At 37.1% G+C, this 144,179-nt stretch overlaps 1 protein-coding gene across 1 annotated transcript; it reads left to right on the top strand.

Annotated features, from left to right (window-relative positions):
• The first annotated feature begins 28,011 nt into the window (after nt 1-28,011).
• FAT1 (FAT atypical cadherin 1) lies at nt 28,012-131,696 on the top strand. The gene is made up of 29 exons (XM_066548364.1): nt 28,012-28,452; nt 36,314-39,602; nt 65,462-65,776; nt 80,739-80,800; nt 83,539-83,868; nt 84,376-84,586; nt 88,793-88,932; nt 96,598-96,873; nt 97,095-97,305; nt 99,925-103,992; nt 104,853-105,049; nt 106,392-106,545; nt 107,932-108,165; nt 109,409-109,798; nt 111,074-111,288; nt 111,693-111,830; nt 112,114-112,257; nt 114,630-114,827; nt 118,870-119,671; nt 120,642-120,773; nt 120,880-121,043; nt 121,599-122,061; nt 122,579-122,732; nt 122,964-123,074; nt 123,289-123,920; nt 124,167-124,304; nt 126,354-126,413; nt 129,052-129,087; nt 129,983-131,696. Exons 2-29 carry the CDS (start codon nt 36,335-36,337, stop codon nt 130,603-130,605), a joined length of 13,866 nt encoding a protein of 4,621 aa, XP_066404461.1. The 5' UTR covers nt 28,012-28,452; nt 36,314-36,334; the 3' UTR covers nt 130,606-131,696.
• The last annotated feature ends 12,483 nt before the right edge of the window (nt 131,697-144,179 follow it).

Genomic DNA, 144,179 nt, shown 5'->3' with positions numbered 1-144,179 from the left:
AACTTTGGTTTGCTTAATTAATTTTCTTTAAATTTTCAAAACTTTTTCAAGAGATGGCCATTTTAGCAGCACTAAAGAAACCAATGTCCTTAGTTGTTTTATGGGTTTACCTGTAACACACGTGCCTTTTTTTTTTATAGCAATGTAAGTCAAAACAAGTTACCAATTTGCCAGGATTCTTGGGTTAATGGAGGAAATAATGAAAACCTGCTGTTTCTACCTTTACACTAGATTTCAGACTGTGACTCCCTTCCAACCTGTCTATTACTGAAGTTTTTATGTTTTAATTAATAAATTTTTTCTCACAGTTAATAGCATTAATAGTAGACATCAAGATCTAGTTATCGCCCTCTTTTTAAAAAGATTAAGTCGCCACAATATTAAATGTCAAAGTCTTTTCTTAGAATGAGCTTGAAAGCTTGGTCTTCAACTATACAAAATCAGAATAGGATCCTTATGATTTGCTTGTATTCTCATTAAACTGATAGATAATATTGAGATGGGAGCAGAGCCAGAGCATGAGGCATCTTTCTCTCTGCTTGGGAAATCATCTTCTGCACATTTGCACTGCTGATATCGTCAAAAGGATGCCTTGTAACCCAGCATGCAAAGGTGCAATCATTTCAGCAAAATTACAGTCAAGGAGGTTCATGTGTACTATTCATCAAGGGCAAATACTGAAAATACTTACCCTGGAGGTAACAGAAAGTTAGTGTGTATCTTAAAGAACTCAAGAAGTGAGCAATAATGCCTAATAACGTTTGTATTCTGTACCTGATCTCTTCAGAATAATTAGTTAGAAATTTTTCTCTGTCTTGAACAGTACCGGTGCTGGGCCCTGCAGTCTCTAAATGAACCTGTGGTAAAATAATTCCTACCTTCTTCCTCATTAGTGAGAACACACAAATATTAAACCTGAATGTTTCACCTGAGTGATTTTGTTCAGTTCTGCTACACTAAAAATAAATGGATTACTTACCTATGCAGTCAATCTAAAACTTGACTATCTCCAGCTGACAATCAGTTTTTAAAGGTGGAAGAGCAGCTCATTATACAAATACAGTTGAACCTTTTAGGATCACACACCAATGGGTATCATGGGTTCTTACCCAAGAGCTTTATGCATGTAGGTTTGAAATCATTCCAATTTTTTTTTTTTTTTGACAAGTGAAATGTGCATGCACAAAGAGGATTCACAGAATAAACAAAATCCCAAAAACCAACCAAACAAAAAACAACAAAAAAAAGTGCATGTAAATGAACCCAGTGAGGGTGACATTCCCCAGAATAATACATGTTATTCTGTCAGGGACTCCTTGTAAAATGGCTGCTCCAGGCATAAACCTGATGCAAAATAGATTCTATAATCCAGCCTCCATTAGTTAGATCATTAGCAGATTTTGTAAACACTAGCTGTAAGCATATTTATGAGTTCTTTATTCCCTTCTATTACTTAAAGAAAAAAAAAAGAAAAAATATTAATGTATTCCACCAATAAACATCTTTTTAAATCTATGAAACTTCTGTTCTAAAGAAAATGCAAGTATTGCAAAAGCTTTTGTTAAGTTAGGCAATAATGCCCTATTTACACAGCTTCTTTTACTTAAAGCCAGGACCAAAATACTTGTGGTCTATACAAATGTTTTCAACATTTCACACTTACCAAAATGGGGTGAGAATGTAAACAAGCATATATAAATTAGTATTATGAACTCACTAGTTTGTATATTTTGCAAGTTTGTTTGAATTTGTTGCTTTGAACTAGAATGGCATGATTTATATTGAAGACCCCTCTCAGAAATATTCTTTGTGAAGTGCTTCCAGTTTAGAAAAAAAGTACTCCCCTCCCTCTCACCCTTGTCTTAGGTACATTACAATATTCTGTACCTTCTCCTCTTTATCCAGCTGATCTATTATCTTGAGGGATTTTGTATTTCTGAAAAGCTAAAAGAAACATTCATCCATCAGCCATAGATCACAAAGTTCACATTGAATGTACATGAAATGTTTAATTTTGTGCTCTACAAAATATCACAGCTTCCTTATCACCCTGTTCCACCCTTTCCATCCCTCTTTCTTTTCTCACTGAGGTATCTTCACAAGGTTAAAAAGACAAGGTCAAAAAGAACTAAACAGTAGACAATCCTCTACCAAACACTTAGAAAACAATCAGTCTTATCCCCAGTTAATTCTGAAATCTGGGCAGGTGGTTAGTCCTGTAAGGGGGCTGATCTGCAGAGAGTGGAAATCAGTGTCACTCCACTGGAATACAATTAGACCAACTTCACACCATCTAAGAATATGCTTTGGGATTTAGTTTAGCTAATGCCAGAGCTAAGAAAAAGCAATCCTTGATTCTTAAAACCAAGGTCAACTTAGGCAAGCAGTAAGTTATTCCTTGCTTTCTTTGTTTATCATTCACAGTGTTGTTATTTTATCTTTTATTAAGAAAGGAAAGATAAGTGCTTGAAGGTGTATCTTTCAATGTTTTAAGCATTTTATAGGTCTGTGTAGACAACTGATACTATCGTAAAAGTCAATAATAAAGAAATGTACTCTGTAGATTGTATTTTATTCTCACAGTTTAAGGATTTTAGGGTTTTTTTAATAGCTGCAGGGATTCATAATGCAGGTATATGAAAATTAGAATTTCTTCTTATTTTGCAAACCCTTTATTATGCATGCTATAGGCAAGCTAGAAAAGATAGGTACAGCAGTGATTAGGAAGGGATATATTATTGCCACATTATAACACACAAACAAGTTTTATGTTTTTCTGCATTGTACTAGAAGCTCAAATTTATTGAGTCATCTATATGAGAATCTTATCATCACTCAGCTTTTAAATTAAGGCAGCATTCATTGATTTATGCCAGACATAAAGAAGTTCTCTTCTCACAATTCCTTCTGATACATGGGGCATAATTCTGATAAGGTATAAGAGTATGTAATAGGGCCATTAAGAATTATTTGCATGTATGTAAAAAAATATGTTAATTTTTACTGCTGGCCTCTTCAAAGTGACCGCTTCTTATTATCTTCTATTGCATATTAAAAAATATTCAACAAATATGATTAAACAATTTTTAACTTTATAGGGTTTACAGATAAAATATAAATGCAATATATCTAAAAGTTAGAAATACATCTATGATAAAGGGATGCAATCATATCTTCTCTTTTTAAATATGACAGGGTAAAGAAGATCATGACAGAGAGTACTTTGATAGCTAAAAGTTCACTTCACTTGTCTGACTAGCATCTTAACCTATTTTCTAAAAGTCATGAACAGATGCCAAGGGAGTAAGTTAAAAAATAAGTTAAAGCGTGTGGTTAAATAATTTTCACTTTTTTTGAAGCTGCAGGTTGCACATATGGGCATTCTTGGGAGATCTATTTGTCCCCAGGAAGAAAGCTTGCATATCATGGTTACTGTGCATATGCATACATTCTTGATTATAGTTTGTATTTACTGGGATCCTCATATTCACAAAGAATAGTGAACATTTTCAGAGGTTCTGTAGTAAATAGCACCTGTAGAAAAAGTGCCATTTTTTGGTCCTATACTTTTAATCCTCCTTCAACACCACCTCCCCCAACCCAAACTAACAACCAAAGCCAATCATTCATTTGAAACTGTTCAGAATGCTGGAAAAAACCTCCAAGGTCATCAGGTCCAAGCTTTGACCAAAGCCCGCCATGCCAACTACACCATTTTAGGAAGTGGCACTTGTCTTCTGAGCACTTCCAGGGATGGTGACTTCACTTCATTAACACTGCTTAACCACTCTTTCCGTGACGAGATTTTTCCTAACATCCAACCTGAACCACACCTTGGCTCAACTTGAGGCTGTTTCCCCTTGCCCTATGGCTACTTGTCTGGGGGAAGAGGCTAATCTCCACCTCCAGCCTTGCCACAACCGCCTTTCTGTGATTCTACATTTTTTAAAACATTTTAACCAAGATTCCCAAAAGAGAAATTAATCCCATATTTATTCCAGAACTTTATTAAACTAAATGTTTACTTCTGCAAACTTCTGTTGATTGGGAAGTTGAAATTAAAAACAATTTTTTCCTGTTTTTTGAGAAGATTATGGAGAAAGTACAGATCAGAATGATCGGAATTCAGAAAGTGACAATATTGGAAATATTCTCTACTAAGGTATTGTACCCAGGCAGTCAATTTTAAAAATCACAGCCCACCAATGTTAAGATATTTCCTCATAAGAAATAAAAGCCTCCTACAAAACAGAGTGCTCATTAATGCATACATTCTAGTTTTTGAATAAAAAACCCAGAGCAATATAGTATATGATTTTGATATTGCCTTTGTAAACTTCTGATATGAAGCTTACTGCTATTGTTTCAAATAACCCAGGTACCATATATGTAAATGTCATATAAAATGGACTCCAGCTAATTTCCAAGAGGGGCTAAAATACTCTCTCTGATTGAAGAAAAGTGCATGTGAAAAGAAACGTACAAATTGGGGAGGTTTTTTTCCCTAGTAATTTGATTTGACATTGTGCTGGGTGCTTGCTATTATTTCTTATTTCACTTGTCCCCAGTTTTCAGGAAGGAATTATCATCTCTGTCATTTAATGCATTGCAATTCCATAAATATGAATGGGGATAATTCAATGGATATTCTGATGCTAGGTGGATCTTAGTGGTGAAACTGAACTGACCAGAATAGGAATTAGATCAATAGACTTGCAAACATTAAAAAGAGGGAAATTGCTTGACAGTTACAGTACTAAGCTCTTCTAAGTTATATTTTGGTCTTGTAAAACACTCTTCGTGCTATTTTAGTTAATAAAACTGTTATCTACAATAACATTAAATAAATCCATGTGTCTATTATGCAGCTTGAAAAATGGTGGAAATCTCTGAAATAATGGAACAACTTGATTAGAATAAGAAAAAAAACCAGAAATGCTCAATCTGTAATTGCTCTTCACTTTCTTTTCGAGTCAATTTAGTTAGTTTATCCTGCATGGGAAAGAGTATTTAAATTAACTTTGCTGTCTTTGCATGAAAGATGATGTGAGATGATTATGTGAGCTCTCCAGCTTTCCAGCAGACTGGCAATAACAGCAGACTGGCAATAACAGTCACCTCATCTATATCTTAATAATGACATATCTATTTCTGTAATCAATAATTGTGCATTACTTCCTTTCAAAAGAGCCCTCTTTCTTAGGATTGCTTAGAGATGTGTGGTGAAGGAGTTGGAGAGGTGCTATATTATACCAAAGGAGAGAGAGAGCTACACTATATTATACCTCAGATTCAGCTAAAATTGTCTTTTATGCTTTTTGGTGGAAGTTAAATTGCCATGTTGTATAGTCTTGAACTATAAATAAGTATATGGGTAGTCTTTTATAGAAGATCTTTCTAACATTAAGACACTTGCATGTCACCTGGGGTCAAGCTGAATTTTGCTGGTTTTCCTCCAATAATCTGGATAAAATTCAAAGACCCTCACGATAAATTACAAAACTCCAAGGCTGAGTCTAAAGCAGAATTACTGGCAAATGGCATGGTGATTTACCTGACATTAAGATGAACATATGCAAAAAGATTATGAAAATAAAAACTTTTTTCATCACAAGGCTAACTCCTCCCTTTGCTAACAGTCCTGGAATTTGACTGCCTTAGCTAATATACAGAATCTGTATACCTTATTATCTAGGGTATAGAATTTTTCTATTGGACCTCATTTGAATTTTACTCTACCACATTCATTTGGAGACACTACTGGAAACCACACCCTTGACTTTATAGATGCTTTCCAATGCTTCTTAATAATGGTGTTTATTATTTTCAAATAAACCACTGCTGATCAAATTAGAAACAGATCTAATTTTACTTAAGAAATTTTTAACATTAAGAGAAAAATTATAGCATAAATATTAAAATATATGATTTAAAGCAAGAACTTTATCCCATTGCTCTGTGCACCTATTTATATACATTATACTCATACTATATACTCATATTATACTCATATATATTATACTCATATATTTTCCAAGTTTTTATTGGAATTTCTTTCAAACCAGATTTAACTCTGAATTTGTGTCTTTACCTAGAGGACCTCAAAATGACAAAAAAACCCAAAATGCACAAAATTCATAAGCACTTTAAATTCTGATACAGTTCAAATACAGCAATACCTGTATTTCCTGTCTCAAAATGTTTTTACTCACACTGAACCTTTTACTTGCAATTTTAAAGCTAGGATGTAGAGAATTAAGTAAAGTATATGCCTTAAAGCCCAATTCAATTTCCTAAGCTTCACAGAATACTACTCTACTTTTCAATGACACATCATATTGTTTGTCACAGGGAGCAGAATGATAGGAGAAATATTTTGTTTCATTTTCAGCACAGATCATACAAACCTAATCAGAATAAATATTCTTCTTAAATTCATAACAATTTTTGTCACAGGCAGTTAAGAAAATTTGTAGACAGTACGTCTCACAGAAAACATTGCTGAAACTATTATAGATTTTATTTATTTTTGCATAATTTACATATCATTTAGTCTATGTTATGTTTGTATACAGTAACAGGAATCCAAGCTTTATTAGGGTTTACTCATCTAGTCATTTGTAGTTACTCTTCACATGGTGTATTCATCTGTTCATGTGAATTGTTCACTCAAGATTTATATCTGATAAAATATAGATTGGTAATTGACAACCAGGACATGTCTTTCACATAAATATGGTGACTCACCCATGGTAACAGTTTAAAGATAGCTAAAATGGATAACACTCTGAACAACTTCCAGAGTTTGTGGTTTGCACAAGAAATGCAAGTGAATATAACAGTTTGTAAACTTGAATTATTTTTACAACTTTTGGTGAATCACTGTATCACTGTAGGTGATTTAGTACACTTACTATAGGAATCAATAAATAATTTTAGCTATTTTCAGTATGGCAAAAAATAATTTTAAGAGGAAACTTGTGTCAATGATAATAAAAGATTTTGTATTTAAGATATCTCCTGATGACAGAATTATGTGTTCCCCATATTTTGAAATATGGGAAACATATTTCATAAATCCAAACAATTGAAAAAAACCTCCAAACCCTAACCCACTTTTTCTTTTATTTTAATGACTGCCTGGCAGGTTAGGAGATAAAAAGCAGGCATGATTTTTATTTCTCCTTGCTAGATACAATTGCAGATTTAGAGAACTGCATGCTTTCCATTTGGAGACAACATTTTAACTCTGTCAACACCAGAATGCTGAAAGTATTGAAAGAACTAAGAAAAAAAAAAGAGAGAGAAAGGAAGCTGGACAGCTGTTATTTTTGGTTAAGGATATTATAGTTTATAAAGAAAGCTCCCAGAGAAGAATGTAATGTTTATGTGCACATTCCTTACAGATGATAGTCATTAAAGAGAGGCTTTGTGGTTAACCCCTGTCAATGGGAATGTATGGAATATGGTAGGAAAAAAAAATTATATGCTACTACAATTTGTAGGAAAGTTTTATTTTTAAGTATTGACTACACGGTTATGAAAAAAGATGTTTGAGGAGAGCAGTAGGGAAATGAAGATTTGCTCTTGCTCCTCCTTAAATCAGTAGCTGAAATAAGCCCCTCTGATTGAATATAGGAAAATTCAGTTTAGGAAATTCTATGCTAAAAGTAGACAGCCTTTTCTAATTTTATATTCAATTTAGAGACAGTTCTACAGATTGAATTTAGGATACCTTTTAAAAAATTAAAGTCAATTAATTTTAAATATTTTACAGCACCTTCTCTAGGTCAGAAAGATATTTTTGTAAATAGCTGATGTTTGACTGACTCAGCTAGGGTTTATTTTGTATCAACAGCTTAATAAATTATTCAGTAAAAGAAGCTAAATAGTCACATACAGTTATTTAAACTTCTGGAATAATAATCACTACTGTCTCAAATAAGTCAATTTTACAGAGTAAAATTTGATGGATTGACTTTCTGAAGAAAAAATAAAATAAAATCAGAATCACTGAATGAACTGACAGAATCATGAAAAGAAGTCCCTTTAGAGTTTTCATAAAAAATTTTACTTTCTAGCAGTCATATAGCCCTTCTGTCACTTCAGTTAGTATGAATCAATATAAAATAATTTGCACTGTATTCCACATGTTATTGCATGTTGATACATCTCCTCCAGAAGTCTGAACACATACCTAATCTTAATCAGATTGTAATAAGCTTTAAAGAGAAAGAAGCTGATATGTGAAGTTTAATCTCTTCTTATGTATTAAGAAGGACAATCAGGGCTAAGTTTCCAAAAGACATTTTAAAAAGCCATGCATTAAACTGTAATGTGGCAGAAACAGTCATTTTTGCAGACAAAAGGAACATATGAATGTAAAAATCCAATTATTTGTAGGAACAAATAACTTGTCTGGTTTTACCTGCATTTTATATTGCTTACAGCAAAAATCATGAAGATCATGGAAAGATCATGCTACAGCAGAAAGCATGCATGAGCAGAATTTTGAAAAAGCACATTCCAAAAGAAAAGCTGAGATTCTGCTTTTAAAAATTGTTAGAATATCTCTGAAGAATCATCTAATCCTCTAGGATTCTCATAAATTGGGTTACATTCTGAATTGTTCCTGAGGTAATTGTCCCATTCTCATTTAAATCAAAGCCAACTCAACCAGAATAGAAAAGACTCAACTAGATTTAGGCAATTTTTTGGTTTTTCATTTTAGGTGCTTTCTTCACTAAAAGGATAGTTAAGCATTGGAATGGGCTGTCCAGGGAAGAGGTAGAGTCACCATCCCTGGAATTCAAGAAATGACCGGATGTGGCACTTGGTGCCGTGGCCTTGTTGACAAAGTGGTGATTGGTCTAAGATTGGACTCGACTCGGAGATCTGGAAGGTCTTTCCAACCTCAATGACTCTATGATTCTATTCTATGGTCTCCAATCTCCTAGTGCAGCATCTTAACCTGGCTATGGGAGGCACTGCTTTTCTTGTGTGAAGTTAACAGGGATACCTTCAATACCACATGGCACAGTGTGGTGTAGAAACATCCTGCTGAAAACCGGCAGAGGGGGAAGTGACCAGCTGCTGGGGCTGTCACTTGCTAGTGTTCTGGAGCATGTTGTACAATAGATCTTTTCATTTTTGAAGATCACAGTAAGTTAAACAAACTAAAAACACAGTGGGTTTCAATCCAGTTACACCTTTGCACATAGGGTTGACACAGGCCCAGATTCTCAGCTGTTACCAGTGGCTGTCAGTAGAGAAACATGAATTTGGAGCTGCTTTGATTTGCATTTGAAGTATGTTTGGATTTGGGTTGATTGCTTAGGGGTTTTTGTTTGGTTTTGGGGGTTTTTCTGTGTTGTTTTTTTGGGATTCTTTCTTTGTTTTTCTTCTTGTTTTGTTTTGGGGTTTCTGGGGGTTGGTTTTTTTTGGGGGGGTGGGGGAGTTGTCTTTCCGATTTCTTTTCCCATAATCTGTGTTTTTTATATCTTTGGTCTGCCTATCTGCCCAGCCTTCTCTTTACCCATTCACCTATGTTTGGGCACTACAAGTTGTTGCAGGATGTGAATGAACTAAATATTTAAACCTCAAAAGGTAATGGTCCCATTTTGCAAGACTTTGTTTACACCTCATCTAAAATCAGCAAGAACAGGATATGTTAGACTGGAAAAAAAGATTTAATGAGAATAGACTTAATAATATACAGCTACATGAAGGATTAGTGGGGGAAGTGAAGGTATGAACCAAGAATGAACTTGCTTTCATTGCTGTATTCAAATATAAATTGTTTGCATAAGCTAAAATGATGAACACAGACACGAAAGGGGAAGAAGAAGGGGAGTGATTAAAGTTTGTTGAGACAGAAAGAGATGTCTGAAAATTTTGCATACAACACTTATTACTCTTATTCTAAACATAAAATAACTGTATTATATCAGTTCATTCTTACATGAAATAGGAAAATACTGAGAGATGGGAAGGCAAAGCCTGGTAAAACATTCTTCAGTTACAAATGTAGCACTGTGTTACATGGTATTGCTGCTTAAGACAAAAGAATTATTTCAAACCCTTTCTGCAGTTTCTAAAAGGCCCTTCTTTAACTGCATTATCGCCATCAGACAAATCACATCTCCTTCTTACTAACTAGAAGATGCAACTTTATAACTGAATTAAAAAGCTACTGTGAAACAATGATGCAGGGCACTGTCTAAGAGCATTTGTTAGGCCAGTTTTTCATTCTGTGGTTGTACATGCTCAGGGCATAGTTTTTGACAGGGACTATTGGAAGATTGAATTTTGATGGCTAAAGATAGTTACAAAAACAGGAGAGAAAAAATTGAAATGTCTTTTTTTTTTAGTATATCACAGTGCTTTGTAGTGGGGAAAGAGCAGCTTTTAAAATAGATGCAGCTGAGGGTGTGAACTCTTACAACCTACTCGTTTAGAAGGCGGAGCAGAATGATAGCAGGGAATTACAAAACTTAAAAATCAGAGATTTTTCATCCTTTTAAGAAAGGATGAAGAAATGTTCTTCCCCAGAGAAAGCAGTCAGTGAAAAAGAAGATATCTGTCATTTTACAGCTGAGTAGTAATTAACCAGATCTTAGTCCTTACAGCCATACTTACAGGTTAATCAAACTTTCAAGTCCTGGATTTTGCTTACTTCTTCTATAAGAAATGTTGCTACTAAGCAGAGATTCAAACTCTTGGATTTGTTTTCTTGTTTAACTAACCTTTTATTTAATTTTTCACAAGGTCTCTGGAAATATAAAGAACATGCCTTATATCTTTCCATCAAGATGAACTTTTTTTACTGTATGGAATTTCACTAGTGTTCACTTTCTGAACAAAAAGAAATATACAAATATTTATATATCTATGTAACTCTTTAGCTAAATATACACATATATGAAGATATATTTATACAGTAAAAGATATGCATAAAGCATTTCTGGTAATTGAATATCAACTAGAAGAGGGGGAGATACAACTAAAAGTGACAAAGCAGATCACTCACTTCACTTCTTATGCTGAGGAATAGCATGGTTTGATAACAATAGACAAATGGTGGAACTATAGCCAAAAACAAAGACTATAAATTAAACTGGGGGTTTCAAAGGAAGGCAAGGGACTGGGCAGTAATCCAAATTTTGGAGTATCTGACCCATGCAGCCTCTCACAGGTCTCAGCAGTGGAAAATGTTCCCATTTGGGGTCTCAGTGGCTTTTCATGCAGCTCAGATGCTGAAGAATATGAAATAGGACTAAGATGTGCTTCTCCAGTTTTCTAATAGTTCTATGTTTATTTTTTTTTTCTCTTCTGATGTCCCCAGAGAATTCAGGACATAAAGAAGAAGTTTCCGACTCAGACCCATTGTAGAGAGACGATGTCTCAGAAGTTCACCTACCACAAATTGATCCTTTCTTTACTTATTGCAGTTTGAGATCACCATGGCAAATGTGGGAGATGTTGAGCACTGGAAAGAGTGCAGATAAAAAGAATGGAAGACCCAGAAGACACACATTAAATGAAAACTTTAATCTAAAAATCTGTAATGTAAAACTACATTATGCCACAGAGTTTAGACATTTGAACATAAAGTAGAGAAAGGTCATCTAGAATCAGATGAAAATGGGAAACAAAACAAAACAAAATAAATAAGCAAACAAAAAAATCCCTTATTAAGCCTTTTGTATACAAGGTGAGTCTAAAGACAGTAAACTCTTGATTTTATAAACCTGAGCTACAAAATGGGGGCCAAGTTACTGCTATGTCGCTTCTCTTTGAAATTAATTTTATTCTGAAGTTCAGCACAATTAAATCTTTGCCCTTAAGACATCAGTGGAAAGGAATGGGAGTTATTTGCTTTTTTTTCCTCCCCCCTCAATGACATCTCTTCAGTAGCAGACAGGAATTTGCCCTCTGTTTTCAGTTTGTATAACATCACACTGTGCTTAAATAACCTACAGGGTGAAATTCAACCTGATGTAGCTTCAGTTCCTTCAGGAAAATACAGCTATATTTTCCTTAGCAAGTTACTCTTCTGAGATTTGGTATAACATCTGAAATATTGCATTTTAAGGATCAAAGGAAATGTCACCCGTGGGGTACAGTGATGCTGAAAAATACAGAAACCACAGCTCCTCACAGAGGAACAAAGTTTAAATAAAGATACAACAAACCCAACAATGATGGGTCACAGTACACTGAGAAAAGTCAAGCAAATACAAATGGGTCATGCTCCACTTACAGTCCCACAAACTACACCCAGTAAACATCTTTTGAACAACAATAACTTTAGTCTACTTTTCTAAATGTTCAATGCATGTATTTTCTTTAGACAGAAACATATAAACAAGGCTTTTTTTTTTTCTTTTGAGAGTTGCTCTTTTCTGTCTATCTCTATCATTTCTATGCACTATGGAAACTCTGTTTCAGAATTAAATTCAAGTAATAAGGACTAATTAGTCAAATTTCTAAAAGGGTTAAGCCAATCCACATAAGTCTCAAGTACAGGCAGATAGGGCAGTCCTAGAATGTAGAGATGGAAGTCAAATTTTAAAAAAATTACAGAAGATAACTTTGGAGACTTCTTATCTTAAAGTAACTGTACAAGCAGTACATAATTGCTACAAAAGTTTCTTTTTTTTCACAGCAAAGGATGTATCCAATGAATGCATCCTTGCTTTGCTTTTTGTTATCCAATATCAAACATAACTTCTGCAACTGTATCCCTTATTTAGAGGAACAGTATGTGGATCTGTAGCCTGAAAACAGTTGACCTAAGCAGAATGCTGTTTACAAGTCTGCTTGGTCAGTCCTCTCAATTATTCACAACAGGTGCTTAGGTCATATTGTGCTTTTTTGCATCTCGCTGGATGATTTGAATTTATTTTAAACAGGAGGATAATAATAAACATCAGGCAGTAATTAAGAGCAAATGCTGTTGTATCTACTAGTTCTTTTAAATGTGAAAATCAGATATGTTTGAACTAATTTGTATTTTGAAGACTTAATAAGTTACTTGGATTCTAACTACACCTTTTCACTTGAGGAGAAAGAATATATTGTCTAGTCTTTGGGAAATATTTATTTCTACTTAGAATTAAACTATAGATTGAAAGTCTACAGATCTCAGTATTTGTACTAGAGAAGCATTCATTTTTCTAACATTCATTTTTCTCTTCAGAAATCTCGTACTTGTTAGAATCATGTCCTCAAGACACTGTGAAGTCTGTGCTTCTCAGTGAGACTCTTCACCCTTCAAGATCTTCCTTCTAATTAAACTTCATATTAACAACTGAATGCAGACAGGTTTTCCTGCTTCCAGTTAAATGAAGTTAGTAATTCACTAGCTATATGCACATTAATTTACCTAGAACTTAATGGAATTTGCCTACCCAGTTTCAATTGATACTCACATTCACAGAGCTATGCTGAAACTCCATTCACATTCCATATATTCTTGCCTGGTGAAAAAATAGTTGCACATGCATGTGATTGCCTCTTTGGATCCTTTTCAAAGCCTTCTTTAGGAATCTGAATACGCCCTTCTGTGGGAAAAACTGCAGAAACAAAAAAAGGAATGAAAACTCTTTGAGACCATCCTTCCTCCCAGAAGTTTCTCAGAACCTGACTGAGGGTTATATATAAGATATAAGTGGTTCTAAAAGAGCAGGAACGATCAAAGCCTTCAGCATCAAAACATTTTGGTTTCACCTTTCACTGCACCTCCTACTTACATCTATTGGTGTAGAAAGAGTAAAGCACAGAGATGGAGGAGATGCAGCTCTGGGAAAGGTGTTTAAATGGGTATTCCAGCCTGGAGGAAGCCTAGCAGAAAGGTTATCTAAGTTGTACTATTTTTCTGCTTTGATTCCTGCTGGGAAAATACACACCTTTCACTTTCTCAACGCCTGCTGTCCAGAGAAACTGCAAAGTATCTGTAGCTACAAAAGAATTGTATGTTCTAGAGATGCATACACACAAACATACTTTAACACACTGAGAGCATAAATCACAGTGATTCATTCACTGTGAAATCATACTCAGCCAAATCAATGAGTTACTGCACTGAGGGTAAACTTCACTCATTGTGTATGATTAATATCTATTGTGTTTGGCAGGATTATGTCAAAGAGTAATTGGAAAAAAAAATGTGTATTATGCATGAATGGTATTGTAAACATCACAGGCTATATTGTGAAGAATATCTTAAAAAATTATTTCTGAGCCATTGAATTTTGGAAACAATAAAAGAAGTCAAAGCATTTGGCTACAAGAAAATTTTCATTAGAAAAATAAGTTTATTGTATACTTCCTTTTGTACCTAGATCAAAGAAGCGTGTGATGTGCTTCTTGATTTTAAATAATATTACATTTGTCCCCAAGGTGGTCACTTATCCCAAGGGAACTGGCAATATAAATAATTGCTGTATAGGTGCAAAGCATAATAAATGGATCTTGGTGTACCAACTATTATAAATTATTGCTCTGCATATTTTACTGACTGGTATGAGAACATCTATTCTGACTTATACACGAGACTCAGGGTAGTGCATGTATGTTCTACCTGCTTGTGAGCTGAATTACTGAAAAGCCTTTGTAAGAAGAGTGCTTCTCAGACCTCACATAGCATAAAGAGCTATGAAGAGGTCAGACATTTAGACTCTTTCCTGATGCTTCAACTGTAGGTGCCTGTGTTTTTGCATTTGGAAGGGATGAAGAAAAAACAAACAACTCTTCATCCATTGTTATTAATCATTTACAGTGAAGTAACTATCCCACATTTGTATGAGCTAAATCTAGGCAATGTGCAATTAATTAGATGTGAGGATCAAAGCTGCTTGTTCCTTCTGATGTATTATTTTTATAATATATTTTTAAATGTTCTGTTTTTTCTTTTTATGCCATCAAAGACTGATAGAATGGTATGTGACATGTGATCATAGATGTTCACACTGTTTCAATGCAGCACATGCAGAGGTTGAAGCGAAATAAGAAATTTTGTACTGATTTATTCCTTATGTAATTTACAGAAAATTCTGGTAAAGAAGGTCAATCAGAAGAACATAAATTTATTTCTATGAACTTAGCTCATAGGTTAGAATTTTCAAGGAGATTTAAAGAACAAAAGTGCTCAGCAGAAAAATTAAATAAACAACTGGATATTCATGAGATCGGGGTGGGGGTGTTGGGTTTTGTTTTCAGTGGGGGACAGCTTGTTTTTGTTTTAGGTTGTTTTAGTTTGGGGATTTTTTTGGCCAGGGAATCCAAAACATCACAGCTTTATTACTTTCCCATCTTTTTAATATCAAAGAAAGGGCAATTGGTCCAAGTGGTTCTCATTATGTGTTTGGAATATGATTACAGAAAATCCCTTCATGGCAGTTCTTGCTTTGAAGGCCTTGGGGGTTGTTTGGGAGGGCAGATGATCTTGGGACTATCTGATTGAAGAACCATCTCCTTCTACCTTATTTACTAACAGAATAATATAAGAATGGTCTTAATGGATCCGTCTGGCCCAGTAGTCTGTGGTCTAACTGTGAATAGAGATGCCAAGGGAAGAACTGGTTAGAATGAATTAAAAGAATTAATATCAGGCAACAGCTGAACAGTTGGGCCCAGAGGTTTGTGAACAGTGGTACACAGTCCAGCTGGAGGTCAGTCAGGATATACCTGAGAGGCTGATACTGGGGCCATTGCTCTTTAACATGTTCATTAATGACCTGGTCACTCCTCACGTGAGGAGAGGTTTAGAGCTGGGACTGCTCTGCCTGGAGAAGAGACAGCTCAGGGGGGATCTTATAAATGTGTGTAAATATCATATGTGAGGGAAAGATGAGGGAGAGTAGTGAAAGGACAAAAGGCAGTGGGCACAAAGTAAACACCTGAAGTGCCCTCTGAAAACAATAAGCACTTTTTTACTGTGAGAATTGTCAAACACTGGCATAGATTACCCAAAGAGGTCATGGAATCTCCACTGTTGCAGATATTCAAGACTCAACTGCACACAGTGCTGGACAATCAGCTGTAGCTTGCCCTGCCTGGCCAGGAGGGTTAGACTAGGTGATTTCACATCCCCTTCCAATCACTCAGAGACTCTGTGATTCTGTGACAACAGAAATGTCTTGGGAAGAATATTAGTGCAAGGTAAGCATATAAAGATATTTCTCCTGACAGTCTATCTTATGAATCTCTTTAAGGCAGAAGCAGTGTTTTGATATTTAATAGAACAGTCATAAATTTCATACGTTCCCAGAAAATTCTCTCTCTTTCTTTCTTCCACCATTCAAACAATGATTATTTAACAGTCTGAAAAGGCACTAATTTCAACCTACCTGCAGGCTTGTAAGAACCACTCATTAATTTCAGTCTAGTCTTTTTAACATTATCCCTGCAATCTGTAAGTATGTTTACAGTAGAATACAATTTATACATGTGTATGGATGAGTTCAGGGGCAAATCACCTTTTGCTTTAACCTTTTGAACAAGGTAAATGCTTAACTCGCTATGGTACCTTTGGGTAACAATTCCTAATATCTTAGATAAGCACATGCTAGAAAGCAACACATAGCAAACTGCACTTGCTTGCTGACATAGCCTGTTTATTTACTACATAGATTTGTGTCAAGAACACTTAATCTACTAGATCTATTCAAGATCTGTTATAGTAAAACGAAGCTTTATCAACCTGCAAGACTGCAAGATTTTTAAAAGTTCTTAGTTTGAGAAAATTTTCATGGAATCTAAAATATTCTCAAGGGATTAATACAGAGTAAGTCTTGAGTAATATCTTGAGGTGTAGGTGCTAAGAAGGCAGACAATGTTTGATTCTTGCTTTTCATTCTTTGCTTTATTTTGAATTATGTCACCTTTTAAGACTCCAGCCCCCAAACCATAAACCATCAGCAATAAATGATGTTATTACACTGGAATAGCACATTACCTTCCTAAATGATGGTTGTATGCTTTTCCAAAGCATGAAAGAAAAGGTTTTTATTAAAAGTCATTCACCATCTTCACTCTTACTATAAAAACATATAGAAACATGTAGTAGCTCCAATGTTGTCTCCCATAAATGTTAATTATTGTTGTTCTGACTTTTCTGAATTATTTTTGGTGTCTCAATATTTCACAACTAATAATTTAGGTTATGGCCCTTAGGTGCTTGAATATCATTGGTAATCAGTGACATTTTGGCATTGAAGTAATTGTAATAATATAATGGGCATGCTAATAAAAGGTGTTCTTTGTATTTCTCTTTCTCACAAAATGAATATACTGAAACCTTCTAACCACAAAGTGTTATTACAAAAGTAAACACACTGAAATTGTGGAGTAAACAATGGTTACATGATATGTCAGATGGTAGTTACATAGACTCTTAGCACTGGATTCAGAGAGAGACCAATGATGTAGGACGGTTCCATGGTGAAAGCACTTATACCAGAAGGGTAGCTTTGCTACATTTTTTACTTTTCTTCTGCAAAGGAAATGCAGAAGTAAAACTGCAAAGCTAAAGTGCCAATAGCATCAGACTCTATGCTACTGAAGTGCACTTATTTTATCCAATTATCCAATGAATTTACAATTTCCATTCTTAAATCTTGCTATTTATAGTCAGATAAAGAAAATACCCAAATTGTAAGTTTCCCTTGCCCAGATAACTTTCTATCCCACATATTCCCTAAAAACATCCAGAAGCCTTGTATTGTGCTCAGATAGTGATTTCATCTGGGTTCAGGGAGCAATGAAGAAGTGTTTTTCATGGCCACAGATCTAGGAAAAACAATGTAATGAGAGAGAATTAATTAAAGCAGTGGGAACTGAGCTTCTCAAGAAATTGAGGGTCTTCTTGTTCAGATAGGTTACATCCAAAAAAAAATCTTGTGAAAGCAGACAATATATCAACCCAGCTGTGATTAGAAGAGCCAAAGGAAAACTTTTTACACAAACCAAACCATCCATTTCTTAATGGACACACCCAGGCCAATAGACACACCCAGGCCAACCATTAAATCCTTATCAATAACTATTTTTCCTATGAGGTCACTGAGCATTACAGTGGTAGCAGTGAATCCTTGTCTTTATTTCCTGCATGTTCCCTGGCATGAACAAAACCCATTTGTATTCTGGAATTCGTTGCAAAGCTTTCCTCACTGGTGTTGTCTTCCTCTCAGTTCCTCTCCTTTAAGAAATTTCTTCACCTTGATGACAGAAACATGGACGAAATCATGGAGGGATCTCTTTTTAGCACTTTAGGATGAGGACCAATTGCAAATTCCATGTAATATATTGTTGCTTTTACAAACATTCTCACACTGTCATCTGGAAGGCAGTGCAGTACAACACAATGAAAAATATTTCAAAGGACAAGCATCCCTTATGCTGTTTCTGGGGTGGAGGGGAAATAACCAAAGAAAGCAGGGGTTTTATTTTCTTAAAAAAAAACCCAATTCCTGACACTTGAACTGCAAGGAGGAGCATAATTGTGTCTGTCTTCCTGCTATGGTGTCAGGATATATATTAACTAGTGAAAGGGTCATCATGGCATTAAGAAGACAAACAAAGTATTTCTTTAATAACTGGATGAACTGCATGCACAAATGAACTATGGAGGTCTCACTTAGACTAGAACATATTACATAGACCAGCTTAAAGAAATATTTCAAGATCTTAATCAAACATGAAAAGGAAGTTAAATAAAGCTCAGTCATTGGCTAACTCTTTTTGTTTTTAATAATTCACTACTGGTAACCTTATAGATGTCATCTCAACAAATAAATCATGAAAAGATTTTCCTCGGGCTTGTATGTGACATTTTCCCTGAATTTATTCAAGAAACATTGATTTTTCTATGGTTTAAAACCATAATGAACATTTTTTGATCTTAAATTTCATTTAGGGTCTAATTCTGCAAAAGGATTTTTCTCATGGAAGGAGCATTGTCCAGTAATATATACAGAATTTCTCCTTACATTCAACCAGGTAAGTTTAAGAAAGGATTATTGTCTGTAATGATCTGAAAATAGTTTGAAAAACTCAAGTCCTTGATGTCCAAAGCAATACAGAGGCATGGCAGTACAGGCTTCACTCTATTGCTATTCCCCACTTATTTGCATTTTCAGCAAAAATTTTACTCTTTTGATAAAGTCTCTAGAAGTATCCCTTTTTGTCTTCTGAAATGTTGAACATGTACAAAGCCTTTTTTTGCATCCTAAACACACATCTACACAAAACTAGATTAATTCACAAACAAATTTCTTACAGCCAGTGATGAGCTACCAAAAGGCCAGTATAGTGAGTCTCCACTGAAATGGGCCACATTCAAGCCAGTGACTTGGCTGTAAAAATTCCATTCTCTCTCCCTGGAGTATTCTTCATCTCAGATAGCCTTTTTACTATGTAATTATTTTTTTCCACTAAACTCTAGACTACTGAATGATGATTGGGAAGATACAGAAAATTTAACTTCTGTATTTGATATTTCATCAAAATGCAGAAAAACTCTTCCATGATCAGAGCTTTTACTCTTCTGTGCAGTGATATTTGCAGTTAGAACACAATTGGAATAAATACAAAATAAGAAATACAGTCCACTGTGTTTGAAGATGCTCTAGCAAAATATTTTAATCAAAACTGAAGAGAGAAGTCAGTGCTGCCAAATATTAAAAAGCACAAAATCTTCATAACATATTTTACAAATACAGTTAACATAATGCAATCAAGTAGTGCTCTGTTATAGCCACTGAAATTTAATTATGTATAATCTTTTTTCAATGAGCTTGCCTGATTGAAAACATTTTCATCAGACAGAAGGACAGAACCAAACAAAATTTTATTAAGTACTTTAATTTATGCAGTTAGATAGTTGTACAGCCCTTGTCACCACACAGACTAAGCAGTTTAACAATGTATTTTACTGTTTAAATCATGCAAGATGAGAAGACTTGAAGACAAGAAGGCAGCAATACAGTTTCACATAATGTAGTTTCTGCCTGCTGCCTCTGGTAATGAAAGAAGATAGCCAGAATATTTCAAGCAGTTCAGTAAAAAACTTATCTCCTTCCAGCACAAACATAGTTACTTACTGAATAAACAAACTTTTTCCATTGCTGGGAAAGTAGCAAGTCTTTCCAGTCTGCATTTTACTTTCATTTTGCAAAGGACTATGAGAGCATTGTGGCAGTTATTTCTGACAGATAATCACTCAACTGCTTTTGATTTCCTGACATACTTCTACCCTGACATGAAAGTAAAGGTGATGATAAATTCTTGTATTTATTTTATATGGTTTTTTTTGGGTCACCAATTAAAAATGCTACTGTAAAAATGCTTCTAGCCAAACACATGCAATCCTTAGAATTGTTTCATTTGAACAGTGTGTCAATAATGTAACACATAAAAATGGAAGTGATGGGCTTTACAGCTCAAAAATGCTAAAAAATTCAGAATTCACTGCATTTGCAGGAAGTTTCAAAACCAACACCTCCTGAAGCAGAGAGGCTCTTATTTATAATGAGGAAACACTTGATAAGATATTTTTCTGATCTCAGTTAGATTTTCAGAAAAAGTTCAAATGAAAGTGCAATGGAGTGCCCTATTCCTGAACACTTATGGTGGTAACAGTAATAGGAGAGAAAACTAAGCAGGAAGAAAAGTCAATAACTTGAGAGCAGAGAAGGAGTTATCATCAAAGCCAGCCTTCCATCGTGTACTTGGATTCCTATTACAGTTATAAAGTGATAAGTACACAGAAAAGTTGAGATAGATGGCATTAGCAGAAATATCCTTAAAACTGTTAGAAAGGAAAGAAGGGTGGGGAAGAGAAGAGAGAAAATACAATGCCAAGCCATGAAAAACAGGTTTAGGTATAAGTTTTCTTCAAAATTATTTTATTTTATACAAAGCCTTGAAAATGCCAAATTTAAAGTTATCTTTTTCTTTATTACCCTGCTTTTTTGGACTGATCTTGATTAACTGAAATATATTTTATTATTATTATTAATTGATCAGCTCATGTTGGATAAAATACATGTGGAAGTACTCTTTCTTCCAGATTTTGGGTAGCACGGTAGCACTGTGATTTATTTGGAATATTGTGATGGGCCTGGTAGAGTATTTGACTCAGCCTTGAATAATATATCTAATGCTGCTTCCACAGGTCTGAAAAATTCCATCTGTGCAAGATGCATACAGACGAATGAATCACCACAAGAATTTATTACTGGTTACATCTGCTTTCAAGGTACAAATAGACATAATTACATTGGCTAGTTGAAATATCTGCATGAAACCTGCAAAAATTCCCTGGTACAATGGTAAGTTCAAACATCTTAACTGAATGCCAGATCTCTAGCTCACACAGTACCTTTTCTGAAAGTGAAAATATTTCCTTCTCTCTCTCCCAGGAAACTCATCTGTTGAACTCTACCCAGTCTACCTCACCAATCTAACTTCCTTCTTTCTGCTCCCTATGTAAGACCCTCTTGGCAGACATATCTTTCTCTGTAGTTTGGACTAAAACAAGGACAATTTTTTCTGAACTTCAAAAAACTGCTAAGGAGTTGTGTTTAGGTGGCATGCAAGTTTTATTGCACAGCTTCAGCTTCCAAGACACTAGCTTTATAAAGATTGTCAATATAAAATAATAGTACAGTAGAATTTTATTTTAAGGGCAATTCATGCCTGAAGGCATGCTCTATAACTCGCTGTGGGTAAGCAATGATGTTGCAATTACAAACAGAAAAGGACACAATATATTTCTTGTGACTGACACACTTATATACACTTATGTTGTGAAAATGGTATACATTGATATTGATTCTTAGTTAGATCCTATTTTGATATATGCTTTATTTAACAGACATTGCCCTTTATGTGATCCCATTTATATGAGGGAATTTTTCCATACATTCAAAGGGATACAATATTGGGCTGAATGAACACTTCTATGGCATTCATTATTTGGCTAATTTAAATACTAATAACTAATAACATCTGATGTGCCATAAGAGTACTAAAGATAGTATAGAGTACTAGAAATAGCATAAATTAGAACTTAAATATGGCATAGCTTTATTATGGAAGATGATGTGTTATATTGATCTTAGACATTCTGTGAGGCTTTTAATGATTTAGCTATTTAAAATACAGAACTTTGGGGAAAAAATGAAATTGTCAAGAAGGCAGCAAATTACATTCTCTTTTTTCATTATGAAAGAGAGACAGAAGGTTAATGTATGATGAAATATAAGAGAAAAAAAAAACCCAGGTTGTCAAGTCCTATTGAGTAATACAGAGCATATGAGACAATAGATAATTTTTATATGGAATATACATATTCATCCTTTTATTTGGAAATTTTGTTTTGGCAACACAATTCCTTTGCATATACCGGAAAAGAAATTACACTGCTCTATGACAAGAATTGTGATGGAAAGCCAAGTCAGGTAGAGTGGATAGATGAAGACTTTTTTCTTACACAGAGCTGCCAAAAATGGATAGTAAATTACCTTCAAATACAGGAAAATTAGATTTTATTAGCTTTTAAAATAGAGTAGTTGACTTAATGGTGCCTAGGCAAGACAGAAAACAAATCAGAAGAGTTCATAAAAGATTCTTTTTCTGTGCTCCTGTCTCAAGGAGAGGTTCTTGTTTCACACGCTGGATTTATTTCAGCTGGAGGAGCAATGTTTTGAGAAGTAGAGAACTGCCCCCAGTACTCCTGAAGCCATTATTCTTTCCATGAGTCATGATGGGTAACTGTGTATCCTTTGGATAAACCATCCTTACAGCAGAGACTCTCTTCTCCTTGCTATGACACTGTGCTTGAACTAGACAGCTAAAAGGAAAGGGGACTTGTCCTGCTGAGCACTTTGTTTTTGTTCCTTAAATATTTGGGTATTTCCAAGATCCAATAGCCTTTCATTGAACTCAGATTATTTTCATTGATTTAAGTCGGATTTTGATTAATAACATAGAGAAGAACACCATATAAGCAAAGGAAGAATGGATTTTTTCACATATACACTCCTTCTGGACCAGACAACTCAGTTTACAGTAGATAGGATATCATGTGGAATGGGAATGTCTAGTTAGGAGAGTCCTCTGTTACACTGGATGAAATAATATTCCCAAATACATTGAACTTTAGAAAGTGGATACACATACCCAAAGCTTAATCAGAAATTAATCCTAATAATAAAATGGGATAAAAACTACCAGTAAAGACCTGGAATATTAATCTTGATGAAATCTAAGGGCTCTTAGCTGTATGTCCAGATTAATTGTAGCAGAAGAATCACATATAATATTATATTCTGTGGAAAAAACATTGACAACAGAAAACAGCTACCTTTCTATCTATCAGCTTTTCAAAATTCTGAAGTCATCTAGGTTTTTAACTATTTGGATTTGCAAATCCTAAACCAAACCTTAACCTAAGATTAATTAAATTTGGACAAATAAGCTATCTAGACTTAAAAAAACATGAAGTTTTTGACATGGTAGATGCCAGCACAATTAAAATCTCTTTGAGACATACAGTAAACTGAAGTCAATTGGATTCTAGATATACATACTGTATATTCTAAAGCTATAGATTTATAAGCTGTAAGCCTACATAGTCTATTAAAAAGGACTGATGACCAAAATAAGAGACATGATGACTTGGTATCAGTAGAGACCTATGCCTCTCCTTTTTCTTAAAACCTGAAGAATATTGAAGATATTCAGAGTATTACATTCCACCAGTAATCATCCTATGCTAAATTAAAGCCATCCTACCAACCAAGGAACTTTAGGTAAATCCATTGCTTATGCAGAGTCCAAAATAATTTCAGATGTTTATGAGTACCAGTCACTTTGTTACTCTACTTTTCTCCATCGTTCTTCACACCCTAATTTTGGATTTAGGAGCAAATTTTTTTTAGGACCAAAATCTTTTAAGTTTAATTTTTTTTCCTCTGTTGCATTGCTCCAGGTTTACTTTACTAGTGCACATACGTGTTTTTAACACATATCTACAAATAGTACTAGCTTGTAGGTTTAATGATTGAGTAACCTCAGTAAACTCCTCTTCAGGTTCACAGGGCACACAATAGATTGTCAAGTAGCTGAGATTGCTTAGCATTTCATTATACCAAAGCTGATATATGACTATTATTTTGACATTGCTGCCTTGGAAGTCTTGAATAGCACTGTGAAAGAATACCTAATCAAACAGTCAGTGATATTTTACGCAGTAATAATTCTCTAGGGTAAAAGAAAGTCAATAAAAATAATTAAAATATGAAAAGTTAGATATCCTTGCACAAATTCTGTCAGATAAAGAGATGTATGCTAAGGTAATCCAAAAGATTTTCAGGGTTTTTTAAAAAGTTTGGTTTATGTAAGAAAATGTCAGCACTCTCTCAAATGTGTATTTCACAGAACTTGCCCCCTTTCCCCCTGTAAATGGCAGATGGGGGGAAGGGAAGGGAAATCAACACTTGTAGTTCAACTCAAGTTTTCAAAGAGTAGAGAAGAACCGCCAGAAAGACAGAATTAGTTTTTATTGCCCAGGTCTGCATTTACTAGACAGGAAACAAACTAGAGTAGTAAAGGAGTATATACCATTGACTGCAGGCCAGGGAAAGGATAATTATGAAGTTTTGGGAAGTTGTTCTGTTTTGCTTTCCAAAGGCTACAACTAATTGAGGTCTGGTGAGTTCTTCCTAAGACCAGAAGAGGAAAAGGAGAACAACCAGAACAGAAGTGTTACCAAACAGCCTCCTCCTTGTGTAAATGCAGTTCAGATAGAGTACGGGATTTGTGCTGGCCTATTGTACTGTACAGAATTTAGTTCTTACTGTAAAACCAATCAGGTCAGTTCATATTTAACTGACAGAGAACTCACTGGAAACTGTGTCTGACCTCTTTCCTTAAAAGATGTTTTTGCCCCCTGTCACAGACAATCGATGTTTATGGCCCCTTTATTGCCTCTGAGTCACAGGCTGTTTTGTGTTCAAAAGTCCTTTTGTTTTTTTGAAGCTGCACTTTGTGTAGCAATTGCAAGTGGTTTACCCTCACAGAAACCAAGAGAGTTGTCCTTGCCTTGGCGATATCTGAGCCAGTGCAATTCCAAGTGCCAGTTTTGATCTTCAAAGGTTTATGCAGCTGAAGTCGCAACAACTTAAAATTATCTTCTCTTTAACAAAATGGGAGCTGAGAAATCAGTCCAAAGTACTTCAGATATCATTCCCCAAGTACATACCTTGGGCTGGGAGCAGGAAAATTTCTCTGGAGGACACTTGAGTTTGGTGTTTACTTCCGATCTCACCCAGTTAAAAATCAGCTCCTCTTGGTTAAATATACAGCAAACAAGAGTTTAAACCTGCTAGGTTTTGAGATACATTAGTGAGAAGAGTGTTAGTGCCATAATGCCTTAGAAGAAGATGGTAATGGCTATGATTATGATTATGTGGAAATGTAATTTCTGTTTCAGTGTTTGGGAAATTCCTAAGTTGAAGGATTCATATTTCTCTTGAAAGAAAACAGTCAAGTCCAGATAACTCTTTTTTTTTAAATTGACAGCTGAGCTGAAACTTGTTTCATCTTGGGCAATTTGATAGGACAGACAAATGTTAATACATCACAGGGAGAACCAAACATATTTTGCTACAATGGTTATAAGATTGGAAGATTTTCAGCAATGTGGATGGTGTCCTACACACCCAAGTGTGATTTCAAGTATTGTCTTTAGTACCGTTCCTATAGGTTAGCAAAATATAACAGAATATATGAATTTTCTTTGGGATAACATATCACAAAATATCCTTTCTCATTATGGTGAAACTAAATGATAATTATAACAGGTTTATTGACACTATTTCCAAGAAAAAAAATTAAAGGGCAGAGAAAACACAAAATGAAAATGGAATATTCAGTAAGTATCAAAATGGCTTTGTCAATATTATTTAAGATGTTAGAAACCTGTTTTAGAAGGTAAACCAATCTATATTAAGCAGACTTATGAAAACACTTGCCTGGACATCATGGCTCTATGACTTCATCTGAAGTGCTTAGCACCATTACCCACTATTGGACAAGGATGGCATATCCCTTTATTCTTCTTCTCAATTTCTTACTGTCAGCATAGCATGTCTAGTAGGAAATCCAAATCAGAAGCTTCTAATTTTTTGTTATTTTTACCAGATACTTTTCACAGATGTTTCTGTCCAACTTACAGGAGGTTGTTGCAATTCTACCACTTCTCCAGGCAATAAGAATTAAAGTTTAGACAAAAATGTAAGCAATCAGTGGTCCTGACCTTTTATTACTTAACTCAGCAATCAACCACAATACGGTAATGAATCTGAAAGGTAGGAAATTTCATACTCCAAAATTAGAAAATATTTGCAACTGCAGGGAGTAGAAGTGTGGTTTACATTTGTTTCTAGTCCTTAGCTATAATGGTCTAAAGTGTTTCCCTTTTAGTCCTTTTCTGGAATGCTATTTTCAATGCAGTTTATTTTATGCAACTCACTTTGAAGCAGTTTTCACAGAAGAAAAGGTCATTTGGCCCAGTGGCACTTGGATAAAGACTCAGTATAATTCCATTTAGGGTCTTTAGAAAGAAGATGAGATGCTAAATAAATCAGTCAGCTGGGTCTGTTGCGGAAATCTATAAGGACAGAGAATTTTGACATTAAACTTTCCAGAGGTTTGCTCAAAGTGAACATTCCTAGACTAAAATGGCATGTATGCACTATTTGGAAATGTACTTAATATTTATATACTGCAGTTTGTATCTGCTCTTCCTATCCTAGAATCCTGCATGATCATTTGGCTGATAGATTTTAGTGGTGTATTTTATAGGAAATAATGATCCAATGTCTTCAGAAGTCAATTTGACTTCTGGAAGAAAGCCATGACTTTAAGGTCCTTAGGGATAAATCGTTCAGAAAAAGAATATTTTACCTTGTGAGAATCTCAGAGTGCTTTACAAATTTACTGTTACACTATGTCTCTCAGACAAATAACTTTCAAAGCATTTTCTGTAGTTTTCCCAAAAGTTCATAAACCACACCATTCAGGACCTACTGAGGCTGCTCCTTTCAGCTGATCCCTGCCACTAGGCAGTGCAGCATCTCCTGAACTTTGTCAAAGAAGAGTAATTGGTTGGGGCTGACTTTGGATGAGGGAGAACCACATAATAAATACATCTTGCTGGCTTGTGATGCATTATTTTAGGGAAGGAGCTGCCATTCTGCACTTTTTTTTTTTTTTTTTTTTGCTGTGCTTTGAGAAATACACCTCCCTTGAAGAAAAGAGAAAGGAAAAAGAAGAAAAGAAGAAGAAAATGGGGAAAGTAAAAAGAAGGGAGAGGAGAGGAGAGGAGAGGAGAGGAGAGGAGAGGAGAGGAGAGGAGAGGAGAGGAGAGGAGAGGGAGAGGGAGAGGGAGAAGAGAGGACTATTCTTGACTTAACGTGGCCGGGAGAGAGTGGGAAATTCCCGTGCTCGGCCCTCTCGGAGCCTCGCGGTTGAGCTGGCGGCTGTGCCCCGCCGAGAAGGAGCCGCCGGGCGCTGCTCGGGGCGCCCGCAGTGTGCGGCGGGGGCAGCTCCGTCCCGCCGAGTCGAGCGGCGTTGCGGCGGCGGAGCCAGCGGGGCCTCCAAGCGGCGGCGGCCGCGGAGAGTTGGGGCGGCGGGGTCGTGCCGGGCACAGCACGGCGCCTCACCTGCGGGAGGGAGGGAGGGAGAGAAGGAGGCAGGGCGGCCGCGGCCCCGGTGCGCGCCGGAGACCCCGCGCGGAGCCGCGCAGAGCTGCGCGCTGCTCCCTCTCGCCGCCGACTGCAGCGGCGAGGGCAGGGAGGGGGTGGTGCTGCCGTGAGCAGGGTCCGAGGGGGACGGACAGAGTGCGAAAGAAGACGGAGAGAGAGAGAGGGAGGGAGGGAAGGAGGGAGGCGGGGGAAGGAGAGAGGGAGGGAAGGAGTCGGCGATCCGGCGCTGCGTCTCCACTCTCACTCTCTCTGCTGCTGTAACTCCTCAACTCTGCCCGTTCTTTGCCTGGACATGTCTTAAGAAAGTTGGATCTCTCCCTCCCTCTCGCCTTTATTCTTCTTCTTTTTCTTTTTATATTTTTTTTCCTTTTTTTCCTTCTTCTTCCCACTCCCCGTGTATTTTTCCTTCCCCCCTCGTTCAAGTTTCGAGCAGCGGATGGGTCGGAGCCGACATGCCGCGCTGTGGCGGCGGGGCCGGGCGCCGCGCTGGCTGCGCGCCGGTGCCGCGCTGAGCGCCAGGGCCACCACGGGGTTCACGCTCTAGAGGCGTGTGGGCACCGGAGCATTGCTCGTGCTTTCTCCAAAGGACAAAAAAGAAAGCGGGAGGAGGAAGCGTGCGGACATGAACTGAGCTGGAGCGGACTTTGTGAGAAGAGTGCCGAGTCCAGCTGGTCTGGTGAGTTCTTTGTTTAATGAGTTTATTATCAGCAGGGTGCTGAGAGGGATGATTCCCTTGAGAGTTCTAGTGCTCTAATTTGTTGCGTTACTGAAAACAGTAGGGTCTGCGATTCAACCCGTGTTTTTTAACTGTGTAGAGTCGGTATGTTTATGTATATATCAGTACGTGTATATATATACCCGCACATCGACTCTATGCAAAGCTACGTGTACCTTGGAGCAGAAGGTACCCAAGCTTTGCCGCCCCCTTCACGGGGACAGCGAGGCTCAAGTTTCCCCACCCGGATCCCCGCAGCCGGAGCCGGGCTCGCCGCTCCGGGCTCGGTTGTGCTCCCTTCGGCGGAGCCGGGGCCGGGGCCGGAGCCGGAGCCGTGCCCGCCGCCTGTGCGCTGTGGCGCGGCGCCCCCTGCCCGGCCGCCGCGGAACTGCACCGCCGCCGCCGCTGCCGGGGGCAGCCGGGGCTGGGGCCGGGGGCTGCGGGGCCGGGGGCAGCCGGGGCCGGGGGCAGCCGGGGCCGGGGGCTGCGGGGCAGGCCCGGGGAGGGGGCGCGGGTGCTGCAGGGCGGAGCCGCCCGGCTGCGGGTTGGTGACCCTGAGAGTCAGCGCTTTCTGACGGGGTTGGTTCCTCCTGACCTGCAGCCCTGGGCGCGTGAGGCTGTGGTTGGAGAGGGGCTCCCTGCGCCGCTGGCTGTATTTATTTATGTGGCTAATAAAAGACGTGGCGGGGCTAATGCGTGGTAAATGCGCCCCCGCTGGCAGCTCCTACCTGCAACCCGGCTTCGTCCTGAGTCCGCTGGGACAGGATTCCCCAGACAAACATTTGATAGTTATTAAGTGTGATCACTTATTAATGAGCGGGGAATCCTTCAAGAACTGTTTCGGAGTATTAATCTTTAACGGAGGGCTGACAGACTGCCAGATATCCCTTCAGCATGAATCCGGCAGGGCGCTTTTTCCTTTGAGAGTACGGACTGGTAGCCCATACCGTCTCCGCGGGCCGTAGGGTGGTCACCGCTGCGCTCCCCCCGCTGTATACCCGGCTCCGCACTCCCTCTCACTGCCGCTCCTTTTCCCGGCGCCGGAGCAGGGCGCCGTTCCTTACAGCGGTGTCGGGGAACCGCGGGAGACGCCAGTGGCTTTTGGCCCCTGCTGAGACCTCCCTGCTCCGCCCGGCCGTTCAGCGGCGGCTCTGCCAGCCCAACCCAGCCGAGGTAGGGAGGCGTGAGCCCAAGCCCGCCGGCGCGGTCCGGGGGCGGCAGCCCGGCGGGCTGGGCAGGGCAGCGGTCGCCGAGGCGCTGCGGTCGCCGCTGGGCGCTCCTGGGTACCAGCGCTGCGGGCGGGCACCGCGGGACTTGTCCGGGCCACCCGCTATTCCTCGGACAGCAGAGGACCGCGTACTCCCGCGGGCTCTGACGGTCTCCCTTGCCATCCCCGTAAGACACCCCCGGCAGCAGCTTTCCGAAGTTTCTGAATAGCCTTTCTGGGGGGAAAACTTCGCCGTACGCGAAGCCGCCCCCGTCCCTGGACCGGCACCCGATTCTCTGCCCCTCCCGTCGTGCAGGAGCGAACGCGGCGGAGGTGAGGCGTTCCCCCGACCTCGGGCCACCGGGAGGAACAGCTCGTGGTTGTGGTTCGCCCTTCCCCCGCTGCTCTGTTCCGCGGTTCGTCCTTCCACGGCGGGGCCGGGCAGGGGTGCGAGGGCTGCCGCCGCTCCAGCCGAGCGCCGCAGAAACGAGTTCCGGAGGGGCGGCCGTCCAGCGCGGCGGAGGAATCCGGCGGCGGGGGGCGCCGCGGCCCGCAGGGGGCGGGGAGGCACCGGCGAGGCGCGCTGGTGGCCGGGGAAGAAAGGGGGAGCGGCGCGGCGGGCACCGTGCGGGGCTGGCCCCGGCCCGCGCCCTCTCCCGCAGCCAGCGAGCCGCACAGAGGTGAGCGCTGGGCCGGCCGGAAAGTTGGGAGAAGTTTTGGCGGTGGGGGAGGGCGGCGGGCGGCGCGGACCCCTTGGGAAGTTGAGCTCCGAGGCGAGGCCGGGACGGGGGCGAGCGGCCGCCTCGTGCTGCGGCCCCGCTGGGACGGGCTGCGAGCGGCGCCGGCCCCTGCCCTGCCGCCCGCCCCGCCGCGCATCGCGGGCCCCGGCGCCCCGTTCCGTTCCCTCCGCGGCTGGCGGCGGCCGGCCGGGCTGTAGCTGGGGCAGGACTCCAGCGGGCAGGTTCCGCCTGAGCCGGCGGTGGTGCTTTTCCCTGAGGCAAGGTGTCTGAGTGCGTCTGATGGGCCATTGCAAACTTAATTCCCGGGTGAGCCGGCAGGGGCGGTTGGCGGCGGGTGAGAAGTACCTTAGGATGAATTTCTTCCTTTGTTCGCACTTCCACCCCGCGTCCCTCGTTGCGTTCCTCGCCGGATTGCTCCAAAAGGTAAAGGGCAGTGCCCGCCAGGACCCGGCGTTTGGCGGCGGCTCCCCGGAAGAGCCCGGCTGCACTCATCAGTCGGCTCCTGCTGCTTCTTTTACTCTTCTTTAGGGCAGTTGGAGCAGAACAAAGTTATGTTTGAAAGTTGCACTTTTTAATCTCTCTCGTCAGTAAGTGACGCCGTGTTTTACCGCTGTTAGCATCCCTCTGTTGAAAACTTTTTTTCGGAAAAGCATTAATAAGTTAAAGAATTGCTGCCTTCTAGCAGCAGGTTTTCCTGCGGTTTAAATACTTGCATGTAAGTTGTTCCTAGGGAGTGGCGTAGGAGATACTACCTGTATTCTTTTACCACCTCTGCTGTCTCTATGTTAAAGAACGTTGTATAATAGATGTGTATTTCCTATTTGCTTTTCTAACCGTGTGGAAGTAATTCCACAGTATTCAGTGAGTAAATATCTTACTTGCACGCTGTAAACTATTTTAAAAGTTTTTGTTTTATTCACTATGAAATCCTAAAATCTCGTGTAGGAGAATGAAAGGTGTGCCTTAGTAGTCATCCCTGAAGAATTATGGTCTGTTTTTTTTTAATTAAGCGTGCTAAAGAACTTTGTATGGGTAAGTTAACTCTGCTATCAGTTCAAGTAAACAAGTGTAAAATGGTTTTAAACTCTCGAAGATTTCCTTCTTTTTTTTTTAAGTTTAAAACTAAATTCAAAATCAGTAGAACTATTTTTGTTATCACAAATTTTAGGGTGCCATGCTAAATTTCAATCAAACTGTTATTCACAGAGATTGGGGGTCTGCTTTTCCTTGAACAGCTGATGAGTTCATATTAGATACACCAGTAAGTAACTGCCTACAGATAAACAGTTGAAATTCTCCATGTGAATCTTTGTTTCATTCTGGTTTCAGAATCTTTGCCTGCTGCTGGAGTATAGCTGCTGCATTTTCCTTTTAACAGTTAATATCTTGAAAACCTAAATCAGAGTATCTCATGAGATTAACTCATGATGTGGGGAATACAAACATAAAACTTACTGGACTTTAGTCACAAGTTAAAACTGTTATGTTAATCTCTGCGACAATGTACATTTTTTGAATAACTCACCAGCTTTACTAAAGTAACACTACCATACACTCTCATCATGTGTTAATTTTCTGAATACCAAAACAGACACCTTCCCCCTCTGAAAAGCAAAAGACACTGTTAATTTGTTTGATTGGAAAGTTATGCATGTTGAAACAGCTAAACCTGGTATTTCTTTTTTCCCATCAGACTACATGAATAATTCCTTTTAAACAATTGAAGGGGTAGGTGTAACCACAATTAGTGCAGCTTGCACAGTCTCACGATCTCTCATGGACTGCTACACTAGAAATCCTGTCATGACTGTTTAGTTTCACAGTGCGTTTCTGTCAGACAGCATCAGTTGGGTGTGCTGATCAAAACTGACCTTTATGGTAAATAAACATGGTTAATGTTTTGCTTGGTAGATAGGTTATTCTGGACTTAAGTGGTAGAGCTTGCATGTAGAAAAAGAGCAATGAGACCAAGACTAACTTGGGTATATTGCCTGATTTAGGTAGTTTTTCTACCTGTAACTTCCGTTGGTGGGACAGTAAATATCTCAGTGTATGCTGCCTGTAGATACCTTACGTATCTATGTATGGTAAGTTGGTTCAATGTATCTATGGTAAGCAAGATAAGCTTGGTTTGGTCTTTTTTTTGCTTGCTTGGCATCGAAATTGTTCTTCACTAAGTTTTGTATTTTATGCTTAAAACTTTCAAATCTCAAACTATAAACTTTGAAATCTAAATACTGTAAACTTCGTGCTAGGAGAAACAGTCTTTCTTGTGACTGCTATTTTATCCAGTCATCTTAATTTGTAACTTATCAATTTGAGCTCTGCTTGCTCCAAAATTATGCTTAGACCTTTAATGTAAAGATAGTTCATATTTCTAAGTTGCATTAATACTTTTTTCCATGTACAAATTATGTTAATGTTTTAATACATTAATAGTTTTGATGATGTTCTAGCTAATTAGTAAAATTGTCTTACATATCCCAGTGCTGAATTTGCATATAAATAAAAATGACCTGGATATGCATAGAAATAAAAACTATCTGAACAATAATTTCCAGATAGGAAATCACAGTTTGTTTGAAAGTGGCTTTTCAGAATAATATGGTGTGCACTTAGGAGGTTAGGGCTGTGATGTTTTGTTAAGCAAACTGTTGCCTTGTGTATTGAACATGGATACAGAAAATCCTGAACTGGTTGTATTCCAAAGATAATAAAAATATAGGAGTTCAAAGTGTAGCCTTTGGCTAAAATGTTTCTGAGATTCAGTCATTTTGGCACGCTGTAATGAGCCATCTGAGTTTATATCTAACACATTATCACTTTATCTTAATGCTTTCATACTTTCTCTTAGTAGTTAATAGTTTTTATAACTGGAGCTGCTTAATATTTTAGATATTTTCCAAGAATATACTATGTTGATTTTTGGAAAATCTGAGTCAATGTTTTTAGTTTCTAGTAACTGTGTAAATTGTGACAAGATGGAAATAGTGTTGTGTAAAAGAAATTGCTGGTGTGGTTAAGTGTTCACTTGAGAGATACTTTTACATTCTTGTTTGTAACTCAGCAAGTCATAGGGGTTAGTGCTGGAGAGTGGATTCTCTTACTGGTGGTTGTGTTATTGTTTGTAATGGGCTGCCTGTTGCTGGTTCTGAGCAGACTTGAAGGTGCTACAGAAGAGCAGCAAAAAGTGCTCAAGATATTATTGCACAGAAAAATATTTGCAGTAATAGTAAAATCTACACATGTGTTCAACATTGAATACTAATGAGAAGTTTGGATATCTTAATGCACCTTAGTGTGGTGCGTGTCCGGTCTAATGTGCCTGAGATGTGAGAAGCAAAGGATAAGAGATACAAACAGATGTAATGTTTTACAATATAAATCCACCACTTCAAATAGCCTGTTGCCAAACAAAAGCATAGGCAGCGAGTGAGGTGCTACAGCATCAGAAGTGAAGCTGGGTTTTGGACTTCAGTATAAATTTAAAAATAATAATAATAATAAAAAACCCTAGTGTAACAGAGGGAGAAAACAGGGAAGCATCTGATCAGATCAACATAAAATTTGATCATTTGGTAATAGATTATTGGTAATAGATGTCTTCCAAAATTCCAGCAAGATGGAGGAAAAGCTGGGTTTGTTGATTGCTTAAAAATGATGTTTTAAGCAATCTTCTTAACATTGCCTTTTAGGCCAGTCTGGTGGCTTTTTTAAATTTCAGAGTTTTGGAGTTAGTGATATCAGTTATTTGTTGCAAAGATTTGGTTGTGTGTAAGAATTTGTTTTGTTTGTTTGGGTTTTTTTTTGGCTTTAAGCAAATATTTGTTAACTTGGCAGTATACTGGGACATAAAGCCCTGGAGACCCAAGTGCCTCTGTATTCCCAGGACATATCATAGCCTGGGAAGGAAAGTAGACGGGGGAGGAATAATACTGTTTAGCCATTGAAATGGTGACTGTTCCAACCTCACTCATTTGCCCTCCCAACCTTTTCTTCATTCAGTGTTAAGACCTTGTAAGTATTGGTTCCAGCTAGTGACTAACTTCAAAGAGCTTTAATGCTTTTTGTTGTTTGCTTATTCGTTTTTTGTTTGCTATGTTTATAGTTTTAATTGTGCAACTTAATGCCTAGATTTGGAAGACAGACACACTTTTTTTTTCTCCTTCCAAAAGGATATTCCTTTTCATTACTCCTCTACCATACTTCTATAGTCTGTGTGAATTTGAGTCTTAAATTCCTGTCAAAATCATTGACTTAGGAATATTTGTGACTGAATTCCTTCTGAGGTTTTGAAGTGAACTGTTGACACAAGCAGATTAATTTGCTCTGATATTTGCTAGTAGGTAGAGTCAGTCCATGGAATGTCAGCCAGTGTGATCTTTCACATATCTAACTGACCAGGTAGGAAGTACGGAAGAGAAAAATTACTGTAAGACAAAACATGAGTAGAGAAAGGAGACAATATGTGATATTATTTTAGAGGAGGTGAACAGAAGTAGCGTGAAGATAGGCACTTAGAGATTGACATCCAAAGAATAGGATGAAGGCAAACCAGGGCTAAAATGTGGGGAGAAAAAGGTCAGGAACAATAAAAGAACGACATAGTGAGTAATTAGTTTGATTTGTATAGCAGATTGGCCAGGGAAGAAAACTCAGAAGGAGAGGTAAGAGAAAAAATTAAGCATAAATAGAGAAAGGAGAAATAAATGAATGTGTACTACTTAATCCAAGTAATCAAGAAAATGTTAGATTGCTTTCTACTTGCTGGAAAGAAATTTTGCCCCCAGGTTCTTGTTGAAAGCTTAGGCTTGTCAAGGGAGCCTTCTGAGGCTTTAATTTGTTGTACTGTGAGACTTGAAGGAGTGAAGACGGTTGCTGTAAACCCAGATGAAGAAGATGGTCCCAGATGTCTTGTTCCTGAGGTTTCTGCCTTTCTTCCTGCTGCAATCTTGCCTAGATTTAGGTAGCAAAAATGTTATGCTGACTTCAAAAGGCAAATCCAGTGAAGGTGTACCTTTATGACTGTCTTGCTGTTCCAGGCTCTTTCTCTGTCATTTCTAGAGTATGTTGGAGAAGCCCAACTGAAATGTTCCTCCAGTAATTTTGATAGATTCTTGTTCTTATAGCTCTTGATACTCATTTGTTTCAGATATGTTCTGAGAGGGGAATAAAGGAATATGTCTTATTCTTTATGGGCTTTACACCTTAGTGATGCTTGACTTTTTGGTTGTTTTTTTTTTTTTTAAGGATAAGCACTACTCTTACAAGGGTAGTCAGAGCTGCAGGGAATACAATGCAGAATTATTCTCTGTTCTGTTAATAATATTTATAATTCTTGTAACAGGTACACATTGGATACTGTAAAGAATTGATGGTGATATCAAGCCAACTCTTGCAGTTTACTTCCACACAGTTGGACATCAGTCATTTTAAAATCTAAATTAAATGAGGGAGGGGAATTTTCTACTAGACATAATTGTCATATATGAAGTAGAGAACTGGAGTGAATGTTCACTACTCCAGATTAGTTCTGACCTACTTTTCTTGCTCATAGCAGACAGCATTGATATATTTCTTCTAGCATGTTGCTTCATGGGAATGTTCATTTGAACTTAGCTCTGTGTTCCTCTTGTGTTATGCTAGTAATTCCTAGAATTTGGTGTAATGGATTCTTGGCATTTTGTAGGAGTTTTTCATTTATCTGTGTTTCTATTACTGCAAATAATTTTGACACTTTCTTCAAGAAAATGATGTAGTCTAAATGTGTAACCTACAGTTTTCTTTCAAGCATGAATTCTGAACTAAGCATCAATGTTTATTTGATAAACTTTTGAACAATCATAAGCCTTACTACATCTCTTTCTTGTTTCAGGGTTTCTTTGTAATTGCTGCCATGGGAAGATACTTGACTATGCTGTTGCTGCTGATGCTGCTGGTGCAGCATTTTGGAAACTGTGAAGGAAATCAAAGGCCACATCATGCTCCATCAATGCAATTTACAGAAATACAGTATAATGCCACTGTGTATGAGAATTCTGCAGCCAAGACTTACGTTGGGCATCCAGTGAAAATGGGCATTTACATTACAAATCCACTGTGGGACATAAGATACAAAATTATTTCTGGTGACAGTGAGAACTTGTTCAAAGCTGAAGAGTATGTTCTTGGAAACTTTTGCTTTTTGAGAATACGGACCAAGGGAGGAAACACAGCTATACTTAACAGAGAGGTGAAGGACCATTATATGCTGACTGTTAAAGCAGTTGAAAAAAATACAAATGCTGAAACGCGCACGAAGGTCAGGATACAGGTACTGGATACAAATGACTTGCGGCCTTTGTTTTCTCCAACATCTTACAGTGTTTCTTTGCCTGAAAACACAGCAATAAGGACCAGCATCGCAAGAGTCAGCGCGACAGATGCAGATATAGGAACAAATGGAGAGTTCTACTACAGCTTTAAAGAAAGAACAGATGTGTTTGCTATACATCCAACTAGTGGGGTGGTAGTTCTGACTGGTAGACTTGACTACTCGGACACGAAACGTTATGAGATGGAAATTCTTGCAGTGGACCGTGGGCTGAAGCTGTATGGTAGCAGCGGCATAAGCAGTATGGCAAAACTAACAGTTCACGTAGAGCAAGCAAATGAACATGCCCCTGTCATTACAGCTGTTCCATTGACTCCATCAGAATCAGACACAGATCCAACATACGCAATTGTAACGGTAGAGGACAATGACCAGGGTTCGAACGGGGAAATAGCATCATTAAATATTGTTGCAGGAGATGCGCTTCAACAGTTCAAAACAGTGAGGTCTGTTCCAGGTGGCAAAGAATACAGAATAAAAGCCATTGGTCCCATTGACTGGGAGAGTCACCCTTTTGGATACAACCTTACCCTTCAAGCTAAAGACAAAGGGAATCCCCCACAATTTTCTTCTGTAAAAGTTGTTCATGTGACATCACCACAATTTAAGTCTGGTCCTGTCAGATTTGAAAAAGAGATATATAGAGCTGAAATAAGTGAATTTGCTCCTCCAAACACACCTGTGATAATGGTGAAAGCTGTGCCTAGTTACCCACATTTAAAATATGTATTTAAAAACACGCCAGGAAAAGTAAAATTCAATTTAAACACTCACACTGGTCTTATTACCACATTAGAACCCATAAAAGCACAATATGCATCACATTTTGAACTTGAAGTTGTGACAAGTGACAGAAGAGCTTCTGCAAAAGTATTAATTAAGGTACTAGGCATGAATAGCAATCCTCCTGAATTTACTCAGACATCCTATAAGGCCTCCTTTGATGAAAATGTGCCAATAGGTACAAGTGTCATGAGAGTGAGTGCAAAAGACCCTGATGAAGGGGAAAATGGTTATGTGACCTATAGCATTGCCAACCTAAATCCTTTGCCATTTGTGATTAACCATTTCAGTGGGATTATTAGTACCTCAGAAGACTTGGATTATGAATTGATGCCAAGGGTTTACAATTTAAGGATTCGAGCCTCTGATTGGGGTATACCATATCGCAGAGAAGTTGAAGTTCCTGTTACTATTATTTTAAATAACTTGAATGACAATATACCTCTGTTTGAGAAAATAAATTGTGAGGGAATAATCCCCAGGGACCTTGGTGTTGGAGAACAAATAACAACCGTATCTGCTATCGATGCTGATGAGCTTCAGTTGGTGAGATACCAAATTGAATCTGGAAATGAACTGGATTTATTTAGCCTAAACCCAAATTCTGGAGTACTTTCTCTCAAACAGTCACTAATAGATGGCCCAGGTGCTAAAATGTCTTTTTACAGTTTGAAAATTACAGCTACAGATGGAGAGAACTTTGCAAAACCATTGTATATCAACATAACTGTAGCTAGTAGTCGCAAACCAGTCAACTTGCAGTGTGAAGAAACTGGTGTTGCCAAAATGCTTGCAGAGAAACTCTTACAAGCAAATAAGTTGCACAATCGTGGAGAAGTTGAGGATGCTTTCTTTGATACTCACTCTGTGAATCTGCATGTACCTCAGTTTAGAAGTACTCTTCCCAGTAGCATTGAGATAAAAGAAGACCAACCTGTGGGCTCTAGCATAATATCTGTGAATGCTGCTGATCTCGATACTGGCTTCAATGGAAAGCTAGTGTATGTTATTTCTGGAGGTAATGAGGACAGTAGTTTCATTGTTGATATGGAAAGAGGAGTGCTGAAAATTCTATCTCCCCTTGACCGAGAACTAAAAGATAAATATACCCTCAATATTACTGTCTATGATCTTGGAATACCACAGAAGTCCGCCTGGACCCTTTTAGATATCAAAATTTTGGATGCTAATGACAACCCACCAGAGTTCCTCCAAGACAGCTATTTTGTTGAAGTAAGTGAAAACAAAGAGCCCAACAGTGAAATAATTCAAGTTGGAGCTACTGATAAAGATTTGGGGGCTAATGGAGAAGTGAAATACTCTCTTCTTACAGATACAGACAAGTTTACTATTAATTCTGTGACAGGAGTTGTGAAAGTTGTAGGGGTCCTGGATCGGGAGGAACAGCACATTTATTTGTTGAAAATTGAGGCTAGGGACCAACCTACTGAAGAACCTCAATTATTTTCAACAGTTATTCTGAAAGTGGCTGTAGAAGATGTAAATGACAATCCTCCCAAATTTATTCCTTCAAATTATCATGTGAAAATTCGAGAAGATCTTCCTGAGGGAACAATTATTACATGGCTAGAAGCCTACGATCCTGATTTGGGCCAGTCAAGTCAAGTACGGTACAGTCTTTTGGACAGTGGAGACGGCACCTTTGACGTTGATAAAATAAGTGGAGCAATACGTATTGTACAAAGACTGGATTATGAAAAGAAACAATTTTATAACTTGACCGTGCGGGCCAAGGACAAAGGAAAACCCATTTCGTTGTCCTCTACCTGTTATGTTGAGGTTGAGGTAGTTGATGTGAATGAAAACTTGCACCCCCCAAGGTTCTCCATATTTGCAGATAAAGGCTTCATAAAGGAAGATGCTCCTGTTGGCTCCTCAGTAATGACAGTATCTGCTTATGATGAAGATGCAGGACGAGATGGGGAGATCAGATATTCCATCCGAGATGGATCGGGTTTAGGAGTTTTTCGAATAGACGAGGAAAAAGGTAAGGTGACTTTCTGTTACTTCTATGCACTAAACAAAATCAAATGCCAGGAAAGAGAGAAGAGAAGCAGCATTGTCACGGTTATGTAGGTGTTCTTGTTTGGACTAAAAGATGCCACCAACAATGTGTATAGTTCTGTCTGCTACTTAAGTGAAATTATTCTTATACATTTGATAAGTAATTTCTCTCTAATACTCCCACTTCTATCCAGCCTGCCTAAAGCCATGCTTAAGTCTTAAAATCTATACCACACAGAAAAATAAGAATACTCTTGATATAAAATAGAGATCTGCCTTGTGTGAGTGCACACATTCTCTGTCTTGTGGACAATGGGACTGACATACTTTTCAGTCTTAAATAACATTATCTTTTGCTCCTTTTACTGGAGCTATGCATGGGTGTGATATTGCCATAGTGCTGGTTTAGTTAGTTACTTTCAGAGTTTACAGGTGCCCATCTAGAATTCAGTAAGCAGTGCCATCTTCATTGGAAGGCTTCTGCCAAAGAAAGCATTGATGCAACCTTAGAAAAACCTCATATGAATCAATCAGACTGAACTGTTGACTTATTGCATAAATAATGCATACATTGATGAGCAGTGAGAATTTTTCCTGTGTCATGTGAAGAAACATCATAATTTTATTTTCAGTAAAATTCTAGTGCTGACTTTTAAGATTTTGGTTGGATGTCTATGTAGCTATTAGTTTATGTCTTCGATAAAGAGAGAGCATTGATATTTTGCAGTTATCTAAGCATCTTGAAATAAATTGAGGAGGAATCTGGTGCAAGATTTGTCTACAGGTTACATATAGGTAAATGATGACATGTGTGATCAATGTCTTACAGAAAGAAAGCTTGTAAGTGAGAATAAAAGGTGGGAATTATGTCTGATTCATCCAGTAGTCATTTAGTGTGTTCTCTGTGCTTCCCACAATTGTGAATGTGGGTAATAGAGACTCATGAAGCCACTTTACTCTGTAGGGTTTGGGTGAACAAACTGTTGCTCACTATTTTTCTTCTCTAGAAAGTCTGTTATTAAATTATATGGTTTGTGGCTAAAGAACCAGCTCTACAGGTCGAAATGTAGCAATGCTTCTCTTAGCTTTGCTTTTAACAAAGCACATAGTTAAGGTAGCGAAACAGACTTTCTAAAAGTGGAGAATTGAATACTTTCTTTCCAAGACCTTGTAGTTTAGCTTTTGGCCATTTGGTATGTGTGCAGAATATTAATTTGTGTGTCATTATGCATTTCTTTTTACATAAGTATATTAAAGTTCACTGTGTGTTATGGTATTTTAGAGGTGTTTCTAGTTGTCCTATAGAATGAGTCTGAGTTTGGCAATGTATTATACATGTGACAGATAACAGTAAGTGAGAATGAACCTGTTTATGGGTATGTGGGCAGGTGTGTGTGTTTTTGTGATGGTACTGCCATGGCACAATTAGTTGGCTGCATGTGTTGCCTCTCTACTTTTTTGACCCAAAGCTAGTTTACTTGACTAACGAATTGGTGTGAGTTTAAGAAAGTTGCTTTTTATCAGCTGGGTTTACAAAGTTGGCAGAGCTTGGGGCAAAGCCAGCTTATATTCAATAATATTGTCCAGAACAGTGGTTCTGTATTTTCAAGGCATGGGAGAGGCATTGTCTGTATTCATCTCTGGTATCCAGTGTTTGCAGTTCTTCAGGGATGAAAGTAGAGGGATTTGGTGGGAACGGGGTGGTGGTAGAGAGGGGTTGCTAGTTTTTGATATTACTGAACAAATTCCACTTATGACACTGGTGTGGGGAAGAAAGTGTTTATTTTGGGTTGCTTGATGTGTTTTTTCCATCAAATGGTGAGCTAAAGGAAAGAACATTAATTATGTACAAACCTGACAATGTAGCTTAAATTTTGGATTGACACTTTATTTTGGTGAAAAGCCATCAGAATTGTTCTTGAAGGCACTCTTTATACTGCAGTGTCTGAATATTTGTCATATTTTTCAAAATGGACTGGCCTTGATACAGGGAGCAGACTGATTATCAGCCAACAAAGTACATTGAAGAATTTGTGAAAGAGAAATTTTTCAAGCAACTTGCTAACTTTTTCAGCTTGCTGAAAGGTTCTTTTGACTTTACGCCTGAGCTACATGTCTCATCCTGCTGTCTTTGAAGAGCATCATACTACACTGTCAGTTCAAAGTTAGATAAATCAGATTTAAGAATTTATTTCAAGTCAACATTAAACTACTCAGTGGTTCAGAGGGGCTCTTTTATCCCTTGCTTATAAGAAATTAAGGACAGCAATCATATTTGCAGGTAGACTAGATGATGATAGAAGCATTGAATAGCTAGTTCCATGTATTGATTTTTGTTGACTTTTAGGTTGTCTTTCCTATGTTAAGTTTGTTTTAATTTTACAGTTCAAAAGGTAGGAAATAGTATTGGTGTTTGATATTTGTACCTATAATTCTGGTATTTTCACAAGGGACTTTAATACATCTTTGCCATGATGTCTTGAGTTCTGTTTTCCAAGACTTACCTTTATTCTCAGTTATCGGTTTTCATAGGTTCTGTTTTCTGCAGTTGTGCCCAAGCCATTAGCAGTCAATGTCTTAACAGGGAGCACTATACACCAATATTTCCAAACTCAGGAGCTGCTTTGATTACTTAGTTCCCTGACTGCTCTGATGCTTTTCAAGTAGACATAGAAAAAAAGATATGTTGGGGTGAATTTGGTAGTCAATCATATTTTAGCTTTCTTAGTATTCTTAAGCCTGAAAAGGCAATAATGGTCAGAAGAAGAGGAGAATTAGATGATAATAAGTCTAGAAAATTGCAATAGTTTCTGTAGCACCTATATCACTGTCTATTTTTTGTAATGTAAAAAATAGGGCACACACAGTTAACAGGTTTTAAAGTATTCTTCCTTTCCTAAGCTAAAAGGAAGTATTTTTCACATGAAGTGTAATAAAGTCATGAAACCCATTTCCTCAGGAAGTTATAGAGATTTATAAAGTATGACTAAAGAAAATAAATGATACTAATGAGATTACTTTGAGATTCAACCTCATGTTATCTTCAGCTCATAAACTGTTAACTGGAAGCCAAGGGGGTAAGGGAGAGAGATCAGAGGTCATTGCTCAATGTATGATGCAGAAGTACAACAGTCCATTGTGCCTCATGTTGTACAGAAATAAAATTTAAATTGCATGGTAAATGAAGACTTTGAGATATTATATGAGAGGAAAAATGTTAAAATGAGATTTTTGTGCTGTGAATTTATGTAACAAAGCCATTTGTTTATCCTTTAGGTATGTGTTCAGGAGAACTTGGAATTTAAGATAGCTTTTTATTTGTGAGTGGAACTGAAGGCTGTAAATTGAGATGATCAGTTGGCTATATAAATTGCCTGCTAAAGCAGCAGTAAAATATTTTCTCAAAGAATTTGACAAGGAGTTGAGCACATCGGTGTGTATTAATAACAGAAGGCATTGTGTTGATGCAGATCTCAGTGTGCCACAAGAAAAAACCATGCACCATCTAAATCCCATTAGCACAGAACAGTAAAAGTGAGATAAATCATGTCAATACCATGCTGCTACTTCGATTGAGGAAAACTAAAGAATTACAGAAGCAATTGCTGGAGCAGAACTAAAGCAGAAGCTCTGTGGGACCAAGGCAATACTGAAACTTCCTTGTCCCAGTTTTTATTCCAGTGTGCAAGGAGGGAAAAAGAAGAATGTCTTCCTGTTTACTTTTTGTTTTCAAATACAAGAATGGAGCCTTTCCATTGAGTATTTGCACTCCTCTAAGGTTAACTGAAAGACGGAAGCTCTAGTTTGTAAAAACAGTGGTGGGAAGAGCTCATAGTACTTCTTCCAGTTGTTTAGGCAGGTGAACAGTGTCAATCACTGGGCTGGATGGGACATTATCATGGGAGCACCAGCATGTGCTGAGCAAGTGTCCACACTGATTTTCAGCTGTAAAAATGAGACTGAGAAAAAATTGTAGCAGTTATCTGGCCTTCTCCAAAGAATTTTTCCAAGCAGATTGCTCTTTTCCTTGGGATATCAGGACTTCTAGCTTATTACTGAGCGCTGTTCTTACCGTGTTTCAAGGTTGTTTTTTATGGTTTTACTTTTCTTTCTAGTGCTCAAAATTTAGATAGCTATGGGAGCCAGCAGACTCTGGATGTGTAGATGCCATGGGTCATTTAGCCTAAGAAAGGTCTCATTGAAATGCTTAGAGAAGATGGGAGCCCATCCTGGAAACTGATGCTCAGAAGTGAAGGAATGTTTGAGTAATGAATTCCATGGTGTCTGTTATAACTAACCAGTTGAGTGGTTGCATTTACAATCCTTATACATGCAGATGCTGGGTGTTGCATGTAGGCCCTGCACATTAAGATTTCAAGCCACAGTGAATTTTATAAACTGATTATCAGAAACTTAGCAAGTAGTTCAACTTGCAAGACTACCAGCAGGTGTTTTCTAAAATTCTGCAATTGCGGATATTTCATAGTACGTACCCTAGTTCCAGAATGGTGTGAAGGATGATGTGACAGTCTGAACCTCATACCTTATTACTTGTGTTTACAGTGTGTAGTTGTTACCAGGATTCTGACTGCTCTTCCATTAACCTGATTTTGAGTTATTAGGCCATAAGTGTTTCAGAATAACAGTAGTTCTGCTTTAACAATATGGACAAAGTTTAAGGTGATTAAACTAATTTGCTGACTCAAAAAGATGCATGACTGTGGTTTTTTAAAGCAAAGATCTGTCTAGCCTGAGATACTGTCTCCAGTAGCACAGAGATGATACTTTCTTCTAATACTTTCCCAGTCTCTAGTTATTTTGTATTTGCGGAGTTTTCAAGTCACATGGTTTGTAACATTCACATGCTTATCTTTCTTGTTAAGTCTTCCCTTGGAACCATATAACTTTCAAGTGTAACCTTGCTACTGTGATAAGGAAAAATGAATTGTTTTGGTAAAGAATATTAAAGGAACAAGTAAAAAAAATTAGCAGGGGCATATGGAAGAAAATTAATTTTATTGCACTATCTCTGTATGCATAAAATAGTGTCAATAAAGCTTAATGGCTATAGGATGCTATTTTTAATATTACCAGAACTATTTCCAGCTGGGCAGGCATTCATTAAGAAGAATGAATAGTATTTTAACTGTGTAAAGCAAAGTACTGAATTATATTCACAAAAGGAACAGAGCATGGCTAACATGTAATACGTATGTTAACATTGCTTTGTAGTGTTCATGTAAATCCATTAACTTAAATACAGGATATCATTAACATTTGTACATAAGGGATAGCTTCAGGCTCCATTTCTTCTGTGGTCTTTGGCTTTTGAGCTTTTCAAAGACTGGCATTAGCAAAGTTTAAATGCTGTGATCACCAGTGGTGCAGAACACATAAGCACCCAGTGGATAGCGCTGTTAAACCAGCACCATTTTCTGGACCAGGAACCAACTGGCCTGCATCTACACCAACAACTCTTGTACCTTAGGAAGGGTGACTGTACCCAGATCATCTCTTGGGAATCCTAATCCTCAGTTCACTCCTAACTGTGCCCCCTGCTCTTTGAAAAATGGTACAAACCAAAAGCAATTTAGCAGTACACAAGTTCAAATGCTTGGGAATGTTTTCTGTCTGTTTCTTGTAAAGATACAGTCATAAAATACTTGGAGATGGGGAGACATTTTTAATCAAAATTGAGATTAGTTTGATTTGGTTTTAAGTTAATTGTAGTTAAGGAACCTTATAAATACAGGACTTTCTTCACATTCTCTTGTTGAATGCTTCATCTTGAAGTTGCTCCTTCTGTATACTTTGTTACCTTTATTGTATAAAAGTCAGGATGTGCAAAAACTTAGTTTAAAATAAAAAAAAGTAAAAAAAAAGACATCAAGAAGTTCTTAATAATTTCCATTCTACTATACAAATTCCATGTTATATGTTGACTTAGTGTTTATTCTGAATCTTTGAAGATCTGTCAGATTGTAGTCACTGAAAACTATGAACAGAAAAATATGTCGAGCAAATCTTATTGTAAGAAAGCAATGAAACATTAAATTAAAAATTGTAATTGATCAGATGGTGTTGATACTAGGAACAGAATATTCTAGGTGGGTTTAATATGACTGACTAATTCTTAGAGTATCTTCACATCATAGACTAAGTTTGTTTACAAACATTGTGACAATGGCATTTCTGCTTGCGTTCTGCCCACTGATGCAGTCTCACTGGCACATAGGTTTTGCAGTTAAAATTCCTTGTGTGAATATTTTGACCAGTTAAAATGAGAAGTAACTAAGAAGAAGACCCTCATAGAATGGGGTCTTCAGATAGCATTTTTTTCCTGCAAAGCACAGTAGTTCTTCCCAGTAGAAGAGAGAGAAGGATTAACGGGGTCTCTATTTCTGCAAAATGCTAAGTGGCTGCAGCTTTTTGCACCATTAAGTTTTACCCTAGCTAGCTCAGGTACAGTCATGAGTAAAGCTCAGAGCACAGACTACTCTTCCAGGTATCTAATTAGCTTTTCAGGCACATTTTTTTCATCCTATGCTGCATTCTGTACAGCTGCATTACATTGTACTGAAGTTAATGATTTGCCCATGTAGCTGTAGCAGTTAAATTTCTCCAGTAGCTGAGGAATACATGTCCTAGAGTAAGAATTTAGATTATTCTGATGCAGTTTGAAGAAAACCCACAAAACCAACCCAAACTAAAAAAAATCCCAAGAAACCAAACCCCAAACCTAAAACAACAACAAAAAATAACCTGAACAACCCTCAGCATGCAAAACAACCAAAACAAAAAAAAAAACCAAACCAAAATGATTACTAGGTTCTGTAAACTCCAAGTTAAATTCTTAAGCTTATAAATGTTAATTTGGAAGGTTAATTGTTTAAATGAGGGGTTGCATCAGCACTTCAGTTTGCAATTAAGAGAAGACCTGATTCTAATGTATGCTGGAGATTTGAGTGACATTCTAGTCAGCAGATGGGAGTTTTTTTCATTATCAAAGGACTTACACAGATTATTTTTGGATTCTGGAGTTGGTGGTTAGTTGTCAAACGGACATCTGGAACAGAATTTCAGGTCAACACCTGGAATTTGAACACAAACTGTTAAACTTATTTCTTTGGAGAACAGTACAAGGGCAAGGATCTATTTGTTTGAATACTGTGTAATTAAAGCTCTTAAAAGAGTTTGAGAGATGTGTTTTTGTGTGTATCTCTGTAAAAGTGAATGTGGAGTTGGGGTTTTTTTTGTGTTTTGAGAGAGTTTGGGAACATACCTGTTCAAGAAGTCTTAGTTTATCTGTGCTAAATAATGAAAAATGCCTCTGTTCTGGAAGCATTAAGTAGTGTAGATGTAGAGATGCAGAAATAGTAATTTCTTTAGCCTGCTCTGTGAGGATAGTTTTGTAAAAATAACACTACTTAAAGGGGGCAGGGCAAGTAAGGATTACTTTGGTAGTTAAGTGCTCTGGAAAGATATTTTAATGCTGATATATGTTAAGGATTTTTTTCTAGTGGTATATTTTATTCTTTGTCTGGGCATTCTCTCCCTTTGGTGTTGAATTGAGAAAGATGAGCAGCATGAGAACATCTTCACTGACTCTAGACCAGGTCTGCACATTTCAACTCTCCTGCTGACACTTTTGTGAATCCTTGCAGGAGAGTCTTTATCAAGCTTCTCCAGAACCACCAGAAAAAAAGGGTTTGTTGTGACTATAAATAATGAGGCCACTTATGGTACTGTGCCCACCCAAACACTATGACCTGTTTTTTAAAGCATTTATCCAATGTTTTTATGACCTCTGTTTCCTACCATAATTTTCAGTGGTAGTCAAGCATGCTATATATGGAACAGAGGTTAAATTCTAGCTTAGTCTGCAAGATGGGAGAGACAACCATATCTGTGTGGGACACTTAAATTGAGGAGGCATACCTGTGGTTGTTAATTACAGATACTAAAAACTTGGGTAGACTATTTCTAAAATGGGGTATTATTTTCTGCTTTCTAATTAAGGATAATCCAGTGGGTTTGTGTTGTGTTCAGTATGATGTTGAAAAGAGAGTGAAGCTGATGCAGAAGATGGTCTGTTTCATTTTGGTTTTATGGATTTTTCTTCAGTGGCATTAAGGCAAACTTGTGCCATTATGCAAGAAAAAATCAGCTATGTTTTAAAAAAGTAACTGTGCCTAAAGTGAGTAGTATTTTGAGTTTAAAAAACATTTGCTTAAAATTTCATGCAACTAAAATATATTTTCCGCCAATTTGTTATGGTTTTAAAAATGAGTCCTTTGGCACATAGATTCTCTTTTATGAGACAGTAACAAATAGTTGTAACACCAGCTTACTAATAATGATTTTTGAACTTCTAGATCTCCTCTAGTATTAGGAAAAATCTAAGAACTTTTCCTTTAAGAGTATAAACGGAATTTAATACAATTTGTGTCTGATTAAAGAAATAAAAGACTGAGGGATGCACTATCTGTTAGACTGAGGACAAGGCCTGAATTTGCTGCTATCCATAGAAAGCAATACAGAAAGTATTTTACTAGAAGATGATAAATTCAGGTGTCAGATAGCCATGGTACCAGCAATCAAGCAAAGTATCTCACATTCAAAAATTAGTTTAAGTGCGTGTTAATACTCCAGTTCAGAAGAGGTTGCATGGTTAACCTGTCAGGGACCATCTGCAGTTTGCAGCTTTCCACTACTGTATTGAGGGTGTGACTATGTTCATTCTAAAGTCTAGAACTAATGGTGCCACAAGATTAAACTGTGATATGATGCTGTTGCATTTGTGTTTCTTTTTAGGTACATAAAACTAAGCCTGGCATTTGGAACTAATGTTGAGTTTCAGTTTGGCAGGGGTTGAGGAGGCCTGGGTTTGGACCAAGGTCCTGAGCAGCCTGGAGCTAGGGAATTACTTTTCTTTCTTAGGCTTGAAGAAAACCATGTAATTTGCATTTGTGATGGTGGCAACTCCCAAAGTGCTATTAGGTTGTTAATGCAGCTTTTAGAATGTGTCTTTGGAAAAAGCTGAATTAGTTTTAGACAAACATATTCTTCTTATGTTCTCTGTTGGCAGGGGCATCTTCCAAAGTAGTTTGAGTTTTCTGAGGTATCCTACTGAGTAAAACATCACCTTAGCTGCCAAATAGGGATCCCATACAAAAGCTGAGGCTCCCCTCCTCTGCTGCAGGCATGCTGAAAGTAAGGGATTGTTCCTTTCTGAAAGGTGTTGATTTGGTTACAGCTTGGTTTGATGAAAACAGAGATGCCTGGGGGCTGTGTCTCTGTAGGAGATGAACTGAGGCTGAGCCACATGTGGTCCCAAAGATTTACCTTATAAACAGCAATCAGTTCAGGCAGCAGAATAGATACTAAGGGCCTATTAACTTACTTGGGTCTCTCTTTGACTTGAAAAGTACTTGTGAGCAGAGGAATAATAAAAGGGAAGAGTCGCCAAAAGCTATGGAAGGTGCATCTTGCTATATCACTCTTGGGACATCTGTTAAATTGAGCATTTATTTCCTACTAAGCATCTGCTGAGCTTTTGAAGTACATATTAAGGTCAAAGGAGGGGAGCTTGAAATGATTGCATAATGTTTATTCTTTTCTTTGAAGATTTTAGACTTTAATCATACAGCATTTGGACATATTTAACAAAGGACAAACCTACATGAGCATTTGGCAAACTTCCAGAATTTATTACATGCAGTAGTTGCAGCTTTAGAACTTGGATTTAAAAATACTTTGGGCTTTGCTGAACCTAGGTTTTGCAGGTCCATTTTTTAACCTGTCTATCATTCTTACTGCATCTATGACTTTATTACACTGGACATCTGAATGTGACCAAAAATGAATTTTCAATTCATCACTCTCCATGAGGCTCAAGAAAAGAAAATCTCTAGCATTCCAGTGCCATCAGAGAGGGATTTTTGGAAAAACTGAAGTATCCAAAGAATCTAGAAGCAGGAGTGCAACAAATTGTTTCCATTTTCAGAAATGAGGTTTCCCCAAGCTCCTTGTGTTCTATCCATGATTCTAATTGCTGCTTCTTTTTAATTTAAAAATTATTTGTGAACAAGGATTGTCAATATCTTCATGGTTCTTAAAAGTAGTTGCATAGTTTGGATTGGCATTAGGGTTACAGAGCAAACTGCTGGGTTAGTGGATATAAATTGACTTGACCTACTAGTAGTGGTGGTCATTAATAGAACTTGCTGGCTCCAAGTTCTGTCTTTGCAAACTTGTCAGTGTGCTATTGCTGATAGCAGAACTGAATATCTGCTGTATGTTGGGAAAGTTACACATAGAAAATACAGTATTTGCATTGCTTTGTTGACTGTTCTTCCACCTAGAATAATCCTTTCTGACATGAAACATTTCCAAAATCTTCATGTATCTTAAATCAGTCATTTTGGGTGTTTATAATATAAAGACAGTCTTATTTTGTAGATGCAAAAAGCCTGATACCACCTCTATACACCAGAAAGTGAAAATTACTGAGTTTTGGTTTTGAAGTTGCTGATCATAGAGTGCTTGTTCTTATTTTTTGTAGGATTTAAGGCTTAAAAGGTTATTATATTACAAATTTCAAAAGACAAGCATAATTATGGAATAGCCTTCTAATTTTAGTGTTACTGGTAATGTACATGAGCATTACAGAATTGATACAATCGTATGAGTGAAAAAATGAAGATTCTAGTAACGTAATATGCTGTAAGTGAATAAGAGTGAACAAATAATAGGCTAAAAATGAATACAGACTTCCTATATGTGTTGCCTGTAGTTCTGGTTGTATTTATGATAGAGAAGGAGTTTGGTAGTTCAGCTTGAAAGACTTTCAGTGCCAAGAAGTTTATGATGGAATTATGGATTATGGAATTATGAATGTGATTTTAATGTTGGTATGTTGTCCCCTCCATTTCTCTAAACCTGTGAGAGTGACATGTATAGCTCTTTCACAGGGAATACATCTCCATTCTGCAGGGGGTTTGTATTAATTTTTTTTTAATTCTCCTCCCCCCTTTGCCTGTAGATTTGCCATGACAGGGTATATCCTGTCTCTATGAAAATTAGAGATTGCTGTGTAATGATAAGGGTTTAATCTGCAACGAATCAGACATGTGGAAACTTCTGTCTGTGGAATTTTCTGTTTGATCTGAAAGGAATGCCCTTGCTGTGCCCTTCCTGTAATGAAAGCAAGGTAGAGTGAATCAAAGTGATTCTAGATAAGATTGGAATGTGTGCATTGGTTATGCCTCTATTATATTTGGTGTTGCAATTCTGGCCATATATATTGTCTTATTATTCAAGATATTAGCAGCATAGTTCATCTTCAAAGATGTCTCTTTCTGTTTTAGCTAAAAGTGCTGTATTTTTATTGATGAAATTTGAGTTAATTCCTTAGGTTTGAACACAGAAATTCTTGCTTACAACAACTAATATTGTCAGCAAGATATTGAATGAGCTATGATAATGCAGCATCTTTTTCTTACCGTAAATAATTTTACAGTATTCACTTAATCTTCTGTTTCCAAGATTTTGTTGGTGTGCCATTGTGAGAAATAGCTAACAGTTTCTCTCCATCATTATTTCAAAACCAGTTAATGATTAACAAATGTGCAGCTGCCTGTGCAAGGAATGTTACTTACTTTGGGAGGGGGGAAGGAAAGATTATTTCTTCACATAAGAAGTCTGGTGTGATAGTTCACTTTAAAGGTAATTTAAATATTACAGGATCAATTTCAGCAGATTAATCAGAAATGGGAAAATGACCTGTGTTTTTATTTGATTTTTGGTTATATCTATGTGCTTTCTACCTGTACTATTAGTTAGTATAGTAATATTTTGGGTTGCCTGTGTTTGTCCAGACAGTAGTTTTAAAGTAAAAAACTATGTAAGAAGAAATGGAAATTTATTCATAAGTGTATGGATATAGGCAAAACATGGCTCAAAAAAAAAAAAAAAAAGTGATAACATCTAAGCAGTTCATAGTCCAAACTAATTTACACCATTCCTAATCAGATTTCTGAGTGGGGCCTTGTCTGTTAAGTACAGCGACCAACAGATCAGGAACTGTGCTTGTAAATGTAAAACCAAAAACTATCAGAGAATTTGGGCTTTTCAATTAGCTTTTTGCTTGCTTCAGAATGTTCATAGTGAATGGTGAAATTTTGTACTGTGAAATTTTGAATTGACTTGAATCTTTACAGTTAAGGTAGAGCAGGAAAGTGTGAGAAGGTTCAAAAATTGTTAGTGGAAAATGAATTGTCAAGTTGCCATTTTCTCAAATGACACATCAGCTTTAATGTGCATTGTTTAATAAGAAGTTAAGGGAGTGACAGAGTGAGAGCAAGATTACTGTTGATTATTGGAATAAATGTTTGAGTGAATATTGATTCCGTATGTGATGATGGGAGGAAATGGAATAAGACATACATGCCATTCTATTTCTGTAATTCCAGGGATAATAAAAAAATACTTTGGAAACTGAGTCATTCAGTCTAGTCAAACACAAGAATGACCAACATTTGGAAGTGTCTTTTTGACAACAGCTATGCACAGTTAGAGGGATTTGAGAAGGTCTCCTGGTGCAACTCAGTCTAGTTGCTGTGTATTCTGTGAATTTCTTAAACAAGGAAGAAAATCCTCAATGGTTAGGACCAAAATGCATTTTGTGTCTAAATGTTCTACTAATTACCTACAATATCATATTCTTTCATTTACACTCTTCTAGTGTTTTACAGAGTTGATCTACTTCTTTATGACAAATTATTGGTTAATGAAGCAATTATTCATCACACTCATTTTCTTTGGTATTGTTTTGAATGGTGCAGTTGTCTTCAGCAAAAAATGTTTCTGTGGAGAATAACTAAAAGCTTTTTCAATGGAAATTCTGTCAGAGAGACTCTGTGGTCTTTGTTCATCCAAATGCTTGCAGGTTTGCCTATAAGCAATAAAATGAATTAAATTTATAGATTTTTATACTTTTTAACTGTAACTTGCATTAATTTCTACTACCATTAGTAATTTTTTATTCTGGAGAGTGTTGATTAAGACTGCATGTGCAGTTATCCATTGTTTATATGAGAAAGACTGAAACTATTTCACAGCAAGCATCCAGGACCCCCACAAATAGGTATGCTTGACATCTGATAAATAATCTCTAGTTTTCTAGTTAAAAGTCTTCATTTTAGATGTTATGTATTGGTTCTTCAGTGTGCTCTAAGAATTTGCTTGGAAATTGAGGATTTGTCATTTGCTTGATACAGTAATCCTAAGCAAAGAGAATAAACATAATTTTATGGTACCAAAACTCTTTGCTTTCAGAATTCCTCTGGCTTTAAAATTTTACTCAAAACTAGACAAGTTCAGAAATGTTTCTCTGTATGGCCTTGTGTTTAATTTGATTCATATGCAAAGGCAAATAAGGCTAATAAAAAATTAGTTTAACAGTACTGATCAATGTAGAATCCCCTCTGGAGACAGGACGAGAAATAAAGTCTGAATAAGTAAATGGATACTTTGTAGGTTAATACATCTGACTTTGTTAGAACAGGGATGAAAATGTCTTTTGATGTCACTGAATCCCCGATGCTTTCCTTCCATGACTTTGTCAATTTGCTTTGCTCTCCTATCATTAGCATGCCCAGAGGTATATCAGATCTTCTTTGTACACAGAAATCTGCTTGGGAGCAGCATTTCTGTTGGCAGTAATTAAGTGCTTTTGTGTATATAGCTACCTGGTGCAGTAACATGAACAGCAGTAATAGCCTGATTTCCAGTATTCCTCAACATGCTACCTCCCTTTTGATAGAAATCAGTATCTTTTCTTGCTCAGAGCTGGTCTGGAAACTATCATTGCTAACCAGCAGTTTCTGCAACTGAAAATATTTTGGAGACTGAAAGCTTGAAGCAAAATTGCAGTAGTCCAAACCACAGCCATGCATAAATAACACACACATGTGCTAAACAACAATTTTTTTGTGGTGGGTTAGACATGAGCCAGAGTTATTGTGGAACACAGCTGTAACAGCTTCTTTCTGAAGGATAGACTACTCTGTTTGACTTGCTGGAGCCTTCAGTGTTTTGCAGAAGTGATAAGAGGTAAGCTGCAGTTTCAAACTGCCACCAAAAAGGGAATCTGAGAGAAATGCAGTGTGTGCAGGAAAGGTATATCTTACATGGAACAATTTTCCCTTATTTAAGATGGTCACTAACCTCTGAGATTTACAGAAAAAACCTGTAATCTGTAAAGTTTAATAGTTTCAAAGTATACTTGTTGCAGAACTGTCCAGGTTTTAATAGTTTGCAGAGGTCTAAACAGCTAGATCCTTCTGGATCAACAAACCAGTTTCTGAACAATTAAATGTGTTGCTCTTGTGCATAATTGGCTTCCCATCCGTCTCATTATTTTCCTTGCAGACTCTTCTTCTGCCTAAGGGGGACCTAGGTTAATCTGTCAACTCCAGTTAGTTTTGAAATTCCTGGGGCCATTTGCAGAGGAATTTCCCCTTCAGAGGCTCCCCATTTCCCAGCTAAATTATTAGACTTACCACACTCATTGTCAACAATTCCTTAGTAGTAAGAAGACTAATAGAGAAGTTAAGAGGGATTTTGCAGTCACTGGTGAAGCCAGAGTTCTAAAAAGCATATATTTTTTCATTTGTGTATTTAAGAAATTCTTATAAGCTTTAACAAAGAATATAGAAATTCATCCTTTGCGTTTCTCATGCAGAGGCAAGTATACATTCTTTATAAAAAATTGATTAATTAATTTCCTTCTTTGTCCATGATGTTCATAATGGACCTGTAAAATGGATGTTCAAACAATGGACCTGTAAAAGCCTTTGCTTGTTTGTGAATCACCTACATTTTAGTAGAAATTTTCTTGGTCATGAAGGTAACTTAGCTTAAAACAGCTCAGCAATATTATCCCAAAGTGTTTCGCTTGAATAGTTTCTTATTCTAATTTTATAATACTGTGTAACTGAGTTTCTTGGGACGTAGAAATTTGTTGTGTCTTTATCTGGAGACAAAAAACTGTCCTGAATAAGGGATGGGTGGCCAGAGCAATGACTTGCCTCAGATCCTACAAACCTTGCTCGTGTAATGCAGAAGCTGCTTTTGTGGGTTCCGAAATCCCACGTGCTGGCCCAGAACCTGGTGGCAGTTTGTCCTGCTTTCTCTAGTATTTTATAAACTTGCTGTAATGTTGATGTTGAAGTGCAGTCATGTTTCTTTTAACAAGCTTTCTCTCAAATCGTGAATGACTGGTCATTTTAACAGCAAAGCTTGCTTTACTTGCTGTCTCTTCAAGGCAGCGTAGATCTTATTTGGTTGTATTACAATAATTTTTGCTATTGGCATAGGAGTTAACATTACATTTCCCTAATGTGGACGCATCAGGGGGTTTTTGTGTCTCTCCATATCGAGCTTTAGCAACATGGTACTGTTCCTCTGTATAGCAATTATATTGCCTGTCCGAAAGCTTGACATACAAGCCGCCTAGCTGACAGAAATAAGCTGGAACTATTAAAATAACTATAAATGAGGCTGACAATGGGAGCTGTCTGCCATTGTCCCAAAAGATTTTTTGAACTGGAAGTAATCAGTTGAGTTCTAAGGCAGCGCCATCACGGATCTTCTAATTGCAAAAATTCCCCCTCGCCAACCCCCAACTTCCTGAAAGGAAGTTCACAATCTTTGTGGACCTTAGGAGATTTATTGCTTGTAGCCCAGACTACCTAGTACCAAATCAGAATTTCTGGGCATAATATTTTATGTAGACAATTTTAGGAACATACATAAAAACTATTTTTCTTTTATAAATGGTCTGAACACTGTGTTTTCTGTTCATTTGACTTGTTTTTGTAGAAATATGCAGCAAGTAAAGTGGCAGGAACTAGAAGTTAAAATGTTGCTGCTTCTAATTATTTACAATTCTCTTTTTGATAATTTTTTATTTGACTTTACCCATTTACATGATAATGGTACCTGATAAATCTGTTTTTTCAATGTTTTAAAATATAGTCTGTTTTTGGCGTAGAACTTTAACTATGCACATCTTTACTTCTAGGTCTTTGTACAATCTCTAGATGCTTATTTAAGAGACAGCTGCACTTAACTGATGAACATTCTGTTTTTCTTCAAATCTGTCTACCTACCTGGTTTATAAGCTGTGCATAGCAGAGGGCAGTAGTGACCCTTTCTCTCTCTCTACTTGAATGCTGTTCAAGTTACTGCTGTTCACTCATAGCAGAGAATTGATGCATGAACTGTTTTGTGTTTTTAATTTTTATGTCAAGGTTTGGGTTTGACCACATGCTGAGGCTCTTTGGATGCCAAGTTTTTGTCCCCAAAAAATATTTTCTAAGGACAGCTTTGATAATTTCTATGGGCTTGGGAAAGTGAGACAGGTTTCACTAGACACTGATAGTGTCTGATTGCTTCACTGACTGCTCTTGCTGTTGTTCCATTAGTGTCATAGAAATTCCTTAATTTCAAATACAGTAGTTTTGTAATGAAACCTGGGGAGTTTGAGAGCTTGTACTAATATCATATTTACTTAAGCTACTGCTAAAAAACTGGATTTGGCTATATATTTTGCTATATCTAGTCAGTGCAGTGAAGTTGAATTTGAGATATAAAACATAATTTTATGATGATTGAGGTTTTTCTTTGTTCTATTTGGGCTTTTTTTTTGTTGTTGTTAAAATTTTAAATCTGCTCTGCTGGTGATGGCTCCTCCACTCTGTTTAAGGGTGGCTTCTGTGTGCCTTTTAGTGATATTCTTCCCCTTCCATCTCCCAGAACTTGCAATAAGTGGTCCCTGGATAGAAAGAAAGCAGGGGTGGACTCTACGTGTTTAAGGTCTTGCTACTGCTGCAGTTCCATCAACTTACTGATAATGATCGTGATTTTATTTGAAATTTTCCAGGCCTTGATTTGTTACAAAAAGAGTAATTTGTCCTTGAAACAGCAACACGAGTTGCTTTCCATTTAACAGTTCTAGCTAAGCATGATTTCTCAGCTGGTAGTACGCAAGACACAACCTGAAATGTGTATAGCTTTCTATGTATAAGAGCTATAAACAAAATTTAATTACATTTCCTGGGATCTACCCTTATACATGCTGACAAAAGACTCATAGTTCCAGTATGATATTTTCAGCTTAAGTGCTTTTTTTGGTAGCTTTTCCTGAGAGAAATTTTTCAGTCCATTCTCTGAAGCTGAAATTGTGAAGTTTAGATTTTTTCATTGCTTTTCTTATAAAGAAGAAATTTATTTATGATAAAGAAGAAATGTTATATACATATAAAAGTGAATTAAAACTACTGTATAGTAACTTACTGAGTATTTAAAGAAACAAATGTGTAAAATCTGTACAATATATGTCACAAGCGTTAACTTTAAGAACAAACTAAATAATTTATATTGATTATGTTGTTTATATTGTATGCTAGACAATATTATCTTGGGGTACATGAGAAACTCTTAGGTTGGTTGGTTGGTTTTTGGTGGATTTTTTTTCCCCATAACATTAAAATGCAATTAACCAAGATGCATGTAAAAGGTAAAGCACCAAATTATTTAAAAAATAAATCAGAATGTGTTAATTTGCTTTTCAGCTTAGGCAAACCAGAAGAATTTCTGGGTGGTTGAAAAGGGAAAAATAAACTATTTCAAACTAGACTGAATCATTAGTTTTTCACATTGATATTCCTCAGATGTGTTTGCAGACAAATCGCCCCACTCTGAGGTATGGAAAACACAGTATGGATGGTTTGTTGCCAGGTTACAGACTTTCTGTCTTTGCCTAATTAATGCTTCTGGAGAAGAGGCGAGTGAAAAGCAGTGAACATCTCTTGTTCATGTGTGGTTCAAAGGCAAGCAATAGTTGCTACAACTATTTACTCTCCTTCAGAGCTGCAAGAAAGGATTATTTACATTCTGAGACAGTACTGTTTAGTCTGTGTGAATCTTAAGATGCCAGAAGTCTGAGTAGCTTGCATTGTCACTGATAAGTTTTAAATTGCTATGGAGGTGAAAAGCAAATCGTATTTCTCTGGGTGGCTTTTGCACCTTGTTCCATAGAGGCGTAATCACCTAATGCTTCCTGTTCAAAGTGCACACACAATAAAAGTAAGGAACTTTTCCAGCTCAGCTTATTTGTCAAAAATAATACTTTTCTTAAAAGAAGAGATTGTATATACTTTTAAGAAGTTCACACTGCCTGCCACAAGTCTTTAATATTTCAGGAGTTAGATTGCTGTGCCTCTCTTGGTATTCTGCTGTGTTTATAGAGTGGATGAGCTGACATTTCACTTTTGCAAGAGGAATCTCATGCCATTCCTTCTTTAGAGGGAGATTTTTTCATGGACTTACCAGGATGGAGATTTTGGGCTTTTCAGATGATGTTTTATGTACTGAATAGTTTGTTGTCTTTGTGGCCGGACATAAGTAAAATTTTCAGTGCTTAAGGAGAGTTGGTTTGTGTAAAATTAGGGCTGATGTGATATTGTGCTGTCTTTGTTTTGGTTTTACTAAGTGGTTATTTATTACACTTGAGTGATCAAATACTATTAAATTTTGTTGACATTAGCATTGGCTGCTATTTTAGAAGCATGGTAGGCTTAAGGTTTAGTTGTCTCTTACACACTGGTGCTTGGTAGAGGCCTGAGTTAAAGTAGCACAGTGGCCTGGGGGAAAGAATAATTTTTTTTTCAGAGTTCAATAGGTTACATGTTTCAAAACCTTCAAATTATAAAACATTTTATGGTATGTAGGGTTGTGACTGCTGCTTCAAGGCATTTCCCAATGTCAGATTACAGTCATGACCAGAAGCTTCAGAAGTTATCAAAGGAGGTTGGGAAGTTACCAGAAACACAGATAGAGGGTTTTTTTTTTAATTGCTGTAAAAGTGGAAAGAATCTGAGCTATGACACTGGCCACAATTAGTATTACAGATGGGTGTAGTACTTGTAAATCGTGCACTATACTCTGCTGTAGTCTGTTTGATCTTGCATATGTAGATACCATAACTATTAATGAATGCACTTTTTTTTCCTAGTCACCTTCTTCTTCTTAGCATTTCTGACAGGGATCATAAAGTGGAGGAAAAAAAAAACCAAGTGAAAAACCCCTATGTGTAACACACAGGAGCACATAGGGTTTGCACTTGCCAACTGTCCTGGTTTGACTGTGCCTCTGGAAGTTACTCAAGGGGAAAAGGAGGGTAAAAGAGTGTGGATGTGTTCCTCTTCAAGGCCTCTGGGGTCTGCTGAGAAGCAGACTAGCACTTCATCTTTTCCTAGGCCAGATGCTCTTTCCTGGTTTCTTGAGGGGGGGGACTGTTTGTTTTCTGTTTTTTTAATCCTGTCTTCTCTGCTATAGCCTCTGTATTTATACAGCTCAGGAAAATGCTAATCACATCATGATAGGTAATAAGTAGGAAAAAAATCTAAGAAAAAGAGAGCATATAAGAAGAGATGAATGGGAAGTAATTTGTGTTCATCTGTGTGTGATCTGGACGTGTTTGAAGAACTGCACTGTCATTAACAAAGTTATTGGCTAGAAGAGATGCAATTTCAAATAAAATGAGCTGCGCAAAAAATCAAAAGTTGAAAATACCAACTTTATAAAATATCTTTGTTTTTCTGGCCAATTCTAGCCATGTAATTGTGGAGATTTTGGTAACAACCTGAAAACTGTCTGTTCTGAATTGGATAACATTAGAAGCTAAAATATAATAGTATCTTATTAAATAAGACTATTTAGGAAGGTAGCCAAACCACTAACAAACTCTTTGTTTTAACAACAACTTAAGCAAAGTTTCACAAAATGTAAAGCAGAAATTTTCTCAGAAAAACTGGCAAGTAAACTTCTGGGAGCTGGAATCCTTCGGACCCTTGTTCACATAGTAACTTCTGAAAAATATATGTTGCCTGTCTTGAGGTAGCAGAGATTCACAAAGTAAACTGCAGTATGCGCTGAGCAATTTTATCTCTAGTTTAAAAGAGTGTGCAGGCCTTAGTGGTAGTTTACCCTGCAGTGACTTGCTGTTTGTTTAGAATTCAGGACAGCTGCAGTCTGGGTTGGTGTGCTGGCACTCTAGTGCCATTGAGGACAGCGTGTCTCCGTGTTTATAACAGGCTTAATCCACTGGCTTTTGAAACTTAGAGTTGAATTGGTTGTTTGTTGAAGGTCATATTTGACCAAAACTTTTGTTCGTGCAATTTGTAAAATACTGCTTTCCCCCTAGCCCTCAGAATGGCTTTTAAAGCAGCTGAAGAAGCTTTTTGATTTACCCAACTTATTAAAACTTAGATTAATTGAGTTTGTAATCAGATTTCAAGCCTCGTGTTCCAGGCCGGGGATTTCTTAGTTTGCTTCAAATGTCATTCCCAGGGCAAATTCTGCTAAACTGCATTTTCATGCTTTGCTGAGAAATGATTGCAGGTTTTGATTTCCATTATGGAATCATTAATATTGTTAATTAGAGTTCTTATGGATAAGCACACTTAAGGAGGATCATCCCTGGGAATTGGGAGTATTATAGTTTGAGCATTTGTTAATTAGATAAAATTGGCATATGTAAGAGTGTCAGATTTGAGGTGTATTTTATCCTTATTTTTTTTAAGAGTGACTTTGGTTGTAGTGATTTGTCTTGTGGGATTTAAACTGGGGGAAGTGTTGCTTCTTGTTACCAATGGGGTTACTCTTTCGGCTTTTTCCTCAGTTGCTGTATTCATATACCATCCTATTCCTCCACATTAAATTCTGTCTAAATTATATTCCACAGTAGTCACTTAGGACTTTTGCCTTCCTTTAATGAAATAGATAGAAAAGTCCTACTGCATCAAGTGGGAACAATATCTAGTCTAAAATTTCAGAATATGAATATTGTAAAATCAGTTCTGATGTCCTCTTGCAGATGACTGAGAAACATTTCATCAGAGCTCTTTTGTGCTCCCCTCTGGTGGTTAGTGACTGAATTTAAATTTCTTTTTATCCTGACCACCTGAAAGGTTTCAAGATTGCACAGCCAGTCAAGTGAAAAATGCTTTCTGAATCCTCACTTCACCTTATGTTTTGAATAAAATGTTTGCAAGTCTTTGGGATTACCATACATGTGAAAGATTTCTCAACTTGTCTTGCTACATAAAAAGCAAATGGTTTGTAAAAGTCAAAATTAGCCAACTGCCTTAGCATAGAGGATGGATGGGAAATCTGCTGATTAAAGATACTCTGTGAATGGGGGAAGAGTTAGAGCGGAGATGGAGCTTTTACAGCATTGAAGATACAGTAAAGGCAGTTAAGGTGTATTCCTTAAATGTGCCTTGCACCACTCAAAGAGAAAAGGAAAAATTCTTTCTAGGAGCCAAAACATGTTCTTGAAACTGATAATGTGATCAATATCTTACTGATGCTTAATGGATCTAGATGTTTGCAAGATTAAAACAAATTAATTCTTATTAGATTGTTTTATTATTTCTGTTTGATAGAGAATTCCTGATCGGTTTCTTCTCTGTTGCCTTGAGAACCACTGACACTAGAAACCAGTGAATTTATTAACTCCAAAAGTGCTGAGTGCTGGCTTTCAGGCAGCATACAGTCTTGTGCTGCCCTAAAATGTAAAATAGGCTACTGTAGTCAACATTTGCAAAAGCAGAAAACTGAGACAAGGACCAATGGTACTTAAAGGACTGGTTCTAGACTTGTGATTTGGTAGGAGAATGATTGTTATCATTGTTAACAAAAGTAATCAGTCATTTTTTTTGAGCTTCTGTTCCTTAGAAGGTGTAGTAGGCTACTGAAGTTTTCAGGCAATTTTATTCATTATTGTTCAATAGAAATTAGAAATGAAGCTATTAGTGTTCTCATAGGTAAAATCAGGAACGATTTAGTGTTAAACTTCAGAAGCAGGAACAATTTCAACTAGAGTAATGACAACAGGATTGCGTTTTGTAATTACTGATGTAAGATCAGATTGTTGAGGGGGCAGAGAAAAAACTGAAGTACTTCTTATAGTTAGTTGTGTTTAGTTTTTATTGTACTTTGTGACATAAAAGCTGATATAGAACCAGAAGAAATTCAAGTTTTGATTGTCTGAGCCTGCCTCCACCCCTAGATATGTGCTGGATTAGTATATCTGTTCCCTTTTATTGCCAGGTTCAAACATCAGGAAGAAAGCTGAGTCATATTAATAGACCAGTCATCCCTTCCTTTGCTATATTGCCTGCAGCTTTGAGCAATGAGCAGAGCTAGGTGTGGTGGCCTTTCCTCCATAGCTCTCAATATGTGAATGTTGAAGGGAAATTTTTGTTCTGTACCTTCCTGTTCCCTTTTTCATAGCTTTTATAATGCAGGAATGTTATTTTGAGTCTTCATTTTTGATATTGTCAAAAATTGATGTTGCCTCTATTAATCATGGGATTGTAGAATGGTCTGAGCTGGAAAGAACCTTTAAGTTCATCTAGTTCCAACTCTGTGCCCATGGGCAGAGACACCTTTCACTTTCAGAGACCAGGTTGTTTAAAGACCCATCCAAGCTGGCCTTGAACACTTCCAGGGGTAGGACATCCACAAACATCTGCTTCCCAACTTGCACATTCATACCTGTCTATTGCATCTATTTTTGACTGTGTCCTTTGTACCTTTAAAACAAAATCACTCAGGAATTAACCCGTTTATTAGCATTAAACAGTTAGGTAGATGGTTTTGCATAGGTGACTGATCATAAAATTGTTTTCCTGGATGCTTTTTATTTCAGATTGGAATTATAAAGGCCACATAAAGAAAAAAACAATGTTCATCCTCAAATTCAGGATCAGTTTAGTGAGAAACATGAGGAAAAGGGAAAACCAATGAAATTCCCTGTTACTTTGAGTAATGCATGCTTAGAGTTTATGTGAGTGCCCCTGTAGGAAATTGGGACATTCTAATGAAAGCAGAGCTGTCCTATTGGGGAACCTGTGTTACATGGCGCATCCAGTGGTCAGATCATCAGACAGATTCTAAGCCTTTCTCTACAAAGTCAATGTAAAATATATAGAAGTTACATTATATATGCAGATCTAAATTGAAATTAAAAATTAACCAAAAGACAAAGTTGCCAATGTGCAGTGTATCATACTGTAAGTTTTTCCACATATTTCTTTTTGAGATACTAATTTTTCAGGTGTAGTACTTTTTTTTCCCTCTTCATCTCATGTGATGGATGTGACTTAAGGGAATGGACATTTGAGAACTAATACACTACGAAAGTAGAATAGGTTTAGTCATCCTTTTATCTGAGGAGGACTTTGATAACTAGGGAGGTAGAATATGCTCACCTAACACCTAGAATAAGTAGGTGTTAGGTGAGCATATTGCAGGAAGTGAGCTTCATTTCCACAAGAGTCTCTTTTTATCTTTCTTTAGAATCAGTCAAAGCTGTGTTTAAATTAATATGCCAGTTCTGGTGCAGCTACTGTTTAGAAAGTGGGATGTGTAAAATGAAAACAGTTGCTCTTTTCAGCACGAATCACAAATAAAAAAGCAGCATTGCTGGAACCTTCGCTAGAAGGGAGTTAATACAATCCAGTCTTCTCTTTGGTAGGACATGAAGGGCTTACAGAACTTTCCAAGGCATACATAGAGTCCATCCAGATTTAAGATTAAGTGTTTGTATGCTACATCCAGCATTTAGATTTAGAAGTGAGGCCACAGTAAGTAACAAATTTGATTACTCTCAAGCAAGTCTCCTGGCTGAGGTAGAGTCACACAAAAAGTGTGCCATGAGTTACAAAATAGAATCTGGGTAACTGAGTGCTCAAGGCTGTGTCCATCATTAAGAGGAAATTTATGCAGAAGCTATTCAGGTAACCAGTCCACAAATCCAATGACTACTGGATAGTATTACCTTTTTGTTGTAATAGTAAAACTGTCATCAAACAAAATGTAAATACGGAGGCAGAGAGACCGGAAATGTGAAATATCAGTATTAATTAACACCTAAACTTAGTTGTTGATGATGTTGTTCTGCAAAAAGATAAAAAAGGAAATTATAAAGCCAGTAGTTTACTTTCGGGAAAACTTTTATAGACTGCATGTAATTCATGCCTATTTTGAGATTGCAATGCCCCTCCTTTTTACCCCAGTTCTGTTCCCTTTGACGCTATATTAAACCAATTTCCACACTGACATCTGGTGGTAGTTCTGAAGTGCTATGTTGCTTGAAATGCTATATGTGGGAGTTTGCAGGTTTAAGCATCAGTTTCAATCCCCTCCAGTTCTTCTGAAGTGATCTTATTGACATCTTAAAATTTTAACTTGCCATGGTCAGACCAGCTTTTCACAAGGCAAAGAAAGTAATGAATAAATAAGTAATTCCTTAATATTTTGCTTAGTCAGTATAATGTATCCAAAAAACTGTCTGTAGTGTGGGAAGCACACAATACTTGGAGTTAATTCCTTTCCCAAAAAATTCCTGTGAAAACAGTGGCATAGTTTTATTGAGATCCTGTTTGACTGATGGTGTGTATATGTAAGTATATAGAGATATATGTATCTGTGTGACGGAAATGAGCTCAGTAAAAGTGCCGCGTCACGCATACTCACATGATGTGGCTTTATCCAAAGTCCAAAACTGGCTGTCATGGTGATAGTTTGACTCATCTTGGCTCCAGTTCCAATTAGTCCTGCTGTGTGAGAGTATAACAAATAGTAAGAGCCATGACAAAGCCCTTCAAAATTTCCACTGAAATGGTTGCAAGGGCTTACTCTGTTCCTCATCCTGACATGTATCAGGTTGATCTTAAGTTCTCTTAAGAAAATATCTCAAATCAGACACCCTGTAGGAGTGATTGGATCAGGAAAAGGAAAGTGTGAAGTTTTATTCTGCCATGGCTCCATGACTCTATTTAATATTCATCCCCCATCTAATGGGTTACACCATAGCACATAGCCTTGTGACACATGCATAGTATGGCTGTACATGTCGAGTAAGCTGCTTGTAAAAATAAAGTTGTGTTTCTTCATGCTGTGTAAATTCTTCAGTCATTTCTGCCCTAGACAATCTCCTGTAGGCTCAGCAGACAACTTTTTATTAAGTTTGCGAATTATATGGTAGCTCCTTATTTGGTAATTCATTTTATGTTTGTAAGATTGAGCAGATTTTTGCCTCTATTTTTGCTGCCTTCCATTTCCAGAGTAATGGCAACCATTGGTTAGTCCTAATGTGGCAAAGGCTACCTTTGGTATAACGTTTGGTTTTTTTTCTGTGACATGTCTGTGTGAATATGAATCAGCATATAGAGAAAGTTCAGCCAAATAATTCATTTGGGCACAGAGATAAAAATGTTTCGCATTTAAGTAGTAATTCATTAATACGAATAATAGTAAAGAGGTCAAGAATTTGGCATCTAAACCAGATAGTTTAATGTGGTATACAATTTACTCTAATGAGTAAAGAGGGAAGAGGGACATTCAAGTCTCAAAAGATTGTGAATTATATATTTAATTTAATCTTTTAGGCAAAACTGATTTTATGAATAGTGCTAACTGGTCTGATGTATTTCAAAATATGTTGGAAAGGAAATAAAGTAATATATTGTTTTAGTAAGTGATGCATAATTGCTGAAAACTCTTACAGTAATTTTATTTTTTGTGGCTTCAGATTAGTCTTTGTGTGTGTGTATATTAGCACACACTGTGGAATCAATGTTGGTTGTTTTGAACTTGTATTCATTTTGATTTATTAATTTACTTAAACTTGTTGCTTACTGTATTTTTACACATTTCTGCATTCTTATTGAGCATTTTCTATTTCTCTTTCTTCCTATTAAACAGGCATTATTGAGACTGCAGATCACCTGGATCGTGAGACTACTTCGCATTACTGGCTTACTGTTTATGCAACAGACCAAGGCGTTGTGCCTTTATCATCTTTCATTGAAATCTACATAGAAGTTGGGGATGTTAATGATAATGCTCCTCAGACCACAGAACCAGTTTATTACCCAGAGGTCATGGAAAACTCACCTAAAGATGTGTCTGTCATTCAGATTGAGGCATTTGATCCAGATTCGAGCTCAAGTGAAAAACTAACCTACAAGATTACAAGTGGAAATCCACAGGGATTCTTCTCAATAAACCCCAAAACTGGTAAGTACAATACAGTGTTTTATTTTAGGTATTAATAAATTAATGTGTTTGCATAATTGCATAAACCAGGTGAAATCAAAATCTTTGGTTTAATATTGAAAACATGCTTTCACAATAGCTGGAGTTAAGCTGGTGTCTTGGGCTGTGTCAGTATTAGTAAGTTATATAAACATGTAGAAAAAGAGATATTAGAGTGGAGCACTTGGTTCCAAGTACTTGACATCCACATCAGACATGTTTTCTGAAGGCTTACTTCTGAGTAGCTCCTTTCTAGACTGGTCAATGTCCATGCATTTTTATAGTGCAGTAACTATACAGTAAAAACCATATTTTAATTTAGTTTCATCCAAATTGTTTTTAGTTGTCTTCATAGTTTTTTTTTTTGTCAGGCCTGTTTTTAAAATTATTTTTTGGTGGCCAGGGGGAGGGTGTCATGTTAGTCTAAGCAAAATAAGCCATTTACTCCCTGCAGACTCACTTGTCCCACAGTCAGAAGATACTTTCTTTGTAATTAACCATTGTTGGTGCTAGAAATACATAATCTGGAGGATTATTTTCAGCTGTGGTTTTTATGCACTGAAAATAAAGAGTCTGAGTTCACTGGTTATTTGGAAAGCTTCAGAAAGCAACACTGAGGTTTTAACTGGGGAGTACAAACACAAGAACCAGGTACCCTTTTAGTAACTGAATTGCAGGTACTGAAAGGTGTGTAGGACAGACAGATGGGAAGCAAAATAATCAGTCTTAACTGAAGCTACCTAGTAATTTTGAAAATATTTTAAGTATTGCCTATCATCCCTTCTTTCTGAATGTGGAGAAAATAATATACATACTGGATGTTTTCCCCACAATTTATGCCTAGAGAAGAACTTGGGGTTTTTTTGCAAGGTTGTGCCCAGCTTAGCTTTTCATATGTTGTGTTTAGGTATTATTTCACAGTAAAAATTATGAGAGATCCATCCGGTTCACTGAGCCAGTTTTTTTTTAATCACAACTCCAAGAGTTTTAGATTAGAGATCCTGCAGAGGCGTAGTGAGCAACTTTAATCTATTACAAACCCAGTAAGTACAAGGGAGCAGTAGAAGCTTTAATAATTTAGCTCTTGCCCATTCATGGAAGCAATTTCAAGGTAATTAAAGGAGCAAAAATTGAGTGAAAAAAATGTTTTGAAGGCTATGGCCTTCATTTTGTTCTGTAGTTATTTCAGCTCAGGGTATGAAAGACTTGTGTGCTTTATCAATTGCAATTGCTGTGTCAGCAAACTCTGAGTGCAAACACAGATATGTTATTTGGGTTATTTCTGCCAATAACTTCTTTGTCAGCATGTGCTGCATCTGTGAAAACACTGCCAAGAGGGACATATGAAATAGCTATAGCAAAGAAGATATTTCGTATAGTTAAAGCCTTCATCTAAACTATATTTACAAAATGTTGGTTTTAGAGAAAAGGGAGCCTGAAAAGTAAAGCAAGAGAAATTCAACCACAGTCTTCTAAAGTGAATGCAGAAAGTGTTTGTATGCTTTATTTCTATTTTCTTTACTCTGTCTCTTTTTCCTCATTTTACATGATGCAAAAGGAAAAAAAAATCTGCTTTTTTATCTATTTCCTTGTGCTTTCTGATTTTGAAAAAGTTCTATTGCCTGCCACTTTGATATTTTTTGTTGTCTCAATATAATACTGAGAGAATGGGAATAAAATTGTCTGTGAGTTGGGTGGAAAAAAGCGAGTGACTGCAGTATTAAAATTGCAAAGGAACATAAATTGTACCTCCATTCTTTTCATCATTACTCTATGATTGGCCGGTTATTTTTGGTTATTGTTTCCTTAAATATTCCTGCAGGTCATTTTCTCTTTCTCTTTCTTCTGTTCTTTTCCTCCTCTTTCAGCCCCCTGTATCATCAAGTGGTATTTTCCAAACTGTGTTTTGAAAAAAGACACTACTGTACCTCCCTTGCTGAAGTTTTGACATAAAGAAATATCTTTATTCCTATTTAATGGGTAGAATTAGGGCACTGGGAGGTTGTGACTTGTCTTTGGACAGAGTTTGCAGTTTTCTATATCAGTAGCTTACTGTGATCTCATTTATGTTACAAAGGGACCTTGAGAGAGAGAGCTCAGCACAATAGATGGTGAAGTGATAAGGAGCACTTAATAGAAACAGAATAAAGATTTTCTGTCAAGTGAGCTTCTTACCTGCCTCTATTGTGGCATGCATACACTAGAAGCAAGCAGTTCAATCCACAATCCTCAGTTCGGTGTTAAAGAATAAAAAGCAAAAGAGCAACTGGAAATAATTAAATCATTATATTTCAGAACACAAGCACTGTGAATAAAAGAATCTCCCTCTGATTTACATTCAGCTGAAGAAATTTTTTTTTTCCCTTCAATATAATTAAAGGCCCAGGCTTAGGTGTTCACCTATCATGTGCCATTCATGCCACCCTTCTCTGGTGTCTATTACTGTTAAAATTGTAATGCTAGATAGACATGCTTCTAGACAGACATCTTAAACATAGTGAAAGGAAAAAGGTGGGCAGAGCAGAGAAGGGAAACTTGTTCCTAGAGTGCACTCAGATAATTCAATGGATATTAAAAAGCTAACTCATATATATATTGTCTTCCCATTTCATGTGCTCTAATGGGACATACTGCCTATCCTGTACATGACCAGTTTGAAACTGTTAGTCTGCAGCGGGCACTAACGCAGGGGTTGGGTTTTGACTAAGATTATCAAGTTCTTAAGTTCTCAAGTCTCTCTTCTGTCTATTAGATATTGAAAATATTTAATCTGAATAGATCTTACTTGGTGTGAAAGTGTTTTCAATAGAATTGACATGTTAAGGAGTTGAAAAAACTTTAAAAGACACTGGTTATTGTTCTAGTTATAATGCAGTGCATTTTATCTTCCCAATCACTTAAAAGAGGGCTTAGCTGAAGAGTACATTTGACTAGAATTGGAGAGATCAAGTCTTGTCTTGGTTGCTTATGTGTGTATATTATCCTTGTTGTGCCCTGTGAAGTTATCACACTGTAAGGTATTTGTCCAAGGAAGAGAAACCTTCCCCAGGGCCCCCAGTTTCCTTTCCAACCACAGGGGAGATGGGGCTGGAATATTAATCAAATCTTTTTAACTGTATCCTGTTGAAACATTGAAAGTGACAGTATGAGTTTAATATCTGCTGTTATCATCCCCAAAGGTGAATTGAGGACTGTAATGGCATTCAGTTCAAGTCAACTAAAAGCATTCAGTTCAAGTCAAACTAAAATCCTAGTGTTGGGATTCTTAAAATATGTGGTGACTATTAAAATACAGCTCAGGTGGTAATGTGTTATTATCTCTTCTCCTGGTCAAGGATCCATTGTTTCCTTTCTCTTTATAAAATTTAATGCTATGGTACTGTGGTCCATGGCTGAAATTCCCACTCATAGTAGTAATACAGATTATAAATAGAAACAACCTACACATAACATGTATCAAGTGAAACGCTGCATTCTGTTCTCCTGATGTAGCTAATGCATTTCTAGAACTTTGTGGGCTCCAGACTGAAATGTCTGTGTCTTAATGCAATAGTCCTGAATTTTTAGAAACTTGCTGATGTGGATCTTTGTAGGATATACTTCATTATTCACAAAAAGAAGAGATTCTTTTCATGACAAGAACTATTGACTGACTGATTAGTTTCTCAGAAATGCTACTGGCTTACGTAGTATTTGATGCTTCTTACTGCAATATGTTTCCAAGCACCTCCTTCAGTAAATCTTCACTGACACTTAAAAATGTCTTTTATATTTCAAATAATTATAAAATAACTTAAGGAAACACTGCTAAGTTTTTCTTCACATGCTATTTCACTTCTTGGAACAGGATATATAGCAAGGTACATCACAGGACATTTTGTAATCTTTTCACATATATTTGGTCTTTCACGAAAGCAAATGAAGTAACATTTTGTTTACCTTTGGAGTTTCCATGCAATGAAAAGAAAGTGCTGTACATATGAGCTGTCCAGCTGTCCAGAATAAAAATAGTTGTCATAATATTATTAGCCAGAAAGAAGGAGAACAGAGACTTAATTCCGCAACTTTCATGCTCAATCTGAGCACAACTGTAGACAAACCTGCAAATTATGATAACTACTTTATATCTGCTGAACTTCTTGCAACATAGCTTGTAATTAAATACAGAAGTAATTGACAAAGTGGAAAAGTTGCAACTCATGTTAATACATTGAGGTGGAAAGAGTTGAAGTTGCACGATTTGGTGGCTGTTCTGAACACATGTCCTGGGACTCTGTGGTTAATCTCAGCACTTAACACTAGAGCTATTGCACTGAGGCTCAGAAAAGATTTGCACATTTACCAACACTCATGTACAGCAGAGGATTATATAGCAGTAAACAAGTTCTGAGATTGGTGCCTTGGCGCTGAAAATACATGTACAATGCTTTTATAAGCACACATAATACATATGGTGCGTATGATAGTGCTTTAGTACTATTTCTGTTTTTCGCAGATGTATTTTGTTTGCTTGTGAGCTATTTGGGTACTTGTAGAACTGAAAAGTTTCACGTATCATAGATGTAAGCTCCATGTCTGTATTTACAAAATACAATTGATTATTTTAATGCTTGGAGTAAACTACTCAATGTTTCTATTTTACGTGAACACAGTACTATTGAGTAGAAAAATTTGGTTTTCCTCGTCTTTGTGCCTTTCATGTTAAAATGTCTTAATTTGCTTTTTTGCTTTTGAGAAGTGTTGGGAGGATGACACTTGATAGCAGGATTGCTTTCTTAGAGAAAGTGGAACAGATAATTAGTATGGTATCTACAGGTAGTAGCTGATGATTCCATTGCATATAAGTGTACATTTATGAGGCGATGAATTATGATTTTATAATTTCTAATCTATTTGGATTTAGAAATTATGTATTTAGAAACTGATCTGTTAGTTCCTCTTCAAAAGAGTTATTGTATTAATTTTACTAAAAGCATTCAGTCAAACCATTTAATTTCTTTCTGTCTGGGGAGGGTAGGCCATGAATGAAATAGGAGCTTTTTGTTGCACCCAGTAAGAATTGTAAGGGTGGTTTGCAAACAAGCTCCCCAATTTAAAATGTGTGCTGACAGTTCCCCAGAATGACATTGTCAACCAAATTCTTTTCCTATCATTGTTTCCCATTTCATATTTTTCTTCTAGCTTGACTTTTTAAATTGTGGGATGGGAAATATCATTTGAAATTAGAAGAAAGGTATTAACTTTTAAATGACTAACAATAACTCAGCAAGTCATATGTAAAACATGGAAATTGAAGAGCTAGGGAGAGCTTCCTAAATTGCTGTAGAACTAGACATTAGACTGAATTCTCTCTTAACAAAAAAAGCTCACCAAATTCCCTAAACTCTGTATCAGTTTCTATATGGATGAAATAGTTTTGCTATGCCATGTTTTTTAAATATGGCTGCTGCTCAGTGTTACAGGCTCTGTATGATTAATATCTCAAAGATTGCTGAGTTAAGGTGCCTGGAAGAAGGTTATATTGCTTTATAAGTGCAGCATGCACACTAGAAGGGCAAAATCTGCATTTGCTTAGAGAAAGGAGTTCCAGCTCTCTCTAGCATTACTAAGCAAGAGAATTGAATCCTAACCAGGTATCCATATAGGGCCCTTAGAATCTTTTCGTATTACCTTGCACATATATTCAGGCTAGAAATAATTTCTGAACTTTTGACCAATTGGTATGCTTCCTTCCACTTCCCTAGGACTTCTGTTACATTTGTTGTGCCAACCAGATTTGGCTTGGGGAGGGAATCAGGGCTGGGTGGCAATAAAACACTTTCTTGACAAGTCATGCCTTACCTCAGAAATTTAAATGAGGAAATGAGGAAGAAAGGTAATGAATATTGCGCCATATAAACATTTTGTTTCAGATTGGCAGAAATGCTGATCATAGCTTTCTATGCTTTTAATGAAACCTGGTATGAAAGTGATGCATACCTCTGAAAACTAGACTTGGGTTCACAACCTGGACAGGAGAATGCCCAAATAAATTTTGAGTTGTTATTTTTTGCATACTTAGGTTTTACAGGTGTAAAATAGAAATAACTGTGTGACCTAATTACTTGGGAGTGTTGTAAAGCTATATTAATTTATATAGGAAGCAGTTTGGTATTTATTATGAGAATATTATGGACGTACCTTTGAGGAAATTAGTAATCCTATGGTGTAGGAGATAGCCCATTTAGATAAGAATATTAGTAGGGGAATTCAGCAGAAGCTTTGGGTAATTGCCCATTTCAGAACATAACTGTATCCTGTGCATTTTACACAGTAACCTTTAATGGAGAGTGTGTGTGTGTGTCTGTCTGTTGGTCTGTCTGGTTTGGAGACCGAAGTGAAACGGGAAATGGGTACAGCTGCAAACAACTTCCATGGGTTTCCGATAACACTGGAGAATTACTTAGTGAGGAAATGAAGGGTCAGTGACCACAGAGTAGTATTGGCTTCATTTTAACAAAGGAAATCTTTGTTGTTTAACTACTTGTGGGTTTTAATCCCAATTGACGTAATATTTTGGAACTTGGATAAAACCAGTGTTAGTATATTGCACGCTTATGGGATTTAAAATTAAATAAAGATCAAAATGTTGAATTCTTTCATGTAACTTCTGTAGCTGGTAAGCTATGCCAGGCTCAATTATTGTTCATTTATGTCACACAGCTTGATGTGTATGTAGCAGCCCAAGTGTTTACCTGTGACAGGCAGAGAAAGTCAAGTATTTGATTATACTGTCTCTAGAGCAGATTTTCTTCTTTACTGAAAATGTAACCAGAATTAGCCCAAATGTTTTTAAAAAGAGGTTAATTCTGCAAAAAGCTACTTTGATTTGTCTTTTTAAAAGCACTTGAAGTGCTAGGTCTTTTTTGTAATTGGGAAAACAAGTTAATATCTGAAATTTCTAATAATATTTTCATATCCACTCACTCTACACTATTTAGAGAGTATCTGCAAATGTAGAAATTTTGCTATAATAGAGGCAGCTCTTCTTAAAATTACTCGAAAACATTTATGTAGAGAGCACTTCTTTTAAATGTTAGGTGGTGGTGTTCAGGCTTTATTTATTTATTTTATTTGTTCTCTTACATCTCTTTGGAAAAAGAAAAACTGTTAGTAAATCCAGACTAAAAATAATGTAGTCAGTGACTAATTAGAGTATACAAAACTACATGGTTTACTTTTAGTCAGATACATTTGTGGAATTTTCTACAATTCTATGATCAATAAACACTAATTTTACACTTAATTTGAAATCTAGTTGAAATTGAAGTTGTACCATGTTCGTCATATTGGATGGCTTAGCTGTTTATGTAAATTATTTTTTTTCCTTATGCTGTACATAAATAATCTTTGGAGAGTTGCTTGTCTTTGCTTCATGCTCAGATCACAAATATGATTAATGAGTATTCTGCTCAGCAAATTCCAGGATGCTGTTAAAATAGTTCACGTAAGTGACTCAACTAAAGATGTGCACCTTGCAGTTATAGTTTATACTTTATAGTAGTAGGATTGAGTAGTTAAATTGCCTGGCTACAGATAAACATGGTGCCTCATGGTATGAAATATTAGCCATACTTTCTGATCCTATATACAAAGCTTACAGTCTGTCTTGGTAACAAGCAGCAAGCTCATAAACACTGAGCTGGACTTGATGATCCCTTTGTGTCCCTTCCAACTCAGCATATTCTGTGATATTACTGTACTTCAGTAAATGTGCTGCACAAATACACCCCTATGGACAGGGTGTTACCCCTTGTTTGATGCAGTACTGACTTGGGTAGGACTGAGATCTCAATTATTGCCTGACTTTTCATGGAGTACTATTCAAAGGGCAAGAAGTGTTCATCTGGGACAAATGTGCCAACAATGTTTTTTGTGGATGAAATCTGGAGCATATGCACTAGCATTTGAAACAGGAATAAGGAAATATCTAAGTAAAAAGAAAAGGTGATCTGAAGAGCAAACAGAATGTAGTTCTTAATGTGTTTCAGACTTTTCTGTCTGGAGTTTACTTAGGTGTCTGTACACTGTGGGAGTGTCCTGTTAGCTTTTGCTTTAATGGCTATACATGGGAATTGAAGGGGAAAAGGCACCAAAACTGTCAAAGACTGTACTAGTTGAGTGCCATCATGCTATACTTAACAAAAAGGGAGCAGTGACTTATCAGAGTGTACTGCAGTAAGTTTCCTTTTTAATTTTTTTAAAGCTAGGGTATTGTATCTCATTTGTGTGTAATTACCCTCATCAGGAAGTTTATATATAAAGTAGAAGAAAGATCCTTTAGCCCCAAAAGTGCATTTAGACTATCCAGAAAAGTCTTCTAGCCACAGGCTGTGCACTCTGCTAGGCAGAATGAATCTTTGTTCTACCTAAAGAACTGCATAGCAAAAAAAAGGTAAAATTCAAGAGGCCAGAGAGAGCAAGCAAACAACAGCAGAACGAAAGAAGAGGGTATATGGCTAGGAGAATGGAAAGAGGAACCCAGGCTCTCAATTCTTCTTGAAAAGTGGTACTATTTTTGAGATCTTTGTTGAAAGAACAGTAATGATTGCTTTTAAGTGTTGTACTTGAGCAGAAGAGGCATTTGCAGCCATTTAAGGTGCTTTTAAATTATAATCCTAGTTTCTCTTGGGATTGTATATTTACAATCATATTTCAGCATTAGAAACTTACTGGTGACAATTCTGTTGCTGGTTTCGATGGGAGTTATTAAGGTGTGTAGAACAAGGAAGAGTTTAGGAATGAAAAACAAGTGAAATTGCTAAGGAATTATCTTTAAGACTATGTAAACCAAAGTTCAGTTTCTTTATGATATATTTGCCCCAGTATGATAGCTTGTTAGCACTATGTTGTTTCTTTTTTAACTCAGCAGTCTGCCTTCATGGTGATGTAGGACAGTGGTGATATGTTAGACTTTGTAGCTTATAATAGTCATCATTAGTCATTACATGGCTCATAAGACAGTTTATTTTTTGCCAGCTGCAAAGCTGGGATCTCTTCTTCAATCCTCTGCTATTCATTTTTATTGACCTGCTTTTATTAACCTGTTCATTTGGTTTGGTTATGAAGAGGATTTTTGGCTTATGTAGAAAACAAGGTTTGACTGTAGTCTTCCCAAAAACTTATCTGAACATCTTCAGAAAGAAAGTGTGGGCCTTTTCTGATGGTCATTGATTGTATGGTAAGTTACGTGTAAAACACAGTTAACCTTTAAGCAGTTGAAAGAAGACTGAATAAAAAGTCGTCTTTATGTGTCAAGTGATGAAATAATCACGGATTATTGTTTTATCAGTTATTTTCTTTGTATTTTGGAAAGTGCTGAGATATCAGAAGAAGTTTAAAATGATCTCATAAGAGATCTTTCAGACAGTGAGACTTACACTCACTGTATTATGAGACATGTTTGAGACATGATTTGATCACACCTAGTACTTCTGTGAGGAGGAAACTGCTGATTTCTGTGAACTTCTTAGTCTGTCATACAAAAGAAAGATATATTCCTCTGTCTTGAATTGGATATAATATACTACTACTTAAATGACAAAGATTAGTAGGAAACCCTGCCTTGAAGTGAGACTGTATCTCTATCACTTGAAGAGACAGAATTGGTGTTCAATTTACAGAATATTTGCAGTAATTTGCTCAGTGCTTTTGGGCTGTGTTATGCAGTAGTTAACATGATTACCATTACAGCCATGTGTGAATTTAAAATCCATGCTTCCTTCAAATCTTAAACTGATTTACATATTAAGACCTTGTAAACAGATCTGAAGGCATAACAATATGTTAAAAAGAGAAAACCCTTTAACATTCACTAGTAATTTGTTGGTTTGGAGGTTGAAATGGGGGAATAAATATAATAATTACTTATTATTATTATAAAATAATAATTGACTAAGTTGCAGTAATCATGACTGAGAGTTTAAGCGTTAATTGAATGATGCAATCCAGAGCATCCATTTCTGCTGGTTAGTTATGGTTTGCATTTGACACAGAGGACAAAGCCATGGTGACCAAATATGTCCTCCCTCATATGTAGTTTATGACCTGTATCTGTTGAAGTTAGTGATAAAAAAATTTGTAGCTGCTTCCTTAATTCTTCAATGCCAATGCATTCAAAGATCAGAGAAACTGAATTTATTTTTGTATGCTGCAATGCAAATAGTGTTATACTAATTCAAATCAAGCCTATCAGTTTGAACTCATTGGAGGCAGCATAGTACGCTTGGCATCTGCTTTAGTCTTTTGGTTCATTGTGGGATTTAGCCATGTCTAACAGGCAAACTCCCTCCCATCTCCAGAATCTTCATCCTCTCAATCTGAATGTGCAGTTGGAAAGTCTGCAGGTATTTGTGAAAGCACAAATGCATGGGGATGCATGATGTATACACAACAAAATAGAAACTTTGAGCCTTCCTCCTCCCCTTGCAAAGACCACTTTTTCTGATGCCACTTCTTTCAACACTGAGATCATCCATGCCATAAAGATAACTAATAGGTAATTCTTTACACAATGCCCACGTAATATTCTATGTTTTTTTAAGGATATTGTCATTTTGGCATTGAATGAAAATTGTTGATGTGTTAGTCTTCAGAAACAGAGATAGCGTGATGTAGCTGGGAACCAATGTGAAATAAATCCCTGCCATTATCTGATCTCTGGTGCTAATTTCTACTCCAAATGTAGAGTTTTATTCAGATTTACATAATTGTACACTGCAGTTGCATTTCTATATATTTGTTTTGCTGTTATTTAAAATGGAAATCCAAAGTAAGTTTTATCTGAATGCAGCTGTGATTCTCTTAGTTTTTGGGTAGACATCTAATAGACAGCAGGTATCCCCAGAATGTAAACTCAGATAAGGAATGAAGAGGGAATAGAGTTGTATTTGCTACTTGTGCATTTTGTTTTGTGTGTTACAGATGTTTACAGTTAGTTTCAGTTGATTCTAGTCACTCTCCAGCTAGTGAGGCAGAGCAGCTATGATTTATCTAAAGACTCTCTAAATTATTAAGCTGCTGTTCTGAAAATGTTTCTGATGAGGCAAGTTTTTAAATATTACTAAATACAAAAATGGCACCAATTCACTAGAGATACCATTTCCTCATTATCTTAGAAATGTTTTTTTGAACTTGCATTTCTCAAGAATGCTTGACCTATCTTGCCATAGTGACATTGATTTCAGGTGAAATAATAGTCAGTGATGTAACTTACTGGAGCTTATTGTTCCTGTTGGTTTTGGGAGAGGGGAGCTGATAAAAGGAGGCAGAAGCAAAATGCAGGAATATGACTACAAAACAATGCTCTGAGTCAGTTTTGCTTTGAAATAGAATGGTTTGTCACAAGTGACCCATTTCTCACACATGCTGTTATTTCATTCAGTAATAAACACATTCTCCCCACCTCATAACAAAGATTTCAAAACTGAATGTTTTACAGACTTCTTCAGAGCTTAATTGAAATATTTTACTTGCCACTCCTTTGGGGATGTGGCATGTGCAAAAATGTGATCATGAATTTATTTTTGTAGAGGGAGGGGCACAGCAAGGATATATATACAAAGTGTTACAGAAAATAGAAGGAGTTCCATCTAAAAAAACAGGAACAGAGCAGAGTGGTGACTTTTGTTGCAGGGAGCTAACTTACATTAGGTCCAGTGATTGTCCCCAACCCTCTTAACAGGCAGTTGCAGTGCATAGGAGCACTTGACCTTATTATCACAGCGGTAGTTCAGGAAAGCTCTTCAACAATGGATAAAATCTGTTGGTGCAGCATTAAACATTCTGTAATATAGAAAAACCTGGCAAAAATAGAAAAATGTAGTGATTGCAATAATCAGACCTTTTATAGTCTTAAGCTGAAGCGAGACGCTTCACTGAAGCTAAATTTGCACTTAGGAAAGTGTCTAGCAGTAAAGAGTTAAATAAAAAGAATGTCATGCATGTGTATGTGATTCTAAATCCAGAAGTGTTACATTTCCTTTGTTGGCATTAGTTTCTGCTGAATATACAGGATATATATGGTGAAGACTAAGCCCTTCTGTTATTGGTCTGAAGTGTTTTAACAGAAGTGTGGCATGCTTGGCTGAAAAGACTGGAAGTTTTAACAGATCAAAGCATGTATATTTTGTTCTTGCTGGATATTTTTCTGCTTACCTATTTGCGTTGTATTGACCAGCTTCATTAGCAGGAATTTTATCTGGAGCAAAACTTCCTTTAAGAATCATTAGTGTGTAAAGTAGTGGTACATGGTAGAATTTTGTTTTGAGTGCTTAAAGCAAAAGCTTTTGAACGGTCTTTTGATTGATATTTGGTTTTCTCCAAGTATTAATTGCCATCTTTAGGAGTGGCTCCCATCTTCATGGCTCTTGATGAAAAATAAAATGGATAGGAAGCTATTGAAACGTGCCATTTTTCTGATCTCATGTAATCCTCTACTTGCTGCTGCTGTGAGAGATGGAGTCTTATTATTGTCAGAGGATGTAGGCTAACTATTGAATATTCAGGGAAATGCAAGCATCATGAGGTATTTCTGCTAGGTTGCTTTATTTTTCTTGTGTTTTTTTAGGTTTTCCCCATTTTCAACTCAGCTGTCCAACAGTAGTTCAACAAAGCCTTTAGTGGCTATGCTGCAGTCTACCCTTTTCTCATGTAACTGTGATGAGCCTTGAGATTAATGCTTCATGGGAGGGCTCGTGCTGGCTTTTTACAGAGGTACTCAGTAGAAAGAGGTTTTCGGAGAACTTGTGTTTCCTGAAGTCACCTGCAAGTCTCTTTGCTGGAAGGAAGCAGATGAGGTGGCAGCTGTGCCACTTGTGCCCTTCCAATTAACAGTCCTATTCTGGTTCCCATAGTGCCTGTGAAAAGAAAATGTGTTATCTAGACTTGGGCAGAAAAGTAAAGCTTTTTAGAATATGTGACAATAAATATTTTCAGTTGTCATTGTTCACAGCTCTGTAATATCCATGGGAAAATATTACCTCAAGAAGGTTAATAGACAACTGTCACATCATATTCTCTTTCTTCCCTTACCCCTTCCTAAATTCACAGTAATAATGCAACTTTTTTCCTTGTAGTTTGGTTTGTTTCTTTTAGGGTTTTGTATGTTTTAATTTTCATTCCCCCTTTCTTTGTAACAAAGGACAATTACTTCATAGTACCAAAAGATATCTCCTAACAATAGCAAACATATCTTCTATGTGCTGTAAAAGCATAAAAATGTAAAGCAGGAGAAGATGACATATCATTGTCAAGAATACTAGTTAAATAATACATTTGATATGATGGCGAACAAAATTGCAGGAAAAACAAGGGCAGATTTGACCATAATTGGAACAGCTGTTATTTGCACTGTCTGTTTTTTGCAGGATAGTTGTTTGAACATTTGACAGCTGTAATATCACCTTATATAGGTTTTTTTTTTCATATTATTTAGTGTAGGCTGTCTGTTTTGTTGGTATAAGTAGACTACAGCTGTTTTTGTCAGAAGCACTGAGCAGCTATGCACCTGTGGTATACAATCCTGTTTCTCTTGGCCTTTTCTCTTTTAAACTCTGCTCTTTATCAGCCGAGAGAAAATTGAAGGCTTTTTTATTGTAGCAGACAAGCTTTGAAAATTTTTTAAGTGAATTTTAATTTTCCTTATATAAGATCATATTAATAAAAAACCTTACTCTGTAGTTAGAAAATGGAACATGAAGTATGCCACTTGTATTTTGATCTATTTCATTCTTCATTGGGTAATTGCTTTTCTGTTTTCCAGTTTGACAATTAAGGATCAAGGTGGCAATGCTTTCCTCTCACTATCAAAAGCTGAGATAGTTGCATAAAATGTCTTCTGACATTGCATTTTCCTCTGTGTTGCTGCTTCAGAGAATATGGGATGCTTTGCTCAGTAGTTGCTTAAGATGGGCAAATCCAAACCTTGGAGTTTGCTTCATGAAAGCCCAGGTTGGGTCTAGCAAGATTTACTAGCACAGGCTCAGTCCCATGTGAACACAGCAATGGTATTTGTGGGGCCAACTTGTACCTCTGAAAATGTTAATGTCTTTCTTTGCTTTTGTGCAGTAAAGAAACTGAATTCTCATGCGGTTGTACCCATTGCACAGTTAACTCCCCAAGAGCAAATCATTCTGCTATAACTCAGAGTTGAGCAAGTTTACTTTTTGTGAAACTCAATAGTTAAAATTCTGAACCAGCTGTTAGGGAGAATGAATTCAAATAAGATCCTTCTGTATTAAGTTTCACTGTCTTTTTGTTACTTCTTACTCTTTGATTTCCTTCATTTAAAGAAAAACCATCATGCCTTCCTAACCTTGCATCAGGAGTGTATCAAAGTCTTGTGATAAAATGTAACATCATGCATCAAAAACTTGTGGTTCTTCTCTGCTATTGTCAACTGTTTGACTGCTTGTAATTGTGAAATTAAGTGAACAAATTGCTCTATTTTTTCTATTATTATTGCATCTCTTCAGGTTATCCTTCTTTTGCCTTTATCACTAATATTACAAATAGGTGTTTCTCCACAAGAGGAAGGTAATTAATTCAGATAATGTCCCTCAGCACCCTTTGAAAAAGGCATTTGAAAACAAGATTTCATGTGGGAGAATTGCATTCATTATTTTGTCAGAAACATAACACACACAGATATGTTGGAACACTGAACTGTGTTTGTCTTAAGTTTTAAAACAGCTTAGTTTTCAGATTGCAAAGAATATTTTCACAGCTTTTGAGGATTGGAAACCCCTCACCCCTTCCCTTAATGAAAGCATAAATTCTAGAAAAATGGAAGTGGCCACCTAAGAAGAAATTGATATTGAGGATACCAGTAACTGCTGATTTAACCTAACCTTCATTCAGATGATTTTCTTGAAGGATCTGATTAATTATTCTCTTACATTTGCAGGGCTAATTACAACCACATCCAGAAAACTAGATCGAGAGCAGCAGGGAGAGCACATACTGGAGGTAAATAATTTATTTAGATTGCCAAAAACAGTAAGTTCATTGCTCTTTTACAGAGAATTAAGTTTGCCATGAAGAATTTGAAAAACTGGATTTCAGAAGTAATTTCCTCCTGTGTTCATTATGTTGCAATGCAGATAACCACCTATCTTATAAAAACTGTGTCTTGAGGCTTTTTTGCTAAAAAAGAGTAAAGGTACAGATTGAATGCAATTTTTTTTTCTGTATCTCAAAACAAAGATTTACATTCAAATGGTACAAAGGCATGATTGTTAAAAGGAGTGTGATTCCTCTTTTTATCTCCCTGTGTAATTATTGGAATAGCTATTTCAGCCTAACTTTTGCTGAGTATAGGCTTCTGCAAAAGAAGTGCAGAATGTTTTTGTAATACAGAGAACACAAAAGGATAGTATGTGAGTAGCCTTATTTTTCTGCATAACATGTTTACCAGTCTCATCAGTTGCAAGACATGCATTGTAGAGCCCGAATCCAAGAGCATGAAACTTGTGACATAATGCTTTTATTTAACTGCATTTAATTAATTGCCTGGAGTTTATTTAAGAGCTTTTGTCATTCTCTGTCAAACAACCTGAAAGGAAAACACACAGAGAACTTTGTCATCCAGTTTCACAATGTTATCAAGCAGTGTAGTGGTGTGGTACTTCTCCTGTAATGAAGACTTAATATTCACAGTGATCCTTATGTCCTAAGATTTATCTGGAATGTTTATTGTGCCTCTTGTCCTGGATGACAGATAAAAAACTGCAATGGGAGTTGGCCAATTTAATGTTAAAGACAGAGAAGCACCTCTAGACTTACTCTAAACTTGTGAAATCTGTAGAAAGGTGTTCCAATAGCAGACAAATGACTGCAGAGACATGGAGATTAATGTATCTATTCCCTGATAGCACAAACTATCTCTTTGCATAATTGCAGTATATGTGCAGTCTAGCTGGGCCTTTTGTATCCCTTTGGTGCATTGTGAGCTGGATTAATGCAGCTGTTGGACCAATTTTTTTATCATTATTTTAATTTCTGTATCAGCTTTGTACCTAAGTAGCAGTGGGGCAGAATTTCTTCTGCAGTGTGTTTCTAGAAGTAATAGTAACAAAATTAATTAAATGGCAAATCTGATATAGTACTAGACATAATATTCCTGTATATTTTAAAGTAATTATATAATTCTCTTTTCAAATTTGTCTCCTCAGATCAGGTTGTCTCAGTTTCCCAAAGCACTTCATGTCCATTATGTCTTATTTCTATATTGGTTGTAAAATTGGTAAATCATGATTTATACTTCTCTATATATTATACTGTATTTTTTAAATTAGCTTTATTCAGTAAATAAAATAAGCTGTGGATTGTTTTCTGATCCTGAGGCAACACAGCCCATATGGCTTTGACTGCTTACACCCTATCCCTGGGACAGGGTGACCACATGTTGAAAATTGTGTCTGAATTGTGTGAATTCTCAGGCTGCAGCTAAACAACATGTGTGTGTGCTACTTGTTCTGGGCCAAAACTTATGCCAGAAGTCACACTCACAGTGTAATGTTATGGGCAGTTGTCTGCTTACAGTCATGCTAATTTAAGCTTAACTTTATAACCTTAAGCTAACATGTACAGAACTCAGAAAGTTTATTTTTAGGATTACAATGTCACGTAACGGTACCTAAATCCTCCTGCTTTCATCATTCTGTATAAAATAGCAGTTTAAGCTCATTGCTCTTTAGTTTGGAACATTGTTTGTTGCCTGCTGGTGTAATTTATAATTCTCTGTTCTTTGTTAATTTTGAATCCCAACTGGTTGCTAAAGTTTTAACTAAAAGTCTGTGAAGTATGTGACAGAAGAGCTCTTAACTACAGAGCAATACTGACAGCCTAGCCTAAAGTAGCAGTTTTCCTATGTGTTAGTTTTATGTTTACAATTCTGATAATAGGTTGGAAAGAGACCCAGAAATGCACAGAATGGTGGACAGACCCAAGTGCTAAGTTAATTAATTGAGCATTGAGATGTTGACCAGATGAGTTGGTGGTTTTATTCCTTTTTAGTATTAAATTTGATCTTTGATTGAACTTCTGCTTACATAATAGTAACTAATATGCCCCATAGTTTTATTTCCAGTTTGTGTTTTTTGAGTTCCAACTCACACTTTCTTATGCAGTTATTTTAGGTTAGCTTCCTGTTATTCTCTCATATCTTAGTATACTCTTGGTTGTCTGTAATGCCTTCAAAACTGATGTTGCATTCAAATCAAATAGATGTTTCTCAAATTTGCCTTTGTTGTTTGCTTGGTTCAGGGCAATGCTAATTTTATGTTAATTGACATATTATCCTATTCACCTTGTAATATCCTCATTTGGGATATGCTTTGATTCTCTCATTGGGTGTGGTTGGGTTTTTTTTTGTGAATTGAAAGGTATGTGGTGGTGTTCCATTACAAGTCCTAAAGGGAACAGATATTCAAATATGTGGAAATCACCATCTGTTAGAGATGAGCATGAATATTTGCATTTCATGTTGCATTAAATGTGTCAAAATATTAGGATAATAGCTGAATATACTTTTGAGTACGTTTTGTAAATACTCACTAAATAGTTTTAGGCAAGTGCTTTAACTGAAGTTAGGGGATAACTGTACAGTTGTTTAGGCAGCTGTAGGAAAGCCTCATTTAGGGAGGAGCATTGTTGTTGGAAGGACCAAGTTTGACGTCTAACTTTACCCTTGTTAATAAAAACAGGTAACAGTAACAGACAACGGTACTCCTGCAAAATCAACAATTGCACGGGTGATTGTGAAGGTCTTAGATGAGAATGACAACAAGCCTCAATTCTTGCAAAAATTCTACAAAATTCGGCTTCCGGAGCGTGGTAAGCCTGAGCGAGAGAGAACTGCCAGGAGAGAGCCAATCTATCGAGTTATTGCTGCAGATAAAGATGAAGGCCCCAATGCAGAGATCTCCTACAGCATTGAAGATGGTGATGAACATGGCAAATTCTTTATTGAACCAAAAACTGGAGTGGTTTCATCAAAGAAGTTTTCTGCAGCAAGGGACTACGATATCCTTTCAGTGAGTGAAAATCCTGTATATCATGAATATGTAATGTGTTCTTTTATCTGTTCATTTCTTATTCTGCAGCTGGCAGGTGAGTGACTGCAGTATCTGAAGGAAGAAAGCTTCTACAAATCCAGAAGTATTGTTTTGTGTGTTTGTTTGGTTTTTATTGAGGGATTATTTGAGATTTGTATTGTGTATTAAGAACTGCCGTTCTATCCCAGAACTTGGCAGATAATTTATGTGATGAGGGAACATAAGCAGTCAGTTTGACTCACCTTCAGGAAGAAAGCAAAATAAAAGTGAATTTATGGTAACAGTTTGTGCTGCTATCAGGTGCTGCATACTTTTTCTCCATTTGCTGCCCAGATAATGAAGGGCAAGTGGCACTTTGAGAGACACTTAACCTTTTTGGAAATATCTCACACGAGCAAACATGCTTTGAGCTTATTACTGCTTTCTATTTATGTGACATAATGATTTATGTGATCCTGTAGCCTAAAAGATGTGTCTGTTTTGCAGATTAAAGCTGTAGATAATGGTCGCCCACAAAAATCTTCGACTACGCGGCTTCACATAGAATGGATTCCAAAGCCTGTCCCACCCACAGAGCCTATTTATTTTGAGGAATCATTTTTTTCTTTTACTGTGATGGAAAGTGACCCAGTTGCTCACATGATTGGTGTAATAGCTGTTGAACCTCTTGGAACACCACTTTGGTTTGACATAACGGGTAAGGATGCCTTAAGGGCCTTTATTATTAGAAACAAATGCATGGAGTCTGAGATACTGGAGGGCTCATTGCAGCTTGATTTTAATCACTCTTCAAATAAATAATGCAAGGCTTTGACACTCTTTAAATGCAAATGCAGATTTTATAAGTCAAAATTATTTCATTTTTATCAATGCCACTCTGTATCAAAGATTAAAATTAAGTTGCAAAATATCTGCTGTGTTACAGTTTTAAAATTGATTTCTGAATATTGAGTCACTTCAATGAAAACTAATGAAGTCAATCTCATAGACTGTATGATAGGAAAGGAAGTAAGAGGCTAGTTTTCTGCAAAGCGGGGTAGTACGCTCAAAAAGAAATTTTACTGTTCACATGGATTTCTTCTCCTCTGGGCTGCTTCTCAGTTTGCTGTCCTTTGATTCAGTACTAAAAGGAAAGCTTGCAATGTTCCTAACCCCAGCAATCTTCTTCTTGTACATATTCTTTCTACTAAATCATATCTTAACCTCTACCGTTGAAAGGGGATTTCTAACCAGTAATATGACTACATGTTGATGTCATGGTAACAAAATTAATAGTACTTTTTTCAAGTTCAGACTTAGTCACTAGACTTATGAGCACCAGTAATACACAGAGTGTTCACTGCATAGCTGATAGTAAAACCAAGTTCTGTTGTGTGCTAAGTGTGTATCAATCAAGGAGAATGGCATAGCTTTGTTTCAAGAGAGGTGCCTTGTAATGAACTGCTTCTAGTCTTAAGTGAACTCTTTCTCTCAGTCTGCCAGATTTTTGATAGATTTGTGATTTTTCTACTACATTCACAAGAGAAGGATCTTTTTCATCTTGGTTACTACTGAAAACTTTAGCCATTATTATGATGTTAAGCTGCTGGGAAGAGCATATTTTAACTTAATTTATTTATTATTTTAATTTATTTCTCAAAAATTTAAGTATTTTAAACATCTGTTTTGCTGGTATGTATTTCCTGAGGTGTACTGAGAACAGCAGCAGTTAAAAATAAAGTTTATAAAACTAACACAAGTAGCAGGAATGTACAAATGCCAAATTTCAAAAAATTTTCAAGCACATGCAAACAGATACAATTCTTCCCTAAAATCATGCTTCGTGCATGAACAATCTGTGATGATAGTGATAATCATTGCCAATGCATTAAATACTTACAGAATTACAATATAATTTTTAAATGGTTCTTTTAAATGTATTCTTGAAAAAATAAGTTCCTGTCCAAATAGATTATAATTGATAAAAAGTGTTGGTGTTTAGACAAACCTAGATCTGTACAACTCTCTAGAGGGACTAAAAAGTTGAGGATGCTTTCTCGCATTCTCATAGGAGCAAAGTTCTGCATTCGATATATTTTGGAACTGAGGCTGCTCTTTCATTGTTCTCCCAAACACACTCAGGGATGTGGGAGTAGAAAAGCAGAAAGTATAAAAATAAGTGAGCAGGAAAAATGAGAAGGTATTGTGTACTCCAATTCAAATTAGGGAATCCATAGCAAACAAATATCTGTGGACTGAAATGAGTCCATTAAAGGGAAGGTTAAGAAAGTGACATTGTCAGAGAAAGGTGAGCAGTTCATGGAGATGACAGAGAGTAGATAGAATAGGCCTCAGAGGTTTCTTGGAATCTGAACACAGTACAGCAGTGATTTTTTTTCTGGAGCCTTTTATTAGCAAAATTTGTTAATTAAATTGAGGATGTACTTTCCTATTGTTCTTAGCATGCCTCAATTGTTATGCACTGTGAACAGTGTGTACATCTGAATAGAATTCTAATTGATAGTATTATTTTGATCTGCTCCTTCTAAGTATGCAACACAGTTGGACATTTACATATTTTTATTGTATGCCTAATGCAGAAAATGAATGATCTTTTCCTGCTCTTTTTAGAAAGACTTATACAGAAAACTCCATGGGGAAAGAGCATAACTTGTCCAAGCATTGTTAAATAAACCATTTTATTTTGACGGTTTTCTTAGTAAAAGTGTTTTGGAAAATTTGATATATGATCATACTGTGAAGTTATGGGCTGCTCTTACAGGTGGTCACTTTACCACCCTCTTTTACTGTTTCTAATAGCATGAATGAATTTGATTGACAGCTTTCCTTTGTGTTCTGTGCTTGCTTTCCATGCTTTCTTTCTTTTTGGCTGAGCCAGGAGACAAGCTTGCTAGTGAAGTATTTTACATCTTACAGATGGCTTGTGACCAGAACTGTACAGCAGAAGGTATCTGCTGAGATCACATAATTTATTACCAGATTATGAGATCTGAAATGAAAGCGTACATTTATAAACTATTTATTTTATTAACCCTTCGGAAATCAAAGTGCTCACGGTTGCATTTGTGACAGGTTCGTTTTTGTTTTGTTTTGTCATCATTACATTTATACAGCATCAATTCTGAGCATCCAGTTTTGGCTTTGGCCAAAATTGTTGCTGTTACACTTCCAGTGTACTAGATGCAGAAGTTTGGGTTGAGTTCTGCTTCAGCGGATTACCAGATATCACTGCTACTACAAATATAAGCAAGGCCCTGGTGATTTTCTTGGTAAGGAAGGGAAAAATATTGGTTAGAGAGCTTGTCCTTGTGTCAGGAAAACTGACTGAACCAATTCATGCTCATTCACTTTGCTCTTCCCTTAAAATGTAGAGAACTTCATTGAGACATCTGAGAAAATGGTTTTGCCTGACAGATATAAAAGGAAAAACTAGATTCACCTTCTAAAACTGACATACTACTCAAAGGCCATTAAAAAAATTCATCTGTTAAGAAAAAAGCTGCTGCCTTTCTTGATGTCCAGTTTCTATCCATTTGAGTGATTCAGAAACTGCTGCTGGGCCAGTAAGAGGAGTTGGCTTTCAATTGAACTAGAAAAATTATGTGATGTTGGTCATTACCAAATATCTCAAATCCAGTGAAGCAGAATCCAGCCCATCTTTCTTAAACTGATATGTTTGTCATGCAGTGGAACCTTCTAAAGGTGAAATCCTTTTTACATGTGAATGGGGACTCATTTCAGTATTTACTGTTTTTTTTTCTTGGACTAAGTTCAAATTTGCAACCTTTGGAACTTCACCCTCTCACTTCTAAGCTTGGTTTTTCATAAAACGCATTTAGTGATTTGCAAAGCTTAGCATGTATAATCTTGTTAAAGAAAAAAAAAGCACTCAGATGATATCTGAATGCTATCTGCTAGCCTTGTAAAATATAATTAGAAAAACACATGCCCATAATTAGGAAAAATTGGTTTGCCATATCTAGCACTGGCTTGACCAAAATAAGAATTGATTCTTCCATTTTAGGCAGTTTATTGAGAGGTCTAAAGCAATTGTAGTTAAATGGCAGTATTCATCATCACTAATAGTATTTGGACTTAATGGACATTGCATTCTCAGGGCAGTCTGCTCCATTGGCAAGATGATGATCAATTAAATGTTTAAACAACTGAGTGTAGCTATTGATCTACACAGTTATTTAACTATATTTCAAAGAGTAATTTGAAAGTTTCACAAGGGAAATTAAGATAATTTGCTTCAGAAAAGGAACTTGACCATATTTAAACATTGGACATTTAAACATTTAGCACTATTCTATCTCAGTAAGACTGAGATAGTAAATTCCTTAGATGCTCAACATTAAGATGATAATCCTTTGGAGGTACTGCAGCTTTTTCAGCCTTATCTATAATCACATATGAATATAATAATATGTATTCTGCTCCAAATGACAAAAATTTGACTGTATGTCAAATGGAATTTTAATGTGTTTTGATAAAAAGTATGTTTTTCACTTATTAGCTGATAATCTACCCAAAAGAAACTATTGCATTTGATGCAGTAATTCTCAATTTCCTGCTGTATGGAATCATTAAATTCCGTGGTTTTGTTGTTTTTTTTTTTTTTATAAGTAGAGAATCTTGCTAATAAGAATGTCCCTGCTGACTTTCCATGAGCTGGGCAAGTCAGCTTTGTCCAAAACTACTCAGTCTTAAATATCTATTAGCAGCATATCATGTTACCAGGAAAAAAACCTAAAGTATTTAAACTAAATGTATGTATAAATATATGTATGTATATTTCCACCTTCATTAAGCATTGGAAGACAGAACATGATCATACATAAAAACGATGATACAATAATGCATTTTATTAACTTCTCCCTCTCACAATTTCCTGAACAAGGTGGTAACTATGACAGTCGATTTGATGTGGACAAGGGCACAGGAACTATCATTGTTGCAAGACCTCTTGATGCAGAACAGAAATCAAATTACAACTTGACTGTAGAAGCAACAGATGGAACCAGATCTATCAGCACTCAGGTAATAAACTTTCTGATGAAGCACTTATAAAAAGAGTATGTAGCCGGAGGGTGGGGAAGCTGTTGGGTTTTTTCTCACCATTTTTTTAATCCTACGCAATGAACATGGTTTGTTTAAATTAGGGACTTTGTCTAAAATAGAAATGAATTCTGATATTCACAGACCCATGTTGTTTGGTGGCTTAGGTGTAAAGGTAGTATGTTACTATACTGTAGTCTGAACCAACAGTTTTTAAGTTATAGCATGTTCCTGCAGCTAAATAAATGAAAACAGAAACTGAGCCCCTGCATGCATGACTCTCTTACAAGAAAAGGATTAATACTACTCATCTGAATTACTCCTCTTTACAAGCTTCTCCAAAATCACTACATGAAGTGATTACTGTACTTGAAATTTAAAGACAACCATTTTAAAATTTTGTGGTTCCCCTCCCCTTGGAAGATCTGTGGATGATCAGTTGTACAATATCCAAGAAACTAAGCTGCTTTTTCTGCAGAGTGTACGTATAGAAACAAGGTTTAGATATAACATATGTATATATATCTTCTTATATCTTTATAGCATCTCTTTGTATTCTCCCAAATACTTTATTTTAGTTTTGGTGAAAGTAGAGATTGTTTAGCAATCTCCAAAAATACAACCTCCAACAAACCAATGTTTTAAAATTACCTTTTTACTAAAGCTCTCTCTGATGGTGGCAATTCTTTGCAGTCGGACTAATAAGTTCACTGAAAGCTGCAGAAGCCTTTTGTGACAGTATTGTCTAATTCATAGTAAAGTAGTTTATGATGTATATCCCACCTGTTTTTCCCATCTAGTGTCTTTCCCCAGCCCAGAACCTGAATATATTTGAAAGTACAGCTTAGCTGAGGTTGGTGTGAATAGAGCCATGATTATAGAGGAGTTTCTCTTTTCTTCCAGATAGAAAGGAAAGGCTTTATTTACCGATTAAAGACTGTTGGGCTTGGACAGTGATGTGTCTGTATTACCTACCCCTATCATTGACCGTCCCTTCAGGCACTCAAGGAGCAATAAGTGGGTTGCTGCTGTCTTTTCTGTACATGGAGATCTGTGCTACAAATACAATTTCTTCTTGTTCCACTTCTGTGCAGAGCATATGTTTTTCTGTTATCTTTTCTAATGTCTTCTATGTTGTCTTCTGCTTTTAGCCAGAAGATGTTTTTTGTCAGTGTTAAGGATTTTAAACAGAATCTTTATTGAGCTGACTGCATGTCTGGAGGTTTGATAGGTCAAATAGAGTAAATTTGATAGTAGAAGGTGACCAAGTTTAGCAATTTCCTTTAAGAAATGCCTTTTCTTAAGAGGTGACAATTGTGAGTGATTTTTCTAGACCATGAATCTTCAAAGACAGCAACATGTTTCCCAGTAGGAGCTTTCTGCAATCATAGCTGTGGTGCCATTGCCTCTGGTGCTGATAACCACCATAAACAGTTTGGAGAATCCTACTGTAAATTTATTAAATTCGCCTACTTGTAGTAAAAATATTGAGCAGGTTCACTTCTAGTGATTACAGCATGCTGGAGAGAAGGCAGGAATTTCTTAGGACAAAAAAATAGAGGAAACACAAATTCAGCTACCGTTCAAAAAGACAGCAAGACGCTTTTCCATACACACTTCCCCCCCCACCTACCAAAAATGCATTCAAAGATGCCGTCATAGAGGGTGTTGGGGTAGCCTGGGGACTAGGCAAGGCTTAATATAGGGCCTTGGTGAATGCAGATAGCCTATCCAGTGCTGCTGCTGGCATAGCTGAATTTATGCACGTCCTGAGCTGTCACAGTTGAACCATAATCTGCCTTGTCTTTTAGAACAACCAAGAATGAGAAGGTCAGAAAATTACTTTAACCCTCACCCCTTCTTTTCCTCTGAGTTATGTGATTCATTTAGTTCTTCTTGGGGAATGCACAGTGTACTTTTTGTTCCTTAAATGAATTTGTTATTTTAACATTTTGTAAAGCTAAGTTATCATTATAAACATTTGCCCCACAGCACTCTTCTCCAGAAGAACAGGAGTAGTAGTCTCACATTTGTAATTTCTGTGATTGCTTTTTCTATTATTGTTTTTCATATCTCTATCTTCCTCTCTCAGGCTTGGCAGGATCAGAGACTGTGGTTTCTGTTACAAACAAGCACAAAGGCTTCCTTTGCCTTGTCTTTCTTTTGCTCTACTCATGGGATAGCACAAGTTATACTGTTGCTGTTGGAGTCTCACTGTAGTGTATTAGATTGAGGAGTGTGGATTAGTTCAAACTCTGCAACTGTTGGTGCATGGTCCTGATTTTAATTGATTCTCTTATCTCCCCCATAACTCCTGGCCCACCCAAATGCACTAATCTGTTAAAATAACCTTCAGGACTATTCCTCAAAAGATGCATTTCAGATCAGGCTTAAATTAGGGGGTTAAAAATGTCGATACAAAATCAAATTTGAAGGTGTGATTTATGGCTGCCAGTGTGTAAACTCCATTACTCACTGCAAAAATACTGATGATTGAAGTTTAAATGCTGATGTGGCATTGGATTCTTCTAAGAGCTGATGAACAGTTAAAGTGGAGTGACAGGCAAAAGAAATTCTGAATTCTGAGTGCATACATGAGGAACAACAATATGCCATACAGAGCTTTTAGCTTACAAAGTAATTGCTATAAACACTGGATATAACCAATTTAACAGATCTTGATTAACAGCAGAGTAAGTAATTTTACATTTAATTTGAAAAAGGAAATGGCATTGCAAGAAATTTGAGAGGGGCACAAGAAATGAAAACCTTACTGTGTAAAAGCAGTGTATTGAATCTGACTTTAAAGTAGAAGGCATTTTCTGGCCTCAGGCCATTAACATCTGTAGAACATTTGACTCTTTCAGGACTTCAGTTAAATAGCTTTTTTGAAAAATAAAGCCATAGTAGGCGTGGAGTCTATTAGAATTTTGCATACATCTAAATGCCAAATGCATGAGGCAAAACAAGGACAAACAAATTCCAGGCCTACAGTAGTGGTGTTTGACGTGATGTTAGAAAATACTAGTGTCAGCCTTGGAAGGATTATGATTAAAAATAAAATAAAAATACAGAAACTAAATAACTGAATCTCACAAGTCAGCGTACCTATGTACTGAAGCAGAACATGTTATTCACGGGCTCTAAGTAGTGATAAATGAACTATTGAATTGATTTTTGGGGGAAAACCAAAAGAAATGGTCCTGTTTTCTAGCTATAGCCACTTGCAGTCATTGCTATGTATATCAATTTTTTTCATTGAAAGTAATGTTTCAGATGGTTTACAGCTAGTTGCAGCATTTTACCTATTGCTTTGCTATTGCAGAATATTTAATGTTACTTTTTTGCAAAATCTATATGGACATGATACTTTGGGAAGTATCATATAGATAAATGAAGTATAGAATAATCTTCATTTACTACATCATTGCTTGTAATTTTGCTTGCAATTGCATTGCTCTACAGAGACAGAGCTGGAATGAAGTTATATCATCTCTGGATAATACGTTTTATTTATGAAAATTATATAAACATGTCAATGTAACTGTAATGTAATTGTGGGACAGGAGTAGATTTTAAACTCCACACAGAATCAGTAAATGAAAAATGATATTAAAGTAACCTAAAATCTAAACATTATGTTTAAATAGTGCACATTGAGTATGTTTTGTCAATGGCACATATCTCCTCTTAGTAGCAATCAGTACATCCCTATGCAAATTTAGGTTTCACCTGTCAGATTATTAATAGATTTTAAGTCCTTCCTCAAAGTAATCCTGCTTTGTTCTCTTATAACCAGTGTACATTGCTCTTAGTGGGATCTGTGGGCAGAAGGCAGCTGTGCAACACAGCCCTTGCATATTTTTGCAAAATAAATGAAGTTTCTTTAGTTCCAGAGCATTTTGTTTCAAAGATCATGTTGTGGTCTGCTGATGTTAAGCTTTTCTATATTGTGCCTCTTTAATATGCAACTCTTTCTTAAGAGGTAATATTAGTATATTTCATTTGAATTAAATCTTGTCATTTCATTGAGAAATGTTCAAAAGCTAGTTTTATTTTATACTGCATGTTATGTTAGAATAACACAAGTTCTTCGTGTGTTCAGACACACTAAACCATATTTTTCTGTATGGGTCTTTAAAACTGCACTCACAATTATTTCTGCAAGTGCTTTCCATTTAACTTCAAGGTCTTAACAGTTTACATGAAAATTTGGTCCTCTTACAATTAAAAGGTAATTGCACATCTAGCACCTGTCACTTAGCCTCAGTAAGAATTCCTGAATTGAAAATAAGATTTCCTTACTAAATTTATTTAATATTTATTTAATAGTTCACATTGGAAAGAACCCTGGAGTTCTAGGTAAAATCCCTGGTCAAAGCAGATCAAACTGCAAAGTTGACCAAGTTTTTCAGTGACTTGTCAAGCTCTAACTGCCTGGGTTGACTTAGCACAACACCTCTCCCTTGGACTTGCTTTTATACTGATGTTGAACCACTCTCCTTGAAAAAATAGTTCTCTTATGTCTAGTTATATTTTCTCTTATTGGAGCTTGTGGGTATCACCTCCTGTCCTTTCACTGAGCACCTCTGAGAAGCGTCTGGCTCTCTTTCCTGCACCCCTTCTGTGGAGAGATTGCTTTTCAATCCCCACTGATTTTAATGACCTCTCATTGGATTTGTTTCATTTTGTCACGGTGTCTCTCCTGTACTGCAGGAGTGGAGGTAGTGAATCTGTCTTCCCACCAGTGAGTGTCAAACAGAAGGGGATAATTCCTTCCCCCTGCCCTTATTAAAGCAGCCCAGTGTGCCAAGTTAGACAAGTTACCAAAAGGGAACCCATCAGGTCGCATCATGCTTGTCCACCAGAATTTGTGCGTAAAGTAATGTCACTGAGAGAAAAAGGAATCCTAGAGTATGTAGATAAAACTCTTGAGTTTAAAAGAAACTTTGGATTTTGCATACATTTAAAATGACTGCATTAATATATGAAGTTGTGTATTTTTAGCGTTTGTCAGTGTGGAGAAAAACTGCATCCAGGCAACTAGTGTGCCAAGTAATGGAATACCTGAGCTAACCATTTGTAGTGACTGAGTCACTATGTTTATTTCTTAGCAACATTTTAAATAATTCATATTTAATATTTAATAAAATAATACTCAATATAAATTAATAAATTTTATCATTTTATTCATAAAATTTACAATTATATATATAATATTTAATATGTAAAAATATAATTATTTAATAATTATAAATAAATAATTCATATTTAATAATGATATTTAATTAATAATTAATAATTTTTAAAATGTACATCCTCAAGATGTACATTTTGAGGAGCTAGCTCCTTATCTGTTTACCCCAACAGTACTTTTTGGAGGATTTCTCCTTATGTGTCATTTTAATTGCTTCACTAGCTAATACCAGATTTGATGCCAAATCCTGATCAAAAACTCACTTTTCAGTTAAGCTGGTTCATTGGATATATGGCTAGTCCTGTAGGTACTGATGCTGGTTTTAGAGTCACTACATTCTTGGCATTTAACTTAGTTGTTTGCATGGGGATTTTTGTGGTGCTCCATTCTAGTAATGCTATTTTTCTTTGTTTCATGTACTACCAACAGCACAGGTGGCCATGTCTTCTGCTCCAAAGATTTGCTTAACAGAATTGCTCTGTAGTTGCACACCTTCTCACTTCCAATTTTAACCTAGGTTTCTGTGTTTCCTCATTTGGGAGTGGAAATAGACATGAACTTAAATAGAGATTTTAATTTAAATTCATTGCCTTTGACACCTCATCTTTTCACTTTGGTTTTTTTTTTTTTTTTTAATGAGTCTGACCTTAATAGTTTCTTGGTGATGGAAAAGTAATAAAATAATTGGTGATGAGTTCATTTTGAAAGCACATTATCCATTAATGAAGTGTTGTAATTGTATATGGCCTTTAAAACTTTCATTTATGCAGAAGTTTTTTTTATAGTTTGACTTGTATTGAGTGTTGGGGCTTTATATTTTTTTAAATTGTTTGTTCATCTTCATTTGGTATCATTTTAAATTTTGCTGAGCACAGTTGTTCAGTGAGCAGCTGTTTTTACTCAAATACTTTGTAAGTGTATTAGACCTTTCTGTCTTCTTCCACGAGGTATTATAATGTATTTCATTTATACAAAATTTTGCTTTATTGCATCCTGTTTAATCATGACAATGTAAAAAGATCACATTTTTATGTAATACTTACTCTTCATTTTCCAGGTTGTTAGTTAATGTATTTAAAAACTTGTCCTAATATGTATCCTGGGTCACGTACCATTAATATTTCTCCCCACTGAAAGTCAATATTTAGTCTAACTCTTTGTTTCTTTTCTTTAATCTGTTTCTAATCCATGACAAAACCAAACTCCTTAGTCTCCATAGCAACATCTTGCAAGGGATTTTATCAGTGTGCCAAACGATTCAGTTTTAGAGTAAGATGCTAGTTTTGCAAGGTTGACATTTCTTCTTCCTGTAGCAAGAGCCCTAGCATTTCCTAATTATTTGCCACTATCAGGATTCATCTAATTTAGTTTCTACTGCATGCAGTTTGGTACCTTGTCTAAATTACATCTGTAGGCTCCCCCAGTTACCAATGGAAAGCAGTGAGTGTCTTCAAAGAGCAATTTAACCCACTTACAGAATTGTTAAGTCCCTATTTTAAAAACCTGTTTATATATAGCCCTTAACAAATGTATACAAAGCTCCTAACCTTTGGATGGATAGAAGCATGGCTATACGTGCAGCACGTAAAGAACCTGAATTTAGCCGTGTGTTGCTGGAGCTTTGCTGTCGACTTGCCAACTCCTTTGCATTCCTGTTACTTGTCTGATGTTATCGCTGTTGAAGGAAACAGGATGGTGGCTGTCTGTCTTACCCTTTTCATACAAAACTTTGGTGCTGTGTAAAGCAAGTGGGGCTGCAGGGATCTTGTGTGGTTCCAGTGAGCAATATTATATAAAGACCCAATTTGAAGCGTCAGATTTAATTTAACTGTAACTTCAGAGAAATTGTGTCGGTGACCAGTGAGGTATGCTGAAACTGTGCCACATTTTTAGAGAATAGTAAACAAAACCACCTGCAGTTCTTCGAAATAAGGGACTTTTCTGGCAATTCCACCACTTTTCTATTCTTGCCTAAGCTTGCAGATGTGAGGGGCTGAAAGAGGACTGGTTATATGTGAGGGCAAGGAGGAGTATTATGCATGCACTGCCTTGAGAAAACATTGCTTAAAATTGTAAATTTGCACCCCAAAGCAGTACTTTTACCCACTCCTAGGATCCATATTGTATATTTTAAATTTTTAATTCCAAAATTAACAAATTTTTTTTTTTTTCTTCCTTTGAACAAATATGATTCCCTTTAAGATGTCTTATCTAAGATGTTTGTGGTTGTATAGATTTCTGGTTTGACTTTGGGGAAGGTAAAGCAGATTTGGCTTTAGTGACATTCTTCTTCCCTACATGTCTTGGATCTCTCCTCCTCTCAGCAAAATAAAATTGTCTTGAGGTGGTATTACTTCAGTACATGGTCTAATTTTTAATAAAATATCTTCCTTTCATTTCTTTTTACCAAATATCATCAATGTTTTCCCTTTCCCATGGTATCATTTCAGGTGTACATCAAAGTTATAGACACAAATAATCACAGGCCTCAGTTTTCTGCTTCAAAATATGAAGTTGTTATTCCTGAGGATACCTTACCAGAGACAGAAATTCTGCAAGTCAGTGCCACAGACAGAGATGAGAAGAATAAACTGATTTACACTATGCAGGGCAGCACTGATCCCATTAGTCTTAAAAAATTTCGTCTGGACCCTGCAACTGGCTCCCTTTATACCTCAGAGAAACTGGATCATGAGACCATGAACCAGCATATTCTCACAATAATGGTGAGTACGCATGAGATTTCTTCTGTTGTGAGTTACACACAGATACTTTTTAATCTCCTTTTAGTCCCCATAATTCAAACGTCTATTTGTATGTTTAGTTTTTGTGCAGTCTTTGACTCTGTGGCTGATTGCACCATGAATTATTGAATGAATTATTGCTAATACCTGGTGAGCTACTGAAATTCCAGTGCTCATTCCTGGTGATGTGCTGACTGTTGCAGGTTCGAGACCAAGATGTTCCTGTGAAGCGCAACTACGCCAGAGTGGTCGTCAATGTCAGCGACACGAACGATCACGCCCCGTGGTTCACCAGCCCTGCCTATGAAGGACGAGTGTATGAGTCAGCAGCTGTTGGATCAGCAGTACTCCAGGTTACAGCATTAGATAAGGACAAAGGAAAAAATGCAGAAATTGTGTACTCTATTGAATCAGGTATAGTCACCTTCTTACATTTCCAGTCTGTTGAACTTGCTGATAGTTTTTCAGCTGTAGATGTGTGAAAACATATCTGTGAAAAAAGGGGGACAGTGCAGGTTTATGTGCCATATTCTGAGAGATGTATTGAAGACACAGCCTCAGAGTATTTAAAAGAAAATTTAAAATATTCAGCTATATCCTTTAGCTGTTTATGTTATCCTCTAGATACATTTGGCATATTTTAGTAGTAGGGGAAGAAAAAGCCATCTTGGAATGCTCAAAAGGAGTAATTTCTTTAGAAATTACAGAATCTGTAATTTCTCTAAGAATTCATTCCATTCATGTCTAAAATTGCATTCTATTTTGATATTGTAGGTCTTATTTTCTGTGGCATAGGCAAAGCAAGGATTTGATGAATAGAGTAAGAGCTTGAGACAAGTGTTTTTGTGTTTAATATAATGCAGACGTAAGGAGCTCAAAAATAACTTAAATAGGCATTTACCAAACTCCTAATTATTCCCAGCTTTTAAGGTAAATTTTTTAATAGATGCAGCAAAGAAGGGGTTGCTTTCTATACTTCCCTGTGGCTGATTTTAGTAGTGGGACTGCTATTCTAGCTTATTAAAATATTTGAGAAATTCCTTAAGAGTTGGTCAGTTTGGCATTAAGACTCCTTCCAGATTGCAGGCCAGAAGAGAACTGCTCCTTATTTTTAACCTCAGTACATCCTTCTGAACTTGCCTACAATAATGTGGTTCAAATTGTGGCAATTTTTAATATTAGAAATCAGAATGACATGGATTGAGTTCACTTACCAGACAGAATTAGATTTTGATTCAGTCCATTAAATCTGAATTAATACAAGTTTGCCATTATCAAGGTCCTAAGTTTTGTAGGTACCATGACTAGAAAAAAAGTTATTTAAATTTCATTCCTTATGTGAAATACTGTTTTCAAGGTAAAAAATAATTTAAATAAAAAATCCCAGTAACAAGCATAAGAGACTATATATTAAAGAGGACAACAACAGGCAAAATGTTACTCAGTTTCTGTTGCATGCAAAGTGATATGTGCTTTTTTTAATTTTACATAAATTGCTGTGTAAAGGATAGGAATTATTTACTATAAATATTTTCCTTTTTTCCCCCAAAGTGCTGTTTTCATATGAAAGCACACTTTAACACTGTATTAAAACAAAGCTTTGATTATGATACTCTGACAAGAATGAATGGTTTTGAGTGTCTCATAACTTGCTTAAACTACATGAGATTTTTCTGTAATTTCTAGAAATATGACATTTACTAAGCATTTACTAAGCAAGACGCCAACATCCATGAAATTTTTCTCTTTCCTTCCCATTTTGTCACTGCTTGTTTTCTGAATGCCAAACAATGGCAAGAAAAAATGTGTGTGCCTGCAGTCTAGAATGAAGTGACATGCTGTTCTGTTCCTTTCTTCTAGCTTTTTATAAGAGTAAATAAAATAAACCTTACAGTAAGACCTGTAAGGTTTATTTTATAGGATGGTGATCTACTGGGAGGTTAAAGCATTATAATTGATATTCTAAGCAAATGGAAGGAACATTCCTTAAATGCTTATAATGGCTGCTTAGATATGTAATGGGATATTCTAAGAATGCCACTGTGTTTAGAGTCTGCTCTAAAAAACCCAAAAATACCCAACCAAAAAGCACCAACAGTGAAAAAAACCCTCAAACAGAACACAAAACCTCCTTCTTGCCTACTTGTGTGCAGAGCTCAGAAGTTTTTAAAGACTTTTAACCTCCTTCTTGCCTACTTGTGTGCAGAGCTCAGAAGTTTTTAAAGACTTTTAACCTCCTTCTTGCCTACTTGTGTGCAGAACTCAGAAGTTTTTAAAGACTTTTTTTCATGCTGAGATCATGGCTTTGGTAATGTCATTTTTTAGGTTAGTAAAATGTTAAATCTTAGCATATTTAATACATAAGCAGGGTCTTGCATGCAGTGTAGTTCATGTGTATATTTCAAAATTTGAAGCAAACAAGTGTTTATGTTAAATGGCAGCTGGTTCTTCTCAGCAGGCATTATTTTTCTTCTAATACAGTCACAGGGAATAACTTGTCTGTGTATCAATAGGAAATTAAGAGAGAGGTAACTATTTGTCCAATTTAAAAAGTTTGGTTTTGAATCAGTCATTTAAACAATACTTGTATAAACAATTACGATTCACAAGTGTTTGTTACAACCCTTCTTTTTTTCTTGCCCAAACGTTCCAGTTGTTTTAGATTATAAAATGTAACTTTTATTCCACTAATATTAACTTCTGAATATATGTTCCTTTCAGCTACAATTGATGTTTAAGTTTGCTAAAAGAAATTTTTTGCATTAATTTTCAAGTCCTGGATGGCTTTGCTAACTATATTGTATGCAGTATTCCCACAAGTAAAGTTAGAATTACTGCCAGCTCTTGATTACAGAAAACTTTCCAGACAGGCTAACAAGTGTTTATCAAGCAAAATTAAGAAATTCTCATAGTCTCTGTTCTGTCTGTTCATAGTCTCTGTTCCAGCTATGTCTTTTTAAGTATAGAGCTAAATAAGCAGTCATCCCTTAAATTCTGTATTCCTCTTTTCAATTGCTTTTTCTTTCTTCACAGGGAATATTGGAAATTCCTTCCTTATTGATCCCATTTTGGGTATGATTAAAATTGCAAAGGAATTAGATCGTAGTAACCAGGAAGAATACAACCTGATGGTAAAAGCTACAGATAAAGGACATCCTCCAATGAGTGAAGTGACCTCTGTGCACATATTTGTTACAGTTTCTGATAATGCCTCACCAAAATTCACAGCCAAAGAATATTCTACAGAAATCAGCGAAAGTGCCAACATTGGCAGTTTTGTTGGAATGGTTACAGCATACAGTCAGTCTTCTGTAGTTTATGAAATAAAAGATGGTAATTCAGATGATGCCTTTGCTATCAACCCCAATTCAGGTGTCATCATTACTCAGAAGATACTTGATTTTGAGACTTTGCCTTTTTATGCTCTTACTGTGCAAGGAACAAACATGGCTGGCTTGTCCAGTAATGCAACAGTTTTGGTACATCTTCGGGATGAGAACGACAATGCACCAATTTTCATGCAGGCTGAATATACAGGACTCATCAGTGAATCAGCTTCAATTAACAGTGTGGTTCTGACTGACAAGAATATCCCATTAGTAATTCGAGCTACAGATGCTGATAAAGAATCTAATGCTTTGCTTGTTTATCAAATTGTTGAACCATCTGTCCGCCAGTATTTTGCCATTGATTCTAGCACTGGTGCCATTCGGACAGTAATGAGTCTGGACTATGAGGAGACAAATATTTTCCACTTTTCAGTGCAAGTACATGATACGGGCATACCACGTCTATATGCGGAATATGCAGCTAATGTTACTATTTATGTGATTGACATCAATGATTGCCCTCCTGTGTTTTCAAGAGAGCTATATGAGACATCCCTTCTGGTTCCAACTTATAAAGGCGTGAAAGTCATCAGTGTAAATGCCACTGATGCAGATTCAGGCATTTTTTCCCAATTAATTTATTCCATTATTGAAGGCAACATTGGAGAAAAATTTTCAATAAACCCTAAGACTGGCAATATAACAGTACAAAACACAACTCAGTTAAGAAGCAGATATGAATTAACAGTGAGAGCATCTGATGGCAGATTTGCAAGCACTGCATCTGTAAAAATTAATGTGAAAGAAAGCAAAGCAAGCCAGCTGAAGTTCACACAGAGTTCTTACTCTGCAACAGTGCAGGAGAATTCCACAGAGGCAAAAACAATAGCTGTTGTTACTGCTATAGGGAATCAAATAAATAAGCCTTTGTTTTACCATATTCTAAATCAAGACAGCAGATTTAAAATAAGCCAAACTTCAGGAGTCCTTTCCACAACAGGAATACCATTTGATCGTGAACAGCAAGAATCTTTTGATGTGGTCGTGGAAGTGACAGAGGAAAATAAACCATCAGTTGTTGCACACATTGTAGTTAAAGTCACAGTAGAAGATGTAAATGATAACGTTCCATTTTTTGTCAATCTTCCGTATTATGCTGCTGTTAAAGTAGACTCTGAAGCAGGACATGTTATTCAACGTGTCACAGCAGTAGATAAAGATACAGGCAAAAATGGAGAGGTGCGTTACTATCTCAAAGAACATCATGAACATTTCCAAATTGATCCTACTGGTGAAATCTCCCTGAAGAAGAAGTTTGAACCAGACACAGTAAATAAGGAGTATCTGGTCACAGTAGTGGCAAAAGATGGAGGAGACCCTGCATTTTCAGCTGAACTTACAGTCCCAATTACAGTTATGAGTAAAGCTATGCCAGTCTTTGAAAAGCCTTTCTACAGTGCAGAGATACCAGAAAACATTCAGCTCCACAGTCCTGTGGTACACGTACAAGCAAACAGCCCTGAAGGACTCAAGGTGTTTTACAGCATCACAGGTGGAGATCCTTTCAATCAGTTCACTATCAACTTCAACACTGGAGTTATAAATGTTGTTGCCCCTCTTGACTTTGAGTCTCATCCAGCCTATAAACTGAGTGTTCGAGCAACTGACTCCCTAAATGGGGCACATGCTGATGTGTTTGTAGACATAATAGTGGAAGACATCAATGATAATCCTCCTGTGTTTACAGAGCAGTCTTACATTGCAACACTTTCTGAAGCATCTGTTGTTGGAACATCTGTTGCACAAGTGAGCGCTACAGATGCCGATTCTGGAACCAACAGGGGAATTTCTTATCACTTGGTTGAGGATAATAGTGAAAGTCATGACTACTTTCACATAGATAGCAGCACTGGACTCATTCTTACAGCAAAAACTTTGGACTACGAACAAATTAAGCAACACAAGCTACTAATAAGGGCCATAGATGGTGGCATGCTGCCCTTGAGTAGTGATACTATTGTAACTGTGGATGTAACTGATCTCAATGATAACCCCCCACTTTTTAGCCAATTGCTTTATGAAGCCAAAATTAGTGAACTGGCTTCTCGAGGACATTTTGTGACGTGTGTGCAAGCCTCAGATGCTGATAGTACAGATGCTGGCAAGCTGGAGTACTCCATTCTGACTGGCAATGATCAGAAGAATTTTGTGATTGATAGTAAAACCGGCATTATCACCATCTCAAACCTACGCAGACAGACACTGAAGTCACATTATAATCTTAATGTGTCAGTTTCTGATGGTGTCTTCAGAAGCTCAGCCCAAGTCCATATAAGTGTAATCAGTGCCAACATGCACAGTCCTGTTTTCAGCCAGAATGAGTATGAGGTTGAACTCGCTGAAAATGCTCCACTGCATACTTTGGTTACTGAAGTTAAAGCAACAGATGAAGACTCTGGTACACATGGCCACATCACTTATCACATTGTAAATGACTTTGCCAAAGACAGATTTTATACAAATGAGAGAGGGCAGATATTTACCTCTGAAAAGCTTGACCGTGAAACACAAGCAGAAAAAGTAATTGCCATTAGTTTAATGGCCAAAGATTCAGGAGGGAAAGTTGCTTTCTGTACTGTTAATGTAATACTTACAGATGACAATGATAATGCTCCTCAATTCCGAGCAACAGAGTATGAAGTAAACATCGGGACTGATGTTCCACGGGGTACTTCGGTCATTAAAGTCTGGGCATCTGATGCTGATGAAGGTACAAATGCAGACATCACATATTCTATTGAAGCAGAGTCTGAAAACGTAGAAGAAAATTTAGAAATTGATTCATTGTCTGGTATAATTACTACAAAAGAAAGCTTAATTGGTTTGGAAAATGAGTTTCTTACTTTCCTTGTTAGAGCAATTGATGGTGGATCCCCCCAAAAAGAGTCAGTTGTTCCTGTCTATGCTAGAATACTCCCACCAGAAGTGCCTATGCCAAAATTTTCAGAACCATTTTATTCTTATACTGTCTCTGAGGACATTCCAATTGGAACTGTGATTGATGTTATCAAAGCAGAGCATAATCAGACTTTAGTATATAGTCTGATTAAAGGGAACACTCCTGAAAGCAACAGAGATGACTTTTTTGTGATTGACCGACAGACTGGAGAGTTGAAACTTGAGAAGAATCTTGATCATGAAACAACTAAGTGGTACCAGTTCTCAGTTCAAGCACAGTATGCAAATGAAGATTATAATGTTGTTTCCTCAGTGGAGGTTAGCATTCAAGTAAAAGATACAAATGATAACAAACCCATTTTGGAGTCCAACCCATATGAAGCATTCATTGTAGAAAACACACCAGCTGGAACAAGAGTCATACAGGTTAAAGGAACTGACTTAGATTCAGGGCTCAATGGGCAAGTTACTTACAGCTTGGATCCTTCTCAAGAGCTAGACATTATAGAATCTTTTACCATAAACATGGAAACTGGCTGGATTACCACTCTGAAAGAGCTTGATCATGAGAAACGAGACAAATACAAGATCACAGTGGTTGCATCTGACCGGGGTGAAAAAATCCAACTGTCTTCTATGGCTGTGGTTGAAGTTACTGTCACAGACGTGAATGACAATCCTCCACGGTTTACTGCAGAGATATATAAGGGAACAGTCAGTGAGGATGACCCTCCTGGTGGGGTAATTGCCATCCTGAGTACAACAGATGCTGATACAGAAGAAACCAATAGACAAGTATTTTATTACATCACAGGTAAGTCTTTTTGGGTAATGTCAGAATAACTGTTTGAGTGGTGCTGGAATGATGGGAGATACAGCTTAATCTTTGAAGAGATTGGAAAGTGTTTGAAACCATAGAGCTGCAAAGAAAGAATGTATGTGTCTTAAGATGAATATTAAAAACTTCAGTGGAAAAATGAATTTTAGTTGGCTTTGTTTCATGTGTGCCTTGCTTAAGATGCCTTTCTCTGTATATTATTTATATACCAAATTTTATTTAAAAAACTATACTTAAATTAGTGATGCAGTTAAAGAAAAAATGCAAGAAAATTCACAAAATAATAGGCTGTTAATTTCCAGTGGAATATTTTATTGTTTCTATTTAGTGTATGTCATGATATGATGTTTTCTATAATGCTACATGAATTTCTAAATTAATTTTTATGGATTTTGTTGGCCACAGTTGAATTGGTTGTGTGAGCATCTACTGACAATTTCTACCTGGGAAATGAAGCTGTTTCCTCATAAAGCCACAGAAAATGCCTGCTTGCTCCTTCCTTCCTTCCTTCCTTCCTTCCTTCCTTCCTTCCTTCCTTCCTTCCTTCCTTCCTTCCTTCCTTCCTTCCTTCCTTCCTTCCTTCCTTCCTTCCTTCCTTCCTTCCTTTCCTTCCTTTCCTTCCTTTCCTTCCTTTCCTTCCTTTCCTTCCTTTCCTTCCTTTCCTTCCTTTCCTTCCTTTCCTTCCTTTCCTTCCTTTCCTTCCTTTCCTTCCTTTCCTTCCTTTCCTTCCTTTCCTTCCTTTCCTTCCTTTCCTTCCTTTCCTTCCTTTCCTTTCTTTCTTCCTTTTCTTTCACCTTAATTTTGATAGAGTAATAGTATTTTTTTTTATATTTCAGGAGGTGATCCTTTGGGACAGTTTGCTATTGAAAATTTACAGAATGAATGGAAGGTCTATGTCAAAAAGCCTCTGGACAGGGAAGAAAAGGATAATTATCTTCTAAATATTACAGCTACTGATGGAACCTTTGCAGCTAAAGCTGTGGTGGAGGTTAAAGTCCTTGATGCTAATGATAATAGCCCTGTTTGTGAAAAGGTAGGCAGAGTCTTGTATCTTCCATTACCAGCTGCTTTCATACATAAAATTTACATTTTCTCTGAAATTGCTTCTCAGGAGACTGACAAAGAGCTGTTCCTTTTAAACCAATAACACTACTAAGATAGATTGCTGTTAAATAAAAGATACTTCAAATACAGATTTTTTAAAAATCCAAAGACAATTAATTGACACTCAGTGGGTATTTGAGAGATATAAGAAGAATTGTAATACATTTCTCCTATGTTAATTTTTTTTCCAAAAAGAATTATTTTAAGCTGTAGCCATCATCGTTTATATGCTCTATTTTATGAAAGAAGCAAAGTTTTAAAGAAGGCTGAATCCCATTTCTTAGTTGAAATATGTGAGTATTTCCTGTGATAAAGGAGTTGAAAATAGTGGAACATTACGCTGCAATTGCAGTCAACAACACCAAAAATCTGTAAGCCATAAATGTTTTCTTGTTACAAAACTGTCTACCGTACCAGATTTTTATAGTCTGCAAAAATGGACATGAAAAATAAGGAATGGAAAAAACTCAGGAAGATAGCCCCTGCAAAATGTGTTACTGCCTCTCTTGTATTTTTCATAGTTGAACATAGATTTCATATTACTGGGTTGAAATCTTCCCTTGTACTAGGAAGGGCAAGTAAGTATACAGTGATATAGGATTCTTTTTCTTAGTTGATGTTTATGTTGGTTACTTCTGTGTAAATGGTTGCAGTTATACACAGACTGGCAAGTCAGTATTTTTAGCTTTTTTTCCTTTTATTTTCCCCTTTGTTGATATTGTTGTTACAAGGCTTAGTGCTTCTAATGTAATGCACATTCCTGACGTGGTTGGGCTATAAGAGTGCTTAGTGCCAATAAATTCTGAATCCTTTTTCATATTTTTAATTTAATCTAGACGCTTTCATGTCATTAAAAGGGCAGCTATCAATTTCTTGTAGACTGGGACAGACCTAGAAAAGATGATCCACCAAAAGAGAGAAAAATGTAATTAGCAAAAATTTGTAACTCCTGTTTTGGGAACACATTTCATTATTAGTTTGTTTATTTCATTATTAGTTACAAGTGTCCCAAGTTCTGAGCAATACACTAATGTTCAAAAATCCCCATAGCTGCAGTATTAAGTACCTTTCTGAATAATCGAATAAATGTGAAATAATTAATTAGAAAATCATAAGTTCTTTTAATTTTAAGTTATTTCACCCTCTGGTTCACATGATATGTTACCAGACATTCAACAGAATATTATTCCCTCTGTAATTCCTTCTTCCCCTTTCCAAGTTTTGCGTACTTGATATGTTTAGTTTGTCAATGTAACTTTGAAATCTTGCAGACTTTATATGCTGATTCAGTTCCTGAAGATGCCCTTCCTGGTAAGCTGATAATGCAGGTGTCTGCTACAGATGCAGATATTCGTTCCAATGCAGAAATTACTTACACACTGCATGGCACAGGAGCAGAAAAATTCAGACTTGCTCCAGACACAGGTAATAATACTTTATACATTATACAAGACTCCAATCACCTCATTTTATAAAATGCTTTGCTATTGCATTAAGACATAAATGTCAGTTGTTAAAACTTTCCACTAAGGGTTAGTTTACTGTACATTGGTTTATGTGAGTTTCTACTACACAAATACTAATAATATATTGAATAAACTCAGGCAAAAGGCAAGTATTTTAATTTATGAGAAACTAAATCGTAAACAGGGTAATTGCCCTGAAGCCAGAAACTTCCATGCTGAAGTGACTGGAATAAAAGTAGGCCATAAATTTTGCTCTTTTTATACTCACTATAGTAGCAGCAATAATGGTTTGTAACTGTGAAATATCTTCATTCAGATTCTCTTTGCCATCTTTTGTTTTGGAAAATTAAATATGAGGCTAGATGGAGCAACAAATTTCCTTTCTATAGCAAACACCAGAAGTGTCCCCAGCTTTATTGGAATGAGATTAACTCAAAAGTATAAATGAGATCAACTTTTAACTGGCTTCACTTTGGTCTTCATGGCATTTGTGTGTTTTGTATTACATTATTGCCAAAATCCTATACTGTGCAGGCTGCAGTAGACAAGCAGTAGGAAGGTAAACAATGTAGAAAAAATAGAATAAGATGAATACAAAAATGTAATGCAAGTAGAAGAGATTAGAAGACTTCAGTGACAAAATAAATGAGAACCCTTACTTCATGGGTTTGGGGGGTATTTTTGGCTTTGAATGTCACCTGTGTGATGTGACGTGTAGGGCTAGAATACTCAAAAAAAGTGTTTCATAATACTTTTTTTACCTATTTATAAGGTTACAATGACTACACATAGTAGGGGCCTCTCATGTTTTCTGTCACTTTAGAAAGTATGTGTTAGAGGTCTGCAGGTTTGTCTGTAGTAGCAGTTAAGACCTCATTGTGAATAGCTGCATTTATTCATGAAATGTTAGAGGAGGAATTACCAATACCTATGGAAGGAATACAACTAAATAGCTCAGAAAAAACAGACATGGATTTAACCTTGCATTTTTTTAACACCAGAGTTCTAAAATTCACTTTGCACAAACACACATGGATTTTTGCATTTATACACATTCTCTCTCTGCACTATCAGAGAGTTTAACTTTAGCTAATTTCTGTTTCAAGAGCATTAGGAAAAAATAAAATGTTTTAGTTCTTAATCTTTTCAAACTGGAAAGGCAGGTCACTTACATGTTTTGCCCAAAGTGGAGTTCATTAATACAGTACATCTGTTGATTTAGCCAGTGATGAAATTACTGTAAACAAGAAAATTGTTGTTTAGCTATTCTGATTTTAAGGGAAAACGTGTAGGGGTACTTAAGCCTTGCAATTTGCATCAACTTAATGTGTTATGTTGTTTTTAGGTGAACTGAAAACATTAATGGCACTTGATCGTGAGCAGCAAGCAGCCTATCATCTTCTAGTGAAAGCCACAGATGGAGGAGGAAGATTCTGCCAAGCTAACGTTATCCTAACTCTGGAAGATGTGAATGATAATGCCCCAGAATTTACAACTGACAGTTATTCCATTACAGTATTTGAGAACACAGAGCCTGGAACCCTTTTAACAAGAGTGCAGGCAACAGATGCAGATGCGGGTATGCATTCTTTGACTGATACTTTTGTCATGTTCTCAGACTTACATTATTATTTCTTTAGTTTTATCCTGAGAGGTGTCAAGTGTTTCAGTAGAGCTGACAGATGTTCAATACCATTCAGGATTAGACTCCTGAAAGATATATTTTGGTCTACTAAATCATTTAACACCTGACTTTCATGTGTGAGTAGCTTGGAAGACATCCCTATGGTGTCTTTGCAAAAAAGAGGAGAGGGGGGAGAGACAAAATGTAGGTCATTTTAACTGTCATCAGGTATTAATGCTATGATCAATTAGGTTCATCCTTTTACTCCTGATGAAGTAATAGGACTATCAAGCCATGTCTGTTCATGTAAATGGGCATTCATGGATTTTTGTGCTTCTCAGGCCAGCCATCGATGACCATACCATCAAGAGAACACTGGTCAACTGTAGCTTTATGTATATGCTGTCTCTTTTACTTCATTTTTACTGTCTCTTTGCCTTCATTGTTCAGTTACAAATATTAAGTGAACATGAACTAAAAATGACGTCAGAAAGAGTTTGCTCATAGGCTTTGTTGTAAGGAACAAAACAGCATTTAAGGGTGTGATTTCCACATCTTATCAGTTTCTTAATCAAATAGTATTAATGAATAGTTGTCTCAGTTTTTTAAAACAGCTGACCTGCTTTGTGCTATGATAAAGCTCATTTGAAAGGCAGCAGACAGTTCTTTTCATACTTCACCAGTGTTTGAGGCTCAGGTGGACCAAAATACTTGCCCCTGAATTGGGTAAGGTTTTTGTTTGTTTTATAAAGAAATGGTGCTAGAAATTATGCTCCTGTTAATTTTGGGGCGTGATTCTTAAATAAATGTACTGGTTTGGAGTCTAGTTAATTGATGCAACCTAACTCTTCCATATCCTCCTCTGTTATTATAAGCTTGGTAAGCAGATTCTGTTGTTCTAAAGTTATAATTACATTTATATTAACAATTGTTTCGTATCAACTAGTACTGTGACTGAAGCAGAACCATGGCTCATGTTTTCTGTATGACAGAAAATCAGTGCAGTGAAGTGTTAGCTTAATGTTTTTTTGGAAGTAATTCTGCCCCTCACAAGAGACTTTGCCTCTTTCTGAAATGCACTTTTAACATGAATGATAATATTTAGCATGCATGTCTTATTTTCACAGCTATCCGATGGATTATTCTGTTGTGTATTTTAATGGCTGCTTCATACTTGAAATTTTCTTTCAAAATGCAGGGTTGAACCGTAAAATCCATTATGCACTGGTGAACTCTGCAGAGGGGCAGTTCTCTATTGATGAATTCTCTGGAATCATTCGTTTGGAGAAGCCTTTGGATCGGGAATTACAAGCTGTGTACACGTTAACTGTGAAGGCCACAGATGAAGGCTTACCTAGAAGACTGTCTTCAACAAGTAGTCTTATAGTTTCTGTTTTGGATATTAATGATAACCCACCCGTATTTGAGCATAGGGAGTATAGTGCAAGTGTGTCAGAGGACATTCTGGTTGGAACTGAAGTTCTCCAGATCTATGCTGCAAGCAGAGACATTGAAGCCAACGCTGAAATCACATACTCAATAGTCAGTGGGAACGAACATGGAAAATTCAGCATCGATTCAACAACAGGTAACAGGTTGCAACTGTGAATATTACTTGTGGCCAAGCGAGCACCATGCCATACTGACTTCCTCCATAGTTGAGCCAGGTTATGTACAAACTGTGTGCTTCATCCCAGCTGAGAAGCTGCTGCTGCTGTCTTTTCACCCATTTTACTAGCAAGCTTACTAGAGGAGTGCAGTAAAATGTAGAATAGAAACTTTATTTGTTGCTTCTATTTATTGGATTATTACTTGGATTAGGTTCATTTATAAGGGTTTCCTAACTGGAAATTCCCTACTCTGGGGGCAGGCAGGTGGAAAGACATAGATCTGTAATGAGAAACATAATAGTCTTTCCACAAAAGGTGTGTAATCACAAGGAATGGCCAGGCTTGGCAAAAGAAGGATTAGAAATAAAATTAGTTGGGAAGACTAGTCATTGGTCCACAAAGGCAGTAATCCTAGAGAAGTTTGATATGGCATTAAAGAGAGCTTGGAACTGAAATATTATGTTCAACCATATGTCCAGCATGACAGTGGAGATTTTAGGCTTGTATGATAGTCAGATTTAGTCTCAGGGACTATTTAGGTTATGTTGAGAATTTTTCCCTATTATTGACAATTATTTGTTAAAAATCAATAAACACCTCAATTTTAGTTTTGTTTACTTACATAGTTCTTTTTCTAGAGCTAATTTCTTGCAAAGTTGCTTGGATTTGTTTTTTTTTTTTATTTTTGGTTTTGTTTTTAATAAGATTTCTACCCAAAAGTTAATTCTAATTGACTTTTAGTAGTTAGTTAAATAGTTTAGTAGTTAATTGTACTAGTAGTGTAGTGGAAATTACAATTCTGCTTTTTCCAGTGGACATGCAGGTACTAAGGTATGGAAGATAAACTTCATATATTTGAAAGGAGTAAAAATGTTCCAGAAAAACTCATCCAGGAAGTCAATTTGTATGCTAGGGACTGCGCTGTGGTGGTTTGAATATCCATTGGCCAAAAACACAGCATCCCAAAAAACACATTTCCTGTCAAACCACCACATGCACTATCTTAACTAGTCAGTTAAAAACTCACATTACAAAAGGTAAGCCTGGTTGTTTTAAACTGTGAATCTTTTGTGGTAATGGCAGGAACTTTACTTACATGTGTAAACATTATCATTTCATGGGGTAGCTCTAGCTTTACAGTGAAAAATCAGGCCCTGAAGAAGCTGAGTATTTGTCAGGTCCAAATAAATATTTGCAACACGTAATAGTACAGCAGTAGCAGAGTTTGAGGCTTTTTTTTTCTTCTTCCCTAGGAGCCATTTTTATCATTGAGAGTTTGGATTATGAAAGTTCTCATGAGTACTACTTGACAGTGGAAGCCACAGATGGAGGCACACCTTCATTAAGTGATGTTGTAACAGTGAATATTAATGTCACGGATATCAATGACAATTCTCCAGTGTTTAGCCAAGACACTTACACTGCAGTAATCAGTGAAGATGCTATGCTTGAACAATCAGTTATTACAGTATGTATTGGTTTCTCACTTTGAAATACTCTGTCATTATGAACATGCTTTCATTCTTGAAGGAATAAGTATTGATTTGAAGGTTAAACATCAACAAATAGATGTTTTCCACTGAATGAATGGAAAATTTACTTTGAAAAAGTTTCAGAAGTAGGGACTTGAGATGCTGTGGGAAAGTAGATAATATTTTGTGATATGTTTATGTTCTCCTCATGAGACCATGACTTAACTTTCAGAAGAAATTCAGGAAATTAAATGATGTTGGTATAATGTATTGAGATGGCATTTCTCTTGTGAACTATGAAATCTGTTAGACCAAAAGGGCTCATCTTCAGGGTGAGTTTATCTGAGAGATGCTAGAGTCTCTTTCAACCTGTTTTAACTGAGACTGTAATGTCCCTTAGGTTATGGCAGATGATGCTGATGGACCTTCCAACAACCGCATTCACTACACAATCATAGATGGCAATCAAGGAAATCCTTTTACAATTGACCCTACCAGGGGTGAAATAAAAGTGACTAAGCTTCTAGACAGAGAAAAGGTGAGTTTTTTGTGGTTTTAAGGCAGCTGGGATTAATTTACCTATACATAATTGATGACCACCATTTTCTTACTCTAAGTTACTGTTTCATGTTCCAAAATTAATATTGCTATAGTAAAGTGCAAGCATCTGTTTTTATCTGTACTTTTGGGAGGAGGAGAAAGGATTAAATATATGAAGGAAAGCTTTACTGGGGGTTATACTGAAATAATTCTTCCATAAAACAAAATCTGAGTTTGTTACTTTATTCCTCTTCAGTAAATGTTTTTTATTAATATTTTAGATTTCAGGATATACCTTGACAGTTCAAGCTTCAGATAATGGAAGTCCACCTAAACTTAACACAACTACAGTAAACATTGATGTTTCTGATGTAAATGATAATCCTCCAGTGTTCTCAAAAGGAAACTATAGTGTTATCATCCAGGTAAATACAACTAGTAAAGTAGGTAAATCAGTATTATTGGACTGCAAATTTGTGACTGAATTTTTCTGTATTTTTAATTATTTAAGGTCACCAGTGAGACTGCTTATCAAATAAGTGTGGAGGGTTTTAAAATTCCTGTTTGCACATTATGTAGAAACTTACATTGCAAGTTGTAAGAATCACAGAATGGGTGAGGTTGGAAGGGACCACAGTGAGTCATGTGGTCCAACCTCCCTGCTAAAGCAGGCTCATCCTAGAGCACATGATTGAGTCCAGTCCTGGACACAGGATTGAGTCCAGAATGTTCTTGAATATTTACAGTGAGGGAGACTGCATAACCTCTCTGGGTTCTTTTTCTGATTCCTTGTGTGTGTACATGTCTATGTATTATAAATTCCTTTTATGGATAGAACAATCTTAGAATCATACAGGGATGTTAAAATACATTATAATTTTCCTATTTCTTTTTAGTCTTAAGAGTTACTGCTTAGAAAAAGATCCTTTAGGTCCTTGTTACTATGAAGCTAGTGCTCTGCACCATGGCATCAGGTTAAGCCCTAATTCCCACTGGCCTCCTCTGGGATCAGCAGCAGTTAGAACAAGAGTGGAATTTCATATGGCTGCATACCAATCCTTTGACTAATTTTATACTGTAGGATGGTAGCCGTAGGCCACATTGTCAAGTGTCTGGCATGTACTTGCCTGATTCAAAAAACTGCTAAAGCAAAGACAGCAGAGTCAGCATCTATACTTCTTGTCTTCCTGAATCCAAGAGGAAATAAATGGAAGTCAACAAAGGAATTGCACTAAGGCCTTTGTAGACTAGTAATGTAAAAGAGCTCAGTCCCTTGTTTCCTTCTGCTGTTTCCTGGCCTGGTGCAGTAGATCTGTGAGGATCACACAATGTTGCCTGATGCACTGTGCCATCCTAACATACCACTTGTGTTTGAGACAAATGTGCATCATTTGTAAAGGCAGCTTTCCAAAACAGGACCAAGTGAATATATACAATATGCACCCAGTATGCAAATAAGATGTCCTGAATCTTGTTTTTAAAAAACCCAACCATCCAAAAAAAAACAACCCCAAAAACCAAACCAAAACAAACAAAACAACCCACAAAAATAAGAAACCAAAAAACCCCACCAAATAAAAAACCAAATCCAAACCAACAGATTCCAGATTCATGTTTGTGTGCTGCCAAATGAATCTTCTTTTCCCCTATTATAGTCTTTCTTGAAATAAATGTTATTTAATATCTCACTTAAACTTCAGACTGTGTAGCCAATGTATGTACTATTTCCCTTATTCAATTACAGAGGATGATCTCTTGTTTTATAGTTCATTCATATGGGTCTGCCCTAGTTGAAGGTAGCAGAAAAAAAGCTGGAGGAGTTGCCCAAGAATGCTGATGTACATTTCCTCTTGTATTTGAGATGGATATATTTGGACACAGTAGAAAATGTGCTTAGCTTTTAGGAAAGTCAAATTACTTTGGATGTCCAGCTGTAAATATTTGTATTTTAAAGCAATGGTCTTTGTTTTGCTGAAAGGGAAAAAGCTTCAGCTTTTTGCAGTATCTGATAGCTAAATTGACTTACTCTCTCAGAAATATTGTTATCAGGAGTTTTTAGATTTGTGAAAGGGATAGCATTTTGTTATTGTTGTACTTCAAAATAAAGTTTCTACTTTTCTTGCTTTTCTAATAAGTATGTATATAGAGAAATCTGGCTGATACAGTAGAGCTCAAGTATTCTGGGAGAGGAGTTACAAGTGTCAGATAAGGTTATTATGTGTGTGTGTAACATATGTGATAAGCCAGCGTATGTGAAGTGTCTGTGAAACCTCAGACATCCACATGATGCAAACTTGAAGGGATTTTATGATGCAAATTTTAAAACCTGGATTTCATATTTTAACTGGATAGTGCCTGTAGCAGCCACAGCTGTAGGCAGAATTCTTAATTAGGGGCACAAGGGGTCAGATGGAGGCGTATTTTTCTAGTCCTCCCAACAAAGGCATTAGATTATTCTTAACAGGTGTTTTCTCTAAATTTCAAATCTTTGATGACTTGGTAATTAGGCTACAGTAATACTAATTCAGAGCAGAAGTGGAAAATGTAAAGTGTCAAGGCTGAGCTACCTTTAAAAATAGAATACCAAGTTAAAAAAACTGCCTTTCTCCTATTACTGTTTTTGAGTCTTAATCTCAGAGGGTAGTAGTTTCCCTGAAGCAGTATTGTCATTCTGATTTCTCTTGTACTGATTAACTGGTTTGACAGTAATTTTTTGGGGTTTCTGTTGCAAGGAAGAAATCAGCATCAGACCATATCCTCAATTATAACAAAACCAATGTGTATTATGTATCTATAGGAAAATAAACCTATTGGATTCAGTGTGCTGCAGCTAGTGGTGACAGACAGGGATTCTTCTCACAATGGCCCTCCTTTTCTCTTCACCATCCTGACTGGAAATGAAGAGAGAACTTTTCAGATTACCCAGCAGGGAGTTCTGACCACAAGCGCTGCACTGAATCGCAAAGTGAGAGATCACTATTTGCTTCATGTCAAGGTAAGATGTTTCTGTCATCTTCTGTCTTACTGTTTTGCATTGTAAGTATTTCATTAACTTTTCCCACTCATGTTCACTTCATCACTTGTCTTTCTATTAGTAGTCCTGACATGCCAAGTAGTCATTTGAGGCATGTCCCATGGGGACATGTGTCTTCATAGACAAAATCTGTTGGTTTAAATGCTAATCTACACAGATGCAATGGGAAGATCAGTTAAACTCACAGTTAGAAGTAAGGTGAAGTGAAATGTTAACTGGGTGAGTGGTCTTAATAAGTCCTTTGCCTTCTGGTTGGAATGTTGAAAAACCAGCAGGGGATAGGTCCCTTGAGCCATTTTCTATTGCCTGCAGAATTCCTCTTGCTGCTATCATTTTGACCCTTGAAGCTGTGTGCTGGACTAAACTCACATGATGAAAGCAGGGATATTGCACAACATAGCAGTAATGGAAAATTTTCCTGTAGTGCCACATTCTTTTTTCAATGGCAATTGAAAACAGCTTTTTTTGAGTTTGGACCTTTTTTCATAGTATTTTCAAAAGATGTTTTTTCATAGCATTGAAACTTGCAGTGCAGTAGTTTGAGATCTCAGGATCCTGCAGTGGAAGCCAGAGTATAAAACTCAAAAAATGATCCTGAAGTGCTGTAATATTCACTATATGTGCCATTGTTGTGCAAAAAGACCAGACCATGTCCAAGGTTACATTTAACTAGCTAAGTTCTCTCAAATACTTTTTGTAACCTATCGTGAGAAAAGTTCAAACCAATTGTTTTAATCTTACCTAGTCCTTTTAAATTCAGTTATAAATTTAGCAGCTAGGAACAGAGGACTAAAGATTAATAGGCTAAAAGTAGATGCCCTTAATTCTTAAACTTAATTTCCAGATTCAGGTTTTAAGAAAAATTCCTACCTTCATTTTCACATGAGGAATTTATTTTAATCTCCACATTATTCTTATGCATACTATTGCAGATAATTTATGAATAAACATTCAGTTGCAGTATTTTCAAGTAATACTGTTTATAACAGTGTATGCTGAATTCTGTCCACATTGGGATAGTTGTGACATATTTACACAAAGTCTATTTTCTTTGGGGAAGGAAGAAAAAATTCACACAGGTATTGTAATTTGCTGTTTGAGTCACTGAAATGTTAGTATCCAGGAGCCATCAATATAAGGACAGATGCAGTTTCATTTAAGTGTAGTTTAGTTTAGGGTTTAAGAATTGAGTAGAAAATGGGGGCAGGTATATTATTCCTCTGTTAGCCATTTTTTCCTCAATAGTGATATGCCAATTCCCCCAAAGTCACCTTTTTGTTTATGGGTGTTTTTCCTGTATGTGGTATCAGTGTAGTGCAAGAGTCATATGTTTTCCTTTAGATCTTCTCTAACAGTTACTAATCTCTATTTATTATGCTTTTTAAATGTATTCTTATAAATGCACGTACAGGCAGTTATATTTGTTCTGTATAGACTGTTACGCTGACAGTGTCGCATTTCATGATTTAACTGCAGCTTTGGCCCTTCCTGACGTGCCTAGCTTTTTTTAAGTGTGAGATGCCTGTCTAGCATCTTCCTCTGGGTGGAATCTTGCAATTCTTGTATTTCTAAGCCACTTTCTGGTGTCTAGTCTGCTTGTAAACAGCCTGTCAGTACTTCAGCTATCTTGTCTTCAGCACAGTAGCTGAAAAGTGCTTTTTTATTAGGAAATGAATATGGGCTATTTCAATGGCATCCAGTAGCTAAACAAGTGTCTTAAAACAAATGTACTCATTTAGTCCAAAGACTTCTCAGAGACTGTAAATCATTAAAGCAGACTCTGCTAATGTGCCTCTTTTTGTCAGTATTTTGGACCTGTCTAATCAGTTGATTTCCAAGCTTCTCAACTGGATTCTTGAAATATATTGCTGTCTTTTAATTGCCATTTGTCATTTTACACTTTGCTAGTTTTTTTCAATAGACATACTGCTATTATTTGCTATTATCTTACAACCCATGGGTATGAAGGCATCCAAGACTAAAACTAGCATTTCCCTATCACAAGACTCTAGTTCTAGTGATACACACAAAATTATAGACATGGCAATTGAGGAAAAATATTCTTCCTCTCTTCCTTTAAAATAATACTTTTTAAAGTCTGTAGGAAGGCATTTTCTCAAGTTTACATTATGTTTAATTTCTGCATTTTGATCTCACAAGTTAATGGCTGTGTATGAACTCTTGATACCCATTTTCAGTTTTTAGCTGACCTTTACTGGTGTGCTTTTCAGTATTGACAGCTTTCGCCTTAATTTCTTTTTGAATGGATTGCAGAAGTAGTGATGTTTTAAATTTACAGGCATACTTTCATTTGAAAAAACTCATAACTAAAAAAACCCCACTAAAACTACACAAACTTTCCCCATATGCACTCTACGCCCCCACTACCTCCAAAAGACTTTACTTTTGTCATTTTAATAGAAATAAGGATTTTTTTCCCCCAGTGGTCACCTTATATGGGCATGCCAGTTGTATTTGCTTGTGCTCTCTCCAAAGGAAATAGATTATCCATTAACAAATGTCTCATAGCATTAGTGTGCGAAATCTTCAGCTATGAGTCATGCAGTCCTTTGTGCCACACTCTGAAGTCTTCAGTTTAAAACCACAGCACATTTTTAAATATCTGCACTATTGAAAAACCATTTCTCCTGGGGCTCTTCTTTCCTACTTGCTGTCCATTTGTTATAATTTTGCTTGTCTTGTTTTTTTTGAGCCTTTTCTGGTTTCCCTTGGCATTTCTTCTGTAGCTAAACTGCCTGCCTTCTCTTGTTTCCAGGCAGAGATCTAGGCAAAACGAAACTTTGCCAACTTGAGCTAAAGCTCTCGTTATTTATTTGGGTAACTGGAGGACAAGTTTCTAGCCATGCCTGTCTTTTGGAGTTAACAGAAACAGATGAAGACATGCAGTTCTAGGAGACACACATTACCTTTTAAAAATGCCACGTTTATGTGCCCATCCACAGATAATCTTGTGCCTGGAGTTACTCCTCTTGCATAAATTTGTATTAACAAAAACCAAAAGCAGACTGTCCACATAGATCTTCAAAGTGTACTCTGTAAAATTATTGCAAAATCTTTTAAACAATGCAGAGTATCTTCTACTTTCTGAGCCCTGTATATCCCCTCTGTACCTTCACGTCTCCAATTTTTCTTTAACTAATTTCTTCAGTGTCACTTTCAGTAACTGAGAGTGAGTTCTGAAAAAAGTAGATGGGAAATAAGAGGTGAGAAATAGAAAGAAAAAAGTGAACCCAAGGGAATGCTCTTAGCTCACTTTTCCACTCTTCTTTTTTTACTGTCCTTGTACACCAACAGTGTATGTCTTTGTCCAAAAGGGGTGGAGAATAGGTTATTCAAAAAGGCTTTAAAATTGAATTAGGCTGATACAGTTAAAGACAGTTGATTAACTGTCTGAAGCAAATAGCACTACAGGTACCCACCTCTTGTTTTCCTCTCTGTGACCAAAAATCATGAAAGGCAACATAATTAACTTTCTGCATGTATTTTTTTTCCTTTTGAAGTTCCGTTTGGCACAGTACATTTACTTTGTCTTCCAGATTACCTCCTAATTGTAGTGAAGCATGTTGTACATTTCTAGTGCATGACTCATTTCAAGTTTGTAAAGTGTTTCTGTGCTTGATATTAAAAAGCTTCAAGCACCATCTGCTGTCTGAAATCAGCCACTGTGCATTTCCTCTGTATTTGCTACCAGTGTTAATAGCTTCCTGGCATTTTCAGGTAATAAGAGCACTGTAGGCTTTTAATCTTGGGAGAAATGAAAACACGTTTGTGTGTGCCTGCTTATATAAGCTTTTTAAATTTTCAGTGTTAACTTTTATGTTAGGAATTGTGTTACAGAATTTATGTAAAGCATTTTCCTATAGGACTTTTTGATGGGGTTTTTATGGGTACAAAAATACAGCTCAACTATATACAGAATAAATATCTGCAGTAGAATTTGAGATAAAGCAAAAATGTAAATCTGTCCTCATCTTTCCTTTAGGTGTCAGATAATGGAAAACCACCGTTGTCATCTTTGACTTACATTGATATTAGAGTTATTGAGGAAAGCATTTATTCTCCAGCAATACTGCCTCTGGAAATCTTTATCACAGCTTTTGGGGAAGAATATTCAGGTGGTGTCATTGGAAAAATTCACGCAACCGATCAAGATGTTTATGATACCTTGACATACAGTCTGGACCCCAAAATGGAATCCCTGTTCTCTGTTTCCAGTACTGGTGGCAAACTAATAGCACACAAAAGGTTAGATGTAGGACAGTACCTCCTAAATGTCACTGTTACAGATGGAAAATTTACAGCTGCAGCTGATATTACTGTACACATCAGACAAATCACACAAGAGGTATTAAATCACAGTATCGCAATACGCTTTGCAAACCTGTCCCCTGAAGAATTCATTGGTGATTACTGGCGCAATTTCCAGAGAGCATTGAGAAACATCTTGGGCGTGAGGAGAAATGACATCCAGATTGTCAGTTTGCAGCCTTCTGATCCCGCTTCTAATCTGGATGTCCTCCTGAATATTGAAAAGTCTGGTAGCTCTCACCACCCAATGAGAATTTTGCTCCACAAGATAAACTCTTCTGTGCCTGACCTAGAGGAGATTTTAGGTGTTCGGATAATTGATGTGTTTCATAAGCTCTGTGCAGGCCTAGATTGTCCTTTGAAATTTTGTGAAGAAAAAGTTACAGTGGATGAGAACATCATGTCAACGCACAGCACAGCCAGGCTGAGCTTCGTCACTCCCCGTCATCACAGAACAGCAGTTTGTCTTTGTAAAGGTAAGAAACACAGTAAGGGAAATTGTATCCTTGAAAAGATTGTTCTGGTTTTAAAATGCAGTAGTCCTCAGATGGAAATTTATATTACAGAACAAGATCAGGAATGTTTGGTAACTCTCTTTATACTATTTGCCTAATTTTATTTGTAGTAAGGAGTAATTCTTTCTTATCTCGTTACCTCATTTCAAGAGTTTACATAGTACAAGTTTATGGGAGTGAGTACTTATTTTCTTTATAGCTACACTTTCATTTTCCATTTTATGAAATAAGTAAATTTTTTGTTGTTGTTGCCTACCCTATTTTGATGGCCATTTTCAGTCTTGTGTGCACAAAAGTAAGTTCCTGCAAAGTACCTGAATACTTCCTTGTTTCTGCTTAGAGGAGTAGCCCACACAGTTTCCAAACGTGTTTGGGAATGAAAGGGTAATGTGGGAAATAAATATTCATTAAAATATATGTAAGTATAAAGATTTCTGACAAAAGGTTAATTTATCTTTATCTCTGAGTAAAAAAACATTGCTTTTTAAAATCAGGACTTAACCTTGCTGGGTGAACTTGCACATATGAAGTAAATATTTAAAGCCCATTCCTTTTCTGTCTTAAATACAGACATGTTTTTCTCTGCTCTCTGCAACCTACTCTGTCCCTGCTTATAGCTACATGTTGAATTTTTGTGGTGAATGATTGTAATGGTAAGCCTTAAACCACAATACCAGTTTCCCAATTTTACTAATTGAATTGAGTAATCAAGATAAGGATGAGCATCTGCCACTGTATATTCTATTTGTCTAGAACAGAATGTCTGTGCCAGTCATGTCTGTGCCAGTCATGCCCCATAACTGTTATTCACTTCCTTGTCTGATAGTCAGGAATATCATTTGGGGCACTTTAACCTACTGTACTTAGCAGTCCCTTTTCACAAAATACCATCATCACCAACAAAAAAGAAATAATGGATTTGGTTTCACAGAAGGGAAATGCCCTCTGGTGAACAGTGTGTGTGAAGGAAACCCGTGTCCTGAAGGTACTGAATGTTTAGGAGATCCAAAGGAAGGAAAATACACCTGTGTTTGCCAAGACAGCAAAGCTGGACAATGTCCTGGTAAGGAATTAACTTTAAAAAACTCTGTAAAACTATATTATTTTCCAAATATAAATTTGATTCCAGTCCTGTGCTAATACTTTTTATGCTTTTCTGTATTCCTAAGCATCAGCTGGCTCTGCTGTGACATTTACTGGGAGCAGCTATGTGAAATATCGTCTCATGGAAAATGAGAACAAAGAGGAAATGAAGCTGACAATGAGACTTAGAACTTACTCTGCTCATGCAGTTGTTATGTATGCTCGAGGAACAGACTACAGTATCTTAGAGGTATATTAAAATCTCCTAGTGCATATCTCCTCCTTTCTTCGTACCATCTTCTTACTATTTTTGTGTCAGATTAAAAGATTGAGTCATAACATCTGTGTAGAATGGTTATAACTGAAAATTGCTTTAAAGGTAGGTAGGGTGTGTTACACATCCAGGTGAAAAACTTGTACAGAAATTTTTACATTTGTAAACAAACAAAGCTTCCTGAATCATATATTTTAAGCAACTTTAAATTTATGTGCTTATAATAGTGTAGTTCATACAGGAAAAGTTACTTAAAACACAAGATGAAAGATTGAAATATTGTAATATTTTGATTATGATCTGTGATTGCTTTACTAGAGGAACAAAATGTACAAAGTGTACGTTTCAATTAAAAGAACCATATAGAATAAATCACAGTTGCTGTGACTGGAAAACAGTGTTATTAAACTGCTTTTTATGAACACCACCATCATCCCGTCTCTCCAGCAAACATAAACTTTTATAGGCATCAATATTTTAAACTCTTTAAGTGTGTGGGCCATTTATTGATATTGTGGCTTTCCTCCGTAGATCCATCATGGAAGACTGCAATATAAATTTGATTGTGGCAGTGGACCCGGGATTGTCTCTGTTCAGAGCACTCAGATAAACGATGGCCAGTGGCATTCTGTATCTCTTGAGGTGGATGGAAACTATGCACGACTTGTTCTGGACAGGGTGCATACTGCATCTGGTACTGCTCCTGGTACACTTAGGACACTAAACCTGGACAATCACGTGTTTTTTGGTGGTCATATTCGTCAGCAAGGTACAAGACATGGTAGAAGTCCTCAGGTTAGCAATGGTTTCAGAGGCTGTATGGATTCCATTGTACTAAATGGACAAGAGCTGCCCCTAAACAGCAAGCCACGAAATTATGCACACATGGAGGAATCTGTTGATGTCACTCCTGGGTGCTTACTGACTGCCACAGATGGCTGTTCAAGCAGCCCCTGTCAGAATGGAGGCATCTGCAATGCACTGTCAAATGGAGGTAAGCTGCTCTTTATTCTTCTGCTTTTAGCTTTCAAAACTGCTTTTCAACTTCTCTGCTTTGAAGGATGAAACAACTTTGTGCATAATTCTTGGTTTCCCAGAGTTGTAGAAAATCAGTTGTTGAATAGGTAGGAAGCCTGTGTGTGCCTTCTAGATTCAACTGCTTGGGGGTATGAGGTAGACAAAGTCCATCTGCCAAAGTGGGGATTTAATCTTCAGTGCTAACATATAAGGTCTATCCTCTTAACAGCCTACTTTGGAGTTTTTCTTTAAAGATTCTGAAATCATTGGAACAACTTGTGTTTTGTGAGAAAAATGTTTAAGAAAACTCTTACTGTTAGACTTTGCCTCACCTTTCAATACAAACATTTCTATTTTGTCCCATCCTTTCTCTCATGTAACAGCTTGGTGGGTAGGGAGGAATTTATCTTAAATCTGTAGGTGGGCAGGGAGGATTTTATCTCAAATCCAGTAAAGCCGTGTGCACCTTTCAAAAAGACTGTATTTGATTTCAGGTTACTACTGCAAGTGTGCACCTTTGTTTATGGGAACTCACTGCGATGTAAGTGTCAACCCATGCGCTTCCAACCCCTGCCTTTATGGTGGGACTTGCATCCCAGTCAGTGATGATTTTATCTGCCAGTGCCGAGGACAATATACAGGTCAAAGGTATGTTTCTATGGTTCATTGTATCAATGAACCCCTTGGAAAACAGGATATAAATGTAACTCTTTTTCTGTTTCTTTTTTTATGTGTTTCCTACTTTAAGCTCAGATTTGAGACATACTGGAGCTGGCTGAAGTTAACAGCAGCCCCTGTGTTACAGCTCTGTATCCCACATTATGAAATCGCTTGCAGTAAAGTAATGTTCAGCTGGTTTTGTTTGTTTTGCCTTTGCAGATGCCAGCTGGGTCCATATTGCAAAGACAATCCTTGCAAAAACAGTGGCAAGTGTATTGACAGTTTGGATGGACCTGTTTGTGAGTGTGAAGCAGGTTTTCGTGGAGAAAGGTAGGTAGCATTCCACATACATTGAGTTTTAGTAGTATTAATTAAGAGATTAACAGTTCAAACTGGTTGAAGTCTGGGATGTTGATAAAACAGCAAAATGCATGTTAGTGTGCAGTACCTTATAATAAACAGATCTAAAAATTGTTGAGAACAAGATTACAACAAAGACTACTGACGCAAACTAAACATCACTGATGTGCTCTGTTTCTGATAGGTGCCTGACTGATGTCGATGAATGCGTAGAAAACCCCTGTCTCAATGGTGCCCTTTGTGAGAATACTTATGGTTCATACCACTGCAACTGTAGTCGAGGATTTGGAGGCAAACACTGCACAGACATTGTTCTCAATAAATATGTTTCGACATCTTGGAACATTAGCTTAGCTGAAGTGATTGGGATTATTGTTTTCATCGCAGGAATCTTCTTGTTAGTTGTGATTTTTGTTGTTTGCCGCAAAGTGGTTGGTAGGAAGAGGAAGCACCAGCCAGAACCTGAAGACAAGCAACTGGGAGCTACGACAGCCTTCTTGCAAAGACCGTGTTTTGATGCAAAATTGAATAAGAACATCTATTCTGACATCCCACCACAGGTTCCTGTTCGTCCCATTTCATACACTCCAAGCATTCCAAGCGACTCCAGGAACAATCTTGACAGGAATTCTTTTGAAGGGTCTGCAATCCCTGAGCACCCTGAGTTTAGTACTTTTAACCCAGATTCTGTACATGGTCACCGGAAAGCTGTAGCTGTTTGCAGTGTTGCACCAAACTTGCCACCTCCACCTCCCTCCAACTCACCTTCAGACAGTGATTCAATACAGAAACCCAGCTGGGATTTTGACTATGACAGTAAGAGACATTCCTATTTTTACTTTCCTGTTAAATGGGTGTGCTGGTACAATTTTAATATGAGTACAAAGTTTCTGTCTATACCTCTTCGAGTACAAAAGGCATTATGCCTTCACTGGGTTTTGTCTCTGATCAGCCTTCATGCTCTACTAAGTTTTGTAAAAATGTGCAGACCTCAACTTTAAGTAGTATTGATTCTTTAATCTAGAATCTATTCATTGTCTCACTTGAAACTTTTTCTTTCAGCTAAAGTAGTAGATCTTGACCCCTGCCTTTCTAAGAAGCCTCTGGATGAAAAGAACTCCCATCCTTACAGTGCAAGAGAAAGCATGTCTGAGGTCCAGTCTCTCAGCTCCTTCCAGTCTGAATCCTGTGATGACAATGGTACGTAAAATGCAATCATTCTGTACCGCTGCTGATGTTCATTTGTTCTGTCTTTGCATCTGTATCTCTTAGTAACAATAGGATTTACATATATTGAATATATATTAAATAGTAGCTTATTTAATATATATTTGTATTTACTTATGTTAATGCCCAAATCTGTTAATTTTTTAAAAAATATTTTACCTATCTCTATGCCAACTGTTAATTACTTTAACTTAAAGTTATAATCATTCTGCTGTTAGAATATTACAGTGAAAATGCAGCTCAAGTTGCTCAGAGCCTTGTGTTTAAAACGTATTAGAATTTGGTAAACTCTTCTAGGTTACCCTTAGTTATCATCTTATGCAAGAATACAGTGAATTTAAAAAATGGCCTCTGCACAAATATAACTTTCACTTTGCTGTTCAGCTCTCAGTAAAAAGCTTTCTGGTGTTACAGTTTCATTTGTTTCCTTCTCTTTTTCTTGCTGCGACCTCAGCTCCCATATGGATCAGATCAGTTCTGAGTGAGAGCAGAGTTTAAGGGACTGCTTGTAAGTTTGATTACTTTAGTAATGAAGGAAACTTCACAAAAAGAAGTTTTGTTATAATAGAACAGTATATTTGGCTTTCACCATGATTGAAATGAATTCATAAAAAACATTTCATACAATGAAAAAAGCCAATATAAAAATATAAATATTTTGATCACATCTCAAGTCCATCAAAATATAATCAGCAGACATACTTGTGGGTTTGATTATTATTAATTGGATGTCTTTTCCATTGTCATGACAGATGCTTTTGTAGTTGATATGAATGCATCTATGTATTCAGAAGCATGTCATACTGATTGGACAAAGCCACAGTTTTCTCATAATTTGCTAAGTTAAGGTGTGCTTTGACTCTTTATTCCACTTTCTGCTTTTGTCTCTGCCTGGTAAAAAAGAACTTGAAATTCCTTTAGCTTAGGAATGAAGAACATTCTGCTTCTTAATGAAGTAGGGTGATTTGTTATTAACAGCATGAAAAAAAACTATCTGGTTTAATGATTGGTGAAAGTAAAATAGTATGCTTGCAGTCCTCATCATTTTATCAGTAGACTTGATGCCAACTTGCAACTTTTTTATTGTGGTTTTAAGTGTCGTGTTGTACATGTTGTTCTCCCCTCCTCACTGTCTATGTCTGGTATATTCTTTTTCCCATTTCCTGTCATGTATTGATTACTCACTAATACATCATTTTAAGAGAAATAGCTGTAGCATCATAGATACTGTTCCTTCCTTCCATTTTGGTAGATTCAGAATTTAATAGCTTGATATTTAATCCCTGAGCTGTGCAAAACAGTTGCATGTGCTTACTTCATTTTTACCCTATAAGAATAAATGCTTCTCCATTCCAAAACTATCTTGAGAGAAAGTGAAGACATAAAAAATATATTCAAGTTTGTTTTTTTTTTAAATAAGTACGTAGTAGCCTGAATTTGGTATTCCTACTGTGGTATCTCTACTTTATACAAAACTTAAGTAGATCAGTAACAGAAGTTTTCCATACGTATTTTTCATATTCTATCCTTTTAGTTCATTTCAGGGAAAATTTCTTTCCCATATCTTTCATTGGTAGGGAGGCAACATAGTTTACATCTTTAAAGGAGAAGTCTAATGCAATAATCCTTAATTCACTCAACACAAGACTTCAGAAAGGTCCAGTTTGTTGCTATGTAGATCAAGTATGGTGCAAATGAGTATATCCAGGCAACATTTCAGAAGTTCTAATACAACTTAAGCAGCCTTGTGCTCATGCAAAATGTACTTCATGAGTAGTTACAAGTACTTTTGTATGTTTAGCAATAATAAAATTGAGCTTTAGATATGTGTTTTATATGTTACATGCAGCTACTCTCTAGATTGAGAGTGAATGTGCATGTACACTAATAATGTTGCTCTATAAAACAGTAACGAACTGCAATTTCACAGTGTTGATGGGGGTTTTTATGTGTATGTCTGCTGTTTAAAGTGATAATAACTATAGGTTTGTTTTAATTTGCTCCTTTTATACCTTTTACAAGCTTCCGTAGTGACTGTAATACACCTTGTCAATGCTGTTGTTGACTCGGTGGAAAAAGAAGGTATATACATGTTTTCATATTTATTTACTGCTTTGGCAGCATAATGCACGTTTGTTGTCTTACATTGTCTTCTAGTAATGTAGTCCTAGCCAGATGTGAGCTATAGAATATTATTTACTTAGACTTTCTGATAAGTTATAGCAAAAAATGTATTTATCTTGTAGATCTGTTAATGTTTTCTTGAATATGCTGTAGATGCCTTGTCAACAGGTTTCAAAGTGTATTTTCTTGGGAAAAAAGGGATTGGCATAAAAAGATCTGGGTGCTTACTCTCTTCTGAAAATATTCATAGTAAAGCTGCCAGCAGAATTGAGACAACATCAAAGGCAAATACATGCAGTACTGTAGATGAAACAGCAGCAGCCTCTGCTTTCTTTTCTTCTCCCACCCACACCTGTTGACACCTTGTCCAGCTGAGCAGAATCAAAATGGTCTGGTATCAGTACTCACTTCCTTGGTCTTCAGATCAATCTGTCTCTTAAGTAAAAAAAAAAATAGTTCTGTCTGCAGCTGAGATATGTAGGCATATACATCCTCCTCAGTTTAGGTAGCTTGTTACTATGCAGCCTTACAACAGTAGCTAAAATGTGCATTTGGGTATAGGTACATACACATATATTTGTGTGTGTGTGTGTGTGTAGTATGTATTTGGAAGTTAGAAGGAGGCAAGGTAGGCATTTTCAATGGTATGTTATTTTTTTCTCTAACATTTAAGAACTAACCACTCTGGGAAATACAAACTCTTTACAGAGTTTGCAGAGTTTGCAGAGGTTTCTTCTGAAATAGCATCCAGCCTATCCTTCCTATTTCTAAATACAGACTAGGAAACTTAATGTTTTTTACTAAGTCCTACTTAAAATGAAGCCATTGTAAGAACACAAAATCAGTTAGAGTAGGTGAAGTTTCACTTTGGTTTGTTATCTGAAGTACACCTTTTTAATTTACACAGGCACACAAAAAGTAGACAAATACAAGGACTTCCAATTACTTGAGAGTATTTCATTAATGAGGGTGCCATTTCATTAATGTGTACCTATAGACAATAGCCCTCCATGCAAAAAAAATTGCAATGCACAGTACTTGGGAATGGGAGAATGACAAGACTAAAAGAGGCCGCCAGATGTACCAGGGGAAATATTTAATAACTGACTCAGATTTTCTCTAAGATTTTAATTGGTAGAATCTGAAAATTATAGATGTAGTTCTCAAGTCAAAGATAAAAATATTGCCCGGTGTTTTAGTATCACCATAAGATAAATACGAACATTGTGTGTGTTGCAATTGTAGAGACATTAAATATGCCCTACTCCAGCTGCTTCTTAACATTTGAGAGTTTCTGCTCTTAATAAGCATTTCTTCTTAATAAGCATCTAAGGTGAGGAGTTCTGCTTTTGAGCACCTTCAGGGAGGGTGTCAGTTCAAGCAGCAGAGATCCTTACTCAAGCCTGCAGCAAGGTCGTGTTCTGGGACAGATGGTCCATACCTTTAGTGCCCCCAAGTGTTTCTGTCCAGCAGGCATCCTGGAAGCATGAACTGTAGCTAATTTCATGTAGGACAGTTTTGGGCCTGTATTCTCTGCACTGCTCCTCAGGTTGTAGTAATGCTGAGCGCAAGAGAAAATACAGCTCCAATCTAGCAGATTGTCACATAAAGATGGGCATGTCCAGTTCTAGTTTGTGTTTCTGCCATTTATGTTAAAGGGTCTTTGCCTCAGAAGAAGAGGAAAACCTGTCTCCATTCCTTGGTGAAAGTGCTCTAAATCATAATGCCTATTGGCTTTAGTTTTGCACCCAGTTTCCCAGGAAAAATAAAGAGTGTTGTCTTCTAAGTGGACTAATAATCAGAACCTTCTCCTGGAGTTGAGGCCAGAGATGTTTTAAGAGTCTCAGAGCTCAGACTGACATCTCTATTAGTCTGAACAGTATGTCTAGGCTAGGCAAGCTTAAAATAAAGGAACTTCTCTCTGAAGAGTCCTCTGTCCCTTCAGTCTTTCAACAGATGAAAGTATGAATTCTTAGGAGAAGATTCTGCCATTAGGATAGTCATCACTCATCCATAGAGCCTTTAATAGGGAATATAGATTCCTGAATAGAGAAAGGTTTAATATTTGTCAGGGTAGTTCTCTGCTGAGTGTGAGTTGTTGGAATTGCTGTACAAAGGGAGGCAGGTTTCCCAGTGCTTATGTATGGAAGCCAGAGACTAAAGGAAGAGTTACCCTGATACTCAAGAGATACTTCTAAGTGTAAGCACCAATAGATGGATCCCTATATGAAAACACAAGGGTAAATACAAGGAAAGAAAAAATCAGATCAAGTCCTACTACCTTGTGTAGCAGAAGTCCTGTATACACTGATACAAGGATTTCAATAAACTCCAGACTGCAGATTTTACCACAAGACAGCCATGTCCCAGATGGGCTGTACATTAATTCAGTAGCTGTCCTACAGTTCAAATCTTAACAAATAAGGAGCCCAGGAGAAAATTTAAAAATAAAAACTTTAGTATTGCTAATTAAACTGGACAAAAACAGCGTGAATGTCATAGTGACTAGTCATTGTTTGTCTTCATATTGGTTCTACTATTTGATTCCTAACTACAGATGTTTTCTCCTTTTTTCTTCTTATTCTGCCATCTAAAGAATCTTTTGCTGTTCCTGACCTCAGCAATTCAAGAGGTGACTTCTGCATGCAGTTCATTGATGTTCACCAAAATTTCTGTTAATATTTGGTTTTAACACAGACTTACTATCAGTTGCTTGCTGTGCATTTGTCTGTAGTGATTTCTTTTTACTAGATTTGCACTATATTACAACATTGTATTTTTTTAATTGGTGTTCAGATGAGAGAAATTATCGGTTTTTAGTTAGTTTAAGTTTACATCTAGTTTCCAGCAAATACAAACTTACTCAAAGGGAGCTTGCAAGAGAGGATCAAGTCCAGTCATTTTTGCATGATTAAGCTTGATTTTCCTGGTTTGTTCTTGTATTAAATGTGGAATGTCTTTACTAATAACGTAAGATTTTTATCAGAGGTGTTCCTGTAGAGCTAACAGCATTTTGTGAAACTAACTTTATAATGTGCTTGAGCAGCAGAGTCACTTTAAATGGTCTGAAATACTTTACCAAATAGAAATTGCTTCTTTTATCTAAGAAAGTAATAGATTATATATGCTAAGTATATTCTTAAGAAAAATAGGCCATTGTTATCACCCTAACTAATTACTCAGTAACAATTAAGTATTTAGCTGCACCAGGTAGGGTGTTGATTCTTTGCTATCCACTGAACAACAATATATTGTGACAGCACATTCCATAGGTGACTACAGCTCTTCCCATGTTAGGTGTGATGTCTGGGAAAATGTAAAAGTTCAAGTTGTGAATGATGCACTATCTCATGCATGGCATAAAGTGAAGTTGTGTTGAATCTTTGTGCAACCAGGGCAAACTGCTGATTAACAAGTGGTGTCCTAATCACAGTGATTGCGTTGTCTTAATATGTGTTGATTTCTCAGTTCAGACTGACTTGAATACAAGACAATAATACTATTTTTTTCTTTAAATAACTTTTCAGGTTATCACTGGGATACATCAGATTGGATGCCAAGTGTTCAGTTGCCAGGTATCCAAGAGTATCCAAATTACGAAGTGGTGGAGGAGTCAGCTCCCCTCTACACAGATCCAAATGCCATTGATACAGACTATTACCCTGGTGGTTATGACATAGAGAGTGATTTTCCACCTCCACCTGATGATTTCCCTGCACCTGATGAGCTTCCACCATTACCACCTGAATACAGCGACCAGTTTGAGTCAATACAGCCACCCAGAGACATGCCAGCCGTAGGTAGCTTGGGTTCTTCTACAAGGAGCAGGCAGAGATTTAACCTTAATCAGTACCTTCCCCATCACTACCCTGCAGACATGTCAGAACCTCAGACCACCCCCGGCGGCGGCGGCAGCTACAGAGAACCGTACGCTCCGTACTCGCTGGGGTTCAATCCAGACTTTGAAGCACCCCCCGTAGACAACATGTCCATGTCTGTGTACGCTTCCACAGCCTCCTGCTCGGATGTGTCGGCATGCTGTGAAATGGAGTCTGAAGTCATGATGAGTGACTATGAGAGTGGAGACGATGCTCACTTCGAAGATGTGAAAATTCCTCCGCTTGATTCCCAGCAACATACAGAAGTCTGACACACTCAACAAAAGTGCCTGGACTCTAACAAACTTTATCAAATCTAGAAAAATTTTCAAGAGCTTTTTTATTTTTTCTTTTTTTTTTCCAGCCATGGTGAATGCTTTTGTTTCAATGAGCTAAACTGGCATGGCAGCATTGGATCATGCAATTCATTTCACTAAATGAACCTCTTTCCATTTCCTGACCTACTGTATTTGGAAAGTTCTAAGATTTCCATTGGCTGTGCCATTTCTGAACATCCTTTATGTACTTACGTTTTCTATGTTTAAAAAAAAAAATCACATACCACTTCTCCATGTTAGCATGATGCATATATTTATATAGTTCTAATGCAATTAATTTTCTCCTATTTTTTGTAAATTTTATGTACAGTTTTGATTTTAATAGTTTTAACTAGATTTTGTAGATATTTTGTGAATTTGTTTTCCATTGAAACTAGTGGTGTTAGTGTGCCATTCAAAATGAGCACCCTGACTTATTATAATCAGGGCATCACTGTATGTATTCCCCTGAAAACCAAGGTTTGACATTTCATTGTAAAACATTCAACATATTCACACAATTTCAATTGTACATACATTAGGTCTGATATTTTTCTGGGTCAGCTATATGGAAATGTCTTAAATGGGTTGCTGTATTTTAGAACTGTAAACATTTTTTTCCCTTCTTGGAAAGTGTGTTGGGGACCCTCTGCATACCAGTTTAGAACCAAAACCACCATGACACAGTTTTTATAGTGTCTGTATATTTGTGATCCAATGGTCTTGTAAAGGTTTTTACTGAAAATTACCATTAGCCAGTCTTTCTTACTGACAATAAATTATTAATAAAATACTTTAGCTTTGCTCTGTGTATCTCTATTATATAATATACCATTGACAAAGCATTCAGTGCAGCATTTTTTAAGTCTGTATATGTTTTGTACTGTATTAAGTTACCTGCTCCAAGCAACTCCTTTTCCTCTCCTCTGAAATGAGCCTGCAGCTGTGTTAGAGATGCTCACAAGATGGCAGTGTGTGTCTGCTTAATGGTGTTTTTAAAAGTAATCGGGCCAGTCTGAATAAAGATTGATGGGTATCAAACTGCAGCAGCCTTCTCGGTAGTTTGCATTTTTATTTAAACATATATTATCAGCTATGTAAGTTGCTGAATATTTTTTTCTCAATTCACAAAAATATATACAAAGAAAATCCCCAAGATCTTTAAAGAGTTTCTCCCCTCCTTTATCACCTGAATACTTACTTCCATGACTAGTTACCCCTTGATGGTGCCACCTGCATGCTTAAATGGCCATGCCACTGTCTGACTTTGTGCTAAATAGTTGGTGGTTTCCTGAAATTATATTTCAGTTGCAGTTTCTTACATTAAGTTCACACTAGAAGTTTGCCTTGAAGAAGTAAAGGTGGAATACAGTTTTCCTGCGTATTATCCAGTTCCTTTTCTGACTAGAAAAAAACAAAGCCTTTAATAGAGTTCTCTAGCATAAATTTGGCCTGATGGTAAGCTAAAGGAATAATGTAACTGTCTTCTGCCTCTTGCTTGAGGGGTGCTTTTTAAGTTCAGAACAGATTCTTGGCACATTAGTGAATTTTTAATATAGCCTGGAATCCTTTCAGCTCCACCTCCATTTTGTTCCTACTTGTCATAAAGTTCTCTAGCCTAGAAATATACAATATTAGATTCTCTCCCACCATGAGAGCTAAGCCTCAGCCTTCTACCATCTAGGGGAACAGGGTACTGTATTTGGAGTGCTATTTATATACAAAATGGAACAACTCCCAGCTTGGCAGCTGTATAATGGAAATTGGGTGGATTACAGGACACAGCCAGGCACTGACCTTCCTGTGTTAACTTGCCTATATACAGGTTAAGAAGCCCATGACTTATGTAAAAAGACTAAAAAAAATAATTTTAAACCACATTCTATCTGTGCACTGCAATATTCACCCTGATAACTAAAGCCTTTTGTACATCAGACTGTTAGAATTTTCTTAATTAATAGCTTTAGAAGAATCTTTCAGCACTGTAAGCAGAGGGTGTCACACACTGTAGTAGTTCACATCACTGCTTAAGGCCCATCTTGAATGAAGAAGGTTAAACTTACTGGAAGTTTTGCTCAAGATTTCTTAATATTGGCTACTTGGTAGGAATGGCTCTTAGGTGACAGCAAGAGGAAGACACTGCAAAATTTGTATCATTGTCCAGTTGATAAGGATTCCCAGAAAAGATGAAAACCTGCCCTACAAATACATTTTATAAAGTTACTCATTTACAGAATGGCTTGAAAACAGATTTTTAAAATTGAGACATGTGAAGAACAGGAATATCAAGATTTAAATGTACTTTTGTTTGTAGTACTGTGAACTGAAGGCTAACACAGAACATCCAAACTGAAAAGGCACAATGTCTCATTATTCTAAATGAAATTCCATGTTGATGTAAGAGAATGCTTTGTTGAAAGTATCAGAATATATATACATATATGTATGTATATGTATTTTTTTACCTTTTCACAAGAATAGTGCTGCTAGGCAACACAACACCAAGGTTATACTTCACAGCAGAAAACAAGGCTGCATCATAGGGCTCACTTATGGAAATAGCAGGCATTTTCAACTCCACAGCTTTCAACAGCTTTGCTGTTGGTGTGTAAAGCAAGGACATGTTGGACAAATGCTCCCTTTGTGGGGAGCTCTTACTGCCTAATTCTGGCCCAGTAAGTGCAATCAAACCCATTTTCCCCCACAGAGCTAAAGCAATACACCAGATGAAGCTGGTGACATTTTAAACCCAATTAAAACTGATACAGCAGAGCTTTGCTGTTTGACTCAACAGTAGTCCAGCACATTCAAAAACATTGGCCACGTGATTTACTCTACAAGCCAAACATTTTAAAGTCAGGAATTTCAGTGAAGTCACACATTCACTATACCAGTATTTATCTGTCCTCATGCTGTCACAGCAAGAGGTTTAAGTTGAGATATAGTTTCATGTGCTTCAATTTATGCCCATTCCAAAGGGTACCACTGAGAAGAGCCTCTCTCTGTCTTTACAGCTTCACATCAGGTATTTATAAACATCACCAAGTTCCCCACTGAGCCTTCTTTGTTCTCCAGACTGATCAGCCTCCGTTCTTTCAGCCTCTCATATGAAAGCAGCTCCAGTCTCTTTATCATCTTACTAGCCCTTTGCTGAACTGTAGTTAAGTCCCCCATGGAAGTATATTTTTTCTATTTTGAAATACTTATGAGCTAGTAGAACTTAAAGTTTTATTGAGCAGATTTGAGTCAAGCTCATTGCTGCTTTGTCCTTTCTACATTTTGAGTGAATGAAATGTCACTTAGTCTTGAAGCAGGGAACAAACTACAACTCTACCTGATTAAGAGTAATTGAGGCAGAAACAACAACAGACAACCCTATGAAACTTCTTTTATTCAATATTTAACAGACCTGCTCTGAGAACTCCAGCATGCAGACATATATGCTTAGTAGAAGGAACATGACCGGAGTACCAGATTTGGGCCCCTTTCCCAAGGATAGTTATTCAGATGGTTTTTCCACTGTTCCCTGTTCTACCCATGGCCTCCATGAAACAAGTAGTCCCAAGAAAACACAGGAGAGTTCCTGCACTGCCCAAGGGATGAATCCAACCCTTGGTGGATCCCACAAATCTGAATCCACTCAAGCCAAAGAAGATATGAAATCTGTCTCTAACTGCAAGCTCCACTTTGGAGTAGAGGGGTAAGAAGAAATGCTCTATTTCCACTTTGAATCTACCTGTTAAGCCCTTGAAGGAAGAGAGCTGCAGGAATTAGTCTGTGTTGTATGAAGGGGTCATGACTAACAGCTGTCTGCAGACAGACCATTGCTGAATATGTTCACCAAGTGCCTCACATTACTCCTGACTCATCTTTGCCCTGGAGAAGCCATGCTGATTGCCTTGAATCACCTCCCTGAGGCTTTAGCATGGCTTCTAGGATGATCTCTTACATGACTTTCCCAGACACAGAGGTGAGGCTGACAGGCTGGTCATTCCCACAGTCCTTCTTTCTATCCTTTCTAAAGATGAGCACTATTGTTTCCCTTTTCCTAGTCACCTGGGACTTCCCCTGGCTGCCATGACTTTTTAAATGCCATGGAGAGTGCCTTGGCAACTACATCAGCCAATTCCTTCAGGACTCTGGGACGTACCTCATTTGGTCCTACAGACCTTAATACATTCAGGTTCCTCAGAAGGTCATGAACTTGATCTTTACTTACAGTCCAGTCTCCATCCTGCTGTCCATCCTCTTGAGAGGTGTAAGAAAACAGGTTTTCATTGAAGCCTGAGGCAAAAAAGCTCTTTAGTAACTCAGCCTTTTCTTCATCCTTCTGTACTGGACTGACTGTATCAATGGACAAGGCAAGAGCTACAGCTGCCATTTATCTGGACTTCTGTAAAGCCTTTGACAGGGTCCCCCACAAAATCTCTCCCTACATTGGAGAGAGGTGGATTTGATGGGTGGGCTGTTAGGTGGATAAGGAATTAATTGGATGGTCACATCCAGAGGGTTGTGGTCAACAGCTCAGAGTCATGAAGGACTCTGAGAAGTGGTGTCCCTCAGGGGCCCATACTGGGACAAGTGCTATTTAACAATTAAGTAATAAATAATAATGCAATACTTAACATTCAATAATACTTACTATTTAAATAATTATTAATATATTTTTTAAATATTATTATTTGATATCTTCATGACCTGGATGAAGGGATCAAGTGCACACTCAGAAAGCTGAATGGTGCTGTTGACACACCTGAGGGATGGGATGCCATCTGGAAGGACCTGGACAAGCTCCAGAAGTGGGGTCATGGGAATTTCATGAGGTTTAAGAAGACCAAGTGCAAGGTGCTGCACTTGGGTGGGGCAATCCCCAGTATCAACACAGGCTGGGTGGGGATGAACAGATCAACAGCAGCCCTGCCAAGAAGGACTTGGGGGTGCTGGTGGATGAGAAGCTGGATATGAGCCATCCATGTATGCACCTGCAGCCCAGGAAGCTACACAAGTCCTGAGCTGCATCCAAAGCAGCATGGGCAGCAGGGCAAGGGAGTGTATTCTGCCCCTCTACTGTGCCCTGGTGAGATCCTCCCTGTGTCCAGCTCTGGGGTCTAAAACAGGTGAAGGACTTCAACCTGTTGGAGCAAGTCCAGAGGAGGCCACCAATTTGATGAGAGGGATGGAGCTCCTCTTCTATGAGGAAAGGCTGAGAGAATTTGGATTGTTTAACCTGTAAAAGAGAAGGCTTTGGGGTGACCTAATCATGGCCTTGCAGTACCTGAAGGGGGCTTACAAGGAAGATGGAGAGAGACGATTTACAAGAGCCTGTAGTGACAGGACAAGAGGGAATGGCTTCAAACTGAAAGAGAGCAAGCTTAGATGAATTATTAGAAAACAATTTTTTTTCCTACTGCAAGTATGATAGCAGACTGGAAGGGGTTGTCCAGAGAAGTTGTGGATGACACATGTCTGGATGCGTTCAAAGCCAGACTGGATGGGCTCTGAGCAACCTGGTCTAGTGGAAAGTGTCCCAGCCCATGGCAAGGGCTTATAACTGGATGATCTTTTAGGTGTCTTCCAACCCAAGCCATTCTATCATTCTATGATTCACAAGCACTGTCTGGATCACTGCTCTGCACACATCATCTGTGAACACCCACACCAAGGTACCACAACCTGCAGGCTCCCCACAAGGAGTTACACATTTCACTGAAAGCTCTGCACACACTCCACACATGTCAGACAACCAAGAGGTGGGTGCCTCAGTTTCTCTTCATAGCTCTTGCCAATTTTTAGCATTAAATGGCTTTCAAGCCCACACAAGCCTTCATAAAAATACTAAATAGGGGAAGTTCCCATTAAACCAAGCATGCTGAAGCAGACATAAATTCTGGCAGCATTACTCATTCTTCCACAGCTGCACTAGGGTTGAATAAAAATCAGAGAAGCATAATGCAATATCCAATGAAGTTGCAAAGCAGGAAAATGTGATCTTTGCTTTGATCTTACAAATATTTAAGAGAAAGATAATTACAGTTATTTCTCCTCGTGTAAGGAAGAAACTTGCTGATAATCAAAAGCTTATTAATTACCAATGCCCAACATCCATTGCTAAATCTGGTAACACACATCTAAAATTTTACACACACACAAGATAGGCACTAGAAGCAGTCACCCAGGAGTCAAGGCTATCAGTAGGAACATGACCTTAGAACAAGAGCAAACACTCTCACTTAGCATTATCAAAGCTGAGCCATATGCCTTTCTAGACTTTTTGCTGCAGATGGTCATTTCTCAGCTTCTTATATTCTTACATGCTTTGAGTTGAAACCTTCAATGTGAGGAAAAAGCACTGAGAAGCCCAATTATGGGAATGAGTCATTCTATCCTTAATCCCCAGGGTCCCAATTGGAAAACATGCTAAGCAAGATGAAGTGCTTTCAGAGCTCGAATTTAACTTTGAAGAAATACATAGGGAAAGATTATACTGCTGCATCAAAAAAAATATTTTGCATTTTCATCTTTTTCTAGAGAACATGAAGCACTGACAGTAATTTATAGCATAAAAGATTAAGGGCCTCCTGTTTAAACAACTAATACTTCATGATGACCTTTTAGGTGACCAAAACTCCTGCTTTAACTTTCACTGGGAAAAAATACCTCAAGACCCAGAGAAAAAGGCTAAAAATATAATTAGCCTGACAACTGGAGCCTGATTGTATTCATTGAGGTTTTTTTGGTTGAAAGCCAAACATTGTTCAGTACCACTTCTGTAAAATTTCACAGAACTCACTTCCAAAAACTTAGTCTAGCTGTTCAGAAACACCTAGAAAGTGTAAGAACAAAGTTCACTTTGGCTGAGTAGGACTAGACACTTTAAGTGTTTAAATCCACATCTTTCACTGATTGCCCACCTCAAGAGCTGGAGGAGGCTGAGGAAGCCAGAAAGGCATCTAACCTGGGCAAGAGAAAAGAAAGACAAAAGATGCACCTGACGTCCCAAGGAAACAAAAGCAACTGCAGAAAAACAAACCACCAAAGCTATGCAAACACACACAACAACAGGAACTTACCAGCTCAGAGTCAGGTATGTATAGAAGCAAAATGTGAGGAATTTTGAAAATCAGAGGAAGATAGCTACTAAAAGTAGAGCGCAGCTGGGGGAGAGATATTTTGCTTTAAGTCCAAGAAAGTATATCCTAATAAAGGCTTCAAGATCTTTCTGTAGACCATGTCTTAAGTATTTTAGACACTTACATTCATAGCCTCAAGGCTTCTTCTCATTCAGTGTAGGCTAATTCTTGCTCAGTGTGGAAGATTTTCCAAGAGCTAGAGGCGAAGCTGTGTTCCTCAAGTTACAGTCCTGTCTTACTTGGGAGACAGCAAACCTTTCTAAGCTCTCCTCAACAGCCTTCCTAAAAGGAAAATATTTTTCCCTTCTTAAAAGGGCTACTAGAATCCATATGCATCACTATTGCTGCCCGAATTTTCTATTGGCCACCCTAAAAGTCCCACAATGAATATTTTGACACTATGAGGAAGTGAGGCAGACTCAAAATTAAGCCTCCTCAGTCCCACAGGGACAGCAGCTCATTCCTCCTCCATTTCTTCAGCTCTGGTTGAGGTTAATAAGTTCTGTTGCCAAAGCCCTGCTAAACAGCCTACAGCCACTTTGCCCCACAGCACAAGCACACAGCAAGGAGAGCTGGATTTACATCTCCAAAAGGCAATGGTATTCACACTTATGGTTGAAACAAGTGGAGAAAAGGTTCTTGCATCAAGGGGTAGACATTCAGGTCCAGCTATATCTGAATTCAGATATTACTGAGACACCTCTCAAACAAGGAAAATGTACAGTTATGCTGTGTTTTAAATGCTAAAGGTTATTTCCCTGTACCTGGAGTGAAGCATGTTCTTTTAAGCACCCCTGAAGTTTAGAGTATTTGTTTGGGACTCTTTGTTGGGGGGCATTTGGCTATAATTAGTCCATTTTCTTGTGAAAAGGCAGAAATATATTTCGCCATATTCATATGTGCTTTAACCACTCTGCCAAAAATTTGCTCAAAATTTACCAGAATGATCTTCAGGTAAAATACTCAGGAGCATCTTATTTAGCCAACCTCTCAGAGTCTGAGGGAAAGCTTGTAACAAACAGGCTTTTTCTATCTCTTTTTACAGAGTTAAAGAGAAAAAGATGCTCTAAGCATGAAAGGTATATTGAACAATTCCATCTGGGGACCAGTATAAAAGGTTAAAAACTATTTCATTCCTACACTGTGTTTAAGTAGGCTTTGCATCTGAGAATGGCTAGATCTGTTGATATCCATTAACAGACACACATACAGATTCTCAAGGATGACAAAATTTAAGAAGGAATCCTCTGAACTTTTCAGGATGATTCAAAATTAATGGCTTTACTTCTCCATATTTCCCTTGTATTGTTCATTCCCCACAAGCTTAACTCTACAGTAGCTTGCCTCAGGATCAGCAGGGTCCCTATGGTCTCCCCTCTTCCCAGCTGTGTGGGTATTTCATGCCCAGCCACAAAAAGTACCACACCTTTCAGCAGCTCCTTCATTGCAGAAAACGCGCTGTGAGCCCCTACGAGCCAGATCAGTTTTTTGACTTGTGGTTCACAGTACCCAATGACTACTGACACTGACCAAGAAACAGCATTTAACAAAAGAGTTTAAAAATGAAGCTTTGAAGGAGCATCAAAAGCCAGAACTTGTAACTGCCATGATCAAAACCATCTAAACAACACAGAAGTGAATAAACTTTTTAAAGAGAGCCAAGAGAGGCAGCTAAAAAGGCAATTCTTAGAATGGAGCACAGAGTGTACAAAGATGTCACATTGGCAAGCTTGTACCATTTATTTCAGCAAGAGCTGAAAGACAAAAAGAAGAATGGCACAGTACAACAGGAAAGCAAGGAAGGCTATGATCTCAAGGAGGTAGAAATTGTACAAAAATGAGGAAAAGAAGGAACAAACTCTGGCAAGTAAGATAACCCAGAAGTGTATTTGAGGATCAATTTGCAAACATCAAAAATTAAAGTTTATTTTAAAATACATTAAAAGCAGAAAGTTCTGCCAGAGAAACTATAAATATGAAACTAGTGGAAGATCAAGGTGTAACAGGAACCTTGGAGAATTCAGGACTAGCAGATATCTTCCCAACCGGGTCTGTGTCCACTGAGGGAAAAGCTGAGTTGTTCCACTGCTTTCCAAATGGCTTAACATGTAACATACACAATAAAAAGGTATGAGTGAACAGAAGTAAACAGCATCAAAGCCAATATGGCACTGTCTCAGCAATTCTAATCACTTAAGGATCAGAGACCCAGGTGTCACAGCATATGTCACAGTTGAGACAACCACAACACACAAAATACCACCTTTCAATTTCAGAAAGCCTTAACCCATGCAGAGTAACACCATACCACTCCAGAAGGCTTCAGGCATCTGCTCATGAAGAGCAACATCATCCCACATCAGAAGGCTTCAAGCATCTGCCCTTCTTATTCTTTAGACCAACCTTTTATACCCTCACGTTCATGCACTGCACCTGTGTGCCCTCTGCTCCCTTCGGTGGTTGGTCAGTGCCCCTGGGCACTCCCTGGCTCATTGCTGTCAATGCTGCTCACCTGCTGCTCACAGCTGCAGCCCATTGGGGATGAGGCTCGGCCACGGCCCCACTCCCAATGACCATAAACTGTGCATCCACAGCCAGGTCTTCAGAGTCACAGCCAACTAAAACCTTTTTAGGCCCACGTGACCAGAAACTGGCAGAGACAGGATACTGAGCAAGATGAATCAAGTAGCAGCTTCTCACAGATGCATACTCTCTTAAGAAAGAATGAAAACACTCATAGCAGAAGCAGCAGTAAGCAATTGAGACTGTTAAACTGAGATTGTTAAACCATCTATGTGGTCCACTGCTTGTAAAATGAGGACTGAATTATATCACATGGCACCAGTTTGGGCATTTGTGCATTCTCTGTACAATCTTTTAATGTTTTCTTTGTTTCCAAACATAAGAGATAAAAGAGCACCTGCCAACCTGACCATTATCAAAAATATTCATCCAAACAAGATGAATAAGCTTGGTCTTATCTAAGAAAAAAGCAGATCTCCCATGGCACTGTGACATTAGGAATATAATCAACATCAGGGGACAAAAGCTATTCATTTCTGCTGTCAACCAGACAGCTATAGAACAGGGACAGAAATTCACATTCAGGTAGAAAAAGCAGATTAGAATTACTGCCTAAACATAACCAGATTAGTATTTCCTGAAAGACAGGTTTATGCAGCAGCCAGTCCTAGAAAGAAAAAAAAGGGGGGGGGGGTAGTCTCCTTTATGTAAAACAGGTTTTTAACCAAGATTTGCCACTAAAAGAAAAACCATTTTAGCAATTTGGAGCTGTCAATAAAGGTGTAGAGGAGCTGTACTAGTGCCTTCTCTCAATTTTTATGAATTATTTTAGTTCTGCTCCTTGACTGCTTTATTAAATAAATGAAAAAAGATGTTTTCAAGATGGACTTAAATTTCACTTGACCCATGGGTGTTTTGGATTGGCTTTTTCCAGTGTTCATTTCAGCAAGATATAGCTTTCATACAGCTGTACTGAAGGAAGTTATCAGTTTGGTGTCTGAACAAGGGAGAAGTTATTTTTACTGCCCTGTTTCTGAAACTGCTCTTCATCTTTTTTACTATATGGCAGTGCTGTCAGCTGTGTCCTACAATGAAGTTCCTTCTATGCTTTTTTAAGCAAAGGCAACCCAACACTGAAGAAATGTTATTTCCTACAGTAGAAATCACTGCTGCTGGAGCACTCTGGCATAGTTTCCTCGATGTGTTAATTTGCACTGTCAGGTTTTAAAAGAAAGTCATGGGCAGCAAAGTATTGGTTGTAATTGAAAACCTCTGTTAGTACTTCAAGGCTCTAATTACACCTTCTACTACCCCTTCTTTGTCTAATTTTAAATATAAAAAATTACATGGGCAAAAAAACCAGGTGAAGTTGATATCAAATTACAGCCTGAAGTTAGTAATTCAGTCTCTCAATAGCATATGGACTATGAGTATGCATAAAATAAAACTGAATTATGTCTGCTTCCCCTTTCAGGGAATGTCATGGGTGAAAGGAAGAGTTTTCCTCCTCATCATATTCCTTCTAAGTATTTCTATTTCTACATAGTAGAAATTAATCCATACTCAGTGAAGTGTCTTTTCATTGGGATTTACAAAAAGCCACATCCACCTTCTATTCTATACTAGCAATAAATAACTGCTATGTTAGATACACTTATGACTCGGTAAGACCTTGTCTATCAACATCTTTATATTTCAGCTCCACTTTCATTCAAAGAATGATGTGACAAATGCAGATCAACACACAACAGCCACACAGGGCAATGGAGCAGCACAGGTTTGGAAACCACTGGCAACCCTAATACTGGCACTCAAGACCAAAGACCTTCCTACCTTTTCAAATTCCCATTCTTTTGTGATCTATTGCTACTGCTTCCTCCTGAGTATTTCAGAAGCATCTCACAAAGCACAAAACACACAGTATGTGGAAAAATATTTATTGCACTTGGTAAAGTGGGACATTTCTCCAACACCATCTTCATTTGATACAGAAGGGCTACAGAATACGCTACTGGACCAGCAAACCCACCAACAAAAGAGCCCAACAGGAATCTTGGAGATTTTTCAAGGGTTCAGTACTACGTGTGACACTGAGGGGTCAGGCCCCCAAAGCAGCCCTTTGCTGCTGACCCGTCATGGCCTCCCAAAACATGTCTCTTTGTGACACTAGATAATCATAGAAGGAAGTAAGCCTGAAGGAGGATAGATTTACACTAAATATCAATAAGAAATTTACTTACTAAATACCAGTAAGAAATTTACGGTGAGGGTGGTGATACATTGGAACAGGTTGCCCAGAGAGGTTGGAGTGTTCCAGAACAGGCTGGATGGTGCTCTGTGTAAGCTAGTCTAGTGAAAGATTTCCTGCCCATGGAAAGGAGGTTAGAACTATATGATCTTTAAGCTCCCTTCCAAACTAAACTATTCTATGACACTTATGCTCACACTTCTCCCCTCTAGAACTCCAGTTCAGTCCTTCCTTTAGGTATTTCATTTCCCTAATTATACTTCTAGGCAGTTTTCCAGAGCAGATCAGCATGTGGGGAAGAGCTGGGGGTCTGGCATTGCCATAATCCCTTCCCTTCCCACTCTGACCCACACTGCTGCCCTAACTCAGCTGTGGATCTCGCAAGCAGCCACAGGCGCCGTCTCCCAGAGCTCACCTTGCTTTCCATCCCGCAGCAGCCTGGGAGCCAGTTTAACCAGCGCTGCCCGCATGGAGACCCCGAGCACCAAAACCTCTCCTCGCAGTCACGAGGGGCCGCTGCTCGCTGCTACAATCCCTTGGGAAGCCTCCCGTGCACCAGCGTCAAGCAAAATTCTCAGAGCAAGGAAACTGAGCGTTCAAAAATGCAGGAACAGCTCCTGAACTAGAAGACATATAGGTTTCTTCCAGGCGAGAAATGTCTTTTTTTGCTTATTTTGGTACAGGATTTAGATTACTGCTACTGTTATCAGGGAGTGGAACCAGTGTACCACTGCACTGCTTATTCAGAAGCCACAGAATTACAATACTTGAACTGACCTTTGGATAGTGCAGATGGCATGCCAGGCTGAATTAGTGAAACTGGATATTGTCATGGTTGCCCAATATACAAATTAGTGAGGAAAACTATTCCCTGGGGAAATCAAGCACATAAAGACTTTAAAGTAAAGTGCATGCAAGCTTCAGTCATAGCCAAAATATAGGATATGATGCTGAATGACACTGGACAGACAAAAGAAATCCAGGGGACTGCTGTATTTCAGATCTTAGGATGGCATCAAACTGTACAGCTGAGAAATCATCACCTAGTCTGACCCACCTAGAGCAATACTACCCTTATGATTATTTGTATTTACTAAAGCAGCCAGACAGTAAGGGAACCTCAGTCTGAACCTGATTCATTATTATTCTCTGGAGCATCTAAAAAAAGTATATATTTCTAGCTCAAATTAAAATATAAATGGATTTTAAAATGACTGCAATTTCTCTTCAGCTTGTGATCACAACACCAGCCTGGTTTCTTGTGCTTAAAAGATCTGTTCAAAAATGTCTCTGCTATTCTGGTTACACTATTAAGTTCAGAACTTGCCCAAAAAACTGCCAGCCTCGCAGGCTGAAGGAGCCTGCACCCAGCCTTTTGGAATACATTTCTGGTTGTGCTCACTGTTGCTTGGGTAGAAGAAACACCCAAGATGGTACTCACAATGAACTAGGATTACAGAACATTGTTTGGTTTGAACTTTAGTGCATGGTGCTGCTCCCATATCAGTAAACTTCTGGTTTCAGCTGCAGAGAGGGGTCCCTCCTCCCATGTTAGAACCAGGCATCAGTAAGGGTGAAACAAGTGATCACATTATTCCTCTGAGGTAACAAGGATCTAAACTGAAAAT

Source organism: Molothrus aeneus, chromosome 4 (assembly GCF_037042795.1).
Source record: "Molothrus aeneus isolate 106 chromosome 4, BPBGC_Maene_1.0, whole genome shotgun sequence".
Classification (NCBI taxonomy): Eukaryota; Metazoa; Chordata; class Aves; order Passeriformes; family Icteridae; genus Molothrus; species Molothrus aeneus.
Note: the sequence above shows the minus strand (reverse complement) of the source record. Positions and strands in the feature narration are given on the sequence as shown.

Excerpts from the sequence above, each read along its gene's own strand:
- FAT1 (XM_066548364.1), top strand. The coding sequence starts at position 36,335 with ATGGGAAGATACTTGACTATGCTGTTGCTGCTGATGCTGCTGGTGCAG. Across the intron at positions 39,603-65,461 it reads TCGAATAGACGAGGAAAAAG|GCATTATTGAGACTGCAGAT; the intron begins GTAAGGTGACTT and ends CCTATTAAACAG. Across the intron at positions 122,733-122,963 it reads GGACAATATACAGGTCAAAG|ATGCCAGCTGGGTCCATATT; the intron begins GTATGTTTCTAT and ends TTGCCTTTGCAG.